This window comes from Gallinula chloropus (assembly GCF_964237585.1).
Source record: "Gallinula chloropus genome assembly, chromosome: 8".
NCBI lineage: Eukaryota > Metazoa > Chordata > Aves > Gruiformes > Rallidae > Gallinula > Gallinula chloropus.
The window spans coordinates 2473009-2616800 of NC_140093.1; the positions used below are offsets into that span (position 1 = coordinate 2473009).

General features: G+C 47.2%; 5 protein-coding genes across 5 annotated transcripts; 2 read left to right on the plus strand and 3 right to left on the minus strand.

The window, feature by feature from the left end:
• Window positions 1-317: 317 nt before the first annotated feature.
• MAP6D1 (MAP6 domain containing 1) lies at window positions 318-10836 on the plus strand (the record flags this gene model as incomplete). Its single annotated transcript, XM_084267640.1, has 3 exons — window positions 318-826; window positions 8527-8644; window positions 10759-10836. 3 exons carry the CDS (start codon window positions 318-320, stop codon window positions 10834-10836), a joined length of 705 nt encoding a protein of 234 aa, XP_084123766.1.
• Window positions 10837-17671: 6835 nt separating this feature from the next.
• On the minus strand, window positions 17672-64070 carry YEATS2 (YEATS domain containing 2; the record flags this gene model as incomplete). Its single annotated transcript, XM_084267506.1, has 30 exons — window positions 17672-18033; window positions 19268-19341; window positions 20727-20801; window positions 21820-22046; window positions 22863-23064; window positions 24023-24102; window positions 25247-25320; window positions 26574-26685; window positions 27715-27813; window positions 28060-28191; window positions 30895-31090; window positions 32061-32234; window positions 32944-33099; window positions 34760-34881; window positions 36328-36489; window positions 37727-37985; window positions 39201-39377; window positions 40339-40446; window positions 42999-43102; window positions 45484-45642; window positions 47538-47777; window positions 49382-49568; window positions 50593-50637; window positions 52245-52356; window positions 53960-54121; window positions 55209-55324; window positions 57422-57664; window positions 60636-60728; window positions 60830-60927; window positions 63971-64070. 30 exons carry the CDS (start codon window positions 64068-64070, stop codon window positions 17925-17927), a joined length of 4197 nt encoding a protein of 1398 aa, XP_084123632.1. The 3' UTR covers window positions 17672-17924.
• Window positions 64071-67345: 3275 nt separating this feature from the next.
• On the minus strand, window positions 67346-83573 carry KLHL24 (kelch like family member 24). Its single transcript, XM_084267705.1, has 6 exons — window positions 82592-83573; window positions 77491-77675; window positions 76227-76345; window positions 75158-75346; window positions 74524-74712; window positions 67346-73433 (listed from the first exon to the last, which is right to left on the minus strand). Exons 1-6 carry the CDS (start codon window positions 83509-83511, stop codon window positions 73233-73235), a joined length of 1803 nt encoding a protein of 600 aa, XP_084123831.1. The 5' UTR covers window positions 83512-83573; the 3' UTR covers window positions 67346-73232.
• A 21950-nt stretch (window positions 83574-105523) lies between these two features.
• Window positions 105524-124537, plus strand: KLHL6 (kelch like family member 6; the record flags this gene model as incomplete). Its single annotated transcript, XM_084267215.1, has 7 exons — window positions 105524-105783; window positions 110687-110852; window positions 115843-116292; window positions 118336-118573; window positions 120922-121124; window positions 121982-122195; window positions 124167-124537. 7 exons carry the CDS (start codon window positions 105524-105526, stop codon window positions 124466-124468), a joined length of 1833 nt encoding a protein of 610 aa, XP_084123341.1. The 3' UTR covers window positions 124469-124537.
• A 6142-nt stretch (window positions 124538-130679) lies between these two features.
• GPR148 (G protein-coupled receptor 148) lies at window positions 130680-131732 on the minus strand (the record flags this gene model as incomplete). Its single annotated transcript, XM_084267127.1, has 1 exon — window positions 130680-131732. One exon carries the CDS (start codon window positions 131730-131732, stop codon window positions 130680-130682), a length of 1053 nt encoding a protein of 350 aa, XP_084123253.1.
• Between the last annotated feature and the right edge of the window lie 12060 nt (window positions 131733-143792).

Below are 143792 nucleotides of genomic sequence, written 5' to 3' on the forward strand. Positions count from 1 at the left end.
GTCCGGTACCGCTCAGAAAGCACCCCCAGCCCCGCCGAGAGCCGGGCCGGGATGCCGCAGCGTCCCCCGGGAGCGGCCTTGCCGCCGGGACCGGACCCCCGCCGGTTTTCCCCTGCGCCGCCGGCACCGGCAGCCGCACGGAGCTCCTGCCGGCGGCCCGGGTCACGTGTGCGGGCCGTAATCCCGGCGAGGGGGTGTCGTTACCGGGGGAAGGGGGCGGCGGGAGGAGGGGCTGCCGCCGATGAGGGCTGAAGCCGGGCGCGCGGCCGGCTGCGGGCGCCGGAGCCGCGGGCGAGGCGGGGGCTGCGGCCGCGGCCATGGCCTGGCCCTGCATCAGCCGGGTCTGCTGCCTGGCCCGCTTCTGGAGCCAGCTGGACAAGTCCGACCTCTCCGTGCCGCTCACCATCCACAACTACTCGGACATCGAGGAGCAGGAGGACGGGCCGCCCCAGCGCAGCGGGCATCCGCCGCGGGGCAGCTCCCGCCCGCCCGCCCCGGCTCCCCGCCCGCGGGACCCAACCGCCGGGAAGCCGGGCGGCCGCAGGAAGAGCCGGGCGGTCGCCGCCGGAGAGCCCTTCGCGGCGGAGACGCAGTACCGGCGGGACTTCAGAGCGTGGCCCCTCCCGAGGAGGGACGCCTTCCCCTGGGTCAGCGCCAGCAGCGGCGGCGGCAGCGGGAGGGACGGGGCCGTCCCCCAGCCCGCCCCGGGCCGCGCCACCTGCGCCCTGCCCGGCGGCGGCGGGAAGCCGGCGGCGGACGGTTGCGGCGGCCCCGAGCAGCTCCGGCCGCGTTCGCAGACGGACGGCGGCCACACCACCTCCTACAGGTAACCGGGCCCGGGGGACCGCCCCGCTCCCCGCCCCGGGCGAGGGATGCTCCTCCGCAGCGCAGGGATGCCGGCAAGCGACCGCGGCGGGGCTGGGGGGGGAAGCTGTAAGCAAGGGGAGGGCGGGGAGCAGGGACCACAACCTGTCGCCTGAGCAGCGGTTGCTTTTGGAAGCGCGGTCCTTACAAAGCGGCGCTTGCTCCGCAGGCGGGATCTGATCCCGGCCGGCGCTACCGGGACGGGCTCGGGCACGGCAAAGCCGACAGCTCCGGCCGCGGCCGAGGACCGGGAGCGAGCGGGGGACCCGCGCTGCCGCCCCCAGCGCGGCGGGGCTTCGCCTGCGAAGGCGGCCGGAGCTGCCCGGGCCCTGCCCCCCTCCCCCAGCCGCACTGAGCTGCGCTCCCCGAACCCGCCTGGGCTGGTTCCTCTCTCATCTTTCAACTCCCGAACGCCGCGTTGCACCGGAGCCACGCTGCTGCCTCCAGGCTTGCTCTGACGCAGAGACACAGGGGATGTACCCCCAGAACACGCTAAGAGGCGGCAGGAAGTATTGGCACAAACCGCCCCTCCCAAAGAGCTTCTCAAACCCATTAAATGGCTTTTCTGCCATTGATGCTTCCTGATCGCAGACCCTTGTTTTCTGGAACCAGCAATGGGGATGGAGGCATTTCAATTCAGCCCCTGCTCTCACTGACACCCACTGTGGGAGGAGAGGGGACTCCAGCTCCTGGGAGGATGCTGCCGAGTAGGGTACCACTCCCAGTATCCTTACCACACACTCCCCAGTAACCAGGGCTGGCAGATTATTAATATACCTCTGGGGTATATTAATAGATTGTTGTTATTCCAATAGAATTCCAAGTATTTAGACACTTATCTATTCTGCAATTTGTCACAGCACCTTTAAGGCAAACACGCTGTGGCCCCGAGAAGGGTCAGAGTCCTGGGTGAGGGAGCACGGTGCTTATCCCACTCCTCCCCATGCAGGCAGCTGCTCTGGTGCCTGTATGGACTCCAGAAGGGATAACTGCAGCATTGGAGTTTGTGCACTACTAAATCCTTTGCCACATCACAGTGGACAGTCACAGAGAAGTGATTGTTTTTGCAAGAAAGGCACTACTAGATTTCCAAGCAGCACAGAAATCACTTCAATAGAAAAATGTGCCTGGACCACAACTGGCAAGGTTCATCTTTCACAAGCACATCCATCTGTATGTGGTCATTGGAGCCTCACCTACCTCCTCAGCCTGACCCCAGAGGAAGGCTGTGTTAGCATCACAGCCTCCCACAGCTCTCCTAACACTGACTGACAGCCATTTCTCACACCTTTCTTCCCTCTGACTCCTCTACTCTTACATGGGTCTCTCAGCTAGAAGCTTGCAGCTCGCAGGACAAGCACTGGCCAAAGCAGAACACCCACAAGCAGAAGTCATCTTACAGAAAGACAAACTTCCAGATCACCAGGGAGCACCCCACAGCTGACTGGAGGAGCAGCACAGTAGGAGGGCAGAGACACAAAGCCACACCAGGACAGTTCTCACTCACACCTTTAAGCTCTCTGCAGGCTACCTGGCACAAGTACTACAGGCAGAGCTACACAAGCCAAGCCACCCTGGTCTTGCCCCAAGAATTACCACAGTCCCTAAAATCATTACCCCTTCTAGGACTGCAAGTTTAAGAGACCCCCACTTCACCCAGCACATCCTAGAAAAGCCCCAGGACTCACAACAAGCAGCAGGAGAAAAGCCCACAAAAGCTTTGCAAGTTGCAAGGGTCTGCTTTGGTTTAGGTTTGTTGCTTCTTAAAAGTAATGAAAGAGCTAAGAACAGAGTGGTTGGTCCTTGGCAGAGTTACTCCTGCTCATTTTCACTGAGCTCGGGGCACCAGGTCTGTGTGCAGTAACACCAAAGCCCCAGGACCACTCCCCTGGCCTAAGGCAAGGAGCAAGCAATCCCCAACACACCCATTCCTTGCAAGCTGAGCACCCCCAAGCTTTCCACCATCACAACTCAGTCCTCCTTTCCTCTTACCTTATTGTATTCCCAAGGCAGGGCTGCAGGGCACAAGCACACATCTCACCCTCAGGCAGGAACCAAACAGCCCCAGCAAGTGCTGGTCACCTTCCCCTTCCAAGAGAGGCCAGAGCACCCCTGCACTACTGAGAACCACACACACCTGTGCTGCCTGGGGGAGGCATCTCCCCACTTCTTATAGGCTGCACCCACCCCCAGGTGAGGAAAGGCCAATCAGCTGTGGCAGAGGCAGGGTCAGGGGGGTTTCTGGTCCTTGCAGATTGGGAGCAGCTGGAGAGTGCTGGGTCCTGAGGAGGTCAGCTGTGAACTACATAATGCTGTTGCGGGGGTTAAGAAAAGGGACAGGGTGTCCAGTGCAGAGACATACAGGCAGGGGCCACTGCAGGTAGAAGGTTAGAGGAGCAAAGTTATGGGGGAACATGCTTTTTTGGTTAGATGCTCTCATTATCTTCCTAAGAAGAACCTTAGGGAACTCCCCCCAACCCCTTTTCTGCTGCTGCAGGGACATCATCCCTTCCCTATGCCCCTATGTCCCAGCCCTATGTGGGGACCTTGGATCCACAACAGCCTGTTGTGTGTTTGTTTGTGAGGAACACCCAGGTGTAGCAGCCAGGCCCCTGTGATGTTCAGCGTGGTTTGATACGCTTTAGTGCATCAGCATGCTGCTCCTGGGAGATTTCCTTCTGTGCCTTCCTGCTATGTCTTCCTCTCTCCTCTCTTCTTTGCTCAGAAGGCCACCCAGAAGTGTACAAAGCCATCGTGCAGCCAGTCAGCCCAGGGCAAAATAACCCCCTGGGATCGGTGACCAAAGCCAGTTCCATTCCTAGTGACTTCTGGTGGAGCCTTTCTATGCCCAGATGACAGATAAAGGGAGAGGAGGTGTGGGAGGAACACCTGAACCTCCAGACGCTTTTAATTTTGGAAGAACAGCTCTGCACAAAGGAGGCACAGCTGCCTGCCCCACAAACCACTGCCCTGCTTCCTGAGATGTTTGGGCAGCTCCCGTCTCCAGTCCCTGGATTTCAGCTGGAGTCCCACAGGGTCTGGGTGAAGCCAAACCCCAGCTGGGGCACATGGGGGGGTCACAGGCAGATTGATGAAGCAAGGCAAATCCTGTGAAACAAGCCCTCTGTGCTGCAGAGCATCGTGGTAGGTCACTCCTTCCTTGTGCTGGGGGAGGTGGAAGGACAGTGCTGAGCCACCCTCTCTGCACCTCCCTGGGGCTTTGTCCTTTGGGGTCATGGATGTGGCTTCTCCCCTCCAGTGGTAAGTTGCAGCTGCTGCGAACTTCTGACACAGCAGAGGGGCACACACCGTTCATCATGGTGCTGGGTCTTGGGAGCAGCAGGGTAGAAGGTCCCTCTGCAAGCTGAAGTCCTGCTTCCTCATGTGAGCATTCAGCATGTTCCTGGCACGGTGACATCCGTCCCCACCAGGGCACGTACCGGGGAATGACGCTTGTCCCCATACACCCATGGGTGCAGATACAGCGTGCGTTGCCTGGCTCTCCATACTATCTGCACACCTTCAAGCAGTGCTTGTGCAGAGGGGTGAGGTGAGCTGTAGTGGCTGCCTGACATTGAAAAGCATCTTGATTCAGCAGTACAGAAGCTAAAAGAGGAGATACCTTCACTCCTGCTCAGCAGAGCAGGACACCACAGCACATACCTGAGCTGGAAGGGTTAACGGTGCTGTGTATGAGGAGCTCCATCCTTGATCCAGTGAGAGATTTAAACTCATACTTATCCTTAATAATAGGAGTAAAGCTTTTATAATCAAGGCTTACAATTATCTTTACATTCTTAAGTATCTTGCTGCTTGGGGAAATTAATACTGAAGCCTCTGATTTTTATGCTACTTAAGAAGTAAGCTTGCTTGGTGCAGGCTTTGGGATGGATCCAGAGAGACTCGCTGTGTGCTGCATAGCCCAGCTGCTGGGGAAAGGGAGGGCTTGGAGAGCAGGGACACAGCTGAGGGAGGGGGGCAGGGGGCTGGAAATAGCAGCTCCTCCCTAGGTTGTAACAGTGGGGAGCAGAACCGAACCTAAAGAGCCTGGACACAGAGATATGGGCCAGGTGGCTATTCCCCCCCACTTTGGGTGCTTGCAGTGCCAGAGAACCTGACAGCTGCTGCTACCGAGGGACAAGAGGACCCCCACACAACAGGAAGGATGAAGATGTCTCCTGTGTTCATCCCCAGCACCAGCTGGCCATCACACCACGGTGGGCTCTCATCTTCTCCATGCCCTTCCTGCACGTTCCTCTCCCACCACACTGTTCCTTTGCTGGTGGGGACTCGGGTGAGATGCCACCCACAGCGTGGGCGCAGGGAAGGGAGGGAGAGGCAATGTGCTGGCTGAGCTCGACCTGATCCTTTGGCTTCCTCAAGCACAGGAAGCAGATGTTGCACCAGGGAGTAGGGGGCAGAAAGTTGCTAAGACTGGACATCTTTAAGTAACTTTAGACAGAGGTGTCTCCTCTTCCCCAAGCTCTGAGCAGCTCACACGTGTTGTCTTGTGACTCCACAACTGATTTTTAGCTGAGTCAGCAAACCAGTGCCTGGGCTTGCGTTCCTTCGGTCTCCTGGCTGTACAGCTGGAGGTGGGTGCGTGTGTCCTGCAAGCTGAAGGGCAGAGTGAATTCAGTGAGCTGTGCTTTCTGGACCAAAGTTTGCCATTTCCACCTCCTGTGTCGCTACAAGTCCCCTGGCTCCCTGAGGAGACGTCTCTGCTTCGCCCAGCCCTTCCCTGTGGCCCGGAGCCCGGGGCTCCCCAGGTGTCTCTGTTGGGCCCGTATCAGCACCGCTGCCGTGGTTCTGAGCCGTGTTGTACCTGCCCTCACAGCTCCGCTTCCATGGGTGAAGGCAGAGCTTTCCCTCACTGCATGGAGGTGCATTGAAAATAGCTCTGGCTGCGCAGGCTGAGAGGAGAACAGTTGGCTTCCAGCCACAACAAAGGGCCCAATGTCCAGCAGGGATGTGTTTGGGGGCCTGCCAATCCACCAGCTGATCTGCCTGGAGCAGTGGGACGGAGCTGGCTGCAGAGGCAGGCAGTGCAGCCATTCATGGAAAGCTGGGGATGCTCCGTCGCAGCGTAACGCGGCACAGCGGCCAGCCAGCCCGAGGACAGTGGCTGGGAACCAACGGCATCCTTGAGGCAATCCAGCTTTATGGGGGGCAGCAGGTTTCAGTGCCTGGAGCCTTCTGGGATGTGATTGATGGCTTTGTGCCCTTTCACTGGTATTTTGCCCAGTAGCTCTGTGCCCTCCCTCTGGCTGTGCAGCTCCAGTTTAGCTCAGTAGTCCCACATGTCTGGGGTTCCCTTTGGAAAGGCTGCATACTTGGGCTGTCGCTTGGCCAAAATCAGCTTTCTGCAAAGGGGCTGAAGGATGTTTCAGCATCCCAAGGTGCTGAAACAGCAGGAACTGCACCACCAGCACCCAGAGAGCAGTGCTGGCACTCACCTGCTGCCTGAGCAAGCCTGAACAGCAGGATCAGGGAAGGTAAAGGGGGGCAGCTCAGAACAGGGTGAGCAGACTGACAGCAAGATTTGCAGTGCACATGGACAGCCCTGACACGGGCCCGGTTTCCCTTTCCAATAGGCAGCAACCTTTTCTGCAGAGCGGCATCTGTCACTAGCTGTGTGGATCTGAGGACTCTGCTGCTGCTTGGGCTGACAAGCTGCTGCCAGCAGTGGGCTCCTGCCCATCTCCCTGTGCCTGCTCCCACGCTCATCCGTCCTGACAGGACGCCAGTGCCTGCAGCTAACTGTTAAATCACTATTATTCCTTGTGTGGGCCCTGGCTGAGGTGGACTTAATGCTCTTTGTAGCAGCCCTCAGTGCTGTGCCGTATCATGGCCAGCAAGGTGCTGATAGGCCCCGTGCTGTGGCTGCTGCTGAGGGGGCTGGTACTGGGGCTGTCTCACCAATGTTCCTCTGCCAAGAGTAGGCTGGGGTTGGGCAAGGTCCTGGGAGGGGACATGGCCAGGACAGCTGGCCCAAACTGGCCAGAGGAATGTTCCATACTGTACAGCATCTGCTCTGCAGGAAGAACAAGGAGAAAGGATGAGGAAGGGGGGACATTTGTCCCAACATTTGTCTTCTGGAGCAACTGCTACGTGTACTGAAGCCCTGTGTCCCGGGAAGTGGCCAGGCATTGCCTGCTGATGGGAAGTAGAGAGTAAATCCTTGTTTCCCTTTGCTTTAATGCATGATTTCTGCTCTGTTAAACTGCCTTTACCTTCACCCTTAAATTTTCTTTTTTCCATCTTATTTTCATTACCCTGGTCCTGCTGAGAAGGGGACTGACAGAGTGGCCTGATGGCCACCTAGCATCCAGCTAAGGTCAACCCACCACAACCCTCTATCTACAAATCAGCTGAGAAAAGCAGCCGTGTTTTAAGGCTGAGTCTGTTTAGAAACTGAGCACAGACCAGGCAGCAGATATCTTGGTAATATGCTAAAAGGACCAAGACCAAACGACCCATTGTATAATAGCACTCCACACTCAGACACTTTAAAGTAAGATTATTTTTTAAGAGGAATTTGCAGTTAGTACCAATATAGCAAATGGCATCCTTGGGAAAAACGAAAATCAGGGAGACTAAACTTGGCACAGTAAAACCCCACCTATTTCCCCCACCTGGCCATGGCTCAGGACTCAGCCTTACCCCTTCATCCTGTGTACAGGCACCTAGTAAAACGCAGTTGTTTTGCCAGGGTATGAACATCAAATTGTCGTGTCTCAGTTTGCCACCTCGTCGTTTGCTGCAGAAGCTGTTTGAGTCGGTTGCCAGAGATACGGACACAAGCAGCGCAGGCTTCTGTGGTATGGTGAGAGGGAACAAGCCAGCCCAACTGGCTGCCACTGCAGCACCCAGCAGACCTGAAGGAGAGGGCGTTGCTGAAGCCTGCTTGCGACAAGAGCAGTGGAGAAGTGGAGGGAAGGCTGCAGAGAGGGCTGGCAGCCCAGCCGAGTCCAGACCCTGCCATGCTGACCTTCAGCACTCCCAAAAGACACGCTGCCCCTTGCTCAGTGCTGCCTCTGCACCTGTTTCTCAGATGCTCCAAGAATAAGTCAGTCAAGTGCCACCTTCTCAGACCTCACCATGCAAAGTCAAAGCACTTGCCTCCAGCTGAAGGAATATCATCAGCAGAAGCCTTTCCAGCTGAGCCAGCATCTCCCATCATATGCATTTCAGACTGAGTGGCCACCAAGGCACAGCACAACACATGCTGGCAAAGAGAGCTCAAGCCAAGCAAGGGGGCTTCAGGACATCACACGCGTGAGGCTCTGGCACATGCAGCCCCAGGACAAGATGTTTCACACAGGGATGGTCAGTGAGCTACCAACCAAACATCACCCCAGCTTTTTCTCCTCCAGGAGGAAAGCACCAAGCACCTCTGGGAGAAAGCATGTTTTGGCAGGAATAGAGGAACAGTTAAGTTGGGGCAGCCAGTTAGCCCTGTCTATGTCCTGTTGCATTTTTCAGCCTGGGCTCCTTGAGACAGGCTCAGTTCTTTCATCCTCAGTATGCCTTAGACTAGTTCAGTATTATGAGCTGATTGTGACCAGCCATGTCTTCTGGCTTTGCAGCCACCCTGAGCAGAAGTATCCTGTGGGTACATTGTGTTTTATGTGTTCTTCTGTCTTGACAATCTCCTTTCAGGCAAGAGTATCGCCCATGGACTGGAGCAAAACCATCTAAGCCTATAAAGACAAAGCAAGGCTTCATTATCCCAGAAGACCATTTTGTTCGAGAGACAAGCTACAAGGCAGATTTTAAGGTAATTAACATTCTTTTAACATCCTGACGTCAGTGTGAGTAAAGCCCAAAGTACACATCAGGAGCTCCTCATTTGCTGTTGGCGTGGTGCATGTAGACCAAAGCCATGTCTTCACCAACTGCTCCTTCATCACTGCCCATTAGGTAATGTGGCCAGCCCTTGCTTTCAGAGAGACACAGTAGAGCACATCATGCCATAATGTAACACAATTCCACCAGAGACCAAGATTTTAAACTGCATGATGATCAGGAAGTTCCAGATTCGTGGTTCCCTCAGTTGGACACCTCTTATGCACAAGGTGAACGTCATCCTCTCCCCCTGCAAAAGATGCAGTTAGCACCCTCCACACACACTCAGAGCAGTTGGTGTGCAGAGACCTGGGGCTGAACTCCCCAGCCATGGCATGCTGTGCCATTAGAGGGAATAGCAGCTACTCCAGGGCCATGCATGAAAGGTAAATCTTTGCCTTGGAGGAGATGAGGAAGAAGTGTTTAATCAGCACACAGTCAAGTGCCTCCTCCGCAGAGGATTGCTGGCACGCTGCTGTGACAAGGCACGTAACGGGTATATCCAGCTCCACTGAAAGTGGGACAGTGACCTCGGGCAAAACAGAATCTGCAAACCTCACCAGAACTTCCTCCTTGCTCTGAACGGTCTGGGCCGCTTACTGAGGTGGCAATGAGGAGTGAGGGTTTTAAGCCCTAAACCTTGTATTTTGGCCCTGGAGGAGGAAAACACATTGTCTTCCCATTTGGCAGACAGGATGCAAAGGAGAGGGTCCTAGATGGACCCCTCAGAGTCCCTACCCCAGCTCTCAAGGAAAGGGAAGAGAAGGGGAGACTGCCAGACCCAAGCACCCACTGCCAAGGATGCCGCCCTCCAGGCCGTGTTAGCAAAGGTCCTGTTTCCTGGTGCTCCAGGGCACCACGCAGGCCTCTCTCAAGGACAGCACAGGAAAGCTGTAGTCTGGAGTGAAGGTGGTGTTGAGGAGCCACCAGTTTGAACAGAAGTCAGACTGCCTGGTTTACACTTGAGCATGTGGATTTTCCCTGTTGCCTGAAGCGCACGGCTTTGCTGGACACATGGGAGTCGGGTTTACATTGTGTCCTGACAGGACTCAGACTGCTGCCTCTCCCCAGCTACTGAGCTGGTCACGGGCTGTTTGCAGTGCTCCTCTTGTTCCTCAGTGTGTCAGATGCACCCCCAGAGGAATGGAAAAATCAGAACAATGCTACAAGAGCAGACAGGTCGATAGCTTTCCCTGTGCTCTCTTTGCCCGTGGTCTCGCTCTTTGTTCTCTACTCAGGCAGTGCCATCAGAATGCCATCAGGCACCCAGCAAAGCTTTCCACCCTTTGGAGCTTTATGGATGGAGTCACCCAAAGTCCTGGGTCAGTTGCACAGCTAAGGCCAGCCCTGTTTCAGGCTCTGTGGGGTTAAGCATTAGGGCAGAACACAAGCACCAAGGTGTCCTTTGAGCTTCTGCACAACCACACAGCTACATACTGGGTGTAATTCTGACCCTACAGACATCAGAGAACAACCTTTGCTATCTCTACCTTCCCTCCAGGCCTTAGGAGTTCACAGTCTTGTCAAAGCCCTGGCACAGCCAGAACCTGATGTTTCTCCTTTGGGCGCTTGGTGTCTGTGCCACTGCTCACAGCACACGTAGCTCCTGGCCCCATAATAACACCTTGCTGTGAGCCTGGGTGGCACTGTCCAGGATTTTGAGGACCAGACACACAGCTCTGTCATTCCTCACACCTAAATCCCGCACCAGACAGCAGTGAATTCACTGTTGTGATTCTAGGGTGCACACCCGTGGGGCTGTGTGAGGAGGGCAGCGCTAAGGCCTGCCTGGCCTCTGTCATCCCCCGTTGCCCCACGTGCTCCGGGACGAGGGCTGGGTCACGACAAAGCCTCTGCTCAGTGCTGCAGTGTCACAACTGCCCTTGAACCATCCTGGGCCTCACCCAGGCCCAGCCATGAGCGCATGCCAGGCAGTGTCACAGAAAGAGCAGAGAGACCATCACGATGCTCCAGACCCCTCAAACTCTCCAGACAGTCACACTCCATGTCACACTAACGTTTCTCTTCCCTCCCTCGCCCCACTAGATCCCAGAGGTGAAGACCAGGTTCTCCCCCAACCCTTCTGCTGTTTTCCAGGCGCCGTCACGGATCCTCAACGTGTGAACCCGGACCCTCCTCGCACCGGGCAGCTTAAGCGCGGCCTTTCTCTCAAGGTGTATCACTATGCAATTTTCAGGAGGAGCACGAAGATCAAAGCAGCTCCAGCAATTAACGATACACACTTACACCCCTCCCCTTCTGGTAACACAACAAACCACAAAGCGCTTGGTTCGGAGCCGGCGCCACACACTGCGAGGAGCGACCTAGTTTTCTGCAGTTCATTGCTACGCCAGCTGGCATCAGCTGAGGAGATCAACTTTGGGCAGCAAAGGCAGGATTGCAGGCAACATCCCTGCGCTTAACTGCACGGGGTGGGAGGGGAAAACAATCACAACCGGGTGGATAATTAAAACCAAAAAAACCCTCCCAACCCAACAAGAGTTTTATTTAGCCTCTAAGACAGGGAGGGTCTGAGTGACTGCTGAGCTTCCAGAATGGCTTTGGAAACAGGACTTCGAATGGCATCGCCAGAAATCATAGCATCAAGGGGCTGGGCTGAACTCCCAGAGTTGTTTTAGAAGCTGGGGGAAGGCAGAATTCTAAAATAAACTCGAAAATAAAACTGGCACGTGCCGTGTCTTGGGGCTTTAAGGCTGGAAAGCCAGGTATTTCCAAAGCTGGTGGGCTGAAGATTGAGCATAAGGGCACTGAACTTGGGGGAACAGCCCTGTCAGCAACACACCAGCCTGGCCGGGAGAGGATTGCTTGGTCAGAGTCAGCTCAGCCCTTACTGGGTTCCAGAGGATCTGAAATAGTCCTATAGCTTGTGTAAATACTGTACATGGATTTTACCTAAAGCAATTTGTGATCCTTTAATGAAAAGGACATGCTCACAGTTTTAATCAATATTAACTCTTTGCATATGCAAGGTGGAAAACATTGCCTTGAAATCCCTAAATTATTGCCTGTATGTTGGTGATGCTAACGCTAGGAACAACCAGAAGCGAATATTACTTAGAAACTCTTCCTAAAGACAAACATAACATAGAATGTAAGACCTCCTTCTGTTTAAAACAGCCCATTTTAAGCATCATTACCCTAACTTTTTTAGATTGGTGAGCATTCAAATTTTTCTGAGGCACATGCATTTTAAGAAACCATTTTTTAGCCTTTCTTCATCGAGACTACAGTGGGTTTAGAGTTTCCATCTCAGTGACTTATGCAATATAATTAGCCTACTGCTTATTTCATGGGTTTGCTAATTATTTTTTGGGGGGGGTAGGGGAATAATTTGAAAAGCTTTATATGTGTGTGAAACACACACAAAAAATAACCCGACAGGAAACTGTCCTCAGGCTTGAAAAGTGATCGGTACCTGTCCACCTGCAATGAACTGGAGGACTTTTCCCTTAACCTCCCTACTAGCAGAAGCCAGGTTTCTCGAGCTCGGGGGACTCAGCGAGCATGTTGCTGGTGATTCCCAACAATTTTTGAACTGTTGGCATGTGGATTGTACTTGGAACACCCTCAGACTGCATCTCCTCAACACATCAATGGTGCCACCTCTGTTCGTTACCAAACGCCACCTTGAGAACGGGTCACATCAGCTCCTGCGTTTGGTTTGGACAAGGGACAGCACTTCCCACACTCATCCTCGGACCCAGAGGAATGTCCAGTTAATACCAGTGCTTGCCAAAACTATTTTTCAGGAGGTTCAATTTTTTTTCTCCAGGAAATCCCTGTGAAACATTCAAACTGTGCTAAAGGTTTTGCATGTTAGATGTTTCTAAGCATTCAATCTGCTTGTTTAATCTCTTTGTAATGTTTTTAACAGTTTTGTTCAGACAGTCCAAGGTCATTTCAATTCTGGACTTTATTAACAGAAAAAAAAAAGGAGAGAAAAGAAAAATGATAAATTGTCTATTCAGTCTCTCTTCTTAATTCACTGTATTTCTTAAAAAAGTCAACCCAGTTCTAAACAAACTGGCACTGTAATAAGCTTGTATTTTATCAAACGGACTAGATTTAATTTAATAAATTAAAATGTATTTTGGCTACTGTTTTTTTTCCCCAATTTCTTCTTGTGGTAAAAAACAACCCCTGGTTGTGTTTGTCACCGCATTTCCCCAGCACAGCCACACGCACAGCACAGCACATGGCATGCCAAGCAAAGTGCTGCAGAGATGCCCAAGCACATTCACAGCCAAGACCAGCCACTTCCTTACTCCTCAGGAACAGGCCCCAGCAAACAGCTTTCAAGGCACATTTCAAGCTGTGTGTGGCCCGACTCCTGATCTGAAATCACAGAATCATTAAGGTTGGAAAAGACCTCCAAGATCATCTAGTCCACCTGTATTACTCACTGAACCATGTCCCATGTCCCTCAGTACCTCATCCAATGTTTCCTTGGACTCTCTGAGGGACAGTGACTCCACCACCTTTCCTGGGCAACCCCTTCCAATGCCCAACTGCTCCTTCTGAGAAGAAATTTCTCCTCATTTCTAACCTGAACCTCCCCTGGAGCAACTTGCAACCATTCCCTCGCAGATAACTAGCAACAGGGCAAGAGAAGAGGCTGACCCCAGCTCACCACAACCTTCTTCAGGCAGTTGTAGAGAGCACTAAGGTTTCCCCTCAGTCTCCTCTTCTCCAGGCTGAACAGCCCCAGTTCCCTCAGCCGCTCCCCATCACTTTGTGCGCCAGACCCTTTGCTCGGAGAAGTGAACTGCTTTCCAAAGGAAAGCTCTTGCTCTGCAGAATTCACAATGGGGCTTTTCAAAGGGAAAGAAACAAGTCAGCGAGCTGTCTGTCCACACGAGGGGGAAGGGGATGAACCAGCAATAAAAACGTGCTGCACTTGCTGTGGGACAGGCAGAGGCCAGGTCTCCTCCCATGAGGTCTCATGCTCTTGACACCTGCTTTCCGCAGTGCCCACAGTGTGCAGTTAACAGGGACAAGCGACTTGCAGAGTGGAACTGAGGTGAAACACCCTCTCATGCGGGTCACAGGTAAACCATGCTAGCCTTAAGAGAGACCACTGCTTTGCAGCTGCTCCCAAGGCCATTTTAGTGACAGCCAGCTCCCCTGGGAGTGCGATACCTGCTCTCCTAGCTATGTCTCAGGTGGCTTCCAGGAAAAAGCCAAAGGCTCACGAGCTGTTGCCTGCCTCTGACCAGGGGAGGGAGGAATGGAAGGAAAACCAAGCAGGTACTTACCACAGCAGGGACAGGGAGATGCAACTGGCTGCTGATGTCAGCAGTGTACCTGATTCTGCATGGAAAGTGTCTGCCTCGGCCAAACTGGAAGGTATCGTACCAAGTTCCTCCAAAGAGGGGGAGTCCACACAGGTTTGGCAGATCCCAGGGAGTCACGATGCCAGGACTTCTTCCAACGCTGCGCTCACACTAGTGTTTGTCTTCCCAATTGCTCCAGGTTCACATCCAGGTCCATCAAGGGTTTCCAGCTGTGGATCACACTGCAAACAAGGGTTACCTGACATGTAAATAAATGTCCTTTAAGAGGAAGGTTTTATGCCTGAAGCTTTATAATTTGCTACCTACAGGGTGGCTTTGGTCACCCTGGGCTAGTGGGGGGCATCCCTGCCCATAGCAGGGGCTGGGACTGGATGAGCTTTGAGGTCACCTTCAACCCAAACCAGTCTGGGATTTGCTTCTCACTGTCCAACTCTGTTCTAAATTGGCAACTCATTTTCCCCAAGTCGAGTGCATTTAGCCTGTGACATCAACTAGAACATGATTTACTGTTCTGATCTTGATCCACAAGCTTTTTCATCATATTTTCTCTTCTCATGCCATTAAAGGGCAGTGAGAGAGCGACTGGGTGGATGCCTGGCTGCTGATCAACACCAACCCACCACCCTTCTCAAGCCTCCACACAAACACATTACTTGCTGTTTAAAGGGGCTGCTCTGGAGGATGAAAGGTTGGAGGAGCTCAGCTTGATGAGCCCCCAGCTTCCCCTTCCCCAGCCTCCAAAACCAAGAGGTTTTCAAAAACAACCAGAAAAGGGGAAAAAAACCCCACACCCCACCCTTTTCCTTCAGATCAGTTCAAGAACCACAGGGGTTTATCCAGAGGTAACCAAAGTGTTCTGGCAACACAGAGCACACAAAAATCCATGGATTTGGAGAAGTTTCTTTGAGTGACAGGTGACAGTCAAGACAACACTATCACAGCTAATAAAAGAATTTATTGTAAACATACGTATCTTACACAATTATACAGTATAGTACAGATAACATGAAGGATTTAAACACTCAGCATTACAAACAGGGGCGATATCTGCAGAGAGATCTTGTATAAAGACTCTTTAGAAAGCCAGAGAAACACGACTGTGATGTTTCCACACACCGCATCACCTGTGCATTCCACGCACACCTGAATGGGCATGTGAAACCCCACCACCTCCACCTCACCTCCAAGCAATTCCCATGGGAACTCCTTGCCAACAAGCTTGGTTTTTCTCCTACCGCTTTTCAAAACTCTAACAACTCGCTGTGAACACTTCCTACAGCTGAAGGGCTGAACAAGGTTTCTATCTGCTTTGAACAGGCTTTCTTTTTCAGCAAACACCTCAGGGAATTAGGAGAGCGTCTCCCAGGACAATAACCTGTGGTTGCTCAGAAATGCAGTGCTAGATCTCCACTGCAAGAACCCCATTGAGGACAAGGGGTGTTTACTTGCCCACTTCAGGGCCAGGTTCAGGACTCCCTTTGAAATGCCACTCCTCACGGAAAAGCAGGGCATGGGCAGGGAAGCCACAGTTTGTAGGCAGATGCTCAAAGACGAGCTTCTGCATCCTCAAGAGCCGCTCCGGGCATTTCAAAAATCCCAGGAAGCTAGCCCACAGGAGACAGGGGCTGGAAACACATGTGTCACTGCAGGAGATCATAGCTTGGAGACCGAGTTCACCCCAACGGCAGCTCCCACACAACCTGCAGCCTGTCACCACAAGAGGTTAACTGAGAATGCCCATCTCTCATCAGAGCTGTGTACAGAGGTGTCTGGGAGCAGGAGGGACCTTGAGCTCGCTGCAGCCCACCAACAGTGCGTGGGACCTGCAGCTCCCCAGCCAGCCGGATTGCTCCCGGCTCTCAGTGCTGCTCAAGCATCCCCACCACCACTCAACTCGCTCACAGCGAGCTCGGCTGAGAAACTCTGGCCAGGGCTGAGCTGCGTGCTCAGCCCTGTGCTCAGCTCACCCCAGCGAGCCAGGGTTGGCTTTTGAACCCAGAGCATCTGAAAGGCCCTTTCTAGAGGGCATTGAAGTCCTTCTCTGTTTGGATTCCATCTGTTGGTCCCGTTTCCTAGATTTGGGGGCCATTACTGAAGCGAACTAACTCCCTGATAGCTCTGGTGAACTGCGGGGGCCTTATCTGCAGACCCTGGTTTTATTTAAGGTGAAGAAGACCGGCAGCATCCCACCTGAGGTACCCACTACCTCCTTCAATTTGAGAACTGCATCAAGCCTGGGCAGCTCTCCCTGGGAGCCTGGACCCATCCTCTAGCTGAACCATCTTCCACAGTACCTGCAGGCTACTGGAGTTACTATCACCTGTATTCTAGCCCAAAAAAAGCACCAGAAGATAACATGTTGAAGATTTCTGTTCTTACCCCAGGTCAGGAAAGATAACTGTAATTTTAATGTTTATAAAAGGCTTTGTATTGTCAAAGCACGGCACCAACAAGAGCAAGGCCTCAGTACACCCCTGTGAGGTAGGTATCCTGCTCCCCATGCTCAGAGATGGGGAAACTGAGGCACAGAGTGATTAAATCAAAGGCCATGCAGCAGATCAGAGACCCAGCAGAGATCAGCGCATTGGAGGTTCTGGCTGTTGACTCATGCACCACCCACATGACAGCACCACCTCACAAAACAAGCACCCTGAAAGCATGACAGTCCAACAAGAGTCCCACCAACTTTACAATGGCTTATTCGCACTACTAGCAAGCGCCCATGGGGCAGGACAAAGGGGTGGTGGATGTTGTCAGTGAAGCCTTCTTCAGCAAGGTGTCGATAGCCAGGCTGCAGACACGTCTCCTACACCAGTGATGTTCCTGAGACAGGTAAGTGCTGGGGTTAGTAGCAGAACTTCCTGCAGTCAAGACATGAGAGGAGCTCCCCATGAGCAGCAAATCTCTGACTTTTGATCCTATCAGGCTTCTCTGCATTGAGCAGAACTTAACCCACTGTGGTGCTGCTCCCACAGCACTTCACAACGCAAACTGATCATTAGTAAGCACAGTCAAAACATTAAGACTTGCACAAGACAGCCTGTCATCTGCCCTCCAGCACACTCCAGAACTTCTGGCAGCCTGGGGATGCACTCACTGGGAGAGGAAAGTGTTCCAGCCAGTCCAAGCCCACAAGCACTGAATACTGTCCTTGCTCATCTCCTTTCCCATGCAGGACAAGTGGTCAGTCGAACCTTACCAAGCCTGATCACAGTTTGTTCCTCTTGAGTGAGCACGTGCCAGTCTACCCTTTCTGAGGTGACCACGAAAGGTGACATGGGACACCTGCTCTAGAGAGGCAAGGGGTTTGCTTAGGTGACACTTAGCCAACGATAAGGCTACCCAGTCCCACTCAATCAGACTGGCAGAATTTGTTGCAGCAATCAGCCTCCTGTTCCCCTACACCCCAAGCTAACCAATCAACCCAACCAGCTACACAAGTGACCCACCTTTCAAAGCTGCTCTCACGTTCAGAGTGCCAAAGCAACTGTTCTGCCCACTGCATGGGGAAATCAACTCGCATCTAGACTGCCTCAAACAGTGTAATTTCTTTTAGTAAAACAACCAAACCAAACCCAAACAAGGTTCAATCTCATCAACACGGCTGTCTCAGGGGGACCAGGCCTGTGGAGTCTCTCACAGCTAGCAACTCGATGCAAACTGACAATGTTTGTTCAGCCACTGAACATACACTTACCAAGTAAACACTGACATTTAACAACTTGATTTGGAACAGAGCATCGTTTTGTTGCATTAAGGTGCATCTTTAATTGGAGGTAACAATCTAGTAGCCCAATGTTATAAATGTATATAATAGTGTCCTACAGAAATACTGGATTTGTCAACCCAAATTCAGTCATAAATCCACCTTTCCTGTAGCATCTTCTCTGCTCTATTTCATTGCTCCTCATTTAGTATCTTCATATGTTTGTTTGTGAGGAAGTCAAGAAAGGGAATATTACAGATGGCTTTGTGAATATTCATCACTGTGATCTCTCTTGGAGTCCTGCAGGGAATGCATCAGAAAGGCTATTATAATACATAAAAAGACACGTGTCCATAAAGCAGCAAAAGTCAACAAATTTACTACCAGGGAAAATAGTAATAACAATAAAAAGATCAATCAAGAGAAAGGATAAAAGATCAGGTGTTAGAGCAACACAGGAAAAGCATTCCTTGTGAGGAGAGCCTGAGGGAGATGGGCTTCTTAGCTTGGAGGAGACTGAGGGGTGGTTTTATTAATATTTGCAATTATGTAAAGGGTGAGAGTCAGGAGGATGGAGCCAGGCTCTTCTCAGGGATGGCAGCGACAGGACAAGGGGCAGCTGGTGCAAGCTGGAGCAGAGGAAGTTCCATGGGAATATAAAGAGGAACTTTTTCACTGTGAGGGTGAGGGAGCCCTGGCACAGGCTGCCCAGAGAGCTTGTGGGGTCTCCTTCTCTGGAGATATTCAAACCCCACCTGATGTGTTCCCATGTGATCTAATCTAGCTGATCCTGCTCTGGCAGGGAATTGGAATAGATGATCTTTTGAGGTCCATTCCAACTCATGACATTCTGTGATTCTGTGATTGTAACATCACAGCACAAAAAAAACCATGCTCAAATGACTGGGGGAAACATCTTGGGCACTGGGAAAGAACAGTCAAGTGCTGGAGTATTACTTTTTGAACTTTTATAGCACAGACTATGTGTATGTATTTCTGTACATAAAATATGTCTACATGTTTAATATATAAATATTTATCTACCACATACAAATACTTAAACTACGCACTCTCTGGCAGCGTTATTTATTTTTTTCCCAATTCCAAGCTATTCCAAATCATGGTGCTAATCAGAAATCAAAATGTTACTGTAAAAGTCACTCAGTATCTGAGCCAGAAAAGAGTGTATCAGTAAAACAAAGAGGGCATTTCGGTTATTTTGGTTCTGTCCAGCCCTGAGTTAACTGTCTACATAGTGAACAGAGACAGGCAAGAGTGAGGAGGTTCCACCAACGTGGCTCTGTAGAAACAGGTCATCTGCCCTTGTGCGTGGCAACACCAGAGCACCCTGCCTCAGTGTTTAGTGCTGCCCATGTTACCAGCCCTTTGCCGCTATGCAGCCAAGAGATGACAAACCCCCAGAATTCAGTCCCTAAATCCCCTTGCTCACATGGTCTGAGCTAATCTAAAGTCCTCAAGCAAGTCAGCCTGGAGTGCTGGCCCAGATGGTGTAAGGGGAAACGAGCTGCTGTACCTGTTGTGAGGAGCTGTCTGGTAGGCCACAGCCAGCGCTTGGCGCAGGATATCGCTCATAAGCTGCTCGGTGGCCTGTGACAAGAGACAATGTTTGGAGACAGGAGGAGGTGTTACAAAAGTAGGAACGGGACATGCCCTGTGCTCAAGTACGGGTGCCTGGCTAAGCCTGGCCCTGTGTTCGATAGGCACGGGGCAGTTCAAGATGCCCACAGGAGTTTAACTGGCACGGGAATAAGAACCGAGTGTATTTAACAGAAAGACAGACCAACACACAGCTCACACCCAACTGCCTGCTCTGGTTTCTCTCTGGACCCACAGCACGGTGGATCCAAAGTTCCACCTTTTGTCCTTCAAAGAGCATTTTAGGGTCCCCCCCTCACACCCCAGAGCTTGTTTCATACAGGGCAGACTCCAGATATTCCCCTGGGAGCCTGTACATTCTTATTAGTCCCTCTCTGCTGTCACCAGGCTGGATTGCTTTGACAAAGACCTCCCTGCCTGGACAGCAAGGTAGTGGCAGCCGTATGCCCTACACGCTTGGCCTAACCAAGGTTTAATCAAAAACTAATTAAAGCTCTTGGCTTTCTGTGCCTGTATCGAGACTGGAGCAGGGGTTTCTGGGACATTCAGTCAGGAAAGCTGGCACAGCTCTACAATTCTAACGAGCAATCTGATCGTTACAATCTGTGTCTACAAATGGATGTATCTGTATCCCAGTTCCACTATGACAAGCACCAGAGCACAGCAGGAGCCTGTGCATGTGGAAATAATTAGCTTGTGTAGAACTGATTTCCTCTGATAAGTAGCAGTGTGCATAAACAACCCCAAAAATTGTCTTTGGCTTGACACACAGCAGAGCACTGCTAAAAATAATCCATGTTAGCCTGCAGTCCAAACCCAAGAACTTCAAAACCATGCTCTTCAAAGCTTTGGTAACAAAGACTCTCTCTTTATCCAAAATTGATTATGATAGATAAATGGTTTCTCGTGCAAGGCAGAATTGCTGCTGTCTGCAGGAATTCAGCAGTCTCCCAGCAGAGACAACCCAGGCAAAAAGGAACCAAACAGTATTTTTTGGGGAAAAAAAATCTAACCTCTGATAAAACAATCAGGTCTTACAGAACTCTACCAGATTCCCACCCCCCTGCCCAGTTCTGAAGGGTAGGACAAAAGAGTACTTTCAGAGTTACAGAATGAGTCGATATCTTGCTGGTGGTGGGAATCTGCAAATCACTATTCTGTTTCCAAGCCAATAAATCAATTAGAAAGCTGGAAACACACACAGAAGCATATGACACTCTGGTCAGCTACAGATCTTTCTATATGTGCACAAAGACATCAGATCCCCCATCTCCTGATTTGATAAATACCTGTTAGTGAGGATATTCAATCTTTTTCCCTGCATCATCATGTTAACACAGTTACTGAAAAGTTATGAACATGAAGCAGTATCTTACCTTTAAAATCATATCTTCTATTACTGATGCGTAAACATTCTTCTGTACCTCAGCAGGCTGAAAAGAAATCCCTATCTATAAAACAGGAGAAAGAGAAAAATATTACCACTTCTAACGACACAACCCAGGATTTGCTACAGATGAGATGAAAGTGAGTTAGCAGAAACAAGCTAACAGCTTGGGTAGTTAAAAAACAAACAAGATGACTGCATAACTTTCTGGCAGTGCAATCTCAGGCTTCATTTAAAAAAAAAAATCTGGAGAAAATGAAGCTTGACCATCAGACCAGCCTACAGAAATGCCTCTATAACACAGAGGCAACAAAAGCAGGTTTTAATTTTTGGATCGAGAACAGGAACTCCCTTTTAAAACTGTATATATATTCAATCCATCTATTCATGATCTTCTTCTCTGCACCTAACTATGGCAACTGAAACCATTCTAAACAGTGCTCCTGGTACAAAGGTTCTGCACCAAAAGAGTTTCACCGCCCAGTCACACCCTCATCATGCCCGTGCCCTTGCCACCTATGCAGCAAGAGACCAGACACGCTGCAGAACCAAAGCTTTGTCCCTTGATGGCAGCATCTGAGGTGGAGACAGGAATCCTTTCCTTCTCCCACAGCTGCTGCACACAAACCCCTTTCACTGCCCGTCTCAGCTGGTACAAGGCAAGCACCCTTCCCTACCAGTGGAGTCAGTCTCCTCTCTCTGCTTCCTGCTGCTGTGAGAAGACACCTCTTCTGAGCAACAAGCACCAACCTTTCACATGATGGGACAGAAAGGATTCAGTGCTAGTGTTCCTCTTCCCTCATTTCCCCTTGGCTTCTAGCTTTCCAGAATGATTTTTCTGGTGCTAAGCCCTGTAACACAGCCCCCCTGAAATGACCTCCCAGCTGGCATGCCTTGCTCACGTCTGTCAACATGGCTAGCCCAGAGTCAGGAGTCTGAGGGTCCAGTTTTTCCAAGGCATTTATAAAAAACCTTCATAACACAACCAGAAGCCCACGCAGATGAAAGAAAGGCAACTACATAAATGTAACCCCACACGAGCTTAACAGCGGTTCTTAGTAGCTTTGCAATTCACTCATTACCTTCTCTGCAGCTTCCCTCACAAACTCTGATGCAGGCAAGGAAGCCAAGTAGAACTTCATCTCCTCTTGTTTCTCCTCCTGTTCTTTCTTAATGTTTATTTTTAGGGGCTCGCTGAAGTTGAGAATATCCACTTCCTCTTCATGCTCTGGTTCTCGTTTCAGTAACTGCTGCAGCTCCTCCAGCTTTCGGCAGAGCTCCTCGCCACTGCTGTAAGATGACGGGCATTCTGAAAAAGCAGCAAGCAGTGAGACACACAACAGGTTATGGGAAGCTGTTTATAAACAGATGCACACTCAAAATATGGTAAGAAGTTAAGGTAATTGGAAGCTAAGCTATTTTTGTAGTTCCAACCAAACATAAGAACGAATGCAAACAGTCACTGAGAGCTTTCTAATTATACCTCCATGACACTTATGGTCCACTCCCTCATTTCAAACAAAATCAGGCTATTTGAGCATCCTAAACACTCTCACAGAAGCCTTCTGAGAACTGGCAAAGCAGCCTGATGCTCTTCAACTTGCTTGGAGAACCGGGAGTTTTCACTATGAGGCACCACACAGCTCTAAATCATCTTTTACACTGTAACAAGTACTCTCCAGCTTATTAAGGAGAACCAGAAGACGAGTTTGCAGTGGAATTACAAAAGGGTAACCTCTTCTCCACGTGCTTAATGTGCGCCAGTAAATCCTTCAGTGGAAAGCTATACAACAACCAGCTTCTTTTCTTCAAAAGACAAATACCAATCTAGTTATTTAGATAAAAATATGAAGAGGTAGCTGTGGGCTTGCTTTCCACCTTCAACAACTGCGATGCAGGGACAGACTTGGCAAAGAATTATTAAATCCATACACTTCCCTCAAATACCTTAAATCCCTGTATGATCAGAACAGAAAAACATTCAGCTCCGGGAAAGGGATTATCTGAAGGTGAAACAAAGCAGCTTAACCGTGAAGAACGGATGAAATTAGAGATGCATGTTTAATAAATACTACAATGGACTGTGGAGATGCCAGAGCTACACCTAGCATGGTAACACACTCACCTGGCTCACTGTCTATCTGCGTCAGCACGTCTTCAATCGAGTCCTCGTCGTTCCGCAAGGTCTCGGGGTCAGGAGGAGTGTAGCCATGGCACCGACACCAGTGCACCACGTGCTTTGTTTTCAGGGGTGTAATGTTGTGAAACCTGGGGTGCTTCTCTATGATCTCTTGCAGGATCTTTCTCACCGTCATTGCTCGTTGCCACTGTGACAAACCAAAGGGACAGCTTATCACACTGGCTAAAACATTTAAGGCTGAACTACAGCCCCGAACGGTGATCCAGGTTGCAAGGAAAACAAAAGGAATGCCTCTTCTCAGGAGTCAGAATGACAAGGAGAGAAAACGTGTCTAAGTTGGTCCTACAGGTGGATGCTCCAGGCAAGACATTTAACTCTGCTTCCTCAGCCAGGCAAAGGTTCAAGAAAAAGGGACACATGTTTACAGGGCCCCAGGCACGTTTGTCTTGAACTGTCTCAGCCCCCAAGTAACACCTAAGGTGGCACAATGCAAGAAACACACTAGAGCAAAATATGCTGCTCAATATGTTGGTTAAATTCTTTAATTGTTTAAGTTGGCAACAGCAGAGGGTCTAATCAGTTTTAACAAGCTCCCTGTAAAACTCCATAACAAGATGACGAAACTATGAAGAAACAGGGGGAAACGTAACCACCACAATACCAAAAGGTCCAGACTGACTGAAACAACGATCTTTAGTGAGCTGACAATCTATTTCAGCACTAGCACTGCTTAGGTCAGGGCCCTCCATTCTCATCCTACAGAAAGCAGACACAATCCTATGAAAAAACGCCCAAAGTACATTGGGTAAAACTCCCCTGATCACAATATGCCACAGAGGAGTGGTGAGGACAAAGTGCCAACAGGACAGTTCGCAAAAACTCTGATTCTGAAGATGCTTCAGAAACATCTTACACTGAAACAACTGACAAACAACCTTTAGAGCCCCTTCTGCTTGAGAAAGCCTCAGAACAAGGGATCCCTACTTGGACCCAAATCAGTGTGTCTTGCTTTAAGGAATGCTTCCACTGAAAACGCGACAGACTGCTCTTAGAAAACAAATCAGCCAGCAAGGAGGAAGATTCCATAATTCAGAAATCCTTCTTGTATCCCTAATGACTGCTTACGAAACACCGGAGAGGATTACCTCAGCTGCCCTCCTCTTCCCAATATTCCAGCTGTAATACTGTTCCACTGAACTGGCACAAAATGGGCTTGCGTCTTCACCTAGGAAACACAAAGCCAAAGCCACCATTAAGGTTTAATACACAAAGCAAGATAAATTCTGGTTTCCATGTTATTTAGCAGAGAAGGTGAGGGAAACGTGCTTGGTGCTCACGGAATTGAGGAGCGTAACTCCTACAAATGCTGTGCTCTCTTGGAACACAGCAGATACGTGCAGCAGACACTCTGCTTTTTGAATGCAAAATCAGCACCTCCTTGGGCCAGGACATAGAGACATCTGTGGCTGTTTTAAAGCTCTTCTTCCCCCATAAGCTGCAACGACATAGACCTGTAAGTCTGTCTTACTGGGCAAAGTCTCTTCCTTTGGAAAACTCTGTTTTATTTTTGGCCAACAAACTGCAACATAAAATGAAGCCGTGAAAAGGTTCCTGGCAAAACCTTGAGGAGGGGATGTGAATCCTAAGCAACGGCTTCATGAATGCTGCTGCAGGCTGGAGCACTGCATGTAATGAAAGCTGTAATGTGCTGTGCCACCCACTCCTCCTCTGCTCACTGTGCTGATCTTGAGAGGGTCTGTCCTACCCAGCCACCAGGACCACTTGTTCAAAGTGTTTACTCCAGAAAGCTGATACGGTTTCAGCTCTGTACAGGAGTAAGCTGTGTGATTACAAAGCAACATTCCCCTGCAAACCACCACCTTTTGTTTAAATAAAAAAGCAAAACCACCACCACCCCACGCATTCCCATGCTGAGCTATGTTACCACATTGGCAAGCATTTCTGAAACCCTGGCATTAAATTAAAAAAAGCCAAAAACCAACCCTAAACACCACCCAAACCAAAGAACACCCCCCACCTCAAAAAAAAACCCCACCCCACCAACAAAAGCCCACATCTATTAAGGATGAAACAGGGAAAAGACGACCCACTGGCAGACATTGTGTGAGGAAATACAATCTCTTTCTAACCAAAAAACCAGGTGAAAGTTAATAACTGCTGACAACACACTTGGTTTTATTGGAAGAACCTGATTCAAAGCATCTTTAGAATAACCCCTGGAGAAAACTCCCCAGGAGAATGGCTTCATTTCATTCTGCCTTTTAATACCTTTTGTGGCTACAGAGTATGCAAGGCATTCTGCTGATACACTGAAAAGGGAAAGCAAAGCCTTTTCAATTACTGCTTACTTTTTTCAGCAATTAATGGAACCTTCTTCACTATTACTGTTAAAAGCTGCTGGACGTTCTCCAGATATTCTATGCTGCAAGGGACAAAAAGAATCACGGTGAGGAATACTGTAGGAAGCAACGAATCAGAGGTAAAAGGTTTTAAAGTCCCTGCGTGGTTTAAAGTCCCTAGCCCCAGGGTGTTATAGCAACACACTGGTATGGGGATAAACTGTTATGCCCCAACCCAGACAAGGTTATTTCCAACAGCACTTCCACTTGCTGAGGCATCTGGATCTGAAGCTGCGCTTGTCACGACGCAGAAACCAAAGACAGGCTTTTCTGGGCACACTTGGAAGAAATCCCTGCAGCAACTCACAGTCTGCAAGGCTGCTTCTCAGGGGTAAGACACACCCATTAGCACAGGCTGCCCCAGGAGAAACATGGGGCACTGCATGGGAAGCTTTGTACTTACACAGCTTCAGGGAAATTTTACTTAAGAGCCAAACTGTATTTAACTGGCAAGAACTGTATTTTCCTTTAGTTGTTTTATAACTAATTTCCAGCGTGTGGTGACTTAGGATTTATTCCTGTCTCCTACACACATTCTCCATCAGAGTAATGTCCGCAGGGATATGTTGGGATAACAAAACTTTTGAACACATGGAGACAGGGAAGTCAGCCACTGGAGGAATCAAGTGGAGGAAATATCCTACACAGTGTAAGAAATATGCAGAGGAAATTCTGCAAGCTGAGCTGTGTTGAAAAAACACTCACAAGTGCTTGCAACACCACCATAAACAAGGCACTGGATCTCACAGCATCCAGTGAAAAAACACCCCAAGGATCTCTGTTATTTAATTCCAATTCTGAACCCACACAGCCCTCATACTAAGTAATCACAGAAATACACAAGCCTTACAAGATCAGGAGAGCCCAGAGGAAAGACAGTTGTACTTATTTCCGATGCCCCTTTTCTGACCTGCATTTCACTGTGCTGTCTGACCTCAGTCAGGACACGCAATGGGAATTATACAATCAGTGGATGATAAAGAGGTTTTAGCAGCTTGAGACTTTAGAAAACCCCTAAACAACTGCAAATCTTCAAATAATGTTTGCCCTTTCATAAGCCCTGCACACAAATCCATTTACAAAGAAAATACTGCAACACAGTCTGAAACAAATGCCAGCCAGCAGGATTAGTAGCAATACATCAGCGTATGGGGCCAAAGATTTTATGATGTATTTCTAGGTCAAGCTTAACGCTACGGTATGCATCCCTAGAACCTCCTCCTCTCACCCTGGTATTTCAGAGATCAGAAATCGTTACAGAGAAATGAACAATTACTTGATAACGTAATTTCCAAGTTCAGAGCTCTCTTCTGTTTTTACTGCTGGTTGGCCTTCTTGGGTACCCACAGAACTGCAGTTTTGTCCTGTTGAATCAGGCTCCATCTTAACTTCAAAGAAACAGAACACATTTTAAGAGTCAGAAAGTACCAGCCAGCCTGATAAAGAATGTCTTGCAGGACTCCAGTAAGAATAAGGGTCTTGCATAACATCCCTGCATTTGTTGTCTGCATTCTGACTGATAAACATGAACAAATCTGGCCTTCAGTTGTGCTGAAAGCAAGCCACCGGAACACGTCACCCCCATCCAAACATGCTCACATCTCATGCTTTTTAGAAAACCTTCATTTGCATAATCAATCACTGATGTCTTGCCTGTTACAGCCTGATCTAAACTGACCTGCCTGCAAACGTACATCGGCCTTATGCACAGCTGTACAGAAAGCTAAGAGCTTTCTTTAGCAAGAAGTGACTTTTTAAAGTGAGAACGTTTTTTGAAGACAACACTGATTTTGACATCAGTGAACTCTCTCACATCTAGGTCAGAACTCTGGCGAGGCAGCAGCAGGGAGGGAGACATTCCCAACACAGAAGAGCCAGGCAGTCTGGCCATTCATCTGGGATGGGAGAGACACATGACAGTTGTGCAAGAACTGGACTCTGAGTATCTCAGCTCTGGCCTACGCATTCTTCTGGGAAGTACTCTAGGTACAGCTTTCCCCTCCGCATGTGCGTGCGTGCAGATGTGTGCTGGCCACATCTGGTGCTCCTGGAAAGCATTCTCCAGCACATTTGCCATAGTCCCTCTTCGGAGGAGAGCAGTAACTGTGATTAAACATGTGCTCCTCTGGGCATTTCTGCAATGATGGACTGAATTAATGGATGGTTAAGGTACTCATGGGAGCTTTCTAGAGCATCCTCCTTTCTCTCTACACTTGCCTTTGCTTTGGGATTTGTTGAGGGGGAAGTCACTGTTAATTTCCCAGTCCCCAAATGCCATTTTTAATTTATTTAATCCCTAATAACAACAGGAATAGAGGAACCCATAGTCACAGGATCAGCTCTCATAGATGGGTCACTTGCAGAAAGCGGCACTAGCTTATTTCTACTACAAATCCTACTGAGAAATTCCTTGTTACCTTTAGTGATGGATGTTGTAGAGGTACTAGGGACAACCGTGCTTGCTGCTGTGACAGGTGTAACAGCTGAAACTTTGCTGGTAGAGAGTGACTGTATCACTGGAGAGCAAGAGGGAAAAAACCCCAAAACAACAAAGAAAAAAAGAAAAAAATAATCAGACTTCATACACTTTGACAAATAACCAGGCTCAGAAGCAACACAGTGTTTGCAGCACAGAGTTTAGGGATGAATTTCCTAGCTACATTTTCTTCTAGCTCTAACTTTGGACCATGTATGCCAACAAGAGCTACCCTGTGTCAAAGGGGATTTTCAAACACCATCTGTCATCCTCCTCTGCCCTTTACCTTTGTTCATAGGCATGAGTATTGTCTGAACACCTCCAGAAGCTGTGTTGACACCGAGCTGCTTAAGCTGGCTGGGAACTGTCAGAACAGCCTGTTGTGGACTAGACTGATTTGAGTGGATTTTTAGCAACCCTGCAAGAAGAACGGAAGACAAAATGTTAAATAAAACACACCATTTATTTATTTATTTATTTATTTATTTATTTATTTATTTATTTATTTTATCTCCAGCTACTTCTTTCCCTTTCTGCCTGAACCAGGACAGCCATAAGCCAGCACTGCCACCCTCTCCAGGCACAGTACAGCGAACCACCAGGCAAGTTTCTCCTGACACAAGCGACTGCTAAAGTTCTGGGGTGCTGCCCCACAGTGCAGCAGTACTACACGCTGCACGCTCTGGTATCTGTGAGGCGGGTCTCCTAGTTACCTACGTGGCCTTACGTAGAAGTCGGTGTAACACGACCCTTTCAGCTGCAGTGGGCTCGGCACAGAGCAAAATGCTCTGTCAGAACAAGCCCTTTGTGCTCGAGGGGCCGTGAGCCAGTGGCACAGCTGGGTACCAGAGGGCCGCACACACCTCTGCCCTTCGGCTCAGCAGCATCCACTGCAGTCAGCAGAGCACAACCAGCCACGTTTTAGCTAACTGACAAGCCCGAGGCTGTGCAGCAAGTCTGGGGAGGGACACACCTGAACTGAGTACCTGTGTCTCTCTGTAACAGGCACCGAGCACACCCGTAAGGATGGCTCATCAAGCTATGGAGCGTATTAAAGCAGGGCCTGAATGAAACCACTGATTTTAGTCAAGGACAGAATAACAAGCAGGACACTCAGGTGTTAACAGCATTAGCACCCAGTGACAGCTCCCAGCTGTGCCATGGGCGAGGAGCCCTCGCCGCCTCTCCACGACACCCCAAGCCGCAGCCAGCACTCTGACACTGTGATCTGGGCCTGTGTCCACCCTTTCTGCTGCTGAACAGGCTACTTTCAGTGTAACTGTACTCAACCTATAGCTGGCTTTTATCAAGGTTGTGGAAATGCAATAGGCTTCTATTTTAAAACACTGCCAACAATACAGGTCTAAGGTTCACAATGGTAATTTTATACTCCCAATTTCTTTCAAGTTTCCATTTCCATCTATTATTCTTGTCTGAAAAACATAACTGCCTTCCAAGTACTAGCCATGCAAGGTCTGGTGAAGATATCTCTTGGTTTGGAAGATGCACAGCACCGGTCACTTAGGTCTTCACCTTCAGGAAAGAAAGCTAACCTATTAACCCCAATTTATTTCTTTAAACATTTTAGTCCATTTAAACAAATCCCTATATTTTTAGAATTAAAAATATGACTGCTCAACATCTTGGCAAAGCCTTTTCTTCCACCTCCAGCCTTCTCAAACACACACCAAGCTCTGTGGTGGGGGCTGTCTCCCTTTGATACACTGGCCCCCAACAGTTCTTCTGGGGTTGTTAAATGGTGAACCAAAGGTCTCTTTGGGCACAGAGCCAGTCTCCAACAAGCAATTAAGTGTTCATGGCTTTGCAAGTCTCTTCCCAGAACAGATCTTTAACTGATGCTTTGAGAAAGTGCATCAGTTAAAAGCATACCTTGGGGATGCAGAGACGTGTTGGGATAGCACTGTTCATTGCAAAACAATGGGAAATGCCAAGATTTGGGATTTTTTTAAGTTACCTTTAAAAACACAAATCTCCAGAGTTTTAACCACTTTGTTGTGTAGCAGTGGGGCTTTTTTAAATATCAAAATAGCTGCTACTTTTAAGATTCATGATGAAGTCAGTGCTTCAGGCTGATAAAAAATTAAGTCTGGATGATATTCTCATACATAAATTTCACTCTTAAACTGAAAATTATTTAGAATGTTCTATTTCCTACCAGTAAACCTTGCTGTTTTGCTTGCAGAGAGGAAAATACCCAACTGCTTATTGCAGAATCGAGGCAGTCTTAACAGACTTTTGTTCTTTACAATCAAGCTCTGTGAAACAGGCTGATGAAAAAAGGAGGAGTTTGGAAGACTGTGTATGTAGGAACCAAGACTGGCTTTAAAAAGATGGTCAGATGGGCTTCGTGTCACTTACTTTCTCTTTTCTGTATTTACACTCTATTTCCACTTTATGAGAAGTCACTTCAGATGAACAGAACATGACAGCAGGTAAGTTTCGAGTCAAAATGGAAACTTTAACCCTTAATACTCAAATTAAACCTGCTATATTTGTTCTCCATGATACAAAAGATACTGGAGGACAATAAAACTAGATTAAGGGCAACTCCCCAGTATTAATTAACTTAAAACATTCCAGATCCAATCTACCTCACTGTGCTAAATGGATTTTGATTTCAAAGCCTTCAGGTCCCCCTAATCAACACCTCCCTCCTCTCCAAGCCAAACAGAGCATATGCAAAGCCTCAAAGCCAAATTCTGCTCATGCAGCTTCTCAGACTTCGTGGAGTTTCACTTTCACAAACTAAGCCCGTAGTATCACTGACACCTTGATAGTTGCAGCATTCAGGGGCACGCTGTGCTCTTGAAAAGGTAGACTGCATCTTCTAATGAGAACTAAACCCCCTCTCCAACACCAATGCCCAACTCTCAGTAACTCATACAGTCAATGCACTCACAATAGGAGCCAGATTATTTACACACCTCTTCGGCTAAGCCAAAAGTTACACTAATAAAGTGTGCTTTCCAAAGCACACCTTGTCTTTTGCACATTTACAAATGCAGGTGACTCTACACACTTCCATTTACAGTGAAGACATCCAAAGAACTCAACCTGGACTCAAACCTTCTACAGAAAAGGCACAAAGGGAGTTGAGTACCTGATACGGCAGCTTTTCCAGTGACAGGCGTTGGTGTAGTCATCAGAGAAGCAACACTTACAACAGTAGAAGTAGCAGTCTTATTCACTACTGATGAAGTAGACTGGCTCTGGCTTATACAGATTTGGTGTTGTCCAGATGTCTTTGCTGTAGGAGCTCCAGCAGATGATGAGCTGGAAGCTGCATTATCTATCTGCTGTGTAAGAGAAGCAGAAAGGGGTAACAAATTCCTTTTCATGTCATAGATGATTCAATAATAAGCACAACGAGGGAGTATCTAGAAGCAGCAAAACCAAATGTCTGTTTCTCCATCATTAAGCAGCAAGACATTCTCAAGCACATATCCAAAACATATATACAGTGATGGTACATATAGAACAGAGGCTGTTTCAAGCAGACAAAGTGAAACTGCACACAGGAACTGCTACCATAACTGCTCCGATAGTATCTGGAGCCAGATCCCTTAACTTCAGCAAGCAGCTAAGCTTCCAGATGAGAAATCTGACCCAGGAGTGTTTCATGTTTTCCTGCTGCTCAGAATTCCAGAGATATCAGCAGAAAAATGGGAAAAAAGTTTGAGATAGAGGATGGATGGAAAATTCCTCTCTCTGCAGTTTCACCGAGAGCTGTAAAAACAGTAAGTACCATTTTACACAAATTTTAGTATCTTCAGCTATATATGCTGGGTAGGCCAGTGTTCAGCCCACCAAGGGCAGCACGGAGTCAACTCTCCACTTGTTTAATCTTTCCCTGCTGGATACACAGCATCAGGCACTTCATATTGTTCTGTAAAGTTTCGTGCCTATGACAGATCTGGTACTTAAAAGGCTGTGTAGCCACAAAATCTGATCTGTACGATTACAAAAGCTGTTTTAGACTAAGCTTTTCCAGCCTATCTGAACTTTAATAACATTAGAAGCAAGGAAATGCAAGTTCTGGTTTCTCTCCTCTCCTTGTTTTTTCACAGGTATTACTTTATGCCAAACAGCACACAAGCCAACAGAAAGAGATTCGTGTACACAGTGCTGGAACACAAATAAAAGCAGAGCTCACTGATAAGTACTAAAGAAAGCAGAGGGTAGGGTGAGGTAAAGTCCTTTCTTGGGGATTACGCTAGCTAGAGGGCCAATATCCCATAGCATAACTTTTGTAAAGTTGTTTCTCACCTGTGCCACCCCGTTTGTGGGAAGGGTCACGGCGGGAGCAGCAGCCGTGGTGATAACACCTCCTGACACTCTCAGCACGGTGGTGCCAGGCTTGGAGAGCTGGGATGAGGCAGGCATTGATTTTATAGACCCATCTGATATTTTCATCAGTGATGTTTGTCCGCTGGGTGCAGCCTTTCAAAAGAGTTCAGCGTAAGGAAAAGGGTGTATTTCTTTGGATTGTCTTTAAATGACTTTAAAAGAACAAAACACTACCACCACGAACAAGACAAATGTGTTTTATATCATTGAAAAAAATTTCAAAAAACTTTAGAAAAAGGGAAATTGTGTCAGTAAGAGCAAGAACAAAATTATCACCCCAGAAATGATTTTTAGTAAACTGCAGACTTTCCAAAAAAACCCTATTAATCTTGAATTTTCAATGCTTAATTACAAGTACTCTTGGGGACTTCAAATTTCATGGGGACTACTCGGTAGCTTTTAGAAGGACTTTTGAGGGATATCAAACCCAGAATTTTTAAAGAGCTTCAGCAAGCAACCCTTTTCTAAGGTGCAAATATTTAAGGGCATTTTGGCGCCTGACTGCACTTACTTCTCCGATTCCACTTCCTCAAGAGGTGTCAGAGCACATTTACAAACGAGTAACCCAAGCTCACACACTTTGAGAACAGAAATAAAGCTGGGATACCGTGCTCCAACATCTGCATATGAAAGTAAGACTTCAGGTGCTTTCCTTATCATAACACAACCAGGAGTGTAACCATACAAAAAGCAAAACTAACAACTCTGAAAGGAAAAACACTCCTAATATGTGACTGCAGGTCCTACACTTCTCCTGGCAAATGCTGACTGGGAAGAGGGAAACCCATCTCTTGCACATTACCTGTGTAAATAGAGCTGTTTTCTGTCCAGTTATTACTTTCAGTGCTTGTCCTTGTGTGGAAGATGCTCCAACTCCTACGTTGCCCTGAACAACTGAAGCTGGAGTAAGCTGCTTCCCAGAACTCTGAGGAGAAGGCTGGCCGACCAGAAAGGTGCCCTGCTCCAGAAATACATTAGGGAGGTTAGTGCTTAAAAAACACAGTTAGAAGCCATCAGAAATCTAGGACAGGTGATACAGGATACAAGCCTGTAGCTGTAATGCAACAACAACATTTCGTCTTCCAAAGCAAGGCACTTCTGTGCTGAGAGCTGGGCACAGCCTTCTCGTTTTGGTGCAGAACGACACTTTTCCATGCAAGCAGAGGGGTGAAAAAGCCACAATCAAGTTTTCTGTCTTGTCAGAGGCATCCACTACAATCTACACACTTCATGCTCCAGGTTTATTATTTGTGACAAATGCTGCTTAGCACACAGGAGGAAAGAGGCTGCTGCTGGGCTAGGCAAAACAATTAAAGAAATCAAGACATCCTGTCACCTTCTCACTTCAAAATGCATTTCGTCTCCCTCAAAGGCTATATATTCTGACCTCAGCATACAGATATCACAGTAACAACTGGAGCTGTGCTCTCTTAATAATGTACTGCCACTCCTCCAGCTTCTCACCAATGCTGCTACCCCTCAGAGGCTTCATCAGCCACTGCCACACACGGACCCCTCTTCACACACTCTTCTGCTGTGTTGTTTTTTGTTCCTCCTCAGCCTTGCTGTTTCTCCCCAGTAATCACAGCATCATAGAATACCAGGTCTGGAGGGACCTCAAGGATCATCCAGAGTCCAACCTTTCCCGGCAAGAGCACATCTTGACAAGATGACCCAACACCACCTTAAAAGCACCCAATGTTGGGGAATCCACCACTTCCCTGGGAGAACTATGCCAATGGTTGATTGTCCTCACAGTGAAAAATCTTCTTCTAGTGCCTGATCAGAATCTCCCCAGGAGTAACTTGCACCCGTTACTCTGGTCTTTTCCATGTGCCTCCTTGTAAAAAAGGGAGTCTCCATCTTCCTTGTGGCCACCTGTTAAATACTGGAACATGGCGATGAGCTTCCCCCTGAGCCTTCTTTTCTCAAGGCTGAACAAATGTAACAGGGACCGAAACCGACCACAGTATTCCAGGTGTGGCCTGACAACTGCTGAGTAGAGCTTGATGATTTCTTTATCTCTGCTGGGGATGCCTTTGATGATGCAACCCGCATCCCGTTGGCTTTCTTTGCCACAGCAGCCCACTGTTGACTCATATTGAGCTTGTTGTCCACCAGGACCCCCAAGTCCCTTTCAACAGAGCTGTTCCCATCCAGGTAGATCCCAGCCCACCCTGCACTCCTGGATGATGCTTTCCCGGGTGCAAGGCCTTACATTTGTCTTTGTTGAACACTGGAAGATTCTTGCTACCCTACCCTTCCTTTATTTTCCTGTCTCAAGTACTTTGCTCTGACTCTTGTACATCCTACTGTGTAAGATACCTCTTCCTCTCCATAATATCACCTCTTCCTTTTAGGAAAATGTTTCTTTTCCACCCACTCCTTGCTCTGTTCATACTCAGTGTTGCTTCCCCAGCCCTGCAAGGGATGGTGAGGGGCAGAGAGGTACAACAGCAACAGGGACAGCAGTAAAGCAGATGCCTAGCAGAGGGGAGAGAAGCAAGGATCAACAGCCCAAGAACATTCCAAGTGCTACAGAACCACAGGACATCCACATATTACCAGAGAGGCCTAAAAGCTTGATCTCCTTCAATTAAGATGCTTAAACCACTGACCTGGGGTGTCTGCTTCAGGATGTAGGATGTGTAGGTCAGGTGCTGTGACAAGTTACTACTTGTGCTTTGGGTTCCTCCTCCTCCTCCTCCTCCACTATTCGTAGAAGAACCAGACTGGAGACCTGTAACCAGAAGAAAAGGCTTGACCCTTAGGTAACCAGACACTGTCACAGCTGCCAAAGCATTCCTGGATATACAAGGAAATAGGAACACTTTGCAAGATGCTTGCTGACGTGTTTTGCAGCTTAATGATATTACAACCCAGTACAGCACAGTGCAGATGTGCTGACTTACAGCTCAGCAAATGCCATGAACAAAAGGGACTATGGGGAAAACAAGTGGGCAAGCAAAGCTCATTTCAGGCTGGTTGGACTTTTCTATCAGAAGATGATGCTGTCCAACAGATGAACAGTCTTTCATCCGTCTCTTGCAGGTTATGAATCTGCAGCAAAAGCCCTAGAAACACTATGGATCCTCCTGACTTGTTGGCTATTGCGATGCAAACTCGTGCACAGATTCTAGATCATGGATTGCAGGCAATGGTGATCTGCAGTGACACTTTGGTATTGCTCTGCCTCAAGAAAGAACAGCCTGGACACAGACTTTTTTGCAGTCTCTCATTAAGAGACAAGGGTAAACATATTTGTGGCTGTCATTAAAATCACAACTATTTGCTCTGTCTCAAAGCCTGTGAGATGGTTTCCTGGCCCCAGCTGCCTGTCAACGTCAATCAATGCCCATCACAAGTACTACTGCCTAAATATATTTTCATCAAGAGTATTTACTTTTTCAGCCTTAATATATTAAACTGAATAATACTTCTTTGCTGCCAGTATCAGAACTGAGAGCAAATGGTTTCCACCCAATCCATCTCCACCCCAACCCCCAGCCTCAAAAGCAGCTCTCTGGGGAAAGCTCATGACAAAACTCTTGATCTACACAGTCCAAGCCTGTCAATATTCTTTCCCTACAGCAACAGCACACTATAAACACAGTTCTGTCCACCAGAACTGTTTTACCAACGTTACTCTCTAGGTACTTCACGCCAAGTTTGATTTATGAGCCCATTATTAACAAAGTGTTTCTGCTGGTTTCAGCAGCTTGGGGCCAAACCTTGTGTCAAAATTCAGAACCATTTCTTTCCCTCATTCCAGAGACAGTATCTTGTCCTTTTCAAAGGTAGTTCCTTATATTTCTAGTTTCTCCAGGGTGGCATTTCATTTTCACAGCTGCATTCAAACCCATCTAGTTCTACATCATAAAAATAGTTGTCTCTTCCTACAGATTGCAATGAAGAGTTAAAGACAACCCTTGACTGAATTCTGAGGAAAACTGCACTGCCTGCTTTCTGCACAGAATGACAGAGCACTGCATGAAAAGCAGCTTCATCTAAACCAGCAGACTCAAGATCTCAGTCTTAAAAAGCACCACACACTGTCCTGAAGAAAGAACCCCCATCCCATTACTGACTTCCACAGTACCAGGATGCTTTAGAGAAGAAACACCAAGTGTATTAATGATGCAGTGATTACATTATTTAACTCATTAGATTTCCCTGCAAGACTAACTAGCATTATTTGTGGCTCGCAGTATGGCTCCTTGGGGTATCAGAAGAAGTTTTCCTTTCCCAGAAGGATTCTTGCTGTTGGTGGTGAGGTACAGTTTGGTGCCTGGTGGTAAGTTTGCTAGGTTTGCCAGGTTGGTGGCTGGTAACTGCAGCGTGGCCATCACTACAAAGAAAGAACAGAAAAAAATAAAGCCACAGCTTGCAGGAGGAAACATGCATTGAAATCTGCACAGGATGGAAGTACTAGGAGTGACAGGCAGCCAGCCTTTGCTAATCCCTACTTGGCTGGCTTGACCACAGATTAACTCCACCAGTGACACACACATGCTTTTTTTTAATAGATCTGGAAAAAAAAAAGTAAGTCTCTCTGTGTTCAGTACCACTTATGCCTGCAGGCCAAAGCAGCACAGCTGTGGGGTCTACAGGCTTCTCCAGTCTAGAGGCCACACATCACCCTTCAGACAGTGCAGGGCCAGAGCTAAGATCATAGAATCCCAGAATCTCTTGAGTTGGCAGGGACCAATAAGGATCACCAAGTCCAACTTGTGGCTCCACACAGGGCCAGCCAAGGCAGAGCATGGGACTGAGCACATCGTTCAGACGTGTCTTGAGCTCAGTCCAGCTTGGTGCTGTGACCACTGTCCCAGTGCCTTTCCACCCTCTCAGTAAAGAACTTCTTCCTAATATTCAACCTAAACCTCCCGTTGCATCTTCCTGCCATTCTCTCAGGTTCTATCTCTAGTCACTAAAGAGAGGAGATCAGCACTTAACTCTTCGTTCTCCCTTGCCACAGATGGCAATGAGGTCTCCCCTCAGCATCCTCTTCTCCAGGCTGAACAAACTAAGGGACTGCAGCCTCTCCTCTTAAGACTTCCCCCTCCAGACCCTTCTCCTCTGGACACTCTCCAATACTTGTGTGTCCCTCTTGTACTGTGGCTGCTCAGATAAAGCCAGATGTGTGCAGAAGCAAGCAGAGTGCTTCTGCCCACGCTCTTGGAACTGTAAGCACTGGGCAAGGTGTGAGGATGCAGTAAGGACAGTTTGGCTCCCGTTGGTTGGAGCCCTTGGAGCAATGAAGAACCACAATGCTGGGCAAAAAATGTGAGACCTGGCTCCATCAAAGTCCACCAGCTCTCTAGCACATTCCCTAGGTGTTTCTGTCTGATACCTGCTCACAGAGGAGTGCACGTTTTAGAGTACTTGTGCTCCTTTTTCTCCCTTTCAGATAGTAAATCAACATTTTCTTTATTACTGATCTCAGCCAGCCAGAATTTCCATACAGACCTCTCTACTAATTTTGTTTGTCTATCACATGGTTATTTTGCGGTTGAAGAAATCATTACAGAGCCCCAAAGTCATCACCCATCACAAGCTATTAACAAGGTGTAAAATTACTCTACCTGAGCCTTGAGATGTACTCTTCTGAGCACCGGTGGAAGAAACCTGTGCCTTTGTTATAGTCTGCACAGGCTGAGCAACAATCGTCCCTCCACCTCCGCTCACAATGGCTTTGGCTACACCTTGAGTCACAACCTGCTTCGGACCAACAGCCTTTGCTACTGAAGAGCTGGATTTTGCCACAAGGATCTGGCCACCACTGATGGCCACCGCTTGTTTCACAGTTGACTGTAAAGCAGAACCAACTGGAACGCCAACAACCTGCAACAAAGAAATACTAGACAATGTGCTGCTGGCAAGAGCAACCATGTGAATTCTAGCTGGTACACTTCCTCCATCTCTAGACTGATTTCAGGACACTTTATACATGTCTAGCCATGTAGAAAGGCTGTTCATTTGGAAAGAAAATTAAATCGGCAAGCAGCCAATCCCAAATAAAAAGATAAACTGTTAAACACAACCAGGATTTCAGGGCACCCACAAAAGATTAAGTACATTCAAATTACAGGGCACTTCCTTTTCTTCCTGATATATAGGCAACAGCTTAATTACAGCTAAAGATAAAGCTTGCCTTGGCAAAGCAGAGAGATCCAGAAATTTAGTTTCGATACATACGTGGGAACAGACTCCCTGGGAAAACTACAGTCTCAAAGCAAAAACCACAAAATGCTTCAATTTTATGTGCTGACAATAACTGCAGGCAAACCTGAGTTTGCATACCTGCTCAAACAGGCAAATAGAGCAGTAAAAAGGACAGAGAACTGGTCCAAATGCAAATGCGTGTTTACTTAGGCAAAAGTGAAAGCTCCCTATGCAGCCTCCTGTGCTTGGCAGGTGATTTAACACTATCCACATCGGAAACAGGCAAGAATGGAGACAGTTTCTGAGAAATCTGTCATCACTGCACAGGTACTGTGCCTCTGTGGAAGCTGTGTCCCTCCTGTCATAGCTGCACTGCCTTGGCACAGACACCTACAATAAAACACTCGAGTTGCCACTCCAGTAGGAGGACGGCTTCCACCTCATGCCAGCTCTTGCTCAAGCTCTGCCCCACTCCCTATTTGTCCTCTTCTTTTTTGTTGCAGGCCTACAGCCCAAAGAAAGAATTTCCTCCTCTTAGAGAAAGACTGGACTAAGTTTCAGCAAGAGCCAATAGTGGCAATCAGTCTTCTGGGTTCACAGGCTCCAGTTCAAAGCCACCCCTGCGGTGGGTTAGGCAGAGGTGGGAGATGTTCCCTGCACACAACAAGACACAGATGTGTAGTCCCCTTCTCCAGCACTACAGGTAACCCTGGCACTACGGGTAACTGTGGCACGAGTCACACTGTGCACAAGGGGAAACTTGCTACCCACAGTGTCGCTGCCTGTGTCTGAGACAGAAGGGACCCTGCACCCTCCAGAGAAGCATGAGGTGTTGCAAGAAAAGCACAAGGAAAGCAGCTTACACCACACCAAAGCTGCCCAAGCGCCTCATACCTTGGACTGTACTGTTGTCCCCTCGCCTGTGCTGACAACCGGCTTCTGGGGTGACAAGGCCAACATGTGGCTCCCTTTTACCGTGACGTACTGCTGCACAGAGGTCTGCGGCGTCGTGCCTGTCGCCGGTAGTTGGGGTTGCTGGGGCAGCTCTCCTGGCTCCTGCTTTATTATCACCTTTTAAAGAGAAAGGGAAGAAATAATTAAGAGGTGGTTCTTCCACAGCACCAGCTGGGTTCTCTAACTCGGCTCCAAGACGAGGGCTGCTCCCAACACACAGCGTGTGAGGAGGGTGTCTGTATTCACAAAGCACTGCAGGTTTGAGAGGTGCTCATAGAAACTACAGAATCACAGAAACCACTAGCACTATTCCAACCGCTGCTCACACTAAAACCAGATTTGTTCAGGCCCTGCATCTGAGAAAGGAGCCAGAACACTTTAAGGTTTCACATTTCTAAGCACCTTCCTGCTCAAAACACATTATAAACCTCAATTCTTTTTCCTATCCTGCAAAATTACAGCCAATCTCATAGCTATAGATACTGCAAATTATTATTGCTGACATTATTCTCTTGTGTATATGCTTTGTGTTCTCTGCAATAGGCTCTAAATCTAATGGCTAAGATCAGACACTCAAGAAAGGCTGGGGGGTTTTGTGTTCGATTGCTGTAGGGGCTGTAACTGGTAGGAAGCATTCTTCCACCTTTTACTTGGAACACCTAATACTGCCAGAAGCAAGTTTAAATTCCAGACGGTAACATTTAAGGAAACACACTCACAAATGGCAACATCCGACATTCAGAAATCACTACAGCATTTTTTAAGCAGCTCCTGAAAAATCTAGTGCAGTTTACATTTACCATGTCCCACTAAAAATAGCTTTAAAACGATCAGCCTTAATACGACAGCAGCTGAAAGAAAAATAAGAAAGGCTGAAGGAAGAGATAAAAAGAAAGATTACAGCAACAGTAGAGCCATAGGAAAAGAAAACAAGCCACACTTTTGAGAGGTGACTGAGAGCCCTTGGCAGCATCAGTAAGAATATACATGCACCAAGTTATGCAATGTGTGGCACAAGTCAGCGTGTCACGAGGCATCACTGGGCTGCCTGTCCCAGCACAAAAGCCAAAAGCAATACCTTTGTAAAAGCTCCAAGTCCTCCAGTGACCGATTTGGGGCTTTGCACCTTGGAATGACTGCCGATGGGACAAAGGGGTGGCATGGTGGCAAACAGAGCATCCTCTTGCTGCAAACAGAAAGACACGGCACACACACACACAAATAATCAGTGAAATGTCCAATACAAGAAAGAGAACAAGTGAATGCTAATGAGGGGTAGCGTGGGCTGTTTGGGCAGTCCCAAACCACCTGCACAAATAAGCCATTTCCAAAATCAGTCAACACTTCTGTAAAGGGAGCATGGCATCCCTAATACAACCTATAAAGGAAGTTTTATTTGGAAAGCTACATCCTCACAACAACAGGAACTGTTTCTTACCATACACAGGTGAAAGAAACAGACTCACAACTCCCACCAGCTTTTTACACACAGCACATCAGAACTGAAGAATTCAAGAATTCAAGCAGGCTGAGGGTGGATTTTATCAGTGTGTCTAAATACCCGATGGGAAGGTGTAAAGAATTGAGCCAGACAATGCACAACACTGCCCAGTGAAAGGGCAAGAGTCAATGGGCACAGGCTGAAACATGGGAAATTCTGTTTAAGAATTATTTTTATTTTTTTTAATTTAATGGTGATCAAACCCTGGAACAGGTTGCCCAGGGAGACTACAGAATCTCCAGCCTTCAAAATCTAACTGGACACATTCCTGAGCAACCTGCTGTAGTGTGCTTTGAGCAGGACCGGATGATCTCCAGAGGTCCCTGCCAACATCAACCAACCATTCTGTGATTCTACACACGGCCTCAGAGAAGACAACCTAAAAAGAAACAAGTTTCATAGGAAAAAAAACCCAAACAACAAACCCAAACATTCAATTTTAGACTGCAAGCAAAATTCTCTCAGACCAATTCTTACTCCCTTGTAATGAGAAGACCTGATTGGACACAGTATTTCCTGGCACCTGGAAGAAACAGTGAAGCCACCTAACCAAATGGAGCAAAAACCACTTCCACAACTGCAAAATCATGCACTTGGTATTTCTGCATCTGAGGTTGGTGGAGTCATCAAATATATTTGAGGAAGTTTGCTATGGTTCTGTTTTAAGGAAAAGAATTGTCCTCTTTTACAAAGCCATGGTTTCACAATCACTTGGCTCATCCTCAGGTTGGAGCACAACAAGCCCTCAGATTCTAATGTAATGCTCATGCTGTCTTCCTTGTGCTGACACATACAGCTGAAAGCAGATTCATTTTCAAGCAGATTGGCTGTCTGCTCCAGTTCACACTGCTGCACAACTGGTAGCAGACAGGGAGGTATGAAGACAAGGCTAGAGGCATAATCAGGCCTCTCAACAGCAGCCTGTGTATGGGTCATTTTAAAGTGGCTGAGGAAACACAGCCTTAAGTCATTAAAAATACAGAGAAGACCAGCACATAGTGAAGAAATGGAAAGTGATGAGTTTACACAATCTGCATCATCACACTGAACTACCAGACACATCCTTGTCTTTACAGAAGCCATAAAATTACAGCTTTTCCACCAACCAAAATACATTTGTGTTTACAGAGCTATGTTTTTTTCATTAAAAACCACCCAAACTTTCAGGTTTTAAGTCTGCCCTGGAAATAGAGAAGTCAATTGTTACTAATGACATTGCCTACTTTAAGTCACTGAAAACCCTTCAGAAAGAACTGTCCCAAATCAGCAAAGAATAAAGACTGATGAATGGTTTTCAATGCAGTTGAGTGGAATCCATCTGAGCAGACAGGTTCTTAAAAGCCAAACAGCGACCTGCTCACCTGACCCCTAAAACGCTACTCCAAGCTAAGTGCTTCAGCCAGCCACCTCCAACACACTTTCCCTACGTGGGAAGCATTTGGTTCCAAATGTAAAGCAACTTGCTCTCTGAAGGCTGAGTGGCAAATCTTCCCCCCCTCCCATCACCAGAATTAACATGCTTGTAACTTGGCGACAGGGGGAACACTCCTGTTTTCAGCAGCACACCCACCAGCTGCTTTCAGAAGGAGCCTCACTGACACCACTTGCCTGCCAGAAATATCCTTCCTAGTACAAGATGTGGGAGAGATTTTATGTCAGGCAGTTCTGTGCTTTACCTTTTGGGCTTTGCAGATCAGAAGCATGAACCCTATTTATCACTGTTTGTTTACACACTCAGTTACTCCACTGTTTATACAAACATTTATCTAAATGCAAGCAGTTGTAAAACCATGAAATGAGCTATTTTCAGGCTGCCAGCAGCAGCTGCTGTACAAAAATAGTGAACAGAGTGAAGATTTTGAGGTAGGTACCTCTGGTTTAATCACACACTGCTACTAACAAAGTGAGGGAGATCAAAGTCAGCTACAGAAGAGCTTTCTTGAAAGGTGAGACACTTTGAGGGCTATACCCTCCATGGATTTCCTTGTAGAAAAGCAAAAGAGCAATGCCTTTAACATAGGTGTAGGCAATTCTAATTAGAGCTGCACAAAGTGACATTATCATCTTGTATAATCACCATGTTCTCATATGGCTCCATCTGTTAGATGCAGTAAACCTTCATATAAAATGACAACCAGAAGGACTTGCCTGAAATGCGGAATTTATACCTCTAAAAAGTCCTACTTAACAGGAAGCTGGATTTTAAGCAGAAAGCACACACCTCATGAGAACATTACCTTGACAACCGAGGTGACAAAACTGCTCCCATGTGTCTTTGAAACAGGAGACCCGGTTCCATGAGAGGCCTGACAGGCACTGGTCAGTTTGCTGGTTGGGCTCCCTGCGCATCGGGAAACAAAGCAGATGTCAGGTGAGGGACAGGGAGTGGTGCTGCTGAACACATGAAACACGGCACTTCATTGCAACTCTGTGCTCTCCACCAGGACATCAGTGGGAGTTAGGACGAGCGCAAAGCAAATCCACCACCGATGCAAAAATCCACCTGTAGACTCCATGTGCCAGACCAGGTGCTCACCACTCAGAGCTGTCCGCTGCAAGTCACACAAGACCACAAATGGGCAGGCACCTTCCTGGGACACTGAGGGTGCCAGCTATAGGTGTGACCAGGAATTCACGACGGTAAACGAGCTACCAGTCAGAACTTGCTGCTGCAGATGTGATGTCCTCCACTGCCTGAAGCCCTCTGTACCTACGCTAGCCTTGGACGCTGGCATGGGGGAAGGCTTGGAGGAGCTTGGAGTGGGAGAGAAAAAGAGAGAGACAAAGTGAGAAGTAACAAGAGGACGGGACAGAGCAAGGCAGGGAAAAGGAAGAAACAGAAATAGGGAGGGAAGACACGGGCTCCTCTGTCTGCAGAAGTTTGCTCCTCTAAAACCATTGTATGGAGGCATGAGCTGCAGCACTCCCCTGACTCTGAGACAGACAGTTCAGTGGTAACTCACCCTGCACTGTCAGAGCAGTAAAACAACATGACTGCTCAGCAGCAGTTGTGTATCGGCTGGTGCTTTGGTTTGTTAGCTTCATTTGTTTCAGGCATGCCAAAGACAGGGATTACACATATCAAAGCCCAGTAAGAGTCTCTCATGCAGCTGTAATAGAACCTGCACTCACATGAAGAAGTAAAAGAGCAGCCATTTCTCACAGTGAGGGGGTTTGGGAAGCCTGGCTTTCACAGAGCATGGAGTTTCAGATCTTGCCCCTCTTTTCAAATACGACCTGTGACTTTGTCTGTAATATCACATTACCGTCAATCCAGCCTGGCTGCTCTTTGCATAAAGCCAGTTCCACAGTCTCTCTTGCTCCCTCATACAGCATGGAGGGGGAGCTAGTGATGAGCCTATCTGACAAAACCCAATTTAGGAAGGGATTGTATTAATCTTCCATCCTGCCACTGACCTGATCTGACTTGTGTGGGATATGTGGGAAGCAGCAGGAGTGCAGGGGAGGGAGAGGCAGCTTCTTCCAGGCTAGTTTGTAGGTATATACCACTAATGCAGTGGGAAACTGCACCTTTGGTGGCATTAAGACTTGTAGGTCCAAGCCATCTGGTGCATCTACAGATCTCATCCTCCATGTACAAATCTCTACTAGAACACAAAAGTTACCTAAACCAAGACACACCACATATGCAGAGTAGACAGTCAGGCTGGAGGTAGAGAAGAACTAGAAAAGAAAAAAGGCAGAAACCCCCCAACCAGCCAAAAAAACACCCTATTGGTGAAACAGCTTGAATGTTACCAAGACAGCCCCAAAACACACTTAAAAATTTCAGCTATGACTATGCTCCTCCTACCAATTCCCTCTGTGATGAAGTAAAAATGAATGACAGTTGTGTTCCCTGAGATAAAAGGAGTCACTGTTGCTAAGAGAAGACTTACTGCACTTCCCAACCATGCCCAGTGAATGGTTTGTGTGCTACACGGGTGCTGCAGCGGCTGGCAAGCGCACACACACACACGTGGATTTGTAAATAGACAGCAGTCACTATAAATGACTCTTGAGTGAAGTGACCTTCCCTCCAGTCCCAATACAAAGATTACCAACCGACTCCAGCACTCACCACCCATCTCCTGCAGCTCAGTGCTCCCCCCTGACCCTACGGCTTACGTCACCACTGAAGCACTGAGGGAATCCAGTTAGAGGAATCCAAACCAGCTGGAGACAGACCAGCTAGAAGTTAAGAACAGCGACAGAAGCTAACAGGGCTGTTAGCCTGGTAACCTGGGTCTACTCAACCACTTCAACACATCTAGAACACTGTACACTGGGGCTGAACACCGATTTACAAGCTGTTGCTGTTGCCAAGCTCTCCATGCTTTATCCCTGTATCTGCTATACAGCCCTCACCCAACCACCTGCACCACATTACCATTTAAATCTCTCTGCACCAGAGTCTACATTGCTTTATCATCTTCCCTTTTTGCCTGCAAAGAACAGGCTCTCTTTGAAGAGGAGCTGGTGAATTCAATTTGGCCTTACGTTATCTGCTGCTTCTTAAAGGGAGCTTCATTAAAGCCCCAGATACCCCTAACCATGTTACACCAGCCAGCTGGGCCAATTGATACCACCTCCCTCTTCCTCTGCTGCGTACTCCTCCATCTTTGCAAGCTGAAATACTGTTATTGCACTAATAATTTTGAAGGGAGAGAAAACCTGAGTGGGTAAAACTAAGCTGCTGCCTTCTGTGGTCACACTACACACCTGTGCTTGTGGCTGCTGCTCCGACCATCTGTCCAGGCTTGTCCACAATAATATACGGGTTATTAATGACTGAGCTAGCAGAGCCTTGCTTCATGGGCACCGGAGTGGAGGTTGGGGTACGAGGTAGCGGAGATGGACTAGGGGTCGATATTGGAGAACCTTAAGAAAAAAAGTCCAATGCTTCTATCTTGTAAGTGTTGTGAGAACATAACAATACAGCAACAGCAGTACTTATTTAAATGGCTCAGAGAAGGAACATTTTGTGAGGATGTAATTCCCAGCCTGAGCGACATCACAGAACTCAGAGAAGGAAAGAGAAGACAGAAGGAGAGGAACAGGCATGTTAGGTAAGGATGGTTCATACCTACCCTGGGCATTGTCTGCCTATCAGGACAAGCAGGGTTCAAAGGGACCTTGAGAAGCTGTCTAGTCCATTCCTGAATCCTGAGGGACATAAACTAGATCATCCTCACTGCCAAGACAAGTCCACCCAAGGAAATGCAGAAAGAGAGCCAAACGTCTTGACAGGTGCTCTCTTGCTCTTGTGGAACCTACAGTACAGGCATCCAGAGCCAGGAACCAAGCAGATCACACAGAAAAGCAGTATAGCAGCATTCAGGCAGGCATGGTCTTGTGCCTTCACTGCCCTCACTACTGCAGAAACCCTTGAAAGCAGACTCTAAAATATGCAACTTCTGGGTAAGAGGACGAGGACAGAATAATACTAGAGAAGACAAAAGCTGCATGAAGGCATAAACAAGAAATGCAGAGAAAAGGACAGGCAAGGAAGTGATCAGAGAAAGAGATGGCAGCAAGCACACTAAGCTTCAACTGCCTGTTAATCTGCTTTCTTGGCAGTGATTGATAATTAGAATGGAACATAAATGCTGATCAGATAAAATCCCCAGGTCTTATAAACTGCTTTTGAAATCTGAAAGAGGTGACACTTCTCAGCAGACAGAAGAGCCTTGGAAAAATATTTCAGAGTGAAACATTTAAATAGCAGAGATGAACAGAGACTAGTTCAAGGATTTTAAGAAAAATAGGATGGACCCTGTACTTCTTGCTTTCTGGGAAGCCTTGGGAAAAGAGATCAAGAGAAGAGCTTATTAAGAAAGAAGAAAGCACTTGACATAGGTTCAAATATAAATCAACCTAAGTACAGTTTCAAGATGTCAAGGAAAAATATTGAAATGTCATAAAAACCCAACAAAAAACCAGACACACTTGAGGAAAACTGTTTGGGAGCAGATCATCAGAAATCACACAGGCTGACAACTGGGGCTTCATCCTCTCTACCCTGAACACCAGAAAGTGACGGCATGTAACAGGTCATCTTTCAGCTTCAAAGCATGTGACACTGAGCACTGCACATTAAAACTTTCTGATGTAAAACATCATCCAGTGGATGGCATTATGCCCAGGCAGGGAAGCGACTATCAGTGAAATGAGCAAACAGCACCTTGACCATGTTTGGTTCAGAAGCTATCAAAAGAGTATCACGCTGCTTGCTGCAGCCAGCTGAGAATTTAATCCAACAGAGGGTGGACTTTTGGAAGAGGAAGACCAAAGCAGCTCCATCTGAGGAGACACTGCAAATACAAGAGGGACCACTAGAGTCTACAAGGCTGAACTTAATTTGGGTTCAATAATCAGGAAAAAAATTTCTTCTTAGTCCATACATCCCAGTTGTCTGAAAGTGTGAGGGAGAAGAATGGCTTCTTCCCACATACAAACACCCCACATGGAAGATGTTTCTTTGCTGGGCCTTTCTGGGGGTGGCAGTCCAGTTAAGGACTGTCACTTTCATACTTAAAAACTTTGGTGAACCACAGCTCTCATCCTGCGTTTGATCTGATGTGAAGCATTTCACACCTGTATTTCTTTTTTTCCTTGAACATTAAGAAGTGTGTTTAGCTCTTTATTCTAGAGTTTCCTACTGCCTGAAGTTCAAATCTTAGTAGGAAATCAGGGGAAGGACACAAAACAAGTCCAACTGGTTCACTCTCTTGTTTTCCAGGGTGAAGCACTTGGATATGTAAACTAACATTCACCTGATACAATCTTGCAACTCATGGTGATAGGCTGGAAGGATTTTCCTGGAGACTCTGCAGGGCTTGGACTCTGACCTTGAGGCACTATTTTACAGCTAGCTGCAATGGGTTGAAAAGCTGAATTTCCATGAGAGCCAAAGGCAACTTTCTGTGTGGCTAACTTGGTGGGAGTCCGTTCTATCGAAGATGGCAGGGAATAAAACGCGGTATGTCTTTCGGTTTCAGCATTCCCAGGGAATCCTGATTGAAACAGGGAAAAGAAGAGAAATAGTTCTTAGGCTGAGACATCTAATTCCTTGCTATGCTTCTCTACACAAACAACTCAGGTATGACAAACACGCTCTCGAAGGAAGGCAGGAAAAGTAAGTGATGGACAGCGCTGAACGGGAAGAAAGCAGGGTAGGGGGTTCCTCTTGAACAAGCCTGTTGGATTTCTCCCTGAGCTGAAGAATAAAATAGAACAGCCTGTTGAGCCATGGCAGGTGACCAGCCACTTCGTACACGTTGACCCTTCCACTGACTGTAGTTTCACAGGTCCTCAGGTACGGCCTTGCAGGGCTAAAGCTGGATCTCTTCTGCAGAGAATCTCATAGCGCATTTTTTTGACTAAGAGCACAAGGAGACCCCCCCTACTGCCTTTTGAATGGTGCTAAGGAATCCACCTTACTTAAAGCAAAAGGAGATCAATTAACCTGGAGCTGATGAGAGAAGCCACTGCCTGCCAGCATAAGAAAGAGGCAGGTTTACTCCATTCCTGTTTGCTGTAGCACTGCTCACTAAAGGTGCCATTATCTCCCTGTCTGAAGGAAAAGCCTGTGCATTTAAAATCTGGCTGCATTTGTCCTTTTTTAGCCACAAGAACACAGGTCACAAAGAGCAGATGCTCTTCTCCCCGAGCCAAACCACCACCAGAGGCATTACAGCACCTACCAGAAAGCACACCGTGCAAGGCACCAGCTTAAAGCCATCCCTTTAGCACAGGGGTGTCAGGATGAATCAAGAAAGGCATCAGACCGTGGGGCATGCGACCATCATCCAAAGTACAGTGTTGCTGTTTCCAGCAAGTTTCTCACACTAGCATGTGCAAGCCATGAAAGACATCCTGTCTCTCAGGCCAGTTCCCCAAGGTAGATCACATAAGCCTCGACACCACGTATTTCACAAAATAAAGCTAAATGCGAAGAGGGACAGTGTTTCCTACTTCCCACCGACTAACAATCAGAACAGCGTGAACTAGCAAGTCGAACGACTCCAAGGCACCAACGGCTGGCCCACCACAATGGGCACTGCACTTCCCGACCTCACAGGGGACAGACACAGTGACACCACGACATGCACAGATGCCATCCCTTGGACAAACCTGTGCTACGCCTCCGTCACTTTCTATTTTCAACACTGCAGTTACGTAGTCATTTTTCTGTCCCACAGCCAGTAACTGAACACACCACTAGACCAATTCCTTAAACCTAAGCAGTCCCCCAAACATTCAGAAACCTAAAAAGCCCTCCTGAAAGCAGCCTGCCAGGAACAAAACCCCAAGTGCTATTCAACAACGCTTTTCCAAAGTACAACCGTTGCATATTCAATGTTTAACAAACAAGAGCCCACTCAGAAACTCCAGATTTAAAAAAAACCAAAACAACAAAAACCCTGAAAACCTTTCCAAACCAAATAAACAATAATGATTTCTGAACTTCAGAGTACAGCAAGGAAATAAATCATCTGGGGTGAGGAAGGAGTAGGAAGCACTGGCAACCTTTAAGCCAAAGGAAGAATTAAGAGGAGGCATCCAGAAGAGCCGAAGTTCCAAGAACTCGAATGTCAGCAATACTCATTCACTTTACCTTTGTCCACAGAGGCATCTGGGCTGGAGTCCCGCAGCTGCTTAATCGGCGAAGAAGCTTTGACTGGTGCTGGGATACTCAAGGGCAGTGGTACAGATGTAGGAACATCACAAAGATCAGAGTCTGAAGACTGGGAGAAGAGATACTCCTCGCCAAGGGAATGCCTATGTAGCTCCACATCCACTACCTTCCAGAAACAGGAGAAAGAGTGACATTTATATTTGGTAGCTAGGTAAAGATATACAAAGTAAAAACAACTATACCTTTTCTTTTTGTTTCAATGTCTAGAAACCTCTCCCTCTCCTCCCCCCATCTCTGCCTAACACTTCCACTAGTTTCGGGGAGACGTCCCAGAGGTCCAGCAGCACCCGAGCTCAGACAAAAATCTCTTAACTACCACAACAGAACAACACATCTCTCAGTCTGTGGGGAAATGTGAGGAGGGAACAGTGTAAGGAATACAGAGCCCAGATCCAAGCATCCCACTAAGGAAAGGGCTGCACAGCCCCTTAGGGACAGGGAAGTAACTGTGGCTTGCCTCTCTTCTGATACAGCCTTGAGAAGCACACCACATTAGAGAACACTTTGAAGAGCAGCTAATCACAGCAGTAGACAGCTCACATTAATGTTTCCTCTGCGGACAAAAAAGCTGAAGTAATGCAATTTCATCATAAAAAATTCCACTTACTACAGCACAACAATGGGAAAACAATACAAAAATATCCCTTTAGGGACAGAGCACACTGAGTTATTAATTCACTTATTTTAAGTTTTAAAGAGTTCATTTTCCATGAAGATACTCAATTTCGACAGATGTAGAAACTGAGCAGTACTTAGTACACTGCAAAATTCCAGCAGGATAGTTGGGTGACCCCTTTAACTGAATGTATGGAATCTGCAGCAGCTCAGAATGCCAATCAAGACATTTGGTATCAGAAACTCCACAATAAAAAACTGTAGCAGAAGTTAAGTTTTTATGAGGTCGAGGGCTGGAAAGAGTCTCCCCTGAACTAGAAAGGGGGGAAGTGACCGTTGCCAGGAATAGTGACAAGGTGTTATAATCGTTTCACTTAAAAAGGGAGTAAACTCTGCAATGCAGAAACTGTGAAATCAAACACCTCTGACAGTGCTTAGTCCTGTGTATCCTTCTCTTTTTAAACATCCTCAACAGAACCAAACACCAACATCCATCCCATGACCCGGTGACTCACCGTTTCTGCGCCAAGCGTCTGCAGCCCTGTGTAGGTCCTGTCCAGCTAGGTAAAACAAGACATTTGTATTAACGAGGGCAAAGCCATATATTAGCTAGAAAGTTGTTTGAAAGGGGTCAAAACTATCTAAGCTGAGCAACAGCACATCAAGTGCTTTGAGGCTGCAGGGTCAGGAGTCTCTGTGCTCTGTTCAGCACCTGCAAAAAAGCCGAGCATGACCCAAAGGCTGCACTGAAGTAGAAAGGAGCAAAGAAGCTGAATGAAACTAGATTGGAGATACAGAACCATCACATGGTTCGGGTTGAAAGGGACCTTTAAAGGTCATCTAGTCTAACATGAAGTCCCTAGAGCAGGGACATCATCAGTTTGATCAGGCTGCGCAAAGCCCCATCCAACCTGACATGGAACACTTCTCCAGGCATGGGGCAATTATTATTTCAATCCAAGAGAAGCCTTTGAGGAGTGTTCTTTTTTATTCTTGAGGTCAATATAAGGAAATAATAGGGAGGAGGGAAAAAAATAACCAAAGAGATTTTACGCTAACCAGCACAAAGTATAATGTTTGCATCATACTTTTGATTAAGTAACTGTTCACACTGAGTATCAGCTGATGAAGATGCAGAAAATCCCTATCAAGATACCTATGGAGAGAAGCTGGGTTTGACAGGCTCCCAGTGTAGCTCAGGGCCAGACGGGCAGCCAGCCACAGAGAAAGGCCCTGCTCATTCACATCACCTCACAGATGCCACAGGCACACAAACAGCAAAGACTTGCTGATTTGAGTTTTCTTCTGTAGGCTGGGCTTCCTTTTCTACACAACGTCCATCATACTGTTACCAATTTCTCCCCAGGTTGTGTCTCTCCAAATGTATTTTACTCATCATCTGCATTAAATATCCCTGAGTTCCCATTTCCAACCTTCTCTACTATCTGTATCAGGGGTTGAAATGAGGTATCTACACGAGCAGGAAATTCATTAATGCAGGCAGAGTTTAAATAAAATTAATCACGCTGCTCAAAGAAACAGGAAACTCAACCAGCTCAAGACTTAATTCCACTAAAAGCTAGGGGCTACTAATTAGAAGGAAAACAAGAGCAATGGCCTAGTTTTGCAGGGCTGCAGCACGCTGTAAATCCTATTGAGCGTCACAGGACAGGTGGAGGAGTTGAAAAAGAAAGCTCTCTTCAAAAGGAACACAGAACAAATGGGGAATCTCAGCTCCTCTCTGCCCACTCTACCAACAAAGATAATCCCCAGCTGATAGGCCCAAGTGCTGAAAGCACAGAACAGATAGAGCAATGACTTTCCCCAAGGGAAAGACAGCCCCCCAGCACCCCCTCAAACTAAAACCAGCGATAAAAATCTCAAGCTGCAGGGAAACAACAGGTGAATGCTTTGCTGCTCTGAGCAGAATCACTTCCAGCTTCTGCCAGGCTGGCTTCTTGGCTGCAGCATCACCTTCAATGTAGCCAAGGCAAGAGGCCTTCCTGGATCTTTTCTGATTCTCCAGAGCAACTACTCATGTGCAAATAACCATCGGGACACACACGCCACAGAGAGGGGCAAGAAACACACATGCAGGCAGAGCCTCTTTAGATTATGCAGGAGAGCTCATCTAATTGCCTTTCTCTCAAATATTTTGTTCAAATACCTTCAAATTATGTATGATATCAATCCTCTTGTTCTGGCTGTCCTTGAAGTGTATCTGGACTCTCACAGGGAATTCTCCCCAGCCTCTCCTGGTCAGGTGAAATGGGGGTTCTCTGGAAACAAACGGTGATTCACATTTTGGATGCAGAAGTGGTATAGCTTTCCTCTTTTTCAGAGAGCCAAAAGCTGCTTTTCTAGCTGACAGCTAAAGCCATCTTCAGGCCTGCTCTTCACCCCAGCAAGAATGCAATTACAGAAATGGTAATTTTATGGCTTTGGCCAGCTGAAAACATACTTTTATTTTGCACAAGGGGACGGGGAAGAAAATGTAAAACGTTGTTGAATGAGAGAACAGAGGAAACGTGTCTTTGGGGGAAAGAGGAGAAAAAACCCAAGGCCATACAATGCCAAATGAGAAATACACGTTTCAAAAAACTCTGAATTAGTTCCTAGGACACAGCTGCAAGGTGAGTTTTCAATGCAGCATTTTGCAATCCCTTTCTGGTGTTCTCTACCTAGCAGCAAGAATGCACACACTTCATATGCCATATTGATCTCTAATATTTAACCCTACTTTGTATTTCACCCTAAATGCAGTTTTGCAATGAAACAAAGCACAAGAGGTTTAAAGGCTATTTTTAGTCCAGAACACTAATATAATGACCAAGACTGTGCAACAAGAAGAAATCAATTAACTGGACAGGATTAAAACAGAAAACAAAACCCCAGCACTGACATCAGATAGTGGGAGCTGAGAACGGCACAAAAAGAGAGCAGTCAAGTGTAATCTAATATGTTATACAAGAAATACAAAGGAGCTTGCTTTTGCCCAGCTCAGGGTTGCCTTCTCAGAACCATTAGTGAGCCTCACCAACACCTCTATCTCAAATATGCCTTTCAGTCAGTTCAATTTTGGCAGAATTAAGTTGCCATCCTGTACCTAGGGAGTCTCCCCACCTTCCTCCAGGCAGGCAGCTCAATGTCCTGTGGAGGAGGAGTTCTTTGGGAAGACACAAAGTAGTTTGCAGACAACCTCCTGCTGTCTTATTCAAAGAAGCAAGAATGAAAGATTGACAGGGCATTTCCCCCAGCAATCTACAGAGAACTGACCCTACTCATCTCATTATGGTCACGGCTTTGAAGACAGGTTTGTGGAAAGAGAGAAGCTGCCCATATTCTGGAGCACCAACATGCTGATGGGAAATCCCTTGAAGCATGCAGACAATGCCACTGATCTCACTACAGTGGAGAAGTATTTGGGAGAGGGATAAAGGTTCTTGCCCAAACACACATGTACTATTAAAGCTAAGGGCAAAAGAGCTTTGAGACTCCTCTTTCTTTTCCAAGCTGGACGTGGTGAGAGCTAAAAACCACCTCTTAACAACAGAAGTCCAGCCTGCACAGCAGACAGTGAAAGCCATACAGGAGATGCACAAACTCCTATGAATAACATGAAACACAACAATTAAATGCCTTTTTTCCAGTAGGAAAATATTAATTTAAAAAGCCCCAAACCAAAACACCCTGTTTGACACATCTGCCACATAAGAACTAATCTATTTTTACAGTTATTCTGGAATGTCAAGCCAAGCCAGAGGTTAAAGACAGACTGGAACACAACACCAGGAAAGAAGTTGCTAACTTTCTAAGAAACTTGGCAATGTAAGCCTGGCAAGCATAAAGACTGGAATAATGGCTGGATTAATTCCTTATTACCTCACTTCTACCAGGTCGTTTGGTTTGTAACTGGGATGGAGGAAGAACCAAACTTTCTTGACAAAATGATTTATGCTGGGTTCTCTCCGGGAGCCTCGGACATACACCATCCATTTATGGGTGGACTGATCATTTTCTTCTCTCTTGTCAGGGGGAATGTACCTGGCAAAGAAATTAAAAAACAAACACAAGATAAAAATCCCAAATAGATAAATATCACAAAAAGTATTTTGGGAAAGATTAGGCAAAAAATTTAGATGGGAAAATGCCCGTGTGCACGTTATGCCCTGTGTGGTTCTGCTCATTATTCCTTACTCTGACAGTTCATCCAGCTCCTCAGAAGAACTCCAGAAAGAAAGGCAGGTCCCACAATCCATTCCATGCTTCTAACACATTCCTCAACTTGAGCACACAACTGCCATATGAAATCTGTCTATTTAAACATTTGCTTCTTAATTAGGCTTAATTTTAACATTCTAACACTGTCAAATCCCCTTCTCCCTCTTTTCTGAGATACCAAGAAGTCATGCAGATCACACCAGCAGCAACAATAACAACGCTTACAGCATAAATTTAGTCAGCACTGGGTTCCAGGTTTAGGTACACTTTCAAGATGTGTTTCTACAACTTGCTACTTTCTGAGCAAGAGGAAAGTACTTGAGCTACTTGAGTAGTGTGAGAGGGGAGAGTTAAAACCTGGGCTTACCCACAAAACTAATGCCTTTCTTCACTAAATTTCTCAATGTTCAAAAGTTATGTATATTTACTTATCTTAATTTTTTGGGAGGAAAAAAACCCAAACCAAACCTATACAAATTACTTTCTTCAGACTATTCTGGACTTCCACAATTTTCCTCATTCCAGTGGGTTGTTTTGTTTTCTTTTAAAAAAAAAACCCCACTTTGTCCCTAAGAACTGACCAGATTAGCTATTAGCACAACTCACTTTTCCAAATTTTCATAGAAAAACCTGGGATTTCTAGCTGGTCAAAAAAAAAGGACTGAAATATTCCCTTTGAGAGAAATGTATCTTAAAATGTCTCTCTAAATAAAACTACTAAAATGCCTGTTCCTCCTACAAAAAAAACCCCTCACACAGACACTTGAGGAGAGCAGCCCTGGCTGCAGCAGTTATTCAAGGGCAAAACCTCACACACTGTGGCAGCCTAGCAATTTTGTCTCCTAATTTTAACCTCCTATTCCATTTGATCCTGAAATAAAGGCCCATCCCTCAGGCTCTAGATACTAACTTGGAGACGTTGCCAACCACAATCGTTTTCTTCACGTAGAGCCGGGAAGTTTCATCGTTTGACAGTCCTGCATTTCGTTGTCCTTGTTTTTGAGAGCCTGAAACACCCGAACTGTCCTGAGGGTAGGGGAATACAAAAAAGAAAAAGAGAGAAAGCAAAAGCAAACATTCCTCTTAAACATCATTTTGTCGCTGAGAAAAGTAAACCTGCATAGTTAAATGAGGCACCAATGGTGAATCATCCCTGAAAATACTTAAATTGCTATCTAGGCACATTATAGCAACTCAGGCATGCAACAATGATATACTACCTAGCCAAGAGTATGCTGCATAGCTTAACTGAGTGCACATTATGCGACATACCATGGATCTGAGCCATGACTTCAGCTTGGGTTTCAAAAATCCTGCCTCTGTGCTGAAAAAAAATCAAGCACTGCTAGAGCAGTATCGTGCTGCTCACTAACCAGAAACCAAGCTAGCATTCCTATGAGCAGCTTCTGCAAAACCCCAATCTTCCTCATTCCCACTCTCCACTGCTGCATTGCTTCATGGTGACGAACTGGGGCCGGGCTTGAGGCAAGAATTCAGCTCCAACTCAAGAGAGAGCAGTCAGCCATGCCATGTCACTGACATATAGATGAGCACACAAATCCACAGCGGCTCTCAGGCATACTACATCCAGCATAAGAGACCTCTAACATAACCTCAGCTATTAAGCAGTGGCCAAGACTCCTTGGTAGAATGACAACGGGACTGCCCACAGTGCCAGTGTAGGCTGTGCATGGGACTGAGAGGCTTTTCTGCAGCTTTGCTGGATAAGGGACTGTCATACTCTTGCCAACAGCAGCGCTGGTGCTGCAGCTCCCAGGAGGTATTCCACTGAGCACCTGCCAGACAAGGGCCAGCATGGGGAGCAGCAGATTCACAAGGAACTGCTATGTCTCCTCTGTTAAGTGAGTGATGCCCCAAACTGCAGCAAGGCTGGGATGGCTCCTGCTCCTCACCCTTCCCTCAGCCACCTCTGGGCCATGGGCTGCATTGATCAAAGGTATACCAACATGCTACACCCAAGCAACACAACTGCTCCAGCAATGCCACTAGTGCAGAAACGAATGATACTGGTCCAGATTGATCCACATTACATATGTTGTTTATCTGCCTTCTGCTACGGACCCTATATAGGGTTGCAGCTAACTGCAGCCCTGTTATCAAGGGTGTTGTACTGCTCAACAGAAGCAGAACCACTGCTCTTTCTGCCATGTAATATTGCACCTTGCTCAGCTGCAGAACAACCCGTCCCTGGTCTGGGCTAGAGGCCTCACTCCTCTGGCAGGCCTGACAGCTTAAAGGAACTGAAAGGAAATCAAAGAGTTTCATCTCACCCAGCAAAATGCATTCCACCTGCAGCCAAGGAGCGAGCCTCCCTGGTGCTGTGAGCTGCAGCTGACAGGTGAAGCATTTATGCAGCTGCAGGGTGAAGCACAAAGGGAATGGGGTCCAGGTCAAAAGTGTCCCAGAAAAAGGCACACGGGAACAATGACAGAAGGGGTGTTTTAACCTGGGTCAGTCTGGTTCAGTTAAGCAAACAGTGATATTGGTGCAACAGCAAGCAGCACCACCAAACAACTCAAACAGTGCACCTGGGCTCTACCAACTCACGCTCCCAAGGGAGCTAATCCAACAGTATGTCTTCTCCGCAGGCAGCTGAGGAGGCCAAACCACAAACGCCAGTGGTTCAACCACTCTAAGCAATGCAGTCCCCATGGGCACCCAGGGCCAGGCACCAGTACTGCTTCTTAAAAACACTGCTGGTAATGACACATCTTGCTCTTCTCTCCAAGCTCTACCCTTCCTGACCTAACTTCCACCTGCAGAGCAAAAAGCCTTTACTCAAGCTGTGAAACACCGTCTTTGCCAGAGGCTACCAAGCAAGGCAGCGGCAGGCAGCCGGGCTAACATGCTCTGCTCTCACTGCTGCCTGGCTGAATCCTCTGTGGGGCACAACTGAGTTAAGAGGAGTTACCCAAGCTAAATGCACTTCAGTTACCCTCACAGCAAAGCCAGGCTGAGAGAGTGGGAGCAAGAGGTTGGAGAAGGCAAGAAACAGATCTTCAGCAAGGTAGATGAAAACATGAAGAGCTCCTGATGCCAGCACTGAGTCCAGGCAGAGCACACACCTCCAACCGCGTGACCATCACTCGAGTTTTACTTTACCCGGCCAGTATTTCTGCTCTGTCTCTGGTCCAGGCTGTTGGTCAGCCGCTCATCTGCGTCCAAGTTACCATTGTCTTTGTCTGGGAGAAAGTCATTGTGCTGAGAGAGTGAGTCACTCTCGGAGTGGTTGGCAGATGGAGTGTCTGAGCCCTGGTTAGCTGGAGACGATGATCTGGAGGGCGATTCCAGGAATTTCTTGATTGAAGGGTGATTAAGAATTGTCGCATCACATGGCCTGGTCCCCTGCAACAAAGAGGTCAGGCAGATCCATCACTATTTCCCTGCGGCCCAGATCAAAACAAAGCTGTGCCAGAGGCAGAGCAAAAAGTCAACGTATGAAGAAAGAGCAAATATTTAATCACCTGCCTTGCAGGAAAAACATGCCCAGAAGATAAAAGCTTACAACAGTTCTACAGAAACAGGACCCCAGATTGAACCTGTTTCTTTAGACCTTTTGATCTTAGAAACCCACCTGCTTTCCTTGGAAAGGAGGACTGCAGCCTACCGACCCTTCAAAAACAACCACTGCCCTTCCTGTGCTGACACCTATGGTCTTACACTAGAAGAAAGACCAGGGCTGCCCAATTCCAGGGTACATAATGCACCAGGCTCTTTAGATTTGATACTGACTGGCAGTCTTGCCAATGCCTGTGAGGCAAGCTACACCTATTAGCACCCTCTTTGCTCTCAAAGCTTAACAGAGGATAAAGAATAATGTGCTTAGGCATGCTTGCAAACTTTCCTCAGAATGCACATATTAGAGCTAATCTCAGATCCTCCTAAACCTGCAAGGGGGCAGACAGTGAGGGTGTGTGCACACTTAAATCTCTGTGTGTGTGTTCAAATCTCTTTTGGTTTTCTTCATTATTGTGACAATGGCCCAATGTAATTTTTTCCTGTGTTTGCTTTAATGTCAGAAGTACCAAGGAAAACACCCATCACTCAAAGCAAGTGTCCCTTGGCCACTTCTCCCAGCTGTCAGTCCTCCCTGTCACCTTGGTTTGATGACAAATCAAGTAAAGGCAGCAGAAACAGCCCCCTGCCAGCAGACAGATAAGCTCACTCCAGCCCTGAAGCCACAGACTAACACTGGAGCTGCATCAACAGCTCTCCTTGCAGGCAGTACCAGATGAAAGAGGATTTCTCCTTTCCTGCCCAAATCACCTAGATCAGCCAGGCTGGGACAATCATTCAGTGAGAGGGGACAGATCACAAAGGAAAACAAATCAAGGAACTGATTCAGGATTTTTCTTTGGTGCTTGGTTTTATCTGGAGTTTCTTTTTCCTTTGTAGGGTTATTTTTAATCCACCTCAAGTTCCCTGATCCAACATTCTGCCAATGTTATGGAGGGGGTGGCATGGGGGCAGATACCAGCACCACTATGGAGCAGCACAACTGCCATGGAGAGGTGGCAGCAGGAGTGGAGTTAAACACTGATCCACCTTGGACTTCAGAGGTTCACTTGAGAGCTTTCTTTCAAATTGCCCATTGGGTATGTTCTGCACCAACTTTCAACTACCTGCTCAAGAGCACCTGAGAGTTATACCCATATATCCAACAGTGGGGACACACACCCACAACATGACTAAAAAAAAACCCAGAAAACAAACCAAACCACCACCAAGAACCCTTTTTTTTTCCCTTTTCCTTTTTTAACTCTAGTTAAGTAAACTCACCAACAATTTGTGCACCAATTGGTGGGAAAACATAACAAACTGTAATCACACAGAACTACAAGCCTCAAAAACCCAGCAGCAGTAGGTTGCAGAACTGTTTACATTAACCAGAACAGGCCAGGAACTTGCAAATCATCTTCCTTGAAGTTCTGAATTAAACTACCAAGACTCCCATTCCACCAGAAGGAGAAACAAGACAATCATTCACTGCCAAACAAGTCAAACATACATTAACCACACATTAAAAACTGACAACACAGAAAATTCAAGCTCGTAATGCTTAAAAACTAAAAAGACAACTGATTCAGCCTGCATGCAACTCAGGACTTTCAGAAAAACATAAAAATCCAATCAAAGACACAGCTCCACTAGCCATTAGCTCATAAAAACAACAGGAAAACTAAACAAAGGATGCACCAGTAAGCTTTGTGAACTCTTTGAAACAGTGATAGAAGTTACTTGTTCCTGGCAAGTGTGAAAATCAGCAAGGAAAAAACAAACACCCAGCATGGCAGAACCAGTGAGGAACAGGGCACAGTGCAAGCACTTGCTGACATACAATGACATCAGATAAAGGCACTCCCAAAGGCCAGAACCCAGCTCCCATCTTTCAGCTGCCTACACAAATATCAAGAGAAGGGCTCTCCAAGCCTCCCAACACTACCACAACCTCCCTGCAACTCAAATTGCTCAACTCAAGTTCAGTGAGGGAAAAACAAGCTGGACCTTTTTGGTTTTATGCTCCTCTATGTCTTCTGGAAATCACAACAGGGAAACAGTGGTGGCAGGGTGAGTCACTGTGTGGAAGAGAAGCTGTCCTGGTGCCAGAGTGAGGCCCAGGTTTGCAGCATCCATCTACAGTATAAAAAATCAGATCAAGTCCCTGAATCGAATAGATGGCAACCGATATACCCACACTGGCAGTGAACTGCATCAGTTGGGAGTCTCCATGAGTCATCAACAGGCTGTGATTACCAGCGCGTTAGGGACAGAGTGCTCAGAGCAGGGGTTTAACTAGTAGGGTTTGGGTGGGTTTTAATCTCCTTGTGATTTGTTTAATCTCCCTGTGATATCTCTACAATATACCTCCTGCTTTGCTGTTGCCATCAGCCTGTTCATGAAACCACTAACAGACTGGCTGCCAGGGCAAAGGGAGGATGGTTTCATGGCACTGCCTGACGCTCAAGGAATCGCCATCTCCTTTTTTCCCCCCTGAGAAGTTTCAAGGCCTATCTGCTTCCACTCTCCTGAGAAACAAGAAAACCCATTCCCCACTTTTCAGGGCTCTGCAAGGACAAGCCGTGCAGTATGTGAGAAGCAAGATGCTCTCATTCAATAGCTGATGAAAAAGGCACAGTTATTTCAGAAACCAGAACTAAGTGCTGCTGAATGAGTTTTCAACTGCAGAAAAAATATACCTGTTTCAGAAAAAACCATACCTCGAAACCAAACATCAGCTGGACAGCCAGTCAGTGAACAACACATCTTCCTTAGCAAACATTCTCTAAAGTCTTACTGTTCCCACAGTAATTTTTACCTCTCCAGCTTTAAGGAGACCAGCAGATGCATAATAGTTAGCCACAATGCAGGCACGCAGCTTGTCCATCATCCTTCTTGCTTCAATCAGGCGCTACAAAAAAAAAGAAAGCAACATATAGTAATGGGTAACCCCAACTGCAACACCCCCCCAAGTCCTGATACACCAGGATATTAAGAACAAAACCCTGATACCTGATCAATAACTTCAATTTCATGTTCTTTACTCTTCATTTCGACTGCAAACTGTTCTTTTATAATGGTCTCGATCTTCTGCACAGCAACCTCTCGAGCTGCACGAGGCCACATGTGGAGAGAAAAATAAAAGGAGGAGGAAGGATTTGTATTTTTTTAGGCTCTATTTGAAAAAATAAAGATCAGAAATCATTACAGAGTGAGAAGTGAAGGGGTAATAAGTTCAGCACGCACACACACACACACAAAAGAGAAGGACCATTTTTCTGCAAAAAGCAGAAAAGTCTTAACAAAAACCACATGTATCTTTAAAACTTGGTTTAAGTTGAGGGCTACTTTTTCCTTTTTAAGGACTGAGATGACAAATAGCAGAAGATGGGAAGAACAGGACGAGTTTGTTTACTTCTGTCTCAGTAAAGCTGTAAACAGAAAAAGGAAAACTCTCAGCGTGCTGTGGCCAAGCACAGTTGCACCGGAGTGGCTGGAACACTAAGTACATTTTTTCTGCTCTCTTTGGACCAATTCACATCCAGAAAATTTACACCACATCATGTAGCAATAATAAGGCAAGCTAATGCTTTCCACAGTATTAGCAGCGGCACGAAGCGCAGCCTGGGCTGGAGTGCCTACAAGCCTTTTATTACCCACAAAGGAAACTACATTACTGAAAGCTGGTCTACCTCTTACAAAATCCTCTTCCAGCACAGCAGTCAAAAAATTTCAGCCTTTCAGCAGGAGTTTACTGACCTTGGTGGAAAGCATGTAGTTTAACATTTCAAACTGTGTGAATACCTTACTGCAAAACAGCAGCCAAGAACTAAACTGGTGTCTTACTGTGTTTTACCAGAACGTGTGTCAACACGGGTAGGTTAATTCTTTTTGCTCTACTTTAACAATGCCCTTCTCCTTGAAGTCACCCCCATTATACCAAGGGGGTTCAAATGACATGTGCTTTTACCAAGTTCTAAGCAAGAACTTTGAAAAGCAGGGATTGTTCTTCTAGAAGAAAGCCTGGCAAAGGTCCTCCAACCTCTGTCAGGTGTACGGTGCCCCCACCGCAAAGCACATCAGATAAACAGCCTGGGATCCTCTGGAAAAAAAATCATCTCACATCATTTCTACACAGAATAGGAGGCAACAGCACCAAGTCCTTGTTTGGAGCTTCAGAGGAAGCACTTCTTTGAACTAAGGGTACCTATCTGTTTGAAGAGGTTTCTAATATCCCAACAGAAAGAGTCAAGAAATCAAAGGCAAGTCAAACCTTCGCTGCCATGTTCCAGCTAGCATACATAATTTTACTGTCTGACCAGGTGTCCACAACAGGACTAAAGCGACTGATGCTCTATTTGCAACAGGGGTATCTTATTTTTGTTTTTTTACACATTTCCAGATACCTCTGTGTGTGTGTGTGTGTATTTTCTAGGACCAGAAATAGTTCAAAGCCTACACTGAAACAGAATTATGACTGAATCATCATGAGCAATGTGAAATTAAAAAAATGGAGGGATATAATTTTCCTCAAACCGTGAATATCGTGCCCAAGAAATCAACACGTTAAGGCTACACTTAAAATAAACCTAAACAGATTAAGGCATGAGATGTACAGTTCAGACAGGGACAGCTGCTTCTCTTCCCAAGACCGATGCCACACAACACCAGCACTATGACAATTAAAGCACTTTGTTGATTTGTGCTGATAGGACAGGACATTTTTTTTTTGTATTTTTCCCAGCTTAACATCAAATTCAGTCCCTAATTAAGATTATGTTAGTGATATTTGTATACTTAAGGAATTCTTGAATCGAAACTTGGAGATCTTCCATGAGAGGAAGAAAGAAGCCAGCTTGGAGGAATCACCTGATCAGAAAGTTCACTTTGGCAAGGACGGTTTTCCAAGGCCCTGAGACTTTTCCTACTAAGACCTTTGAAGAAGTGGCTTCAGAAGCGGATTAAATAATATATGCAGTCACCAGGACACTCCACCACAGAGAGTAACAACTTCTGGCAGACAGGGCCGGGAGCTGGGAGTGGCCATGCTCTTCTGCCACAGCCAAGTCCAGCGTCAGGGATCTGACAGACCTGGCAGACAAGGCCTGCTCATCAGCACATTGAGCCCAGAGTTCAGTCTCCTTGGACTCGTCCAGCTGTATGCTGTCCTTCAAAACATCACCCACAAAGACATCATCTGTCCTTCTCCAACTGGCAGCTCCAGCATCCTGCTCTGTTCCTGGATCTTCTTCAGATCCCACAGTCAGGTTCAGCTTTCTCATCTCCCCATTTGTCAACTCCTCCCATCACGATCCTCTCGCTAGCTGTGCTATGCCAAAAATCACTAGCCTACTCCCTGTCCCAGGGGCAAGAAGCTCTACTCTCATTTGCCCAGAGACAACTGCAACCTGTCCTAGGCACCCTGCCAACAGGCTGGCTCCCAAAGCAAGCACATCTGAGCGTGCCAAATACAAACCTACTCATCCAGCTACTCTCTCCACTATGCTTCTTAATCCACCTTTCCTTCAGCTGGGTAGCTGTTCCTCCTCCTCCTCCCTTGCACCTTTCAAAACCTCCTCCTTCTTCACTGACTTATCCCTTCTACACTGCTCCATTTCACTTTATCTGCCCACTCTTGCAAATGTTTGTCATCTTCCAAGAGCCAGTCTACCTACCGCAGGGTCATGGATTTCTTCCCCACCCCCACCACACTGTACCACGACCTGTATTCCCCAAAACGCAAACAAACAGCCAGTGTCTCTGGAAGCAAACTTCAACTGCAAAACAGTCGCCCAGGGAGGAGCACAAGTCAGGGCTGGTAACTGCCAGGAAGATCCATGGCAGATAACTCAGCAAGCAACAGGAACCAAAGCGGAAGGCCGGAGCCTTGCAGAGCTCAAGCTCTAGCCACTACCATGGGCCAGTCTGCAACCTCGTGCCTTACTGATGCTCAGCTCCACTAGCAGGAAGGAATGGCTCCACGTATGGCAATTACATCTTCACCTGGCTATACGGAGGTACCACTAGTGCCCTTGGTCAACCCTTTGACCCCTCAGCTCCCATCCCACCACTTCCCTGACCTGTTTGCACACACATCCCCAGCACGTCTCGTTCCGCTTGGGAGGAGATCCCTTCAGTTCAGGCCGCTCCTACCTGACTGTTCGGCTGCCTTGTGGCGCTTGCTGGGATGCGTGACCGTGATCTCCTCATAGTCGGGGTCCTTCTCGGCGATCACTCTCTTCATCCCAGACATGTTTCACTGTTACTGCGCCCAGGGGAAAACCAAGAGCATTAACATCACCTGCCCGGTCAGGCTTCGCACCTTCCCCTGCGGCCGGGGGTGCTCCTGAACGAGCTGGACTCGGAGCCGCTCTCACTCTGTACGTGCGGGAGCCCGACCTGTGCCCTGACCGCGGCCCGAAGCCCCGCGCCCAGAGAGCTCAGCGCCGGAGCCCAGACCCGCCGGCTGCGCCCCGACGGTGCCTCCCGAGGGCTTCCCTCAGCACCCCAAATACGTGGGGGCGCGCTGGGGCATGGGGAGCCTCGTCGCTAACGCGCGGCCTCGCTGTGCTGTTTCCCCCTCAAGAGAGCTGCTTCAGCCGAGGCGCGACCCTGCCCGCAGGAAGGAGGAGCGCGCCCCCGCCTCAGCACGGCCCAGCGGCGCCCAGCAGGGATATGGCCCCAACCCCCCGCACCCCCTTCCTCGCCTTCCCGCCGCCGCCGCGGGGCAGCACCCGAAGGCGTGAGGTAACGCCGAGGCCGCGCCAGGCGCCGCGCTGCGGGGAGGCGAGGCGAGGCCGGGCCCGGTGGCGGTGCCGGTGGCGGGACGCCCCGGGGCCGCCGGGGGCGGGGCACTGCCCGCGCGGCCGGGCCCACGTGCGCGGCCGGCGCCGCTCCCCTCCCCCCGCCCGCGCACACAAAGCCGCGGCCGCGCGCTCCTCCCCCCCTCTCCCCCGCCCGCCCCGCCGCTCACCCGCGCTCCGCCGCGCGCCGCCCGGCCCCGCCGCCGCCCACACCGGCCGCCCCCGCCCGCCGCCCCGGGGCGCTCAGCGCCGGCCCCCGCCACCCCGTTCCGCCGTCGACTCCAGCACCACCGCCGCCGCCATGAGCTCTGGGCCGTGCGCCTGGCTGCCCGTCAGCGGCCGGGGCGGGGCCCGCGCAGGCGGACAGCGGCGAAGGGGCGGGACGGCGTCGGCGACCGCCCTGGGGTTGGGGCGGAGGGAGTGGATGCAGGGAGGAGGGATCCGCACCTGCCGCCGCGAGCAGGTGCCGCCTCATCGGCAGGCGGAGGGGTTGTCCCTGGTCCGCCGGGCCCCGAGCGGAGGAGCGGCGGCGGGAGCGGGGAACGCGCCCTCAGGGAGAGGCGGCGGAGCCGGGGTCGCTGCGGCTGCTGCTGCGGACGCCCGGCCGCGCCTCTTTCCTCTCGGTGCGGGGGTAACGAACGGTTGTGGCACCGACTGACCCTCGGCCCCAGAGAAAAGCCGAGGTTAGCGGCGCTGTGATGCTTCGAGGCGTTCGCGTATCGCTTTGTTCCAGGTTCACTGGCTGAAGCGACGCATTTCGTTAAGTGCTGCAACTTGAGGCCGTCACTTTGATACAGCGGATGCTCAGGGACGGGGATTAGCAAAAAACAAAGCCCCAGAAATGAAGCGTGGGTGGGCTGAGGCACCGGCACAGGGGAGCAGCCTGTCGCCTCACAGCTGGGATGGCGGCTCCAGCCCGCCCTCGCCTGTGGAGCGCACGAGGTCCCCAAAGGAAGCTTCTGCACTGAGGGCATCAAAAACGTCCTAACATAATACTTAACTACTCACTGTGTGTCACAGTCTCTCAAATCAGAGCTAAAATAGTTGAAATTAGCGTAGTTAATGCCACAGCTTGGTTGGTTTTGGCCAGGTGGTGGCACCTCTGTCAGGTGAGGCTGACTGCAAATGGCGCTTGGGCCTGTGGTAGTCCCATGGTTGGTGCAGTGAGCTGCTAACCAGCAGTAACGAAGATCCTGCTCATACAGGGCATCGCAAAATTGTTCATGAGGCCACTAATGAGCAATTGCACTCTGAAAGTTCAAGGCTTGGCCACTGAAGTCTCCCTTTTCTGGTTTCAGGACCCCCACTACAACAGCTGTCAGACCAATGACCAGGCAACAAACGAGAGCTGCGGCAGATCGGGCGAGGCTGTTCTTGTACTCAAATCTGCATCATGCTCACCAGGAAAAGTATGTATATAATGTAGCTCCGTTTTATTTTCTTCCTTTTTCCTGCTTAATGGAAAGAGGAAGATGAGGCTGTTGTTGAATAATTGCCACCAGCTGACCATCTTTAAGACTTAAAATATCTTTAGATGGAATTCCAGCCCTCAAAAGTATTTCCATCACAACACAGTCTGTGGATTCCCTTTCAGGCAGTGTTACTTCCTTCAGGAAACTTCTGCAAGGGTTGAATTTGCAGAGAAAAGTAGTTATAACATACTTTTGGCACCCCAGCAAGAGCTACTTTGTTGCTGTGAACAAGCCCTGCCACATAGTAGAACTGCAGCAGAAGTTGTTGGCTTGCCAAGTTTTATTTCATGTCAAAAGGTGTTTGAAAACCACTGAGTGTCTCAGCAGCACAACATAGGCACACTCTCCTCTCTGGAGCAATGTTCAACAAAGAGGTCCTCTTTCTTTATGCTTGTTGCCCTGTGTCAGACACACGCTAAGGATTTTGAGAATCAGAGCCCCAGGGCCTTGGGCTTTTGTTTTGGCGTATCCAGAACACCCCATATCTAAACACACCACAGAGGGAGGGAACAGACTTGTGATATGGGTTAGATCTCAGTGGGCTACAGGGCAAAAATGCAGAAGCTGCATTTGATTGCCACGATACCAAAAAGAAATGTTATTTGGGCAGAAGGCAGACACTAGGATTATGGGATGGGCAAATTTTGAGTCTGAGACCCAGCCTGCACATTACAGGCAAGAGGAATTCAGGAGTACAGCTAGTGTTCTGGGAGAAAATACAGGAAGGACAGATAGAATCTGTACAAAATGGGGTATTAAACCACATACTTTCTTCCTGTCAGTTCAGCTGCAGGTAGTACCACCCCCTCCCTCTGTGCCTTTGCCCTGCCATGTAGGACTTTAGCTGGCCAAGGAGTAACCAGAATCCTTTCTCTCCGACCTGTATTGTTGCCAGTCACCTTCCTAGCATTACATTACCTTTTCCCTATTTTGCCTGCTGGTTGTCTCTTCCATCCTCTTCCCCTTGCAAACCCCAGGACTAATTGGTACTTTACATCCCACCCTCCTACTTTATCATTTTTTTCTGCACAGTCTCAGGCTTGCCTTTAATTCATGTCAATAGTAAGTTCCCTGATGAGGACAGAAAGGTGACAGGGAAAGCACCCAGTGTGGCAGACACAAGAACACAGAGACTGCAAAGGGGCAGAATCCAACAAGTTAAACAGCCCAGGAAAGAGGAAGGAGTTTCCTTCTTGCACCACCAAGCCCCACCCTGGAACTTCTCACAACCTAAATAAGACGCAGTGAACTAATCAAAAGGCAAATGTTTATTAGGTACACTGAACTTAAAAAAACTTTCCAAGAATTATGCAAGAAATATATTTAAATATAACAGGTGTTATTGCAATTGCTCTACATTACAAAATCGCTTCCCTACCATCAGCACAATCTGAAAACCTTAATGCTATATGCGAGAGAACATTACACAGACTCTGGCACACAGTAAGTGGTCTGCACTTTCTTTTTGTTCCAAGATCAGTCGTGCTGCACCAGGTTGTTCCTGAAGACAAGATCAAGTCTTCACACAACTATGCCTCTTATGTTTCAGTAAATGAAGTAACTGGCAAGGAATAATATGAACTGCTGTTTTCCTTAGCAAAAAAGGAAAATCAAAACATGATTTCAGGTGAAAGATAAAATATATGAGTAACAGTTTCAAGGAGGTAAACTCTCTATGGCCAAGTAGCTCCTATTAATCCGACTCCAAATTGCTACAGGTGCACCAAAAGGAGAATGACTCACAGGTCCAGCATTTATTTACACAGATGAAATTAATAACAGTACATTACATTCAAGTCTCTTGATTTGCTTATTGCCATGCTGCACCATATTATTGCTTCATATTACATATATTGAACAAGAGGTTCAAGCGTTCAGAAATATCTTAGAGGATATTCACTAAGACAAGAAACCGTACATGTTAAGGACAGGAAGTCAAAGACTAAACTCAAATCCTTTGTCACTGAGTAGTGCTGGAAACAAAAAATTAAGAGAAAACACAAATACTGATTTCCCTAGATTAAATCTGCCATAGCATTGTAATAATGGAAGCATTCTCAGCGTATTCTAAACAGGAGGTTTAACTATTCTAGTTAACAAATGGCAAGATTTATTTCTTTTAGGAGGACATCAGCAGTCTGAAGAGTAAGACTGATCCTAATAAACTGGGAAAAGTAATCCAAGCTGGCTTTCACAACAGATGAAAATATAGGTTGAATTCAAGGCACAGGCATTTTCAAAATAGACACACTATTTTCTTTGGAACTAATAATACAAAGTAAGGCATAATTACATTATCAACATGCTGTACAGAGGACCTTTTATCTGCATTACTTAGAATAGCATAATCACAAAATTATTCACAGGCACAGATGTGCATACAGACATCTGAGCATAGTCAGGAGCACTGCAGCAGAAAAGCACTGTTACTCTAAGCTACGGAAGACAGCCAATGCAAAGCCAGCATGCAGAGAGCAGGTGTTTCACACATCTGGTTTGGGCTTGGAAGGAGGCTGCTTACTGTTTTGGGGCAATGCTTGCAGCCCTAACAGTCTTTATTAAGTGACAAGGAGATGGATTTTTATCACTGCCACCTGAAATAATTCAGCACTCAGGAAACCTGTGTGCTAGACATATTTACAAGAAATACTACTCAGGCCCAAAACAGGTAGCAAATTTCTGCATAGAAATCTCATCTGACCTTGTAGAACCCTTTTCTGAGTACATATTGCTCGCATTTCTTAACCAGGCACAAGCAGCCCTGTAATCTGTACTTCACTGTGTGCACAAGACTACATTCAGATGAAAAACATTTGCTTTGCCTCACAGTGAGTTTCTTAATGCTCCTGAAGTGGCTTGTGCCATTTTCAGTGGCAGGAAAAAACAGCCAGCCACCTACATTTGCCCAGCTGGGCAATTAGGAAAAATGAACCTTTGGCTCTCTGGAACATTGCCACTAGAAGGCAGCATCTTTGTCGCTCCAACTGAGTTGAGTTCAGTGAATTGACAACATGAAGCATTTTTACCACCTGAGTTTCAACACCTGGAATCGCAAACTCACAAACATCCAGAACATCTTTGTGTCAGCAAACCCAGCCAAACGCACAAACCCCAGATGCGCTGTATTTCCTCCTGCCATCTCCACCCCGTCTCTCCCCATGAGTTTCTCTCTCTTCTTGGAGCTAGGCTGAGTTCACAGCTCTGCTTACTTGCTGAGAGAGACAGCTACAGTGCATCACCATGCCTTGGGCAGGAGGGGAATGAGTGGGACTGCTGCTGCTTTTGTCCTTGTAGCTCAGAACAAAAGCAGAATAAATCGAGCAATTATCTAAGATAACACAGTGAACTCTGCTATTTTGAGCAAGGAGCTGGAACAGTCAGCAGTGTCCCTGCTCTCAAGCGTAAGTGACCAAAGCTTCCCAGGCAAAGCTCTGTCAAGGTGAGCAAGGCACCTCCTCTTCCTACAACATCAGCTTCTTTCAGAAACATAGTTTTAAAAATCTCATTAAAAAAGCCTGAGCAAATTATGATGAGTCCATCTCAGCATGATCTGCATTCAAGATATCTGTGCTTCAGAGATCAGCAACAAAAGCAATCTTTGATGAGAACTGCATTGGTGCCAATTAAAAAGAAGAAAAACCCAAAACAAACCCAAACAATAGACCCCCAGTACAACTCCAGACTGGTGGTGCTGGAGTGGAGAGCACAGTGCCCACCAGGCAAACAGTGTAACATCCATCATCTGGTGGTGCAAACGGAAGAGATTCCACACATAATGCCTACTTAAGCATTACCCAGAAGGGAGCCTTCAGGTAAAACAGAGATTACCAGGCAATGCTACATGCTTGATGGCTGTAAAATGAGGGAACGCATGGCAAAGCTAAAAGCTGGAGGCTACACTGTACTGCAGAATTGAAGTAATCTATTTAGAACCTTCTTGAAGCCAGGCTGCAAAGAAGCATCAACTTTCTTTTCAATTAACACCATACTGCTAAGAACAGAAGGATGTTATTCATGACACGGACATCAAAATGGAGAAGGAAAAAAGAAATGAGAATAAATGTTTAAGTGTGAAATACTTTAAGGGTAATTATCTGTATTGGACAACTCTTAGAATCTATCATTAGGTGTGACTTTGGAGATACTGGAGCCCTCTTCCCATGTATGGTTAGACAGAAGTTCCATCTTTGTGCAGGTGTCTACTTCAGAGCTGCCAAACCTATTACCATTTATGCTGGAAATCTCTTGATTATACTAGACAGAGACAAAAAAAACCCCACCAACTTGCTGCTCAACCCCACAAACTGTAAGCAGCTAGATATACAGAACAGTAAGAGTTTAAATTTCTGAATTCATCTCTACCCAGGTGAAATACACTGGAGAACAGGTGGCTCAGGAATGCAACTCCAAATTAATGCATCCTTCTAGAAGATAGTGTGTTTTCATTAAACTGAAGTTGAATTGCTCATTTTTAGTACATCTAAAATATATTTCTTCTAAAAGTGCAGGCTGTAAGTGGTCATTATTTACAGAGTCAGTAAGCAAACAGAACTTAAATCTTCAGCACATGGGCTAAGGAAACCCTGTCCTGAGTAACAGCCATTCTAGCAATGCTCCACACATGTAACTGTTCAGCGCTGAATGCAGCTTCTCAAGATGTTCTACATCTACATTTCTGCCTTGAATGGTTCATTAAACACTGTCATTTTTTCAAAATAATAGGCAACAGTATTTAAGAAAAGACAACTAAACTACAAAATGAATCCTCAAAACCATAGGAAGCAGGATCTTGTTATTTACAGAGTAGTGCAGTATTACCAACACAGACTGGAAAATGCCTATACATAAATGACATTGTTCTAAACCTACGGCATAGAGAATGTTTAAAAACAGTTCAGCATGACAATCAACATTACAAGTCTTAATATAAACAAGAAGGAAATCAAAGGAGAGGAGATACTTTTCAAACTGCATCTCTAACGAAGCGCTCCTATATTTTTTACATTTTCATTTACAATGATGGCACAAACACTAACACTGTCTATCAGTTACTGGGAAATTACCATTGCTATCAATGGACCTTATTCACAGGTACTGAAATTACCTTTTCTGAGTTACACTTGGTAAGGAGAAGCACAAGGAACTTAGAAAAGGATTAATTTGTCCAATTCATTTATCTTACACTACTGAGGGACTTTCTATATAGGGCAGCGTGAATGTACACGCTTGGGGACTGACTTCCTCATTACATCACTGATAAGCAGAGATTTGTATTTTCTCAGTATTCTTAACACATACAAAACAGTGTTTGGTATTCAGCCAGAAACTGAAATTTGTGTCCTTTCCTGAGGTTACAAGTTAACACATCACAAAGTGCAGCTCCCAGTGCTCTTTAAAAGTCATGACTGTATGTTACTGAAAACGGCGACTCCCAGTTTGACATAGTTTCACTGAGGGTCAGAATTTCCATCTCGTGAAGAAATACTCTGGGAAAACAGATGAAGAAAGTCCAGTGGAACAAACGACGTTCCAGAGATGGTGCTTGTTTTCACCCTCCTGAGCAAGCACGGAGACGAGAGCCCCGAGGCCAGGGCTGTCTCTGCAAGGGGCCTTATGGTTGTTTTTCTTCTTCTGCCCTGGCACTGACCAACTTCCCTACTGGCTGCTGTCCTCAGAATTCCTTTGAAAGGCAGTTCCTGAGGGTTTTGGTGATTAACAGGAAATTGGTACACAGACAATCCTATTCATTTTCCAACTCTCAAGTGCTATTTCAGTTTTTATGAACTTGTGCCTCAACTATAAACTGTGTACTGGAAATAGAGAGACCTAGTATAGAAACTTAAGGAGGACTTTTAAAACCCCAACTTACTTAAAAAACAAAAAGGGGGAAAGTAAAAGGGTCAAAATACAGGCATTTCCCAGGCTTCAGAATTATCCAAAACATGTTATGTGGGAATTACCACATATGGCTACATGGACAGGTCCACAGATATTTTTCTGGAGACAGGAAGGACCTTTCCAGAACCTTCTTTAATCTGTGGCCAAGCAGCTTATACAGTAGTTTAACTGTGCTGGAGTGATTGTCTGATGAAAGGCCAAGAAATACTTGGCAGGTTCTCTGCCATCTATGCAGATGAGATATCAAAAAACCCAATTTATAAGGTGTAGGTACAACCCAAGTCCTTACCTCTTATCACCAGGTAATTCATAATCCTATTCAGAAAAGCGGAAGAACCCAGAGTTCATCTTCCTTTATTCCTTGAATAGTTTAGAGCTACTTTAGAGCGAACCCAGTAACTTTCAGACTTCAGCCATACTATTCACAGAGTTAAGAACCAGGACTCAGAATCTGCTTCACCCACACTGCACACCTGCACCCAGGTGGTCACTAGTTTCTGGGTCACATAGCCTCATACTTCGGATAAACAGTTAGCAACACTACGAATAGGGCCCATAGTGTTAAGGTGCACAGTCGTGTGTGGCAGTGGCTCATTAATCAAGCAGTTCCTCTTTCAGAATAAAGCATTCCTCAAAGATTTGAATACTGGTCCTATGTAGATTGTTTTGTTGGGTTTTCCGTTTTGTTTTTCAATTTCAAACCATGCAAGATCTGACAAAATCTACTTGGTTAAGCCAAGTAATCTGCTTGTAAGAATGTTGTGCATATGGATTATAATTATATAAGCAGTTTAAAATTGTAGGTCATTAACCCAGATGATTCTTTGGAATTTACTTGCCTGTGTTTTTTTCCCATTAGGAGAACCTGAAATACCTTGCAGATACCACTTCTTAGGATACAGGCACAAATGCTTGTGAAGGCACTTTCCCAAAAAAGCTTCCAATATTCTAATAACTAATCACACATAGGGCAAACTTGCTGAACACTAGTGCAACATACGATTACTGCTCTCGTGTGAGAGCCTGTAACAGATATAACTGAGCTCTGGTTACTGGATAAATTTGTAGACTTGTTTTGAAAGGTCAATGAACCCTTTTTCTAAAGGCACAGGATATAATTTTTATATGACACTTAGGTAGGAAAAGGGCGTTTTCCCATTTCAGGAATCTTTAAGAAGCCTGTCTTGCAGCAGACCACCGGATTCATTCATGCCATCATCTTCTTTTTTTCAAGGAAAAAAGTTACAGTTTAAAGCCTTTTTCATTATATCTATGAATCGTCACACAGCCGTGATACGATACTGGCCTGGGCATGGCTGCCACTCCCGTGATAATGCCCGTTGCAGGGTCATAACAAAGAATAGTGTCTGTGGCTTCACCATTTTCTCGTCTTCCACCAAGGATATAGATTTTTCCATTACACACAGACATGCCACAATTCTCCTGTTCCAAAACACACAAAGGAATGCACAGTTATTTACAGAACAAGACCTACCCCAGTGCAGGACAGCATTGCAACTACCCTTTGTAAAAAGGTTGGCCTATACTATTCCGTCCTGAAATGGCAGCACGCAGCCCTACAGAATAGACTACGACAGGTCTATAGCTCAGACAAGGAATACAACTGGAATACAGCTGAACATTGTACTTACCATTTAAATGCCTGAGATAAGGAAAGGAGGAGAACAGAGGTGTTCAGAAGAGGGACTGCAGTAGGTATTATTAATACAAAAAGCAGGAATAAGGAGAGCACCTTCAAGGAGTAACAGATAATGTGGAGGGATGTGAATGGGAGAGGAAAAGCAGCAGGAATAAGAAAAGAGCACATAAGATGATGACAGTGCTATGTCTTACTTGAAAGAGAGAGGGGATTTTATTTCTTCCTTAAAAGCAGGCATGGAAAAAAATAGTTATTCAAACAGAGAACACAGATCAAACCAGAGAAATAGAGGAAAGGCCAGGGAAAAGAGGAGCAAGTTTCTGTAGATAGCACAGAGAATGTGATTGTTGTTTTAAAACCCCAGGGAAAGATAACTGTCACACACACACTTTGCTGCTGCGGGAACACGTGTACAAATTCTGCTCGGTGTTCCACCTGCAGAAGTGATACAGCTCTTGCTGCTCAAGTCAGGTGCTTTCTGTGCTATACTGTGGGGTTTTCTCTTCACATTACAAAAACAGCCTTCAATATTTTTTGCTAGATTGAAAGGCTTTGAGCAATTGTAAGAAAATTACTATCTTCAGTCTAACTTAAAGCTTGTATCATCCATTATACCATTGCACAGTTCTCCGGGATCAACTGCTGTCAAACAAAAAGGCTGGACTGGCTAACAGCAACACTGTCTGAAAAGCCACTGGTTTTGAAACTTCCTCTTCCATGAGGTTTTGAATTATACAGATCAAGTAGTAAAGCAAGAATGGAATCAGAGATGCAATTTTAACAGGGTTAAACAAATGCCTATTCGTTTCATGCCAAGATACTTGTGTAAACACATAGCTTTCAGGTATCTACAGGCCTTTTATTGTTAATTACCTGTCTGCTGAATGTATTCTGTACATGCATCCAGTAGTCCTCAACTGGATCATAGCAGTATATTGCTTTGGTAAGCCCACCAGCAACATAGATCAGATTGTTCAAAGACACAGCCGTAATGCACCTTTTCGCAATTGGGATGGTTGCACGGAGCAACCAAGAATTAGTATCAGGGTCGTAAGACTGAACCTGAAAAGAAACACATGGATTTCAGATTAAAAGCCTGATCAAAATAATAGCCTGCCACACACACACAGAGGTTATACAAGGAGAGCCAAAGCAACAATACCTGGTGGCAATATCTCACCAAGACAATGAAGCCTACCTAAATCTACAGAAGTGTACACACAGACATATTGGTAACATCTGTATCTGCACTATATTCAACATAGTTTTCCCAACACTCAGGTTTAAGAATTCACAGAACCTCCAAAGCCAGTAACAGTATTCACAGGAAAAAACACAGCAACAGTGTATCACCAACTTGTCATTTTCTACTCCTTACTGTCTGTATTGTAACACCTCCATACTCCATTCAGGAAACCAGTTAAAGCAGATCCCTGAACACTCAGTCTTTAAACCAGCAATGCTGTTTCCCATGGACAGGAGATACAATCAGGTACAATTAACTGACCTTGTCAGAACATGTGTTGTCATCAGGACCACCGCCGATCACAAACAGTTTGCCAACACAGCTGGCAACTGCTGGAGAGCTCACAGCTTCTTTAAGGGGAGCCACCTCTGTCCATCGATTGGAAAAGGAATCGTAACACTCTACGCTGCTGAGGCGGTTCTGCCCATCGTATCCTCCAACAACATATACCTAAGCAAAGCAGTGAGAACCATCATCATTTGAGATTAGTTATTACATTTAAATATGAAATTAAAACAGCAAGATCCTCTTTTGCTAGGTTTGTGAAGGGATGCTTTCCTCAAATGTTTGGTTTATGCATAGGAGGAGAAGAATACAGTCTAAAAATAATTAGTAAAGACTCTCTGGAGAGTTCAATTCAGTCACACGTAGAATGACACAGCAAACACATGTCCAAAGCATAGTATTATTAATACTGAGACAGAAACTTCCTATTTGAAAGGCATTTGTTAAAAAAGGCACTTCTCTCCATTTCTCTTTTCACAGATTACATTCAGCAACAGCTAAAGTCCATCTGAATCTACCTTTGCTTTTCTGTGTTTTACTTGTTTCTTACTCTTACAATACTATTTCTTCCTCACTTTGTAAACTTTTTTGCCTTCAAAATACAGCAAAACCTCTCCCACAGCATACAGCTGGCTAATTTCAATATAAAACATTAAACAAAAGAGCAGAGAGCTGACATTCAGAGCAGTACTACTTTCTGTTAGTAACTGCATAAAGCATTGAACTTTTGACAGTGTTTCTAAAGCACAGGCAAATACAGATACTTCTTTGCCTCCCAAAAAGTTCCCTCTTAGGGATAAGATACTTCAATGGCAAAAAAAAACCCAGCTGAGGGCTAATGTGATTTTCATGTCCACAGACAGTGTCTGACTGATGAATAACCTAACTGGTTAAAATATTCTTTTGTTTGAAAATACATATGGTGTAAGTTGTTTGATAGGAAATACAAGGTAATACTAAATATATACATATGTTTTCTCCACTATTTTCCTATATACAGCAAGTATCCCCACTATAAAAAAAAGTATAATTACACTTCTCTTACTTTACCAAGAAGAACAGCCATTTTATGACGCCATCTGCCTTTATTTAAGGAGGCAACTCTGATCCAAATGTTAAGCTGAGAGTTATAAATCCAAACATCCCGGCTGTTGATTCTTCCACCTTTGAAAGCAAAATGTGCCAATTTGAATAAATTCATTACTAAATGAAAAATATTACCCATTAACGTGCCCCTCTACAGGGGCTGATGAAAACATATCCTATTCAGGTGAAATGAAGATTGCCTATATACAGCAGACTGAAAAAGTCAGTGTCAGTGGATTTCACACTGGAAAACATACAGGAAGTTATTTTTACTTACCTGTCCCAGTAACCTCCTGAGATCACATTAGATTATTCCTTGACATTGGAATGCATTTTAATAGCTTTTGCCCCACGTTCTTCAGATTTCCTTTTGTGTCACTGCCTGGATGATACATTTGAACCTGTAACCACTGATGTGCCCCGTGGCCCATCCCTAGCACTACCTGTTCCCCGATCTGGTTCGTGCATCTCTGGTTTACGTGTTGTTCAAATGACAACCACAACTCTGAGGAGGCAGCTCCTTAGGGTAAACACACACAGGGCTTGGTCTAAACCATCAGCTGTACCCTGCAATGTACCCTTGCCAAAAGGCTGAACGAGAAGTACTTAAAAACCTATTGCTCACTCCACAGTTAAAAGGCTGGGAGAAACGGATCCCCAACGCTGGTGCTGAAAGGAATTTGTTTCCATTTCACATGTTTTGGAGTCCAGGCAGCCATCTGATGGAGGCGAGTCACCAGCAATCTACCAGCACCACGGTGCTCCTGGGAAACTGGGAGCTTTAACCAGCAGCTTCTGCAGCAGGGAAAATCCTGCTGGAAAAATACTGTTTGGGAATTTTTTGCTTGGATCTTTTCCAACTGTTGTGGCAAACAGGCCACTGCTACCTTTTACAGCAGCCTACATAACAAGCATATGCTAGTCTCTTTAAATACAGTCCATCTTCTGGAATCAGCTGTAAAAAACCCTGTTAATACCAAGCAAACACCCCAGAAAACACCTCTGTCTACAGTAAGATTGGTTTTGGGCTGGTATTCACCATTTACACCAGGACAACACTTTCAGTTGAGCTTCTGCAAGTTCACAGTACAAAGATCTGCCACATTACCTTAAAAAAACCCAATCAACGATAACCAAACAAAAAGCAAGCAAAAACCCAACCCACAAACAAAAGAAACAAAAAGCAGGGTTTGTTTTGGGGTTTTTTTTTTAGGATTATTCACCTGAAACAAGAATATCATTCCGCAGAGCACACACTGCATACTCAGACTTGGTAAACTCTGGAAGTTTAGCCAGTGACTTCCACTCTCCTGTCACGGGATCGTAGCACTCAGTGTAGGGCAAATTAAACCCTCCAACTCGTTCACAGCCTCCAACGACAACTATCACCTCAGAATAACCAGTTGATCTGAAAAAGTGAACAGAGACAACCAAGTTGTAGAAGCTATTTATTAGTACACAGAGGCCAAACAACATTGTCTCCAAGACCAGAGACATTGGCAAATTTAGTATTCAGCATTAACTTCTACAGCAAAGAAAGAAGAAGAAAGTTATTTACCAAACTGTTAAAGGTTTTCACTGTTTCCATCGGTCTTATTACCATCAGCAGGTTGCCACACAGACAGGTGTTCTGTGTGTCTTCTGCTCAACCTTGTCTGTACCAATCAAATAGTTAAAAAATACAGAAAGCCCTACACTGATCAGACTTTTTCTTTGACTGCATACACAGAGGTAACCAGAAACAAGAGCTCAAGCAAAGCCTGAAACAATGAGGTGAGCGATCTGTTTCCCAATGAAACCAGTCCCTGAATTTTACAAAATTCATTGTACTTTACTTTGCTTGAATTTTTAAATGTTATTATTTCCTGCCAAAAAAAAAAAGCTGAAGGCATATAGTCACCAAAATAAGGGAAAAGAAGGACACCTTAGAGTCAAGGCACACCTGAAGTGAAAACAAGTGTAGTGCTAGAAGGAAGCATTAAGAAATGCTGTAATAAAAATTCAAGCCTAAAACAAAACCTAAAACTCAGTGTGAAACAATGAAGCATTAGACAGTCTGCAGTGCATGCAAATAAGCCTTTAAATTCTACTCTGTGCTCTCATTCTCCTTCTAGCCTGATGCTTCTGCATTATACATCATCTACATTCACAGCAGTAACAACACTCGTTCCATGTAAATCCACATTTGAACACAGAGAACCAACCACCTTCAACAGGCAAATCTATCACTAACTCTCCAATTTCTTGTAAGCATCTGTCCAAATCCTTTCTTCTCAGGGCATTTTCAGATTGAAGGGTTTTGCACTGATGTAGTTATTCTGAGGACTATTGTCTGTTAGTGAAGTAAAACTGAATGCAAGCTTGCTTTTATCTTTGGTAAGCTTTTTTGTTGAGTTGTGCTTTAGGTTTTATCCCCATATGAAGAAATATCTCAATTATGCCACTCCTGAGTACTGCAGTCCTCTCTTTAAGAAACCATCACTATGACTTACGACTGCATTTGAGATAAAAAAATGTGACCTGTCCCCAAATCTCCTAACGTGAACTTCTGCACAAACTTACAGATCCCAATGATGTTTCAAAATGGGGAAAAAAACAGGAATAAAATTAGCCCTTCTACCTCCTTGCCACCAGACACCACAATTTAAGTGTACTAAATACAAATTTCTTCTCAGAATATGTTAAATAGGGGAAGGAAATGCTAAATGATAACATCCAGTAAGATTCTATACTGAAGATGTGTGTCTGAGGAGGCATGCTTACACACCTCAAGTAGTGAGAAGGAACACTTCTCAGCTGCTCAGCTTTGAAGTCGTGCCCGTTCCTGGATTCTAGGTATTTACTGTTTTTTGGGGGTTTTCTCTTTTTTGAGGAACAACTGTGGAAGGAATCTCTCAAAGGATAAGAGAAGGGGAGTTCCTGTGCCAACAGAGCATCACCCAGAACAAGAATTTTCTTAAAAGCAAGACACTCAATTCACCTCAGAAGCAAAGCCAAATACATCAGCTAACTGCAGGCACGAAAGAGGTTTGTCTGTTGATTACCTTCTAGATTAGAATCAAGGCCTCCACTTACCTACTGCAAAACTGTGCTGCATTATCAATATTTTAAAACTAAGTGAACCAAAAATCTTTTATGAATTGCTATGATGGGAGTTCTACTCTTGAAAGAAAATACTGATTTAGTACAGTATTTCAAATCCAGAGAAAACCAAAACATGTTCCAGACATTTTTAGTACCTCTATAACCATATCCTTTCCTAAAAAACATTTTTTGGTTACATTTTCTTGAAAGAACCTTACACTGTACAGGATTTAGGGTTGGTTTCAAAAGATTTCTGCAAATAATGGAGGACACATGTTTTTTTTAAAAAAATGAAACATTTAAAATGTAAGAATACACAAAGACATACAGGCTGAGGCTAAATCCAGAAGAGAACTAAGGATATATTTGAATTACACAGGAAGTCCTCCTTGTAGTCCTCAGAAGGAACTGTGGGAGCAAAATAACAGAGGTGAGCTGACACAAAGTGATCCCAGGAGACGCCTGTCTGTCAGGAAGAGGTGCATGAAACAGAAAAGGGGGAGCAGAAGATGACTGACAGCATCATAGCATCCCAAGAGCAGGTTTCCAAGGGTCTCGAGTTACATGCAGACCTTTAGGCAAGGTGAGAATGCCAACCAGCACAGCATCAGCAGGACAGAAGAACTTTAAGCAGTTCCATCAGATTACACTCAAAACCATTTCAAGCTTGGGACATCACAGGAATTCTGGTAAATCACTAGATTCTGTCCCTGTTAATTCACTTTTGGGTAGTAAATGGGATGACAGACAGAAATTTAAAGTTAAATAAGAACTTACCTCCTTGGAGGGGGGAGGGGGAGAAAGAAGACACTACCTTAAAGCTTTCTAAAGGCAAGAAAAAGGGATGCATTAGAATGCATGCAATGGCTAATCAGAGAGAGCGCTCATATATTGCTATCAGACAGCTTAATGCTAACCATGGGATTGAAGAGTTCACAGGCACATGAAAACCTGCAGATAATTCAAAGCCTACAGTAGGAAGAGCCTGTTTTGGTTTGTATATGGGAGTGTGTTATTGCTCGTGGAGATCCCCACAGCACAGCCGGCTGGGGACAAGAGACACCCAAAGAAAGGAGCACAAGGCACAACCTCAAGATGTCACTATGTCGTCGCAAGTACGGAACCAAAAAGCTCTTTCAAAAAAGACCTCCTGTGTGTGTCAACAACGCCACCAGGCAACCCCTGTGCCACATTTTAAAGTTTTATTTACTTCAGGTAACTTTGCTGGCTTCAAAAAAGAAAGTAAAAGCTACCAAAAAAACACCTGGGAATTATAATCCACAGGGTTCCTCTGAAAAACAGACAGATCCCACCTCACCCATCGCTGCGTATGTACCCACAGAAGGGCTCTCACAATCATTTCCAGAAGTTTCAGCAAAAACACTGGTGTGGGAACTTCTGATACTGGAACCCGGCTCCTTTTAGAAACAGTTTATATAAAAAAGAAGTGGGAGGAAGGCAGGAAAGAAGGAAGAGAGCTCTCCAGCCTCCCCCCTGCTCTGCAAAATGCCCAGAAAAGGTACGATGAAAATATGGGGAGGGGGGCAAGGGGGACCTGGTAACTGTTTTAAAACAGATCTCTTTTTGCTATAGGCAACAGAAACAAACAGGCAACAGAAACCAGTGACAAAGAACTATTCCATGAATGTAATATAGAAAAGGGGAAAAAATTCCTGCTGGGAGGCCAGCCAGTTTTTCTCTTTGTAAATTACTTCTCTTGTTCCTGCCTACTGGAATTCACAGTGCAGCTTAATAAGCTCAGCAATAAACCCAACAAAACCCATAAACCAACACCCTCTCCCCAGCTCCAGAAGTGACCTGTGTTAGGCAAGGCACTTCGTTTACCAACTGGAATGCCACGCTGAGGCCACTCAGGTTCTCAAGTACCCGCACAGCATACGCTCTGGCTAAACCCTGAGGTCTGAGTGTATTTGCTTTTTTTCACATTGAGTAACGTTTTGTGCAACAAACGCCCCACAAAACACCACAAGATACATCCCCCCCCCCAACTGTTCCTGAAACAAGGAGGTCTTTGGTCAGAATTCCATGGCCCTCCCTCAGGCCCAGGCTATGCAATGCCTCAGAAACCATCACTGCACCACTTCCAAACCACCGTGAACCACAACTTTCCAAAGACCCTCCACGGCAGTGTACAGCTTCAAAAACCTGGCAGCAGGGCTGCAAGGAGTTTAGGTGCAATTTCTTCTCTCGCAGCAGGACCGAAGACTGGAAAGCCACTAATGGGGCAAATGCTTCCCAAGTATTTTTTCCCCCATAAGCAACCCTTTAGTACGTGCCAAAAGAAATAAAGGTTCCCTGTACAGTCACCGTACAGCAACTATGTATGACTAAGAGTAAACAAAGAGGAGCAGCTCCTAACACAATCTCTTTGTCCAGGCCAGATTATTGCCTCACCTTAATATAAGACAGGACTCTGAGGCTACTGCTTAAATCAGCTGGAGTTGCTGATAAACTATCATGTCAGCTACTGTGTGGAGGTCAGGCTTTTACTGGGAAAATATTTTTCAGGAGACAAAAAATAAGTAATCATAACCACCATTGCTCATAAATGCCACTAATGGACTCTTCCTCATTTCTTCTCACAACTTCAGCCACCTATTTGTGTAACGCATTATTAAGTAGCAGCAACTCTGACTTATAAAAATGTCATAGAATAAGCATGAAATGCTTCAGGAACTGTTCTGTAATTCTTTAAAAATGCAAGATTTAGTTTCTTTACAGTTGGGCCTGTTGTCCTGCTGTCTATTGACTATGACAAATCTGTGTACTACTCCACCTGCAAAGTATTTGTGATGTAGCAAGTGAATGCTCTGAATACATGTCCCCATCCACATCCTGTGGTACACTTACATGGCTGCGCTATAAAAAGAAAGGAGGTTGGGAAACAGGATTGTTTACCTGCTATTGGCACGGCAAGTTCTCTTCCAGACACTGCTACTGTATGAAGAACCTTAAAGTCTCACCCAGCAAACATTAACCTTTAGAAAATATTTTTCTTGTGAGGTAACTGCACTTACCTGAACAGTTGTTTATTTCACAGCGATAGCGATCGGTGTGAAAACACTCACCTATTTTTCAATACACGTGTGAGCCCCATGTGTTGTGGGACAGTAGGGAGGTGTAACCAGTGCAGAGATGTTTGGTACACACACGGCCGTCGACCTATGTCCTCCTCCTACAGAAATAAGGGGGAAAGAAAGAAGGAAAGGGCTTCCTCACCTGCGCGGCCTAGTTCTGGGAGACATCATCTCGTTCCCAAGGATATGGTATCGCCTGGCTTCATGCAGCAGCTGATAGCACTCCGGGGAATTCTGAATCAGCTGGTCCACTTCCACAGTCTGAACAAAGTAGTTTGGGTGTAACAAGGGGAGCCTGACGTGCGTCAGAAGTTCATGTAACACTGGTCTTCGCAAGTCGACTGCCCGGTACACCCAGCGCATGACAGCTTCAAACACCATCTCTTCCTTAGTGATCACCAGTTCATCACTGCAAATGTAATCAATAAGCTCATCCTTCCCCAGTTCCAGGAACTCTTCATGCTGGGACACATCCTCAAATGTCTGCAGCGCAAAATTCCTGCACTTGGTGAAGAGTGTCTTGAGCGAGTGTGTATCTGCAAAGCGCTGGATTCCCAGGCAGTTGCAAGGATCCAGCTGTTCTTCCAGGAACTTGGCACAGGCGTCGCGCAAAACACTGATCTGAAAGAGACTCGATGTTTCGAAGAGATACTGCACGTTCTCCGTGGTGATTTTCACCTTGCCGGTGTACACGTACTGCAAAAAGCAATCCATGGCTTCAGCAAAAATGCCGTTGATCTCCACGAGCATCTCCCTGCTTTCTCTGTGATCGTTGCAGAACATCGCTCTGAAGTAGCTGCTGCAGGCCGAGAGAACTGCTCGATGGCAGGGAAACTCCCTTCCTTCCACACAGATAATAACGTCTGTGAACAACCGGCTGTCTCGGAATTCATTGAAGATCTGGAGAATGCTTTCAGCATGGGAGGATCCCGAGGAGAAGTCGAAAAACTCCGGGCCTGACAATGACTTTGGGTCCATTTCAAAAACCTTCCGTTTGGTTGCAGGGGAATCTCGTATCCCACTATCCTCTCTATTCAGTCTGCGTCCCAATATTAGTACCATTGTTACATCAGTTGGCTATAGAGTCATTGAGAAAAGTTCGCAGAGTTCCTCCTTCGCAGTGCTACGGTCTGAAAAATGAACACATTTCAGTATTCAGCCTGGTACATTCTTAACATCATCACAAGAATCAGACAGGATGCTTGTTTGGTCACTCAGAATTGGTACAATTTTTGATCTTTCCTAGAGGTGACGCAGGGCAAGTCACTGCACACCCTGCGCAGGGCAACGCAACGTCATCCGCTACACACCCAACGCAAAACACACCCACAGAACAGTTGTCATGGATGGCAAGTTCTGAATGCCCCTGCACCCCTGGCATCCCATTAAGTGTTCAAGACAGAAAACCTGAGATCTCTGCTACAGCGTACCACCCCACTGACAGGAACCAAAGATTTCCTGGATAAAGATCCAGAGCTCTGGCTTTTCTTGTGTTTCAGAGTAGCCCCCACTTCAGCTGGAGTCTCCAAGTACCACTATAACATCACTAGCCCAAATAAAAAGGGTCAGGAGAAGGCTCATATGTTAAAAATAAAAATTCTGTTTATAAATCACTTTATTTCCACTATGAAGTCTGTCATAACGAAGATTAGTAGTACTAGTGTTTAGTAACATGCAGTTATATCAATTAGTAGCCTTGACGATAAGTTCTTACCTGCTCGTTCCTAGCACACAAGAATCAGTTCACTGATAACCTATGGTTACCACTGAACGTAAACTGCTAGAGTACAAACCAGGATGAAGAAAGCATTACATTTGTTTGTGTAAAACTACTGAAAATAAAACCCAAGGGCAACATGCTAAGTACACGGAGATTTTCTGGTTTCCAGAGTATTACCAACAAGTAATTACCAGCAAAACCTTTTCCCCAACCGCTCTCCAGTTTCAGATACACAGCACACAATGTTCCCCTCCAGCACACAAACACACACGTTATCAGAGCACCAAAGGTGCACAAATCAAGTGTTCAAACGTCAGCATATGCCAACATTGGAGCTTGCAGGTGAAGAAAACTGAGCTGGTTTTGCAGGTAGTGGGGATTTGAAGTAACAGGCTCCAACAATCTGCTCCTCCACAGAGCAGGAGGGCTCTTTGCCACCCCTGGGCTTTAAAAGGAACTGGATGAACATCCATCAAAACAAACCGAGGCAGCAAGAGGCTGAGCAAAACATCCTCTTGGGTCTGACATGGGTTTCATTCCAAATGCAAAGACTATTTATTTGTAGATGGACACAGAGTGAATTATTTTAAAGTTTATGGACATTTTTCTCATGCTTCCAGAAGGTTACGTTTGGTTTCCCTCATTCCCCACTTAGAGAGTCAGAAAACATCAGCTCCTCACAGCAATTTCATTTCCTGACGGGCTCGCATCCTTGGAGCTGCAATTACCCAATCCAAGTCTGGCTACATCATCGCTTAATATAGAACACAATGAACACATTTCTTTTAAACAAGCTTTTTACACGGCACCTTTAAAAGGCACCATCTTAACAAAGAGCAAGAAAAGAACATGTGCCAGGCACATACTCATTGAGAAAAGAGGTTTTAAAACTATCATTTTCCACATCAAATACTTTACACATATTGACAAGGTAGATTCTTGGTATGGATCACCCTACAAAGAGATTTAATTTGAATTAAAATAGGATCAGCTGTCACTTTGATGCTTGAAAAACACTGCTGCAGTGAGCCCATCTAAGAGCTGATTGCTTCAGGGAGATTTTAGCAAGGCATAAATGGACAGGCTAATCTGTAGCTGATACTCTATCCAATGTATTTCACAACCCCCTAGTGACGCAGGCTGGATAAGAAACAAACCCAGCAATAACAACAACCACCACCACCTCCTCTCCAGCTCTGCTGCTAACACCCCAGCCCTCCCGCTGACCCTCACCTGCAGTTAATTCAGTGCTACTCAGCACAAGAAAGTGGGCAGAAATGAAACACCAACAGCAGAAAAAGGAAATGCTGACAATGAAAATATAACTGCAAACCCTAAAGGCTTTGTTCCAGTATCACAGATTTATATCAGAGGAATTTCACTCAACTGGAACAAGCCAATGGAGCTTTTCCAAAGCAAAGTAAGCCTGGAATCAGAAACAAGGCACTGGCATGCTGCAGGAAAGGGCAAAACACTGCAGCTAAGTGAAAAAAGCTTCAAGATTAAATCTTTCTCGTTATGTGATACGTTAAGACTGAAGAAGACACTATATTATGCAATCATTAATAAATGGAAATAAGGACTCTGGGTTAAGGCTGCTCATGAAGGAACAATGCCTTCTTGATGCTTAGAAAAACACAAAACTTGGGGTCGGTGAATGCTTTATTTCTTTGTTAATTAACGGCTTAAAGACATGGGAGACTAAAAAAAACCCAAACCACAACACAAAACCATGGAGCAAAAAGTAGCCAAGCAGATAAATACTGCAAATTCACAAAGAAGAGAACGGACAGAGACAAACTCCAGGGCACAAATCGGTGCTGTTGAATATACTCTGCTTCTATTTCTATCCACTTAACTACTTCTGCAGGCTTGCTTGAGCCAAGGGAATTGATGGGACTCTCAGCCACACTATCGCATGCTCAGCACTATCAGCCACACGGCCTCCTTGCAAATCTTGCTCTGGCAGTTTTAAAATGTCATCACGTCCAGCTGCCGGCCCCACATTTCAGTCCCAAAGCTGGAACAGCGGGGTGAACCCCTGCCTGAACCTGAGCTGCCTAGTGCATGGAGGAGGGAAACACAAGAGGATACACCTGCCTGCACCTTCTGTGATGGAAAGGCATTTGTGTGTACCTACAGGGTCTGCACAGCCAAGCACCCATCATTCACAGAGCTTAACGCTGAGGTATCTCCCGGAAGCTTAAACCAAGCAAGAGAATAACCATTATTTCCACATCCCCCCCCCCCCCCCCCAAAATGCAACTATTGGGAATCATTACATCAAAAACATACAAAATGCATTGGACAAGACTAAGTAAATGAGGGAGCTTACCCATTCCAAAAACTGGAAGAGAGAAACAAATCACACTTTCTATCAATAGGCTTTTTTAAACACACAGATGCAGCTCTGACATGGATGTTACCTGCATGTGCACATCTCTAAGTTAAGCTGCTTCACTAGAAGATCAGGTTCCTCTGTTTTCTTAACCTACATTGTCTGTAGGTTTGTCTAACACAGGATGGTCCTCAGAAATAATCCAAGAGCCCAATTTAGAGGCCGGAAAACAAAGTCAGCAGAACATTTTCCCTGACACCTTCCACCAGCAAATCCTCCTATGCAAACTGCTTTTTGCTTGCGCCAAACTCCTCCTTCCTCCACCACAACATCCTCTCGTATTTTACCCCTCACCAGCAACTCTGGCAACAGCTAGCAACCTTCTGGCAGAGCTGTTTTCCTGTCACTTCTGTGTCACAGTACTCCTCCAGCCTGTTAGCAGAGCTGAGGGAAAGCAGGAGAGGAATCTCGCAGCCAGGACTGGGGCGAGGCCCTTCGCTAACACCGAGTCATCAGGTGTGCCAGGCTCTACCTTCCAACCTCACCCTCAGGCTGTGGTTTCAAGAGTACCTGGGAGCTGAGCTGGGTTTCTGCTGCCAGCGGAGATGGCTTCCGCCCTGCGCCCGTGCCCACCGCCGCCTCACGTCAACACCAGCCGGACCGTGGCCGGACCGGTGACCATCTGTAAGGGGAGAAAGGAGGAGCTGGAGGAAGGCAGCTGCCCTGGCAGCCCAGCACGCTCACGCACGGGGCACACAGGCTGACACCAGCAGCCGGAGCTCACAGGCGAGTCAGGTCCACTATTACTTGGTACGGTGTTCGCGACAGCACGCCAAGGTAACACAACCAATACTAACACAGTGCAGGGTGTTTTCACTCTGCAGCGCAGGAACTGCCTCTCTGGTTTGGCCAGTTCTAGTCATTTGTGATTTCAGATAACATGATCTGCAGATGTGCTTCATGTCTGGTTACCGCAAGAGTCAGGGAAAACAAACTCCCAGTTGTATCTGCTGCAGCCCACAGGCTGACCCGCAGCACGTGCTCTAGCTTGGGGTTTTTTTTAGTTTTAAAGGAAGAGGGAGGAAAAAAAGAAGTGCATGACCTTTCCCTCCACCAAAACCCAAACACAGCGCTTGTTTTTCCTTCCTCAGTCAGGACATATAAAAAAAGAAAACACTGCTTGATTTTAAAGGACTCTGGTCTTTCTTTTTAAAAATCCTTCTTGTTTTAGCATTTGAATGCCTTTAAGATGGAGTTTTTGAGAACACTAACTAGTAAACAAGCACCCAAAGTGAACGAGCTGATGAACACCCGAAGGAGTTATCTGCACTGTAGTTTTTTTATTTTAATCTAAGATTTTACATTCTGAACTCCAAAACTTAACAGCTATCGAGGTAATGGCACAAGAAAAAGAGTCCCAAGCACCCTGATTCGGACAGGAGACTCGTGATTACTGACCAAGCCAAAGCAAAGGCAGGCACCAAAGAGCAACGCATCAAACTGGGCAGGAGCCTTCGGGTGACCTTTCCGTAAGTGCAAGGGTCCCCTGAAAGGGCGCACACCCACCGGGGAAGGGGAGCACTGCACAGCGCCCCTGGCCTATGGGGAGCAGACCGCGGGGACACCGACACCCTCTCCCTGGGCTTCCCTACCACCGGCTCTGAGTTAAGCCAGCCCAGTGCCGCAGCCACCGCACGCGTCCCGGTGCCGGCTCATGGGCTTACGGGGGGCTCGGCCCTACCGCGGCACCGCCCAGGCACCGGCACCCCAGGGCGTCGGGGCAGCCGAGCCCCGCGCGGTACGGCCCGAAACCCGGGGGAAGCGGCGCCCGCGCCTGCCCGGGACTCGCACCGGCAGCTGGCCAGCGGCGTGTGACCCGGGCTGACCCGCACCGCCGCGTCTCCCGCCACCGGCCCCGCAGGGGTAGCACCGCCCCGGGAGCGGAGCGCCACCGGCGCGGCCAGACACGGCCCGGGGGAAAGGCTGGCGGGGGGAGCCGCGGGCGCGCTGCCCGGTTGTTTACCGGCCACGCCGGCGTAAAGCGGCAGCGCCTGGCGGGAGCGGACGCGCTCCCGGCCGAGGGACTGAGCCGAGCCCGGCAAAACCACGGGCGCAACCCTCACCCTGCGGGCGCCGGCGCTGCAGCGGGACTCAGCCCTGGAGACGGCCCCGACCCGTGCCAGCCCCCTCCCCGCTTCCCCCCCATCCCCGCTTGACACGGCGCGCATGCGCAGTGCCGCCGCTTCCCTGCCCGGTGCGGCCGCGCGCACGCGCGCCCTCCAGCTCACCTTCACCCCGAGCCTCCTTAGCGACAGCCGCCCCCCCGCGCCCTGCCCAATCCGCAGGCGGCCCCGCGCCGTGACCCCGCCTTCCCCCGCCTGCCCGCCCAATCCGCGGCCGCGGGGCCCCCCAACGCTGCCGTCGTCGCCTGGGGGGCACGGAGGGGCACGGAGGGGCGCGGGGGGGATCGGTGTTACGAAACGGCCGGGGGTACCGGCCGGCAGCCCGCAGTCCCGCTCGGCCGGCCGGGGGCACCGCACCGACCGCCGCGTCCCCCGCCCGCCCGCGGGAAGTGCACACGCACACAGACACACACACACAGCCCGGGTTCCGGGGCACCGGCGCTGCCAGCGGCCCTTCCCCGCCGTGCCACGGCGGCGGCCAGCCCATGGTGCCCGGCAGGGCCGGGGACGCGCTGTCCCCACCGCGGCGGCTAACGGTCCCGGCCGGCCCCGCGTCCTGCCCCCCCGCCTCCGCCACAGCTGCGCCTCGGCGGAGCCCCGCGCCCTCCCCGGGGGCTCCCGGCCCGCTGCAGGGGCCCCGCCGTCCCTGTCGCCGCTGCCCGAGCCCCGCGCCCGCAGCGCCGTCCCCCGCCCCCGAGCCGTGCCGCTGCCCCGCACTCACAGCTGGGAACGGGTCGCGCCGCGTCCCGCGGGAGCTGCCGCCCGCGGCGTCGGGTCGCGCCGAGCGTGGAAGGAGCGGAGCGGAGCGGTGCGATCCGGTGCGCTGCGCTCGGGCCTCTCCGCCGCCGCCGCCGGTCGCGCTGCCAGCGCCGCTCAAAACAAAGGGGCCGGCGGGGCATGTGACCTCCGAGCCACCGCACATGATGTCACGGCGGCTCCGCGCGGCCCTGGGAGCTGTAGTCCCGCCGCCCCGCCCGGAGGCTTCAGTTCTGCGGCCGGGCGGCTGGAAAGCCGAGGTGCCGGGAGGAACCGGGGAAGGGAGAGACCCCCGGCACCGGCCGCGCCGCAGCCCGATGCAGACCCTCAGGCCGCGGGCGGTACCCGCGCCCCGGGGTCCCGACCCGAGGGGTGCGCCGGAGGTCGCGGTGAGGGGAAGGGGTGCGCTGGGACGGCTCCTCTCACAGAGACGCGCCTTCGCGCCAGCCCTGGGGAGCCCAAAGGCGAACCTTCGGCGGGAGCCGCCTCCCCGACCCACCAAGGGGCTGGAGACTCCAGCGCCAGGGCTCTGCGTACCGTTCCAGCCCGCGCGACCACCGCAGAAACCACGAGCACACGCAGAAACCCAGCCAAAGGAGGATCTTTGCCTACCTGAGCTGTAGCTTCACCTGATTCACCGTGTTCCCAACCCACGAAAGCTCTCCGGGTCCTGGCCAACAGCAGCACAGAGCAGGGTGCCCCTTTCCCCGCTAGCCCAGGAGAGGCGAGGTTGGTTGTACTCCGGGACGCAAGGAGTGCTGCTGTCGCGGCTGGAGGTCGCGGCGGTGGCAGATGGTCAACTGCAAATGTAAAAGCAGGACCCTGGTGTCATCGCCATGCAATTTCAGGAGCAGGTCTGAGCCTGTCCTGGAGCCCAAATTCACTTCATATTTGGACACCGGCCCGTGCTACAACACAGGCTGATGGAACATGCCTGCGAGTATGGAAATTTATTTTTGCTCTGCCCTTTAGCATAAGCAAACTTGCAAGTCCATAATGTGGAGTAGAGAGGCAAGGGCAGGGACGGGTGTGCTTAAATTAACTTCAATACCAGGTACTAAACGAGGCCTTACGCAACGCCGTGGAGCTGATGTAGGCAGGTAACTGGCTGCGTTCTCCTTCCTAGAAGGATGAAATCTCCCTCCTGCCCCTTATCGTGGAGGGAATGGAAGAAATGCCAATACTTTTGTTAGCTGCCACCTGTTTTGCTCTCCTAAATGTCAGATATCAATCCCAAGCATAATGCATCTTCACCTCCTGGTGAACCTATGCAGTCTTCTGGCCTCGGGATATTCCTCTTCCTGCCTCCTCACCCTCCCCAGGGCTCAGTGTTCACAGACATGGGCTCTTTCCAGTGCTCCTTCACAGGAACTATTAGAGGAGCAGCACTTACTTAAGACTCTGGGATTGATCCTCTCAGTCTCAGGTTTTCATGGGCTAAACAAGCTTCACTCTTCCCCGGGGTCAGGTAAATCACAGCATCACAAAACAGTTAGGATTACTAATTAGAAGGCTACATTTCTGAAAACAGACTGAAAACACCAGTTGGTTTTGGTGTGGAAATTGTATTCACGAAGATCTTGATCTTAGAAGTTGGAAGCCTTCAACCATCTTCCTGCTGAGCCAAAACTCAGAACTGCTTAACAGATTCAATTACAGGCGAGACCACTCGGTCACTTTTTCATCCCCTGTCTGGAAAAGCAGGGAGGACCCCAAACAACATAAACAGCAAAGAGAAAATCAACAGGCAGCTCACCCTGCGTAGTACCAGTTGCATTGCAACACCTTATTTCACCCACTGAATAATAATAAAAAAAGATAAATAGCCTGAAGTGTTACTCGTTGCAAAAGCATTACATCTAAAAAGTATAGAACCTAAGAAAACTGTTTTGCTTAAAACAGGTCTCTCATCTGATAGATCCGCTCCTCTGCCCCAGTGCTCTGAGTCTGTAACTCGGGGGGGTCAATATGAGTTTGTATTTCTGACATTTGCTTCAGAAAACATAGGCAGAATGAAAGGGATGAGTTGTGGGAAGGGAGGAAAAAGAGGGTCAAGACATCGCTGGGCTGGCCCGAAGGACCTGTCTGAAGGGACCATGTTTACTCCAATAAAAACTGCATGTGGCAAATATACTGTGTGTGAAGAGGGTAAATGGAGCATTTAAAAGGAAAATACTAATTAAAAATACTCATTGAGCAATCAATTGTTTCATAGTGTGCACATGTATGCATGCAGTCACATCCAGGCACTTCCAGTTCCGAAGGCCAGCGTCACCGAGGATGTCTGAAATTAGGGATACTTGAGTTGCCACTACATCCTATTGGTCTGCATTCCTCTGCTAGCAGGAGGATTGGCTGCTCTTTCTCAAGCTGCGCCGAGCAGATCTCTCAAAATAAGCAGTTACATGCTGCCTGAGAAGCTGAAGCCAATTATTAACCATTACTCATTTCCATAAAGCTTCGTTAATACTTTTTTAACAATGTAAAGTACTTGTAAAGCATTCAGGCCAGCATTTTCTCAAGATGTCAGTGATTGGGGAGATTTGGGGGTATCTTTGGGGCACTGCAAAGGTTAAAACCTAAAATTAGAAGCCTGCGTGAAAATTCTGGCACGCACCCACCGGCGTTCATGTGTTTCTCCGGTGGTGTTGAATTTGAATGCCACCCCCCTCGGGCCCTCTTCAGCTGCATTTCAACCATGCGGTGTGCCACCTAAACGGGTCAGTGCATTCCTCCAAATGAAGACACTAACTATTTTGGGAAGTCGTGTGCCAGTGCGCTCTGGAGAATTTTCTCCTGCTGTGGCAAGCGACTCAACTCCCCACAGCGTTTTGGTAAAACTAAGCAAAACCCAGGTAGTAGTTCACACAGAGGAAATGAAAACCTGGCAAATCCATTATTTCCTTGAGCAGTTGCTTAGCGCTAGTGGCCACGTGCCAGAAGCTGTGTGGGGAAGGGCTCCGAGCTGTACAAAGGAAGAGACGAGGCCGAGCGCCACAGCAATGGAGAGAGGAGTGCAGGAAGCTGTGGAAGAATGCGAAGGGAGGTGAGAGTCCAGGTGCTGCATCCCTTGCCCCGATCGCTGATCAGAGAGAAGAGAGTGACACTGGAGAGTGAGGGATATTAAAAACCCTGGATGCAGTGTGGGGGTCCCATCACTGGATAAAAGAGAGAACATAGACATTTAACTAGAGATGGAGGGCGAGCGCAGGCTGACTGACAAGGAATGAGCAGCATTAAGGAATGTTATGGAGGTCTGTGCAGTGAATGGAGCAGAGATGAAACAAACACTTCCCAGCACGGAAAGGAAGAAGAGATTCTGACCTTGAAAGGTTTCAGTGGACAGAAAGCTCCAAGAAGAAAGAGGTGTTGAGTGACAGAATAACCGCAAATCCTGATGCAGACTGGCACAAAATGCAATGACAGAAGCCATTCAGCAGGATTACAAACACCAGTTAATACTGAGCAAAAGGTGGCATTCCTAGTGAGCTAGGAGGAAGAGCAGAAGAGTGAGTTCAGTGACTATTGAGGAATTGCCTTCCTGAGCGTGCCAGGAAGAAGCGCTGAGGTGCGCTGAGAGGTGTATGGAAACAGCATTAAAAAGAAGAGCCTGGATTTAGATGAAGTGGAAAGTGCAGCAGCCTTTTCATGTGATAAAATAGAAAACACTCACAAAGAAATAGAGAGAACACACCAAAACACACTAAAATCCTTCCCCCTGACTCTGAGCAGACTTCCACCATCATCCTGCCAAAAGCCCTGTGGGTCACGCTGACTTGAGCTAGCCTGCTGTGGATAATCAGCAGGTACAAGTGTTTTGGGTGGAAGGCACTTTTCCAGGACCGCTCCCTTTCAGCCTCTCCTCTTCCCATCACCTCTTTGAAACGTCAGCTGCACCAGGAATGTCATCTACAAGGCAGATCGACATGCTTGTGCTTGAGCAGCGGAGGGCCCTGGCAAACCAGTGCTCCCTCTCCCCAGCCGCTTCGTACTCATCTTTTCCGTTTACAATGGCTCCCAGCAGGGTCTGTATGTCCCCTTCTCCTCTGTCCCCACATGCAGCACCTCCTAACCCTCTGCTTGGGCCGGGAGTGCATCCCTGGGCGTGTGTCTGCCGCAGTGAGGTGGCAGGACGAGCGCAGGCCATCTCACGGGGGATGAAATGGAGCATCCTCTAGATCCAAGCGCCATGCTCATCCCTGTGCGCCCAGCGCCGGGGCTGGGCACCGTCCCACTGCTCAGCGGGGGTAACGCTGGCATTACAGACAGCGGGTACCCAACTGCTGCACAAAACCCACCTGCAAAACATCAGCAACACGTCACTGCTCCGGCCCTGCCGCCAGCACCGCATGGCCCTCGCTGGGCCAGCCCGCGCTCCGACCCACAGAAACACCCTCCCTTCCCACCCAGCCCAACCGCCGCTCACTGCTCCCAGACAGGCCCGCGCTAACAGAGCTCCTGTGCAGAAACTCTGCCTTGAATTTTTCCAGCTGGTATCTCCCATCTCCCATCTCTTGGGAGACGACTATGGGAGTGTGATTGCAGCGCCGAGAAGAACGAACGTTGCATCACTGCTGCTGCAAACACCGAGCTATTTCATTTTTACAGCACTCACAGTATCGAGTAGCCGTGAAGCCGGTGCCTAACCAAGGGAGATGGGGGGTCAGCTGCTGTTTGTGTGGTTCTCTGCTTCAGGGAGAAGTCAGAAGGAAAGAAATAAAAGGGCTTTGAGCTCTTTCTGGCCGCACAGGCGAAGACTTGAAGGGAGCTGTTGTTGCAGAATGGCAGACAGGCAACACGTGCAACCGCTAACCTAGCAAAACTGAGGCAGGCCCCTGAACAAACAGTTCCCCAAGCTGATGTGGCATTATCGCAACGTTCCCACGCAGCCCCACAGCCTCACCCCAACCACAGCCCCACAGCCGTTCGCGTTACGTTCTCACGAGCGTGCTTTTTCACACAGCCCTACAGCACAGGTCTCCCCTCGCACCACGCCGCCGCAGAGCACCCTACTGCAGAACTCCAGCTCTGCCCTTCAGCCACACTTCATAGCTCTCTCCTCAGGTGTGTGCCAGAGTCTGGACCAATTAACAGGCAGGAGCATCGCATCTCTTCATCTTCGCAACCTTCAGGTGTTTTATAAGCTAAATAAATCCTTTTTTCAGGCCAAGCAACCAGGAAAAGCTTTGTCAGGGAAGCAGAAAGTCAGGCAGTTTCAATCAGACATCATTTTGCCCTGGCACGTGCATGCTGCTGTCCAGGATTTGGGAATCTCCTTGGATTTGTGCTTGCAGATCCATGCCACCAGCTACTTCTGGTGCAGCACACACGTCTCCAGCAATAGGTTGAGGAAAAGATTTATTACATTGGTTAGCTTGGAGTAATACCCTTTTTCTGCCCCAAACAGTGACTGTGGGGTAGCAAGCTGGCAGCTGGAGGACCAGCGCCTGGTTTCTGAGGAGGTCCTCATGCTCCTCTGCTTCTGTTGCTCCTTTGGGGTGACACCTGGGCAAATCCCTTGATGACCTTTGTCATCTTACAATTTTGGTTATGCATCCACTTTGGCCATCAACAAAAGTTCATCAGGTAGAGTTAACCCAGGAGGGGTTAGTTCACCAGGAGCTCCATGATTTCTTCCTCCTCTGCTTGCAGCCAGACACACTGAATGCCACAGCAGCTGCTTTCTAAGATGCATGTGGCTGCTTCTCCATTACTGGCACTGTGGTGCAAAGCAATTGCTCTCCAAGCTGACTGACAGGACTTGGCTCTCAAAAGATAGAGGCATGGTGGGGTGCCAGAAAGACAACTGACAAGCTTGTCCTCAAATCCCAGGCTTCCCATGCCCAGCAGAGCAGCAAGGAAGAAAAGCTCCCTACTATCCAGAAATGCCTGGTGGGACTCGTCAGCCCAGCGTTCCCAGCCTGAATGCTGCGGCTTTGTCTGAAAGCGGTGGCTACCTTGGGCATGGATGGATGGGGAGGGATGTGGAAGCAGCTGCTGTGCCGACACAGCTGCTCTGGAGCAGCACCCAAAAACCCAGCTCAGACCAACACCCCTGTCACCCCCTCCTTCATAAATAAGCTTTTGAACACTTGCTCCAAGGCCTAAAATGGGGCTGTTTCTGCACCTGAACTACTCCCGTGGCAGAGTGGTGTGCTTCGTTAAGGAAAGCTCTCGGGTTTATGACATTGCTAAGCCAGCCTAAAGCAAGGCAGAGATTTCTCCTACAAAGATGGGAAAGGAAATGGCAGCCAAAGTAATCCCAGGAAAACACACTAAAGGAAGGTTTACAGATTCGGTGCAGTAGCTAAATTAACATGTTGTTTTGCCAAGAAAACATTGTGAAATCTGTGGTTTCCTCTTTGATCCTAAGCCTTCCCTACCCACCTATTCATGAGCAGTATCATTAGACAGAAACGATCGTAAAAATAACATTGGCGAGTCGGTGAGCTTCTGATAATAAACAGATTGCTCTGCCCTGTCCTGGCCAGCTACAGGACTTCCCTGGCATATATCAGATGGTCCTGAGCTTTGAAGAAACAATGGAAACATATGGTGTGTCTTCCTAAGGTACGACAGGCTCCCTTGGTCTTTTGTATCAACACTTTAACACCTAGGAGACGAGATTTTGTGATTTTTAAAGGGGAGAATTGAAATGAGGAACAGGTCATTACGGTAGGCAGGAAGCAAAGAAAAGGCAAACACATGTCTCACTTCTTTAGATGCTGGTTACATCTCTGTTATTTATCTCTTTTTCCTAAAATTAAATAAAGCTAACAATGCCTGTCTGGTTTTTTTTCCTATCTAACACAGAAGCACATGACTAAGAGTATGAAATTTGGAAGCTCTTCTGCCTTTCCCTGGGGCAGACACCACAGAAATGGCAATTGCACTGGAATATGAAACTTCTCCACTCCCTTTTTAATGGGAAAATTAAGTTGTTTTGAATCAGTATTGACTGGCAGAAAAAAAAAAATAAAGTAGCATTTCTAAAGTTAACAAGCTAAAATTAGAAGTGACAAGCTTTCAAAAGTTACCTTCTTTCTCAAGGCTAAGATGACTTTGGTCTCCTCTTTCTCCAATGTCACACCTCCAAAATTTCACAGGTAGCCAGACGCGCTCAGCTCCCTCCCCAGCGCACAGAACCACTTAACGCCGCCGCCGAGCCGGGCTCCACCTCCTGGCCCTGATACCAGCCAGCACAAGTATCTGTCACGGTTTCCAAACTCAAAGCGTTGCGGCGTTCTCCTCGCCTGGCCCCGTGCAGCTGTCCCAATGCCCTACATTCCAGACAGCTTCCCTGACGGATTGCACAGCCCCGGACCTGACGGCTACCCAGGAGCTTTCACAGCACGTCCCCCGGCTCGCCGCTCCTGCCTGCTGCCAAGGGCTGAGCAGACACGCTTCAGGCTCCGGGTACGCTGGAGCCTGCGAGCTTGTGTAAGCACATCTTGCCCGTGCTCTCGAGCTTTCCCCGCATGCCGCCGTCCTGGGCAAACCACAGCTTTGCCCGCAGTGTGGCAAGGCCAGCGCTGGCTCCCAGGGCTCCCCAGGCTCGTGAGCGAAGCTCAAGCCTATGTTAGCATGCCCAGCTAACAGGTGCCCACCCTGAGGGTGCTCAGTGAGAGCCCACACAGCGCCAGAGGCTGCAGGACGATGATCCTACAGATCATCCCAGGAGCCTCGGGGGGAGCAGAGCCTGGGGTACATATCTTACGGATGGGGACTGCCTGGCCTACTGCGCACCAGAGGAGGGGGCTTGGTTCAGAAAATCACAACGTTCTTCTCCAGCCACAGCTGGTACGAACCTGCTGACTTCACTGACAGAAAGTTATGGCTGTGCAAAACTGATATTATCCTGACCGGCCTGAAATCCCAACCAGCAAAAGCACAGGCTCCTGACACCCAGCGCCTTCCAACGCGGAACGCACGCAGTTAAAGCACCCTCAGATAATTTCCCTTCCTCCTCAGCAAATCCTACAACTTTTTCAGCACTTCCTCTATTTTATTTTCAACCATTGTGCTTCACACAGTATTTGCATAAGGTTATTAACAATTCACCTTACGCTGTTTCTAACTTTGGGTCATTCATAATTCAGTTACATAAAATGTAACAGTGACTCTTACTATTTGTATTAATTACCAAAAAGGAAATTTCTACAGCATAATCTCAGCTTGGATTAATATTTTTCCACCCTTTCAGCTACTTGGCCAGCAATCTGCCAATTTAATTCCTCCCCAGGCTGCAGGTGCCTGGAAATAGGGCTCTCATGTTCCTGAGATCCCCAGCTCACACCACACAAAGGTTACAGCCTTTCCTGTGTATAACTCATGTCAGACTCTCTTTGAAAGCCGTGTAACGACTAAACACCAGCATCACACAAGTTTTAAATTTGTTGCAAAAGAGAAAATTAAGACACCCTGCTGAGAAAAACAGCAAAAGCTCCATTTTTAACAGTATTTTAAAACTTGCTGAAACTTCAGCTGCTGTAACGACACTGTGGAACTAGCTGGGCACTGCAGGTGATTTTTTTTTTAAACTAACGTTCAGGTTCAGCAGCCGTTAGCCATTCTTCTCACCATCATACTGAAAGGTTAAAAGCTGTGAGCTAACCAAAATAGCTGTGGAGGAAAAAAAACCCCACCAAAAAAACTTGAAATCAGACAGATGGACGTACTGGCTTTGTACAGGAGAGCTCACGTGTAGAGGTGCATTAAGCCAAATTGCACTTTGACCAAAATATTTATTTATTGGAAAGATGTAGATTCCTGCTTCGTTCTGGTTTGCTTCTTGTCCCCAGACCGAGCGAGGCTGAGCTCTCAGCACTTGGATCTCAGGGAGCCAACTGATTCTGCCCTTTGTTATGTCAGAAAAGAAGATGTGAGAATTAGTTACAGAAATCTGGGGGTTCCAGTGAAAAGCTCCTGTTCCAAGAGGAGCAGTATTTGCCAACATATTTTTTTGATAATTAGACGAGCTAGTAAATGACCCGACATCAGCCAGCATCAGGCACTGTACCTCATACGGTGGTGCAGAGAAGTGACTGATTCTGGGAGCTGGTGTGAGCACACCACACAACAGGTCAGCTCTCTCCTGAGAAGTGGCTTGCTCCCTTCCCCTGCAGCAGAAAGAAAGAAAGAAAGAAATCTCAAATCTCATTTGGCTTCAGCCTGTTCAGACCAAGCTTCACCTGAATGCCTTCTTTAGCTTTGGGTCCACACAGGTTTCTAGTCTGATAGACTCAGTCCTGCAGAGAAAGCAACGAAGGAACCTGAAGCTAGTCAGTGAGTGGCATGGAGCCCAGGCTGTGGTTCTTTGTGCCCACAGAGCACACAGATCATCCATCACTTTGGCTCTTCCTCTCCTCATCTTCCTAAGGAATGGGTTGAGAGGCTTTACCACCCCAGAAGGAAATCTGTGCTGCAGACAAGCAAAAGCCCATCACAAGGAATGCAAGGACCACACTGGTTCTGGGGACAGCAGCTCTGAGCTTCGGGCAGTCCAAAAACCAGAGCAAAATTCTGTCCCAGCTCTGGAGCGTCACTCAGAGTGCGAACTCATCGGTTAGGTATGTGTACTCAGAGCTGGCTGAGATCAAGCAGCCTTGATGAAAAATAGAAGTCAGCCTTAGGCTTCAGCACGATCTGAGACCCAGCCTGTTTCCCCTGGCGTGGGGTCACACTGCCAGCCTTTCTCAGGGCCACCCGGCATTTTCTACGCAGACTCGAGGAGTGAAGTTGCAGTTCCAGCCGGTGTCCCTATCCTTCGGTAACACCGGGCACGGCTAAAGCACAGGCCTCCACCTAATTCCCTATAAATGGCAGTTTCCTCCATGTCCTAGCCCTTGCCCAGCAGAATAGCTCTCTGTTTCAAGAGCTGCTTTGCTGGTTGTGTTTTATTGAGCTGTGGTTGTGACTCCTTAGCGAGGCCACGTTTCTTACCTTGCCATGCTGGCGCCAGGGCCTGGCTGCAGCCAGGGACGGAGGCGCACGAGGAACACAGGGTCCAAATATCCCTGGGGACAGCAGGCCTCTGCTTCTTCCCACATGTGCCTAGTTCCTTGTGTCCACTTATGGAGATCAAAGGTATAATTTACTTAGAGGAAGAATTATTTGTGCATAAACAGCCATTAACTAATAATACAGAGAAGCTGCTTTTAAATTGAAATGGGCGGTACAGCAGCCAGCGCTAGACAAGTGACCCGACCCAAGCATCTTGTTACTTACATAAGCTGAAGCAGGAGGGAGTCTGATGCTGATGACAAAACTCTTTGTGAGTAACACTGGCAGAATCTTTTAGGGAGCAATTCCAAGTTAAGAGAAAATGGGGCACTTCTAGTAGAAACTAACTGTAAGAATCACACTTCTTTCCCTGTTTGCCTACAACAGGGAATGGAAATAACCAGTGATGTTTTGTTTCAAACCTGATTATCTCAAGGGGGGAAGGGGAACCACTTGTCTGCTCCCATTAAAAACCCGTAGTGTAAGGTGTTGAGGGAAAGACATCCTTCTTCCGGGGAGATGAGAAACACTGTTCTGATGGGGGAAGGCTGGTTACAGCACTCGTCAGCTACCACGGCCTGTACCTACTGTGTTTCATATTAGCTTTACCCTCAGCCCCATCCCTAAGCTTCGGTCCTTCCAGTTTCATTGGGGTGCATCTCATCTTGGGCTGTAAGGTCTTAAAATACAGTGCTAAGTGATGCCTCAGTTTGTTCTGCCCGCAGCTTTGGGAGTGACCGTACTGCACCCCCAGACTGCAATTCAGCTTCCTCAAATAGAATAAACACTTATTTAAATAGGAGTCTTCCTCCACCACTCCCTCCAAAGCCTATGAGCAGGGGATCAAAGATTTCTCAAGCACAGCTGGCCCATCCACACCTCAGGGTTAGGGCTTACTGACCTCTGCAGCCAATAACACCCATGGGAGAAATGTGATGAGGGTGACAACCCGACTAGGGACACTGAGCCCAAAGCAGCTGGCATTTGCAGATGGGGAAGCTGCGGCCTGACTTTTATACAAGGTGAAAGCATGGTTTGGAGTTGCTTCTCTGGGTTGTTAGCACAATAACTGTTCCACCACCCCTAAGAAAACAATATGTGGAAGCAGCAGCTATTCTAGAAACTTCCCAGTGATTTAAAATAGAAGCCAGACCAGCCCAAGAGCAAAAGTTGGGAAGATAGTAAGTGCAGATAATAAATGCAGAGCAACGCTGAGATACTCTCAAAACAGGGGGTGTGAGGGGGTGAGACAGGCCAGCCTCACAAATCACGGTCGCTTGCTGGCTGAACAACTGCAGCTGCCTCGAGGGAGGGATATGAGGCAGCTCAGGGAGTGGGTTTTGGAATGGGAGGTGGTGCCAATTCAGAAGACGATTACAGCTGTGATGAAACAAAGACACCGACTTGCAGTTTACAGAAAACCTGACCCACAGATTCTGGATGTATTTTCAAAAAAAAAACCCACCCCATTTGTTTCCCTACAGCTAAAATAAGAACGTGCTATTTTAGGCTAGTGAACGTTATCCCAATGTACTGAAAACACAGACAAAAAATCTAGCAACTTTCCAGGCTTGGCAAGATTATCTCAAGCCTCAGCTATCTCATTTAGCTCTGTGCTAGAAAACCACTAGTGGTTAGATGAGCCCTGATAGGTGTGTCCAGCTGTCCAGCTGCAGTCCCCATCTCCACCTCCACACAGAAGAGCTGTTCTCTGCACTGTGCAGCCCTCTGTGTGTCCCCCAGAAGGGTCTTCTGTACTTTAAAGGCTTCTTCTGCAGTGTTTATCATATTGCACATGGGATTGCCTTAATGGGAATTCAGGTAAAAGTCACAAACTTCCTAAGACTCCTCTTCTGCCTTTGTGTCCTCCTCCTTTTGGAGGAGGATAAAAGGACCATTAAACAGGCCGCCTCAGATCATAGAATCAATCTTTAAGGTTGGAAAAGACTTCAAAGATCATCAAGTCCAACTGTAAACCCAACACCACCATGTCCACTAAAGACGAAAGAATGTTCCCTCCCACAAACATCAGGAAGGGCACTGAGGTCTGCAGCCAATGTAACAAATGTAGCCAATACATTTGCTGGGTGGCTTCAGCTTTTCATCTGCCTGCTCCTCGGCAGCTCTGATGATGAATTTTGCAGCCTCAGGGGAAGTATCAGAAGGAAAAGCCAAAAGCAGTCACTTGGTCGTGGAACACATATCTGGAGCAGCACTGGTGGTCATGAAATGGACATAGTCTGGAACAAGAGGAAGAAGACAAACAGATAGGGTGCAGTTTGTGGGACCACTGCAGTGACAAGACACTCACAGGAGAGTTCCCTTTTGGGTGAGAGACATGAAGCCATTGCCATGTGCAGGTTCAGCAACCTGCTCATCAGCCAGAGTAGGTGTGATACCAGACTCACTCAGCATCTTCCTTCTCAGTTCGGAAAGCCTCCTGCCAGATTTCACCTGGCCTCTTCCTTGAAGTAGCCATGCTCCTGTGTTTCTTTGCTGGTCCCTCTCAGACTCACCAGATCCATAAGGTCTCAGCTGAAGTACAAGGACTGTGGGAAGCAAAGCAAGTAACAAGAACTGTTGGAAATAGGTTTTGATGTTTCTGCCTTTGTTTTAAGAATGCCTCAGCTTCTTACTCTTGATCCATTGTTGGTGGGTGTCCCAGGTGTGATTTCTTCTCAACCATGTCCATGACTCTTCCCAGAGACTGCCTGACTTTTTCACTCTCCAAGAGGGGGAAACAGGACCCCTGGCCAGTCTGGGCAGATTCACCTGTCACAGTCAAGCCTTACAGTGCTGAAAAGTGACAGTGAGGAGCTGCTGGTTTCAGGAACAGACAGTTGAAAATGGCCTGGTGTTGGCTACAGATCAACGTTAAAGTAGGGAGTGCAATCAATGGGTAACAGAGGATGCAGGGCTAAGGTCAGGGGAGGATGCAAAGCAGGCTCTCAGAACAGCTGTACCAGCAGTACTCTGTGATGTTACATAGCTCTGGAACCTCACTGTGTGACAGGGGTGGTGGCTATGTATTACATAGCTAGTGATTCCAGGCAGTTACCTCAGGCTGGTACAGAATCCACACTTCAGTGTGTGTAAGCTAAAGGCAACAGACAAACACATCATGAGCAGACAAGCCATCAGCTCTCACCAGATTAAGCTGTTCACTTAGCTAGCAGGTAATTCTTAAATGAAAACAGTAGGAGTGCAGCCAGAAGAAGATTCTGAAGGCCAAAAAGAAGAACACATTTGGAAGTTGCTACCATGAAGTAACAAGCTGGATTTGCCCCAGGATTAAATAATGCATTACTGCTGTGGTCTTGGGCGATGGAGCAGCTCAGACAAGCAGCTCTCTCATGTTGGGTTTGTTCCTTTATGCTTGGAAAGACACAACATCTATCTCAGCACTGCCCTGGTGCTTGTCCAAATAATGACACTAGCTGCTACATTTGTGGATTAATCCCTGAGCAAGGGATTCTGGAAATATTAGGCAGCCCTATAAAATCAGACTGACAGAAGAAGGAAGGGGGGCGGGGGGGAGGGGAGGTGCTTTGCAGGGGGAAAAAGGGTGTTTTAAAGCTTAAAACTACATCACATGGACTGGCAATGGCACAGAAGGAGACTAACTGCAGATAGTGATCACCACTAGTACTAGTCAATGCTTGCTTGAGCTACTACTCCGGGCTGCAGTTCATGGACAGCATGCTGACAACACTGCAGCTATCAGCCGACCTAGTTACTGCAAGGTTTCCGTTCCCAGCGCTCAGCCAGTGCAGTCTTACCTCAGCTTTGGCAGCCATCAATGCTTTGTTCAACTTCAGCAGCTGGAATCAAGTGATCACCGCTGAATCTCAGCTTTCACTTCAGCAGATAAAAAGGAAGCTTCTCACCGTTAGAGAAAAGCCTGATAAGATGAATTCCCTAAGGTGAAAAGCGACTCTGATAAACAAAGGGAACCTATCCCAAGACAGGGTTAAAATATTGTGATTTTAAAGGGCCACCTGAGTCCAGAGGCCATGCAGATGATCAGCAGGGACTGTAGCACCTCTCCTGTGATGACAGGCTGAGAGAGTTGGGGTTCTTCAGCCTGGAGAAGAGGAGGCACCAGGGAGACCTCAGAGCCCCTTCCAGTACCCGAAGGGGCTACAGGAAAGCTGGAGAGGGACTGGTGACAAGGGCAGGGAGGAACAGCACAAAGGGGAATGGCCTTAAACTGAAAGAGGGCAGATTTAGATTAGAGACTAGGAAGAAATCCTTCCCTGTGAGGGTGGGGAGGCCCTGGCACAGGGTGCCCAGAGAAGCTGTGGCTGCCCCTGGATCCCTGGCAGGGTTTAAGGCCAGGCTGGAGGGGGCTTTGGGCACCCTGGGCTAGTGGAGGGTGTCCCTGCCCATAGCAGGGGGTGGGACTGGGTAGACTTCGAGGTCCCTTCTAAGGCAAACCGTTTGATTCTATGAATCTGTGATTTTTGAGGGGTCTCCATTTTCTGCTTGTATTTCTGGAGGAGCCCTGGGTGAAAAGATGGGACTGGCTTTAAAACAATGAAACATTCATCACCAAAAGTTAGCACGAAAGGCAGCAAGAACACATTTACATCAGCTGGGATAGAAAGAAGTCAAAGTTCTGCACACATGACACAAAATGAAGAAAAACCCATTACAAGGAGCTAGGGGAAGGCAGGAGGGAGATTTTTTGTTTTCCTCTTCTTGATCATTCCATCCTATACAAGAACCTTCCAAATCTGCCTCTCTCTGAACACGGTTTTCACCTCCTGCTTCAAAGCCAAGCTTCCCTTGATGCTGTGAGTTCAGTTATACAAGCCGGAGACAAAAGAGGAAACCAGTCACACAATAAAAACATGAGGATTGGCCAAACCAGGATTCCTAGAAGTACTATCACAGAGGTGATGTCGGTTAGCACTCAGGCTCCCAAGCTGAGAGGTTAGCCCTGCACTTCTTTTGGGGGCAAGGTGTGATTTTCTAACCCCACAGCACAAGAGCTTCCTAAGCGAGCCCGGTGACCTACCCTGTTACTTTTGACAGGCTGTGTGGCTTATTGCCTCCTTCATCTTGGGTCATCTAGGTCATCTCCTTCATCTCCTCTCATCTAGGAAAGGTCCAAGTAGATCCAGTTCAGGTGAAAGTGAAGCTTTCTGCACTGTGCTGGGTGTGCTTATGACATGCTATGGGGTCAGCCCCACACTCCCTTGCAGTATGCTCACTGCCAGGTCCTCAGCCCACAGTCCCACCACCATCTGTGCTTATCTTGGGGACTGCAAATTAGATGTAGACGTGACTCAAGCTACTTCCAGGAGCAGGGATGGTGGGGATGAGTGTGCATATGCTGCTCCCTAGACCTTCTCCTTTAGCTTCCACTATCAGCCAGTCAGTGGCATGACACTGGGTGCAGGGCTGCGTGAGGGACGTCACTGTGCCCAGCAGTGTGGCCTGAACCCCATCACCTGCGAGATCTTTGATGCTGCTCCATATCCTGGAGAGACTTATGCTGATTCAGCTTTAAAGAAAAGCCAGTTGGTTTGCTAACATGCCGTGAGGGACAGAAACTGCCCCTTGGAGACCTTCCTGAATATGTGAACATATTATTAAAGAATAAACCCCAAACGACCTCAGTGATTAATAATTACCTGGGAAAATACCTGGAAAAAGAAACCTAAAATAATGCCCTCTTGCCCTTAGCAGCCCAGTCCTGCAGGAGTGACTCGATAGCCATACGGGGCACCTATCTCTACAACCAGCAGATCCGGATAACAGCGAAGGACTGAGTTGAGGGTGGCAAGCAGGCCTTCCCTGTCACTTGTAATCTTCTCACATCCAGAGGCATCTTAAGTCCTTTCTAAACACGTTGATACCGCCTGAAATTCACCGAGAAAAAACAGCTTTTGTTTGTGTTAACAGGATGAGAAAGTGCAAGGCTTCCTGTTATGTGTGTGTGACAGCTATAGATAAGCAGAGACCTCTGGACAGGAAATCCGCCCAACTTCTGCAGTGTGACTCCTCTGAAGCTTTGGGAGCTCCTTTTAGATTGAAGCACCAACAGAATGAGACAGTGCTGGCCCGAAAATGGGGGACACGCTGGAGAAGAGCTCTGAGGAGCCCGAGATCTTTTTGGACAATGAGTGTGCGATGAAAATGGGGGACCTGGTGGAAGTCTCGAGCGGTGAAAAGGTCAAGTTTGATGACACGGGACTCTCTCTGGTGCTCCAGAACGGCCTGGAGAACCTTCGGCTTGAAAATTCCCTTACAGATGTCATCCTGTGTGTGGACAGCAGGGAATTCTCCTGTCACCGAGTGGTCCTTGCCGCAGCCAGCAATTATTTCAGGTAAGGCATGTAAGAAACTAACCCAAGAAACTTACCTTCCTTCGTAGGTTTGAGCTGTGGGTCTCCAGGGTGTGCTGAATTCTGCATATTCACAGAGAGTCTGTAATTCTGACACCTCTCAGCTCTTTTTTAAAGTTGGAGGCTTAACTAAGGCAGTTGCCAAGTTGTGAATTGGCGGGAATTCTGGTACCAGCACTCAGCAGGTCTGCTGGAGGCATCTAAAGAAACGGGGAACGGTTGGCAGACAAATGGGGGAGAAAATGGGGTTTTACCCAAGTATCTGTAGCCCCTTGTATTGCCCTGTTGGGATTCAGGCACGGAGAAACGTGCACTCAGCTCACACAGTATTTCTGTTGAGACAGGCTTGTGGAACTTGATCATGTTTCCCGTTGCCGCTGCGTGGTACAATTATGATGGTATTGCATGAAATTGTTGGGTGGGGGGGAAGAGAAGGAATTTTCCATCTTTCCCAGGGTTACTGAAAACAGTTCCAACTGGGAAATATCTCCTAGAAAGCAATTTGACCATTTTATCCCATTCTTTTTGTCCTCTTGAATTTTCAGTTCTTTCAGTGCTACAACAGTCGATCTGAGACTGCTGGCCAGCAAGAACAAATTTCAGATGCACAGAGGAACTGGGTATCAGTTTTAACACAGATTTTCCATTATCGTTTAGACAATCACATTTGCATGGCTGGGATTTTTTTCTTTCTTTTTTTTACTGCTGAAGTGGTCAGATGACTGAATAGCTACAGAGGAAACATGAGAAAAAAGAACCTGTGACCACTTGTGTCATGAGCAGAAAGCTAATTTTAATGGAGTCTAGTAAGCTGTGCTAGTAGTGCCTGGAAGAACTGATGTGCTTTTATCATCTCATAATAGCAATTGTGTCTGTGGACACAGGGAGATAGGTATTATTTCTACAGATGGCCCAAATAGATTGTGTATGTGAAAACGGGCAACTACAAGCAGAGAAACCCAAATATTTCTTTACCAGCATCATGTGCAGGGAGGAGAGCCGATGCACAAATTAAATCACAGTTATCATAACGACAAATACCAATTCCTCTTCCACTATGAGGAGAGATGCTGGAGCCAGAAGGGACTTCAACAGTAAAGATGCTTTTCTGTTAACTACCGTTGGCCATTTTTGTGCTGAGCTTGGACCTACAGCCTGTCCCTCAGAAGGCAGGGGCATACCTGGCTGGAGGTCATCTCATCCCAAGGCAACTGCACACGTGTGTAGGGTCTGCCCCCCCCCCAGGTGCTTGCATTTGGCCTGGCTTCCCACGGACTGTCTGTCCAGCAGTGCCTCTTGTCACAACCCTTCGGGTTAGTTTCAGTCACGTTTGGCAGAGGGTGGAAATCTCAAAACTGAAGTTCCCACAAGTCTGACAGAAATTAGTAGGTAGGCAGAGGAGAGACGCTGGGACCGGGACCCCAAGGTGCTCAGCTGGGTAACAAGTACCACATCCTGACCAGGCAACACACGCAGTGCCCGGGACCAGGCACTTGCTCAGCTGGACACAGGCACACAGAGCTGAGTGTCCTGGGAGGGATGGTGGAATGTGTGAGAAGAACAGTGAGAGAGAATGGAGATCCCTGAGCTCCCCAAGCTAAGGTTGCTGTGAAGGGGGAGAGGAGGACACGAGTCTGCAGAAAGCTGAGCTTCACTAGATCTGCTGCTCACAAGGCAGTTTGCTTCATCTTGCCATAATTCACTAGAAGCTGCATGGACCCAAAGAAAGAAGAGATTATTACAGGGCCTCTAACACAGGAGCAAAGCAGAGGGCACCCTGTGAGTCATGGGCTTCATTCCCCTGCAACAGCTCGTTACACAACCCCCTTCCTGAACGTTGGGTGCCATAGTGCAAGCAATCCGTGGCCGCTGACTTAAACACAGTTAAACAAAGTCAACAACTTCCAGTTCTTCCTTCAGCACTGCTCCAGAGTAGATAGACTCGCATTTCTGACACGTCCTGCGTCTATAGGCACAGAAGCATTAACTCCCCATTTACCCAGGTGAAGGTAGTCAGACAGAGAAGAGAAACAGAACCTGACCAAGGTGGAGCAGTAGTTCTTTACTCTTGCACTGCCCAAGGTAGTGGGAGAATGGGGCTGGGAGAGGCCAAAGCAGTGTTTTCCAGAGCATCAGCAAACTCCAGCATGGTTGTTTGAAGTCAGGCTCATCATTCCAAGCACAAGCACTCCAGTGTGGGTAGGTGCTTAGAAAGTGCTTCACAAATTGCAGCCACTCATCCATTTCACTGAGATTTCTCCATGGTTTTTTTCTAAATTTACTCATTTTAAAGTACCTAAATTTGGCCCTAGATCTCTCACTTCAGATGTGCGTTTCTTAGAGTAAATGTTGGTTCAAAGGCTTAGTTTAGAATTACACAGGGACAGGAGCCAGGGAAACAGACAATGAAATTAGTAGCCACATCTGAAGGATTTAGAGCCCCAGAGAAAACAACCACACACCTCTCTGGGTAAGTACAGGCAAACCCAGAGCTTCAGAGGCAGCATTTTAATCCCTGAGAGAGCAGCCCAGCCTGATCGGGCCTGAGTGGTATCAAGGTCTTCCCTCCAGTTGGTGCACAGGGTGGGACTGAGGTCCACTCCATCTGAGCAGAAGGAAGGCCACTACAGAAGTCGTCTCTGCTGGACAGGATGGCCCTATTCCCCCTGCCACCCTCCAGAGAGGAGTGCTGGTGAGAGAGCATGGTGCTTTAGGTGTGTGATTTCTGCAGGTTGCAGCCACGTAAGGTGAATCCATACCCTGGGAGATGAGGGGTGGATAGCAGCTCTAGCACGTTTTGCAGATTAGGGGAGAGAGGTGTGAGCACTGTGACCAGATCCCCACGCAGAGCCCCCGAGGCTGGTTTCTGAGCAGCCATGCAATGGTGTAACACCGGCTATCTCCATCTGACCTCCATCAAACACTCCGGCTTTGCGGCACGGCAGTGAGGGCTCTCACCTCCCCGACACGGATGGTTAGATACAAGACTGGAGTTACCAGTTTAAGAGATAAAAGGAACAAGAGCAGACAACACCTGTGTCCTACAGTGGCCTATTTCTCATTCAGATGAAGCACTCAGCACCTGTCAATCCCAGGCAATTGAAACGGCTGGTCTGTACAAACCTCCCTCTCCGTTGAAACCCCATTCCCGAGGAGAAGCGGCCACTGTTTGCAAATGGCCACCTGTAAGTGTTCAGCACCACCAAAAGGGAGGGAAGCTAAGGAGGATCCCAGACTTGCACTCACCAAAATTAAGGAGATTTTGTCTTTCTGCCTTTCAAATACTCTGATTTCAGTGGCAGCAGAAACTGGACCATGGAGCACAACAGGGAATCAAAAACCTCCAATGAGCTGAGACGAGGGAAGGGAAAAGGAGAATTTGGGCTGAGCATCTTTTCTGACAAGTAATTTCTCTGCCAGATTTCCTGCTCAAAAGTTAGGTCTCTATCCAAAAGGCAGCTTTATTTGCTGCAGTAACTAATGACAGCTCTTTCTTGCTATAAAATCTCTGGTGAGGCAAGGAACAGGTAGCACTTAGAACAAGCACCTGGTATCTTCCACCTTTGAATGGTTTGCCATTGACCATGTAATAAAACCTGTGGACATATTGGTTCCAGTCGGATGTGTCCATCAGAGAGCTTTCTTCTAGCCCCACTTTTACCAGAGAAGCATGTCCTAAGACTCTGTCTAGAGTTGCTAGAGGTTCTCTAGGTTGCACTGTCCTGCTCACACTGTACATGACTAATAGAGAAGGGGTTGGTATGCGGGGTAAAGAGCACTTCTAATTACACTTACATCTGCACATGTTCTTCACCAACGCAGTTGCCAGTGGACTCACGTACTTCTGATCTGTTCAGCCAAGTTCCAAATGATGTGAAATCTTGTGCTCTGAATGCAGAGAACAAGATGGGACTGAGCAAACTTCTAAATAATAGCAAAAGCCTTAGAAGAAATCCTTAAATCTATGAATTGGGAGTGGAGATGAAGGTGTGTGTGTCTGCCTCAGCTGTCACAATGCAAAATGGATTTAAATAGCTCTTACAGAATGTATGACTTGTATCCCACAGGAAATATCTGACTAGTGCCAAAGGTGTGTGTGGTGGTCACCTTCCAAACACAGTGTTATCCACCACAGCAGAGGTGGTGTCAGCATGTGCGAAATCTCTGCGCTTTCTGGCTGACAGCAGTTCCAGCTCATGATTATTCCAGTACTTCTCTAGCCAAGAGGTACCAACTCTACAATCCTACGAGAAGCTCCCAAAATTTAGCAGAGGAGAAGTCAGGCTCTTAATCAGAAGCAAATCCATAAGCAATTCCCTCCCGGCCCATCCCTGGTATTGAGTCAAAGATAAGTTGGGAAGCTTAGAGGTGAGGCTACCAGACCTGTGCATCCGTCCAGTGTGGCCCTCAGGGCTCAGTCTAAGCAGCGTTCTGCAGCTGACCTTGCCAAGGCTTACAAAGTACATGTGTTAGTGTTAATGACCTATGGAGAATGCCAGCAGCTTGGAGGCCTGGGCTTGCGTCTTTCTGGACTAGAAACACAGACAGCAAGAGGCCAGCAGGTGAGACATCACAACTGTTCTGCAGCACCAGTCCAGACACAGAGCATGTCTCAGGGAAGGTCTCAGCTGCTTTTTGCTGCCTTGGAGCTCCAGGTCTGCTGCAGACCCCAGGTCTGGGGCATCCATCATGTGTGTATGCCTTAGAAAACTCACAAGTGAAGAGGTAAGGAGGCAGCAAAAGGATTTTCCATGTTACTTTGCTGCAGGATGCATGAAATATGAAGCAATTGGAGTATTCAGTGTTGAAATCAATATAACCAATTGTTTTCAGAATGCCCCATCCTGGCCGGGATGCAGTAAAAGATAAATGTCTTTCTTTTCAGGGCCATGTTCTGCAATGATTTAAGGGAGAAATATGAAGAGAAGATCATACTTAAAGGAGTTGACGCAGAAACCATGAATATACTCTTGGACTACACCTACACCAGCAAGATGCTCATCACGAAGCAAAACGTACAGAAAGTCTTAGAAGCCGCCAGCCTCTTTCAGGTACAGATAACTCAAACACACTGATCCACTCGTGTTGCTCTGTCAACACCCTGTCCCACCCCAGTTAACACACTGCAAAGTTCTCTGATTTCATGGGTTCCAGAAGCATGTTGCTTCCTATTTTCTTACACTGTGGTAAAAAGTGGCAGTGGCAGCCACATGCTGGAATGCTGCTGTGCTGGGTGCCGTGCAAAGAGGCAGAGAGGCGGGCTGCGCCTCCAAGAGCAGTTCTGTGTGCTGCTGTCTAGGCAGCAGGGTTGTGTTGCTGGGGCAGTGTTCCTCAAGGTTCGGGGTAGCCTGCAAAGGCCAGTTGTCCACCAGCCCAAAAGAGTCAGTGGGCAGTGGTTGGCATGGCCAGCCAGAGCAGGAAGCTCGCTCTGTCTCTTCCTCTCTGTTGCTGAGGTGAAGGCTCACCAGCCTAAGTTAGCATGCTCCTTTGTAGGGCTCTTCACATAAAGGGATTTAGTCATGACCTGGGACTCGCGGGAAGTCGGACTTGAGCAGTGTTACTCAGCTTTTGGTTCATGAGGTATTCACATGTCCTGTAAGTCACCTGTGAGGTCTACCAAATTGCAGTCCCTGGTACCAAGCTGTAAATTGCTAACAAATTGCGACCAGCATAACCTGCCAAGTGCCAACGTGGGTATGTGCAGCCAGTCTTCTCATTAAGGACGGCACAAGCCACCTGACTCCATAATCATTGTGGCTCATTATGAGCTTCGGATTCTTGGATCTTGCAAACACGGGAGGCGTTGCTCTGACATGAACCTGTGGCCTTTGGGGTTACAGGATTTGGTACTTAATGTGGGGAAAGGAAGGAAAACTATCACAAAGTGTTCCCCAGGTTAACCCAGAAAAGGTGGTGAAGGTGCTGCGGCTTTGATGTCACCCAGGGCCGGAGCACAACAACTTACTGGCATTTGCAGCAGACCAGTACTGCAAACTGGTAGCACTCAAAGGTTACTGGCTCATTTTCAGGATACTTTAGGTGTTCTTTTTGTTTTCTTCTGACCTGTTTTTCTTTAGGATCATTCCCCAGGTATTTTTTTCTGAAATGAACAACAGTACAAACATGTTTTTTCCTTCCTCTTCCCTGTTTGTCATTAAAATTAAGATTAAATTAAATTCCCAGGGCTGGTGCGTTAAAACCAGAACCTATCAGACACTGTTAGAATAATGACAAAATAGTGAGGGTGTCATGAGCAAGAATAGTGAACTTCCAAAACCTAGAAAACCAGCAATGCTCAGCCATAGCATTGATCTCAAGTCTTACTGCAATGGCCTTGGATACTAGCAAGATTTATCAGGCCTTAAAGCCTCCCATTATACACGGGTGAGGTTGCTGGCTGAAAAAGTGTTTTGTGTAAAAAAGCTTCAGTAACTATGAGCATTCTGCCAGCTTCTCTCGGCAATTTATGCCGGAGAACACACAGAAACACTTGAAAGAGTCAAATGTTTCATTTCAATATATCAACAGCTGAAAAGATTAATTCTGTTAATTCTGCAATTTATTGTAACGTTTTTGCTTGGGAAATTCTTTCCTTTCCAACAAGTGACGCGTGAGAAAACCGAATTCCAAGCAGAACTTCTTTTATCTCAGTAGCAACGGTGTTGGGCAGTGCCTCTCTTCAATCCCTTGGGCTTGACAGTGAAGCAGAAAAGAAATAACTTGCATGCTTCTGCTCCAATAGAGATACTCTGCTTTTCCCTGGGAACTATTGTTTATGCTTTCCCTTAGCCCCTTCCAATAAGTTTTGACCAAATGCAACCGAGACTCACAGTGAATAGAGGTGGAAGGCTGTTGAGAGAGAGCAGAAGGCCCTGCCACGGTGCGCACAGAGATTTCTCCCAAGGGAAGCAGCTGAAGGCTTTGGAGCTGCTGAACAGCTAAGCCTCACCCCCAAGTGACCCAGACAAATTTTTCCACCTAGAGAACAGTTGCAACATGAGTTCAGGAGTCACCTCCTCTGTCTGGGCTGGCGGTTGCCCAGCCACTGTGTTCACAAGGCTGTGCCCGCTTTGGATCCAGCCCAGCACCCTCTGCAGAGCAGCTCATTCTTTCACCTCTTGGTAGGGCCAAGATCTCAGCTGCTTCTCCAGGCTGAGGCAGAGCACTCTGTCTCATCGGCAGTAATTCAACAACAACCTTCAGAGCTGTCTGCCCTCCTTCTGCACCCCCAGGAACCTCTGTATTGCCCCAACTCCCTCAGCATGGCTTGAGTCAGAGGCCATGTCAGTTGCTTTGGTAGAAGCAAAGAGTTTATAGGAGGGAAGCAAGCTTCTGAGGAGGTCTGTACCACGAGCACTGCACAGTGCCAGCTGTGCCACCTGAGAAGGTGTGATTTGCTAACAAAGGGCTCTGGGCAGCTCCAGGTCCAGGATCAGTTTGCAGGCTCAGAAAGCTGTACACTCCCCAGAGAGCAGCCCTGTGAGGGTCACTGTGCCCCTTCACTGCCTGGCTGTGTCTCTGCCGTGGGTTCCCTCGGGACGCAGATGTTACTGCTGAGCCAGGATGTGCTGCCCCTGCAGCCACCAGCGAGCGGGTGGCCGAGGGCAGCACAGCTGCAGGGTGCAGGATCTGACCCCGAAGTGTGCTGCATACAGAGAGGGGTTATGAATAAGGGCCCTTTCAGCCACCGTTCCCTTCCCTTTCTGGGACTTATAGCAGGAGGCAGGGCTGCTGGCACCGCTTACACTAGACAGTTGAATTAAAGCTGGGACAAGCCAGGACTTAAATAGGGTGAATAAATTCCATTATTCAGAGAGAAGGCCAAGTGGAAGCCAAGTAAGCATATGGGATGTCTCTAGCAAGTAAGAACCTGAATTCAAGGGGGTATTAGGAGAAGGACACAATTATTGAAGAAACTGTTCCCAGGGAACAGGGCTCTTAAAATTCCTGGGATGGCATTAAGAGGGGTACTCACAGAAGGGAAAGAAGAAAATTTAGAGCTCTGCAAGAATAATCAGAGCAGAAGAAGCAGAGGCTCAGCGGTGTTTTCCTCCTGGGTGCTCTCCTGAGTCACCTGCTCTCATGGGACTGACTGAAGCATGTCCAGCAAGTTTGGGGGAGTTTTGGGGGGAGTTTTGTCTCTAAATGAAGGGAGTGGTGGGGAGGCAGCACAGAGATAGGGAGCAGCAGCCAGGGAAAGTCCTGCCTTGGTATGGTCCCAAGTGGTTTGACCTCTCTGGTTAAGCCTGTGTTGGGGACTGTTTCTCACACCCACACCTTGCAGTTCCGCTTTCCTCTGGCCACAAGCACAGCTACCCAGCGTGATTAGTGGTGCCTGTGTGGCCGTTAGACCAGCGCGCGCACTGCCTGGGAGAAAACCCTCTGGTATCATCTTGTGAGCACTACTCATAACAAGCCATGTATAAAAAATTAGAGCACTCTGCAGTGGCTTGTCCACAGGCTGGTGAGAATGTCATTTTGGGGGCTCTTCCCAGACTTGTGGAGGACATGATGAGTGACCTTGGCAAATCCCTGATTCATTCTTTCTGCATCTTGCTATTGACAACTTTCAAAGGGCTCAGCGCTTAACCTGGCTCAGGGCTGAGGACTACTCAGGGTTGGCAAAGTCCTTTCAGGCCCTCAGGGAGATGCACTGGTGAGCTCAAAGCTCTCAGCCCAGAGAACAGGCTATGTGAACACAGCACACACCAAGGGGCCGCCGAGCTGTCGCGGTGCCACGGCGTGCCCCTGGCATATTTATATCACAACGGCAGCCACATATTCTGAGCCCTTGCGTACCCTTGTTCATCAGTCAGTTGCATTTCTCTAAACTCTTGACCACATCTAAATGTAAAACAGGAACCAGGCAGTCTGTATGCAGTGTCTGTGATCGCTCAGCTCTGGTAAACAGTCTAAATGTGTCAACAAGACAGTGCCTGGTCTGGAAGATTCTACCCTAATTACTGCAACAAATCTACATATTACAGTGTTTAAAAATGTTTCGCTTCCTCTTTGCCCCTAAATTACTGTTGTGCAACTTTCCACAGTGGGGCAGAATAAGTTAAAATGGTTTGTTTGCTGATGGTGGATGGAAAAAGGGGCCTAAAAATCACAGACAGAAATGCACAGCATCAGTTCTGACCTGTCACTGTTCACACTGCTCAGTGGCAAGCCCAGTGTAAAGCACTGATGCCCTATCCATATCTGAAGTCACAGAGGTGACAGAAAGCCCAGGACAAAGCCCTGTAACTTACCAGTTCTACCCAAATCTGGTTCCCAATTCCTGAGTAATGACCAGCAGCATGGCTCACATCACAGCTCATGGCAAACACCCCTCAGACTTCTGAGGTCCATGATCTGCACGTTTGGGATCCTCGGGTAAGGCTGTCGTGCAAAGGAAGTGAATGAGAGTAGTTGTGATGCCAGACTGAATGCAAACACGGGCTGTTCTCTGAACAGGTTCTGTGTGTAAAACACACATCTGTGGTTTTTTGAACCAATGGTGATGACAAAGAAAACACAGGTCACTAAAACCCACAAATGCCTCCTCCACAACCAATATTTACTAGACAGCCCTGGCTGGCAACTCAAGGATTTGCTGATAGTCAATCTCTTCCTGCTGAGTCCCCCAGCACAGCACAGTATGCCCACATGCTGGGGGCGAGGGGGAGGTGGGATGCTGCACTTTGTCCCAAACCTCCCAGACCCCAGCACTCATTTACCACCACCCTTTCAAGGCCTCAGATGTTTTGATGGTGGGATCATAAATGTAGACCGGGGAGCAACCTGCACTCCAAAACCAGACTCCCTTCCACCTGCTCTGAGCTGATGCACAAGATGAAGCAGGGCAAGCACATCTGAAGCCTGAGGACCTTATCTGTGCTTTGGAACTCAATGTTTTGAGATCTTATGAAGACAAGGGGAATGGTAGAAACCCCTTTACTTTTCTGAAACAAATACAAATCAAACAGCTCCACAGCTGTTCTGTGACAGTCAGACAAGTGACCATTCTGTGCTTACACATGCTTTTTCTGTCCACAGTTCCTTCGCATGGTAGATGCTTGTGCCAGTTTCCTCACTGAAGCCCTCCAGCCAGAGAACTGTGTTGGCATCCTGAGGCTGGCTGATGCCCACTCCCTGCACAGCCTGAAACAACAAGTGCAGAACTACATCATCCAGAACTTCACCCAGGTCCTGAACCACGAGGAGTTCCTGGAGCTGCCGGCCGACATCCTCTGCAGCACGCTGAAGAGCGATGACCTCTACGTCACGGAGGAGGCACAGGTGTTCGAAACTGTCATGAACTGGGTTCGTTACAAGGAGTCGGAGAGGTTTTCCCTCCTGCCCTACGTGCTAGAGAACGTCCGCCTGCCCCTCTTGGACCCTTGGTATTTTGTAGAGACTGTTGAAGCCGATCAACTCATTAGACAGTGTCCAGATGTTTTTCCTTTGCTCCAGGAAGCAAGAATGTACCATCTGTCAGGCAATGAGGTGAGTGAAAAAGGAAGGTGTTTGTGGCTTTTTCTCACTGTCTCATACTTCTGCTCAAAAAGGAGCAGACCCATTCACATCTCCATTCACTGCTACTGGGGGGAAATCTTTCAGAAAGAAAGAAGCTCTTGTGAAGAAGATGGTCTCTTCCCAGAGGAGGGGTCTGCTTATCTTCCTCATTTGCAGACGTCCCTGCACCCAAAGAGACAGGTTCAACCAGACAGCCATTCGAGTCCTGTCCTGCCTGTCCCAGGTAGGCTGTGGTGGATCTCCAGTTCTTTGGGTGCCTGTCCTCTTTGGAAAATTAGGTATCAGTCACATCTCTTGGCCCAAAATGTGGGGTAGAGGGGAGAGCAACCAGAGGTCAGATTTCATAACAAGAGCAAAGGTATGTGAGCATGTGAGGAGAAATGTGTGCCTCCCCAGTCAGAGGAAGGCAGGAGGCCTCAGGAACATGTGGGTCCATTGCTAACAGTGGATGTGTCACTGGTGGGGGTGACACAGGACTCTTTGTTCTGGTGACCATGTAAGACCGTACACGATGACCTGGAGCAGTGCCGGCCAGTCTGGTGGGAACTGCTGGAGGAAGCCTTGCCCCACTCAGCAGTGCCAGCAGGTACATGTGGGAGAGATAAAGGGAGGGTTGCTCAGTGCTGAACACTAATTACACTTATCTTCAAAGGGGCAGCCGTCAGAGCAGCCCTGACAGCTGTCCTGCATGGGGCTGACGCCTGGCCACAGTTAAACACCAGAATCCTGAGAGCTGGCAAGTTCTGGGAGAGATGTTTTTAAAATTTGCCTAATAATTTCCTAAACACAGGGAAAATACAAACCTTATGTGTAGATAACCTTATGTGGATAACCTTTTTATATAGATAAATTATGGCAATTTATAGAAACATGAAAAGGAGCTTAGAAAGAGAAGTAAAAACTGTCAGCAAGCTGCCTACTGCCACAGAATTCAACCTGTGGCTCCACAGACTGCTTCTCGGGGGCTTGCAGAAGGCAACAACTGCTACCCAGCCCTGGTTAGGGGTAAGACTGCTGCAGAGAAGTACAGACCTCTCCCAGCAGGCTGTGAGGGTCTGAAAATTGGCAGATCCCCTGGGATACAGCAGAGGCAGAACAACACCTTTACATGCTCCCTGTACCTTTCACACTGCATTTCTTCCAGTACAAAAAACCTGTGCTGGGGGAATGTGAGGTATGTTTTTCCTTTTGTCTTTCAGCATAGTGCCAGTGTGCCAAACACACTCATTTCCACTCACTTGTAAGTATTTCCTCCAGGCAGAAGAGAAGTTTCCAAGCACCTCCTGCATTCTTTGCTCCTGGTGAACATCTACCCAGGAGGTGACTTTGTCCAGTGTCCCTGAGACAAAGACCTGGTCAATAAGCTGAGCCAGCAGGCAACAAATTAGATCTAACCCTATTTCAGAGCCTGGTGCTGGCTTTAGGCAAATCTTCCAGTTTTGGCTTAAAATTGAGGCTTATAAACCAAGAAACCAATAAAAAGGCCCCCTGCACAGTAGGGAATTGCTGTGGCTTTGACTCTAACGTATCCCTTTGGGACAGACACTGAAGGCAGTTATTTTCTGCTGGCACTAACTGCACTCCTGCTCTCTCCAAGCTCCCCAGGGCGTATGCAACCCTGAGGGTCCTCCTAGCTTGCCCTCACTCTGCCAGCACAAATGAAACCTGTCCTCTTCAGCTGCCTCACGTGCAACCAGCCTGGTCACTAGTGCTCACATTCACAGCTCTTGGTGCCACCCTGGGAATTCCCAGGAGGATCTGCAAGGATCCTACTGGGTAGGCAAAAGCAACTAAGTCCAGCACTGAAGAAATCTTGCTAGAAGAAGAAAACCTCTCCTGCTATGCTTCTAGGATGCTTCCCAGGCTTTCAATTTAGAGAGCATTTGATAACTGGCTCAGCTGCTGTTAAGCCAGTTGTGATTTACAGAACAGGTAATCACAAAAAGGTCACCAGAGCTCTCTGACCTGAAGGTGTAAGTGCCTGTGTGCTCATTCTGTCCTGCTTCCATTTAGATTATTACAGAAAGGACCAAGCCCAGGATGCACGAATTCCAGTCTGAGGTGTTCATGATCATAGGGGGCTGTACAAAAGATGAGAAGTTTGTAGCAGAAGTCACTTGCCTGGATCCTTTGAGGCGAAGCCGCCTGGAAGTAGCAAAATTACCGATCACAGAGCAGGACACAGAGAATGAGAATAAAAAATGGGTGGAGTTTGCATGCATCACGCTGAAGAACGAAGTCTACATCTCAGGTAAGGAACATTGGCAGTGGGAGAGGGGAGCAGCTTGTACCACACGCAGGCTTGAGGCAGCTTTAGCAGAGTTAAGCGCTGCAGGTACTCATCCCTAATGCTTTGGATTGGAATAGACTGTTGAGAAGTGCTGGATGTGCGAGGACATTGCCTGGCCCTGGCAGGAGTTTTAGCACAGGATTCATTTTCAAACAATACCCATCTATATGTATGACTAATATTCCTCCCCTATGTATAAATAAAGGAGGTTTTTCCCTTCAGCCAGTCACAGGGTGCTCTGTTTCACTCTGGCAGCAGACCCTCTGTTAAAGGTTAGCTGTAGAGTCAAACATCCCAGCTAAGGAACATCCCTCCTGCCTTCACACCCTTGAGTTAAGTGTTCTCTCTTCCATTTCCCTTTATTCTTTTAACCTTTCCTGTTTTCCAGGGTCACAGGCTTTTTGCTCTCTCTTATTCCTGACAACTTTCCCAGTGCCTCTTCTCCCCTTTTCTGCTCTATCCAGGCTACCTCCAGGCCAGGCTAACACCTCCCCTGCTACGGCCAGCCTAAGCTGGCTTTCCTCTTACTGCTGTTCTCACAGGTCCTCTTTCTTCCTTTTTTGCTTGATCTCATATCTTTGACTCCCTCCATTCCCCCCTAGCCTTTCTCCTATCTCCCTTTCACCTCAATCCCAATTAAACATCTGCCTCGTCCCCTGTGTTGCCTTCTGCTCTTGTTTTATTCCTTTTAGTTCCTGTGACTGTTCTTTTCTAGCCTGACTTGCATCTTTCCTTACTCGATCTCCCCTCCCACATGCTCATTTCCCTCCATATCTTGGTGTGGTTTGGAGACTTCCCCACTCTTTCAGCATCAGAACAGCTGGCAAGTCCTTTGCACAAGATGATGATTACTTTTAGATCACCATTCCCCCGAGTGGTTTAAATGCTTTGACTGGATGGACTGAAACTCTAATTTGCAGTGTAACTAAAAATGACTCTCATGACTCTGTTACTTTTACTCATTTAGTTACAATTATTCCTTCATATGAGAAAGAACAGAAACAAAATGAGCCTTCAGTTCCCTCCAAAATCTCTCCCTGCCCCGTGATGTGCAGCAAATTGACCAGCTAGCTCCTGCTCAGGCTCCAACCAGAGCTTCAGCCCAGGCAGAAAGCACAAGCTCAAGTGAAGGGGAGGGTAAGGAGAACACCTGCAGCCTCTCAGCCCCCTTGTAGCCATGAATGCTGCATTCAGGCCCTTCAGCCACTTCAGCTATTTGAGTGCAAATAAAATTCACCACATACATGTGAAAAATACTGAGACAAAAGCATTACAAACGGCTCTTTCTAGCATGCTAATTATCCTATTCAATCTGCTATTTGGCCCAGAGATGAGCTCCATCAGTTAGCCTGATCTGACTGCAGTACAGCATACCAATGAGGGCAGACACTTTCTCAATAGGATATGAATTCTCTTTTCAGTGTATTCACCAGTGAAGCAAATGTTTAATCAGGTTGCAGATGATGGAATGAGCTACTCAGTCTGCAAATGTTTCAGGCTTAACTAGATCCATTCATATCGCTGTTACACCAAAAATTATATGCCAACAAATGTGCTTGTTTGAAACACTGCTCTCTGCTTTAGTATGAGTAAAGATTCACCTCCAAGTCAGCTCTAGGATGAGTTTGCAGGGTCCAGTTCTCATCTTGAATCCATAAACATGAAGGAAATCCAAGTCAATAGAGAAAGAGACCAGAAAGAGAGGTCCAAAAATGAGATCCCAGCCCTGTGTTCCCGAGGTTGAATAGTAAAACTTCTAACAAGTCAAGAAGGACTACTGTTGATAGAAGTTCAGAGTCAGGGCTTTTGTCTTAAACCACTGGGCTAGCCAACATGATCTACCATGCCCAAACCGGCAGTTCACCAGTGCAGGCCTGTCTTGGCACTACCAAGGGCAGCATCCTCTGCTATCTCAGCTCAATCATGTCTCTGTTATTTCCCAGCATCCTGTGAAGCCCTTGTGGTGCACAGAAATGTCCCACATACCACTGAGCTGCGGGTGGTTGATGGTTCACTCAGTATTAAAATGGAAGTGTGTGTGTTCTGATGAAGCCAGGAACAGCGATTTACCTTCACTGAATATTTGGCTGTAGGAATTGTTCAGTTTCCTTCCCTATTAAGTTAACTAAATGCAGAAACGTTCACCTGGTATAACAGGGCCAGGCCATTAGCATAGGTAACTAAGTAGCTAATAAGAACCAGCGATTTCTTTTCTATCATGAGAAAACATCTTTACATTCAAACACACTGGAGCTTTGGAGTAAACCCAAGCTATGCTATTGTACTCACATGTCTCACATACACTGCAGGTGGCAAAGAAACGAAGCACGACGTCTGGAAGTACAACGCCTCCATCAACAAATGGATACAAATCGAGTACCTCAACATCGGGCGATGGAGGCACAAAATGGCTGTACTGGGGGGCAAAGTGTACGTCATTGGGGGCTTTGATGGCTTGCAGAGAATCAACAGCATGGAAGCTTATGATCCCTTTCACAACTGCTGGTCAGAGGTGAGATACTGCACCCCCTAACTGTCTCCTGAGTTGGAACATCTCCGTCAGAAAAGATTAGGGCTTTGAAACACAAGGAACAAGACAGGATGGAATGCAGTTCCTGTGAGCACCCAGCCCTAAACATTTTTCTTATGGAAAGGTGTATCCTTCAGAAAGTAAAACTCACAGGACTGCCTGCCAGTCATCACCTGAGAGACACTGAATGCCTAATTTTCCTTTTCTTAGGTGTCTTTTAACACTAGTAGTGTACATCAACCAGAGCACAGCTGAAAAACCTGCACACATCAGCCTGTATATACAGTGTGGGTTATACGTTTAAGATGAAAGTACAGATTTCAAGGTAAACAGGATGGGAAAAAAAAAACCACCAGACCACAGTTCTAACTATATTTCAAGCAAAGAGAGTAGAGCATTATGCAGCCAGTTAATCCATAAAATGAATGAGATTAGGCATCATAATAGCAAATCCAAACCCCAGTTTTTAGATGACACAAGGCCAGGCAGAGGAATCTAACACACACAGCTGCAAGTAGAAAGATGCATATGGACAAGTTTCTTGGGCTTTTTCATTGTACATAAGTATGTAGCAGAGATTTGGGGCATTTCTGACATTTCTTAGCTTTTGGACTGTCGACAACATAATTTTAATAACAGCATTTGAGCAGAACATATTTTCATTAAGGGGTTTACAGTGTTAAGAAAGAGCTGAAACATACTTCTCCCTTACCTCCCAAACCCTACTATCATCTCAAAAGGGACACCTGACTTAAAATTCAGCAGGTTCCCACCCTGTAGGCATCAGCCCGACTACTGGAAATCACAAGCTTTACTAATGAGTTTTTGTGGTCACACAGGCTGCTCCCCTCATGGTCAACGTGAGCTCCTTTGCAGCAGCGAGCTACAAGAAGAAACTCTACGTGATTGGGGGAGGACCCAACGGGAAGCTGGCGACAGACAAGACTCAGTGCTACGACCCTGCGACCAACACGTGGAGCCTGAAGGCTGCCATGCCAGTGGAAGCCAAATGCATCAATGCTGCAAGTTTCCGTGATCACATTTATGTTGTGGGTAGGTGAAGCATTAATGTTCCTCCTGGTCTAGACAGAGCAGAGCTTGTTTCTCTGGGTTAATTTTACTCCCAAACTCTGTGGAGCGTAAGCAAATGGTCAGATGGCTCTTCCCATGGATCTTAGTGAGGGATGGGAATCCAACACATTCACAAACAGCAGCGAAGAGTCACCAAGCCAAACTCTCTGTTAGTGTGGTAGTATCTTGGAAAGCTGGAGCTAGCCTAGAGGCAACTTAACACCATCCAAATATGAGTTTGTACTGGCAGGGGCAGGACCACATGGCTACCTCATGTCCCCTCTTCTCTCCAGGGGCATGACACAGCCCACTGCACACAGGATTTATGTGGGGATATGAGTACTAGGAGCAAGTCAAGGGAGCAGACCCACTTCTACCCAGAGACCTCTTTGCTAGGTCATGCTTGGGGTTCATTCAGTCAGTTTATAGAACTGAAGCACAAGAGTTTAACAGTGGTGATCTGAACTGTGGAGGGAGGGGCTGCAGATCTCCAGATGATGCTGGAAAAACCAAAAGAAGGAAAGAGGAACACTTATTTCCAGAAGAGGAGCTCTGAAGAGTGCCCCTGCTCATCCCTGGTGCTGAGAGCTGGCATAGAGCCAGGGTATCACCAAATAGTAAATGGTGTTCTGAAAGGAGATTTATGCGTGTACATACATATGTGCACCTTGTGTGCATGTAAATACCCTGTGGCTCTCCTCAGCACAGGGTTATGGCATCACCCTTTTCAAGACAAGAAAGAGAAGGCATGACTTACGGGCTAGCTGATACAAGTCCTGATAACATTGACATGATACTCCAGCTACATTAATTCAGCATCTTTCACCAGCAAACCTATTGCTTCCCTATCTGAGAAACAAATATAGTTCAGTTGGATAGAAATCAGCCCCACCTGAAGTTTAAAAGATAAAAGACCTTTTGGTTACTGTGTCCAAAACAATTTACCCAGACAGAATAATCACCAACAGCCAGATGAATCACTGTAACTGACTACATGTATGTCTTCAGCCTGCTCCAATTGGGAAATAAAACTTAAGTCACCTCACAGTGGCTTCATCATCCCTGAAGTGCTGGATTACTATTGCCAAAGCCAACACTTATTCACTTATTGTAACTATGATAGATAAATGCTCACTTTGCCAACAGGTAGGATCCCAGGCATCGTTACAGCTCATCAGTAAGTCCAGGGCTTCAAGGTGTCCCTGGCTCTATTCTATGCAGTTGAAGACAGACCAGGACCCTGGAAATTTCAGAATAAGAACCATTCAGCTGTTGGTACACTCAGGAAGAAATATGCTTCCTGGGTGCTGAGGTATTGACTGTTTTTAAAAGAAAAGGACCCAGCAAAATTGGAAAAGGTGCACAGAAAATGTCAAGAATGGCTGCAGGTTTGGGAAACATGGAGAAACTGAAAGTGACTCTCTGTTTAGCTTACCTGTAGAAGGTTATAAGTTCAGACTTACAAACCCATCAATGAGGAAGGGGCTTCTGAAAACAGCTAGCTCCAGGCAGAAGAAAGTTTGAAGGGCAGATGGACACTGAAGTTAGAGGAGTCGGTGAAGAAATCATATATCCGTTTATAATAGAGACAGTTTACTACACCTAGTCCCTCACAATCTCAGCTCTTCTAACCAAGACTATTTTTCTGAAGTCGTGCCCCCAGCTGAAGCTGCAGCTATGAGACATGTCTGTTGCTGAGCGCACTGTGGTCACACTGCATCACCACAGCAGTTTGTTCTGGCCTTAAATTCCACCTCCTTATGAACAATAAGTGGCCTTCTGCAGATCTGGCTTTCAAAACAATAAAAAATCCTGTGACCTTGTTTTTTTCTTAGCTTTGGGGCATAAATCATTCTTATGAATGTCAGGAATGGAGTCTTGTTGAAATGGTGGTTTAGTTAAAAATCTCTTACAGGAATACTGGGTACAAACTGATTCCCATTTCCTTTCCAGGTGGGGCAATGAAAGCACTCTACTCCTACAGCCCCGAGGAGGACACATGGTGCCTGGTGACTCAGTTCACCCATGAGAGAGCCAGTTGTGGGATTTCTCCTTGCAACAACAAGCTGTTTATCACGGGGGGCCGAGATGAAAAGAACGAAGTCATTGCAACAGTGCTGTGCTGGGACCCTGAAACTCAGAAGCTGACAGAAGAGTGTGTCCTGCCTCGGGGGGTGTCTCATCACGGGAGCGTTACCCTCAGGAAGTCTTACACACACATCCGTAGGATTGTGCCTGGGGCAGTTTCTGTCTGACCACAGGAGAACTGCAAAGAAACCCAACAGCCCCGTGCCCCTGTGGCACAGACTGTGATGATGATGATGGTTTCAGGGCAGGTAGCAATGGATGGAAATACCGCCGCGAAGGTCCTCCGGGGAGTACCAGTGTACATGCTCAGCCCTTGTGTTTCCTCTGTACAGTATATCCTTAAATTATCTTAATTCCTTCCCTCCACAGAAAAACAAAGGGACCGACTGTTGTTTACTCCTGCCAACACAATACCTCCAATCAGGCAAAGAAATGTGACGCGTAGGTGGGAAATTTACTTCCCAGCTATATCTGCCCTGAAACGTGCTTGAACTGGCTCAGCCTGGTCCTGAAGTTTGTGCAACTATTTATTGTGTGAAGCTGGATTTGTAGCACCTACTAGTGAAGATTCTTTTTGGCATAAAGGCCTGGTAACTTTGGGGAAATGTAACATCATTTCCTCCAAAGCTGTGTGGGTTTTTTGTTTTGTCTTTGGTTTTTTTTCTAGAGGTTGGCACATTAGATTGAGTTAAAACTGGTTGGTTTGTGTGCTTGAAGACAACTTTGTTAGTTTTTCAGCTCTGCCTGAGCAAACCAAAATCCATCCCTGTCTGCAAACCTTGCTGTCATTCCCAAGGAAGAATCTGCAGAGGCTGCAAGTATAAACGAACGCTAATGTGGTGCCACTGAACATGGTTGTAGCTGTTTTCTAATAAAGAAGACCAAAAACCTGGTTTCGTTGCCCTTTGCTCGGCTGCGGGGCTGTTTGCTGCGCTGCCACTGGGCTCCGGCCCGCAGCGCAGCCGCGGAGAGCCGAGTGCTCACATCCCTGCCTCCCTCCCTGCATCCCTGCCTCCCTCCCTGCATCCCTGCCTCCATCCCCACTGGGCGGCACTGCTCGCCCAGGATTTTCCTCGCGGGTTTTGATTTCCTGGAATGCAAACGGACAGAACAGCCCGCTGGAGAGAAAAACAGTTCCAGGTACTGTTCCCAGCCTGACTCCTGGGACCATCACATGCTGTACCAGAAGGGGCAACAGGCCAGGGCCCTCATCTCAAACCCCAGCATCTGGGTCAGTTGTAGAGAAAGAAAAACAAACACTGAAGAGGTCAAGCCTGGGATGCTCTGGGACACTCTTGGCGAAAGGCTGGGAACATTTTCCTGCCCCTCCTCCCCTGCCTACTGGCTGGAGGGAGCCAACTCACAATTAAATCAAGACAGAAAAACACTGCAAAACAAATCTGTCCAGGCAGAGAGCAATGACTCCTTCCAGCCTCCCTCCCTCTCTGCAATGTCTCCTTCTGCCTTATACAGCACTAAAAACAACATTCCTCTCATCTTGGGCTGAGAAAAAACTGTGGATTATGGGTTTTCAGCACACTGATTTCAGAGTGCTCAGTGGTAGGGCTGGGCCCCAGACTGTACCCCTGAATCTGCCACCACTATGCAGGCTGAGGCAGGCAGACGCAGCCTGTGGGTAGGTGCATGCCCCTGGATGGGTCTCCACTGCATCCTTCCCTCAGATATCCTCTCTCTTCTGCAACTGCCCCCATGCCTTTGAACTCACCTCTGCAAATCCAGCTCACACGTTCTCTTTAATCTTCCTACAGTCCCTTCCTTTTGTGACTGTTGGGTTTAATTGGGCATCTTCCTTCCCAGCTCTCCTGTTGTTCTGCAGGGTACACCACTTCTCATACTCCCACACTGTCTCATCCTGCTCTACTTTCTGGAGGGCATGAAGAAATACCTTCTAAAACAGGTATTTGATTTCAAAATCTTTTTCAAGAACAGTTACCACCATTGACTTGGCTGGTCTACTAGGACAGAGAAGGCAGATAAATGGGGAGTCTGCCTTTCCCCTCAAGGAGCTCTTGAGCTGACTAGTTCTTCCTACTGGGAATCATCCTAAAAGCCAGTAGCCCTCAGGAGTTAGCTGCTCATTTTATCCCTGCAAAGTCAATAGCAAAACTTGGAGACTGCTGCTTGAAAAAAAAATATTCCATTGAATTGGACAAATAAACTCCCAAATACAATTTTTTAACCCTAGATAGGAGGGACAGAAAACAGCCTCTCCTCTGCCCTGTGGTGGTTCCCCAGCCACACCTGCAGACCTTGGGAAAACACAAGCCACACCATCCTCACTGACAAACACAAGAGGGCAGAACCCCAGCTTAGCTCCTTTCTCTCTCCTAACTCATAAGGCTCTCTCAAAAATGCACACATTCTAATAGCAGTTTGCTAAGAGCTGTTTTCATTTGCCTCCTTGCTCCTCACAGGCTGGTGTTGCAACCTGAAGGGCTAGAAGCATATCAAAAACCAACACATTCAGGATCAGTAGTTTTATGAGGGCACCAGAAGTCATGAGGCTGGTGGAAAAGTGGCAAGAGCCAGCAGCGCTGTGCCCAGCAGCGAGGTGGGGGTGGAAACAGGAGGCAACAGAAATGAAGCTTCAAGGAAACTTGTAATTTCCTTTTCCTATCAGAGGCTCCCTCTCCTCTGCCACACACACCCAGCCCCTGCAGGTAATGGCCACAGTCGTGGTTTCTGTCCAAAGAACACACAGTGCTTCCATGTCCAGTGACTGGGGATGACTCCCTGGGGAGCTGTGTGACCTGTGTCAGGGGCAGCTGGTGCTGTTCCCAAATGTGGGGACGCAGCCCTGGGGTTCCCAAGACTGCCTCCAGTGCAACCAGGCAAATGTTGGTTTCCTTCTGACCTATTACTGTGTTAAATTTCCCTTAAAAATGGACACAGCCAAATGATGGAGCAGGACTAGCCACTCTAGTATTAATTACTAAGACTGCAGGAGGTTAATTAGTTTTACTGAATAATTACTCAAATCACTGCAAACAAACTAAAGCCTGAATCCAAAGCTGTGAGCTTGTTTACCTGCTGGGAGATTCTCCGTATCTCATGACACCGAAACTGATCTCAGTTGAGGCACAGACCTAACTGGAGCTGGAATTGTGCATGGCACAGCCCCAAGCCCTGGAATGAGGAATGACTCCCTTCAGTCTGCAGGTTACAGACAGCAGGCAACTGCACTGGGAATCCAACTCAGAGGGAAGAGAGCAGCGGTAAGCAAAGGGCACCAAAAAACAGAGGAGAAAAAACTGACCAGGAATATATTTAGGGTAGATATTAGAATACCTTAGTGATTCATGCTATTGCAATTCTGTAAAGGATTACTGCTGCCAGCTGCCAAATCACATGTCAACTGCTCTCCATTTCGCTTTAAATTAAAATGCTGGGCAGGCACAGTGACATCCAAGAAGTTCACTTAGGTGACCTGGGAGAGGTCGATAGCTGGGCGCCAGTAAATAGTCTCAGCTTGAATTTCCAGAGCTTATCTGGAGACATCCTTACAAGGTCGCTGATCACCACAGTCATGAGGTTCTGGCAAAAAAAAAAAAAAGGGAAAAGAGAAAAAAGCAGCCTAACTGTCTATAGGACAATACTTGATACATTTAGAGAAAGAACTGTAGGAACCTAGTGCCTGTGGTATTGTCCTGGTGACTCCTGTGGTCCTAGTCAGACAGGATACCTAATCATACCACAATCATCAGCTCCCTTCCTTCTTCTTTCAGCATCCTCTTTATGTTACCAGACTTCTAGTTGTCTCCAAATACATCCAGGGATGTGTAGGTAAGAAAAAGTTACTGAATCAGCAATATAAACCTACCTGAGACTGTCCTGGAGATTAACTTCATAACTGGCAACACTTGTCAGGAAGATCAAATAACTGACCTCCAGCTAGTCAGTCACCTATGGCTTTATACAGAACTACCTTACTTTATACTATTTACACAGTTATCTTTACTACTCAGCATGAAAATTTATGATACAGGCAAACTCCAGGTGACAAAGCTGGAAATACTCTTGCACAGACAAAACAACCTGTAAGTTATCAGCATTTTTGCTAACTGGCATTGGCATAAAGATTCAGCCCCAGATACAAGTGGCCTGGGGAGTTACAGGTACATCTTCCAATCCTGATCATGCCACATGCTCAATGGATGTAGCAGAAAGCACCTGCTTTAGTATCCAGGCATTTTCTCCATCCTCCTAGTGGTATGGAAATGTCCCATTTTAGGTTGAATCCAAAGTCTTTATACAAATGTAGCTTGTGCACCAAATGCCTACAGTACATTCATCTTGCAGAAAAATAAAAGCAGCCAGCAAAAAGCAACATTTAGGTCCTATTTTATTATTATTATTACTGAGGAGGTCTGAGAAGAAACATGTTTGGGTTTTTTCCTGGAAAACAAAGCAGTTACTCAGGATTTTAATGTTCCTTTGGGTCAAAACAAGGGAACCACAGAACCATGGTTAAAGGAAATACACAACAATACAGTTTATTCACCTGCAACAACTTTATCTTAAAGATGCTTTTGTACAAGAAGTGTCCCTTAGCATCAAGGCCTCTAAGGTACCTCATTCCCACCTCTGACCTGGAATTTGCTGCCCCCTCAACTGCGCTGACACAGCTGCTTGCAGAACACTGTAAAACTGATCGCTGGGAGTAGCTTAGTTAAAATGAAAACACCCCCACTTCTCTCTGGAGGGGTATTTTTATCCTGCAACCCCAGAAGCAGTTGTATCAGCAAACTGCAGGGAGCAGACGCTGCAGTGTGAGGAGAGTAGCAAGCAGTTTGGGAACAAGAAGAGATACACATGCAGGAACTTCTCAAACAGGCTTCATTGCCAAAAACCACCTCATGCAACCAGACACCAATCTCCTGGCTCACACTTAGTGGAATTCTTCAGATGAGCGTGAAACTCCCAAAAGCCACATTCAGCACTTTCTGTGTATTGCTTTAGGCAAACGAAGGTGGAGAGAGTCTGCACACAAGCAAGATACTGCCCAGAGTGAAATCAAGGGCCATTTTCTAACATGTATTTTTTTAGGTCCAACGTATTTCAGTATGAAAAATAACAAGTTCTAGAAATACAAAGTCTATTTTATCTAGTCCAAGGAACAGCACTGCAATTTGAATTTTCCAACTGATGTTTATGTCCAAAGTCATTTTGGTATCTTTACAGATCAGAAAAACGCTTCACTTATCTTCTGCAGGTAGGTGGCTGATCTGGAAAACCTAAAACGCTCTTATAAGCTATCATCTTTCTTGCTCCTGAGTACATCAAGAGCCTCTGCAGCTTCTCCTGACCTTCCACGGGGTTTGGAGACAGCTGCTCAACACCAGCTTTCACCTGGTACAGCTGTAAACCACATCAGGCTTCTAAGAGAATTTGAGAGGCAGAACTAGGAGATGCCTTGGCAGGGACTCAGAAGTGATGCTTATGTGTAGTCCCTGACCCCAGGTTACGTCTGGGCTGTGCTGTGGATACAACCCATGCCCAGCCTCACACCTCGCTGCTGGGCTCAGCCTTGGCCTGGCCACACCAGTGCGGTCCCAAAAGGCAGTGAGGGGCTCTGGGCTGCCCCAGCTCTCCGCAGCCACCCACTCTGCTCCGCCAGCAGAGGCACAGCAGGGCTGCACGCTGCAGGGAGGCACCGCAACCGGCTGCTCCAGGCTCCGGTCCCCTCACCAAGCAGCCCCTCCGTCCCTGTTACTCCCCGACTGTGTCGTGTGCTGGGCTGCCCAGCGCACACTGATCAACAGCAACTTCCCATCAGGCAGATTTTATAAGAATTGAGCATTCTGCAGATTCTCAGATGGAATCCACGGGCAGTTAGTGGGCTGGCACGCTGCACCAGGCAAAGCAAGCATTTCACCAAGCAGCTGTTTCCAGAGGCACCCTCCAGCCTGTGTTTTAAGAACAGGACACTGCTATTGCAAGGATTCACTGATAGTGAAAGAAATAGCTGTTGTGGTCACAGCACGTTTGGTTAAGGATCCTCTCTTCTGTAGGTGATGCCATCAAGAGACCTGTGGTTTTATTTTCTCTTTTCCAGAAAGGTCTCTACCACAGGTGGGTGAAAATGACCTTGGTTCAGTATCTCCTCCAAAAGATGCTGCCCTCCCACATCAGAACAAAGCTGAGAACTTCATCCAGGGTAGTATTTGCTGTATTCCCAGCTGTGATATGATGAAAGATCTGTGGCCTTCAGGTACCAAAGAGATGGAGCGACCAACCCATCTCTTCTCTGGCTTAGGCCTCTCACTACGTCTTCAGAAACTGAGTGATTTCCATCAGGCTCACAAGCCTCAATAAGGTCAGGGCAGCTCCTCTGCTGGGGCTGTGCGCTGCGTTGGCTCAGGATGCTAATGGAGCTGGTGACACCAGGTGCTTCCTTCTGACAATAGACTTGAGAGATGCTGAGATCTCTCTGTATCGAAGCCCGTACAGAAAAGGGAACAAAACTTTAGGCAGAATCATCAGGATGTTGCAGACTGTCAGGGAGACCCAGAGTCCTGTCTGCAGCCTGATGACAACGTTAACGCACAAGAATGATTCTACAAAAAGGGCCAAGAGCGGAAAGAAGTTAAAAAACAACACAGTGTTGTGCATTAAGAATGTTACAGTGGCTCTGGAGCAGATGCTCTCCCATATACCTGATTGTTTGGTTTTAAAATACAGAACTGCATAGCAACAAAATATTAGAGAGAGGCAGAGAAAGATAACGGTGGTAGACAGCCAGAAGCAGAGTTTCACAGCGTCGGTCCCGTTCAGGGTTAGTATCAGTATTACTGGCACCGAGCACATTTCCAGGACACAGGGCACAAAGCTGTGAGCAGTCAGTAGCAGCAAGAAGAAAATCCCAGGGAAAGCCCCAGAGCACACCCAGAGCAGCACAATGAGTCTCTTTGTTCGCGAAGGAGGCAAAATAGTGATGTAGCGCAAGGGGAACAGAACAGCTATATACGTGTCCAGGACTATTGCAGCAGCTGTGAACAGCCCGCTACAGTAAGCCACTGCCAGCAAGAACAACAGGAGGACACAAGCTTCCTTTGGGAGACACACATGTACTGCATTGAGAGCAGCAGACAGGCCGTAGAACAAAAGGTAGATCAGATCAGAGAGCAGAGCATTTCCCAGCAGCATGTACCTTGTTTCCTGACGGATGCTAAACCTAGAGAAGATCACAAACAAGAGGGTAGGAATGATAAGGACACCTGCCACGAGGCAGACAACAGGAGGAATTAAAAACATCTTCATGTCTGGGGCTGATGGGTCAAGAGTCCATTCCTCCAGCAAGTAGTACAAAGAAGCATCATCCAAATCTGAGGAACTGTTGAACTCCATCTCCCTGCGGTGAGGTACAGTTGCATTTGCTCTCCTTACTACAGCACAGCCAGAGAAGTCCATTTCCTTCGGATCTGGGGATGATTGTCTGACTTGGAGAAAGCAAGATCTTCTACGCCAAGCCCTTAAACAGGCAAACGAAGCAGAGGATGTGAAAAGCCTGTGGAAGCAGAGTGATTTCTGCAGCCAACTCTACCAGCTCTTCTCAAGGACAGAAATTTCAAATTTGAAAGTGAATTCTGTGGTACCAAACAATAGGTTTGCCCAAAGCAGCAATTTTCTTCTCTCTCTGAAAAAGCTGATGCTTAGAAGAGAGAATGAATCTTGGTGTGCTTTAGAAAAAGTTTAAATCCCTCAGCTGGAGCTTTGATCAGAAAGGAATGGGTTGATCATTTTCAGTAATTTGAGTTTGTTCTCATCACGTTACCACTGAGGCAGATGAAATATTAGCTTGATTAAACAAATATGCAATGCTACAGAACAACATTGCATGTATACTGACGTAGGAGAGCTGTAAATGTTATTGGGTGATGTTTTGTACCAAGTTGTATGCAATGACACAATTGATTTGAAGTGATCAATGAAAATGGCTTAATCCTGTTGTAAAGTTGTATTGCAATGGCTCTGGTGAATGCAATTATCTTATTTATAAATGACAAATACTTTTTCTTTGGTGAATCAAGTGATGTTTTTGTAGATGATAAGCCTCCCCCTGCCTTTTGAAATCGCGTGATACGCAAATACTGCATTCTCATCTAAGGCAGACTTACAGTCAATTGTCTGGGATGAGTGACATACATATGACGTACCAGCATACCCTACAGCAGACTTGGCATTCCCAATGGCCATTTGGAGACCAGTTCTTGGCTCACTGGTCAGCACACTGCTGCTGCACTGCTTTTACTATCAGATCTTGGCTATCAGAGCCGGGGGTGCAATGGGAGAGTTATGAAGGATTTGGACTGCGGAGAAGGAACTCATCAAGTACCTCCAAGCATGGTCTGATCAGAAGAAAGGCTATTTAGGTTCAACATTGGCTAATAAAGCTTCACTTTTAATCAATACACAGTATTGCACAAGATGATGAACATAGCAGCACTACTTATTCCATGGTCTGTGCCTCCTGCAGCTGCTTACTCCTGCGTACACCGCACAAAGCGGTGCACCGCTGCTACGCCGCCACTTTACTCTCTGCTGTTTAGGCAGGGCATAGCTATCAAAGACAAGAGATCTGCAGGATATGCTGCTTTATTAACCCCCAGCCCTAGGTGCTCTTCCCACCAGTGGTGCAGGTGTATCCTGGAGCTTAAACAATAGTAAACATTGAAGGATTACTCCCAGGATTTGAAAAAGAGCATGAGTACAAGTGAAAGGTCTAATCGAATGGGCAAAATAAGTAGTTCATGAAGCCTGCTGGCTGCTCAGCTCTTTTGAAGTTATGTTACTTTTTAGGTACCGAAAAAGAAAAGAGTCTAAGCTCAGACCACCTTTTTCACAGCCTACCAGGACCTCCCATGTTCACCAGCATGGTCAAACTTAACTATTGATTCAAGCATGATCTTCCATTTTGAATCACATGGATTCTACTACAGATGATATAAGAGCAGAGGGAACACAGCTCCTTATTTACCACAGCATTACTGTGCTCCCTATTTCCACAGCACTACCAGGATACAGCAATGCAGTGTGCCTCAACCTGTGGGACACAGTGCATAGTCTCACCTCGCAGAAAGGCATGCTGTGCCATGGACATGTGGTTCCAGGTGATGCCAAGTAACAAAGCAGACAGCTTACCAAGCTCAGCATCAGTCATCAAATCATTTCATTTCCTTCCAGCCTGACAGTTGGCATCCATGGAACTGTATGTTAGTGTGACAGGCTGCACCATATGGAACAAAGGGATAGGAGGAAAAGCCAATGATAATTTTAAGCACAGCATTTCAGTTGCTATGGTGCCTGGGTAGCAAACCAGAAGCTGACAATTTTTGCTCACTCAATCCTGGATCCACTGAAAACTACATGAACAATATTGATGCAATACACGTGCGAGTCACCTCCAGACCCTAATTCCAGACCTCTGTTAGTGGTGGAAGTATTTCCTGCCTCCCAGCTCATAGCATTCCAAGGATGTAGTGGGCAGATTCTCTCATTTCCATATAAAAATCACAACTGTATTTTCCCCCAGCTGGTTCAGTTTAAATGCGAACAAACACAAGAGCTCATTGTCATCTCAGCTGTACGCTTTTGGCTGACAGAAATAAATGCAACTACAGTATAAAATGATCTGCTGGCATTTATGGCAGTGTCTAATGCAGCCAAGTATTGCACAGAGGGTTGTTACATGGCACCGGAGTTCTGCAAATCTGCATCTCAAGGACGTGTTGTTTATATGTAGTGCTTCAATTAACAAATAGTTCTTATTTTTTCAGCCTAATTATTTTTCTCCTGATGCCTGAAAGCAGTATCCAAATAGCAGAACTATCCCTGCCTCTTAGATAAAAGAGCTAGTTACCATGAGCTAGAAACCCTGGCTGCATCTGGGAGAGTAACAACCACTGACATCCTCCTGAATGGAGAGTACAAATCCAAAGTGGTAACTCTAGCAACCTTCCACTGAATTGTCTTTTTAAAAATCCAATTCTACAGCCATGGAAGTGTAAATGTGAATAAGGTAAGGTAAATAACATGAAAATTAAGCAGAGGTATGAACTTGACAATTATTCTGCATGACAAATGCAGAGAAACTCACAACTCTTGTTTAGACCGAACGCAGAGTCCCACAGAGCCCAGGAGATGTCCCACATCCACAGCCTTGCTCACCCCATGCTCAGCTATTCACCTCTATAGCCTACAGACAGCAGACTAAGCCCTACAGCACGAGCTTGTTCAGCTTTAATTATGCCACTGTAAAAGTCTCAGGAATGCAGGCAGGATTTGGTCTGACAGACACAGAAAACAGCTAGTAACTGAAACACAGGCTCAGCCCTACCACACCTGGGCAAGTCCAGCCAAAGCCAATCCTCTCAGATTTCCACAGGGGTTTATAACTCCTCAGGATAGTTCTGTGGGATTAAAACATTTAAAAGGTTGGTATTTAAAAGGTTGGTGTCTTGGCACACTGACATATACCCAGAACAGGTGGCTCCGGAGAATACTTGGTTGTTGTCTCATTTTCCTAAGTTTAGGAGGCATTTTCACATCTGGACCATTTGCAAGGAACTGGCAGCGCCAAAGACCCCTCCTGAGAATACTGAATTTAGCTCCTTGCCATTGTGCCTCAGCGTTCAATATTTTGTGGTGCCAGCCTGAATGATTCTCCTGCAGTTTCCTGTAAACCTGGGCTTAATTGCTGTAGTTATTGATTTTTTTAAAATGCTCTCTGGTAGATTTATGCTAGGTGGATGCATTTTTTACATATCTTGCTGATTCAGATGTACAGTATTAGCAGCTGCTCTTCTGGCTCAATACAGTCTGTATTGATTTTCAGAGTCATGCAGTGTTAATTACCCATTTCTGCTGCAAACAACATCCCACTGAAAGGTTAGTTACCTATTGAGCTTGGGAGATCTAAGCAAGCATCCATACTGAACACTGTAGATCAGCAAAGTCTCTACTACATTATATTCTGTTGCTGACTGTAAACAGGTGCTGTCACATTGAACAGAAAAGGTCAGAAATATTCCTGTCTTACAGTAGTTGGTACGGATTTCACTGAGTAATCACACAGGGGAGCTTCCTGTTTCAGAGAGTTCATTCTAACTGATTCAACAAGCATGCTGCTGCCATGATGGGGAAGCACCATGCAAGAAAGGGAAGCCAAGCTGGATAACGGAAAGACTTCCCCTGCCCTGCATCCTGAGAGTTAGGAGTGTTAGGAGAGGACACCCAGGCGAATGTGAGATCGAATTGCACAGTGGCATTTGCCTCTGAGGTTTTCTGAGTGCCACCATGTCACCATCTCAGTATGAGCATGGAGATTCTGTTGTGGCTGCCTGCTCCAGCACCACTCACCAGGTTCTAGCCTAGAAAGTGATAGTGTGCTTTGGGTCTGCCCCAGAGACTGATCTGCCTGGCCAGGAGCCCAGGGAGAGCAGCGCAGAAAGGCTGCCTCAGAGCCCCCCACGTCTCCTTGAACAGAAGAGTTTTGGATGAGGCAGTTGGGTTCAAAAGAAGATAAACATTTTCACTGGACTGTTGTTTCATGGGGATATTTCCAGCCATGCTCAGTACCAGAACCTTGAGTTCAGAAGCCTTCACATGCAAACCTTCTTCAACTTCTGTCTAAAAATGGCCCTTTTCCAGGCTTATTTAAGTGCAGAAGGCACCTCACCCCCTGGTGAAGTTCTCCCAGCTGTGACAGCCCAGTGCCCATGAGCAGAAGGGCACAGAACTGGCTGTAATTGTGTCCTCCCTGTATCCGCATTCTCACTCTGGGTGAGCTGCTGTAAGTAACAAAACAAGTAACGAGAACAGTTGAACCACAGGGTTTTCTGTCTGAGCTTTCCTCCTTTCTTCTCCTTTAAATAGAAAGTCAATTAAATGACAAGTTTCCTCTAAACTTTTGAGATTCCTGCTAAACTTTTCTGCAAGCCTCTTCAGGGTCAGAACCTGCATGGGAGAGGTACAGCTTGACTGTCCCAGCCTTCCTGTCCTGCCTCCATGCCTCAGCTATCTGTCTCCACTTGGCTCCAGAACTACTGTTCAGCACCCTTCTCCCTGTTTGTTACAGATAAGAACTGAGTTTCTCCTGCAGCTGTACAAAGTTCACCTATCAGGGACAGCAATACCTAAAGGAAGTAAAGAAACAGGCATGAGAACTAAGCTCAGATTACAATGAGTTTAAAGGGCAAATGAAACCAGATACAAAAGAAAACAAGGATTAGAGAGACCTGATTGAAGATATTTTGATGAGGGTCCCAAACAAAGCAGAGGACATGAAGATAAAGACTGGCAGGACTCAGCATTAAATTCCTAAATGGCTTTCTCTAGTTTCAAACACTACCAGAGCATGGTGATCACAAAGGTCAATTTGTACCACGTCTGCCTCACTGGTGCAATATTGGGTATTGTTACCTGCAGAAATCTAAGGCCTTTAGGTAAAGAATAATAGCATATCACACTTCCCTGAGGATTTAACAGCTATTTGGGAGATTAAACCCAAATTCCATATCACAATGTCATGAGCAGAGAGAGAGAAAGGTCCTTCTCATGAAGGAAAGCTTGTTGGGAGTGGGGTGGGGGAGCTACATACTTCCATCAACCTCCTAAAAGCATCTTTCAATCTCAGGCTGTCTCTCCTTCTGGCTGCAGCTGGCACTGACAATTTTGCCCTGTCCTGTCACACCAGCAATGATCTCCAACATCACCTAGGAAGGCCTCCTGCAGGCAGGCAAAAGCAGAGGCTGTCCAACTATGTCCCTGTCTTAACGTGCTTTGGCTTGTGTAAAAATCCAGGCAGGACAGGGTAGGTTTAGCAGGGCACTTCTTTGAAGGATGATTTGATGGGAAGGGAGACAGATGGCTGGAGAATGTGAAGCACAAGGTAAAGTGAAATACCAGAAGAGAGATGGAAGCAAGAAAGCGTAGAAGAGACAGGTTGGCATACACAGGCAGGGGCTTTAATGGTGATGCAGCAGACAGGAGGACCCCAGCCACAGCTGTACAATGTCACAGCTCCTCCCTGACAGCTGGGAAGTGTTTGCCTGCGCTGTGCAAGCTGAGGGGCAAAGACAATACAGGAGTCAAGATGGAAGGAAACATGCTAAAAGTAGAGTAGAAAGAGAAGAGGGAGGAAAACATGTATTTCCTTTCACAATGCTTTTATCTCTTCCTATTCAAGGCTTTTGATGACAAACTGTGAATGAATGGATACAATCTGTACACAGCACGGACTAGCACGAGGCACAGTACCATCCTGGGGAGGAAGGAGCCTCCCTGCCAAAGTTCAGATGCTCCTTCCCAGCTCCCAGCACCATACCTAGGAACAGCAGGGGTTCCCGGGTGGCAAAGACACAGAAGCAGCATTGATTCTCTGAAATACCTCTGCCCACAGGGAGATGCTGACCTTATCTCACACTGATGAAGCAGGTGCCAGGCACAGTCGCCATATGGCAGAGAGATTAACTGCCAGCATGTGCTGAATGAGAGTCAGAATCTCTTATTAGCCAAGTGGGGAATATGCTGTGGGTTCCATGCACAGTACCATTCACAGGCTCTGCTGTCCCTTCCCAGCAGCTCCTTTGTTATTTACCCAGCACAGGTGCTTATAAATTAGATTTTCTCCACACGAGGCCTCTCTCTGCCATGTGCTGGTACCTGCAGCTCTGTCCTGCCCCTGCCCCTTCCCATCACAACTTGCTGTCCTCTCATGGGAGGCTCAGACGTCCTGGCAGGAAAGCAATGCTAGGGAGGGAGGAGGAACACAAGTGCTCTGAACTTGTGAAGGAAACAGATGTTCACTTCTTTAGGCAAGACTAACCGTGTTTGGGTTATGTAAGCCTACAGCAGGCTCACTCTGCTGGTGATCCCCGTGGGCACAAGACTCATCCACACACACACTTCCCCCCCGCCCGCCCCCAATAGCCCAGAACTTCTCACCAAACTGGCAGAGTTTCAGCTCACAACAGGGAGAGATTGAGGCATGGAGAGAACATTGCTGAAGGCAGCCAACAAGCACACTAAGCACAGTAAATTTGATTTCTAGCTTAATTATTTGTTTCGTTCTCCAGTCCAAGTTCCATCTCATTAAAGGATGTGAATGAGAAGCACCAGAGAAGACACATCTTCTATTTTCCTTTGCCTTTGTCCTCAGCCTCAACAAAGGCTCCATGAACAAAGGACAGTGGTACCTAGTGAAGAACTGAGGCTGGATGCACTTCCAGTACTGTATCACAAATCATACTGAGAAGCAGCCGCAGCGCCAGAAATGAGAATTTCAACTCCTGAGTCTTGGTTCAGGACCAACGCATCCCACTCCCGTTCCAGCCTCTCCGTGCTTCTGTGAGCACTGCCGCCTGCTGGCACGGCAGCCAGCTCGACTGCCTCCGGGTAGCTCAGACACAGCTGAGCCATCCACAGGTGATGCCCACTGGTAACAGTTCATTATATTTACAGCTACCAAGGGCAAAGGAGGGCAGTGCTTCTGACTCACTCTTAGCATTTTCCTAGGAATTCCTAAGTCCTTTAATCGAGCTGATTCAAAACCACCATGAAGCAGCTCCAAACATTGCAGTGGATCACAGCTAAGAGGAATATAAAGATGCACAAAACTGCTATAGATCACAAAACCTGCAGGGTAACTTATACAAGAGGAAAACCTAAATGAATTAACAACCCATTTTAATGAGCTATGAGTTGAACCAGATTAGAGCTGCACTGTTCCCCACACCCTAAGTCCCTCAGTAATGCTCTGAGGCAGTTCAGGGGTGCATACCCCTGTGCAGCTCCCATTCCTGGAAGCTCTACCACCATCAGATATTCTGGAGGTCACCTCCATACCAGCTGCTCCATGACTCCTTCCCCCTCCAAACACTTGAGCTCCCTGGAAAGCCCACAGTGTCCTCATGGGGTTGGATCCTGCCTGAGCTGTATTTGTACCAGTGCTGTTACCTCAGTGCCAGCTACAGAATTGTGTGCACCGTCCCCCAGGACCCCACCTCAACCCCTACCGCTTGTGTCTGTTCTTTTCCTGCCAAATATCATGCCAGTTTCTTCTGCATCAGTTTCTGAGCTGAGATGATCTCTCTACTTATTCCTCTCCCTGCCTGCTATCAGACATCAGACTGATGGCAAAGCCGAGATGCACCCTGCCATGTCTCAGCCCCAGCAGCTTGTCCTGGAGGGCTCTGACGCTATTTGTGAATCACTCTGGCTCCTGTCAACACCTCCCGTGAGGCAGCTTCTGACACACATCCACAAGTCCCACTTTTAGTCAAAGCATCTAAGGCTGCTTTTGCTGTTGGCAGCCTGAGGAGCTGAGGAGCCAGGGCGAGGGGAAGCCCCTCTGCTCCTGTACTTCAACTCTGCAGCACCAGGCTTGTCACAGAAACCAAATGCTCTTGACCTCCCGCTGCCCGCTCAGCCTGACACTGGAGCTGCCTGCCACGTGGCCTATATTTGGTTTCACAGCAAGCACCTCACCTTGATGCTTTGCTGAAAACATTACAGCAGCAGTGACCTCAGCCCTGAAGTGAGAAAAAAACCTAAGGACAGAGAAAGGTAAGGGCCCTTGAGGTTACACCTCAAGCTGTTTACTGGCAAGATTCCAGGCCCACCCTTCCTGTTCCCAGAATAGAAAGAGGTCTGTCCTGTGGTGAGCCATCAGTAAACACCAGCTTGGGGACTTTCTCCCCACCAAGCAAAGCCTTGAAACTTGTCAGAAAACAGCACTCAAGGGCTTAGCTCCCTCTTTTTGTCAGACTCAAGATGGGGTCCTTGGAGGGTGTCTGCAGGGATACAGAATGATAAGAAGGTATTTTTTGTGGTAAAAGGACTGGAAGAGGATCAGCCCCTCCTACCAGCCCTTCATACTGTCCTTTCTGGTTACAGAATGCTATGAACAGCCAGTTTTTCTGCTAATTTATGCATAATCAGACCTGGTTTCCAGCAAGAAGCCCATCAAAACCAGCTCTGAACTACTAAATAATTTACTGATTTTGTTTTCAGTTAATATAGCAGCCTTAGGAACAAACAGCCTGTTGTCTTCACTTAGGCACAAGATGATCTCTAATCTGACAAGAGGTTAGGCAGCATCTAGTCTGCTGAAGAGTGGGAGAAACATATTCTCCAATCATGCACATTATTTTGTTTTCTAAGGACCCCTCCTAATGTGGAAATGTTCCTCTGCTTTCATCTGCTCTGGAATTTCCTCCTTCTGCCTCCAGTCCATCCCTTTCCTCTCTCAAGGAAATACCACATCTGCCCTTGGTTAGATGGGGGGTTTTGCTGGTTTTGGGTTTTATTTTGTTTTGGTGGTGGGGCTTTTTTTGGGATGGTTTTTTTTTTTGTGGAGGAGTGGTATGTTAATGTGAGGTGTGATGGAGGAAAGGGCTCTTCTGTACAATCCTGTCCTAGGAGCTGATCAGCCCAGGCCTCCAGCATCTCCATACAGTCCCAAAGACAGTGACAAATGCAATAACCCTGTGTATGGTGCCTCCAAATCCATGCAGGAAGAGAGATGGTGCACAGAGGAGGAAAGATTATGAGTAATTCAGTGTGCTCTGGGCTTTTAGTCCAAACAGAGCACTGAAGACACCTCCATCTGATCTACTTGCATTTCTGCACTGCAATCTTTTGTGGGGACTGGGCATTATGGGATTACAGCTGCTGTGTGCAGCACAGAAAAGCTACAGACTCTTCATCCTGTGCTACATGCATTTTTTTCACCTCCAGGCCACAGCAGACATGTTCTTGCTACCAGACCCCAGAAGAGCTGTGAGTAGCACCTCCAAGGCTCACTTGGCATGTTGAGGTGCCCTTTGAACAGCAGCTGTAATGTTGAAAAGGATAGGCCAGCCTGGCTAGGCCTGGGAATAGCTTGGCTCAGGAGAGCCTTCTGTTAAAGCAGCTCTGGCCTAGGCTTGTCTCTACTGCAGTATGAGCATAATTACATTTATTATGATGAGCCATAACTGTGGACAGCCATTCCCAGACTGAACTGCCATAATTACAAGTGTTGTCAAACCTAAAGTTTGCATTTTCCTTCTCAAATCCACACTACTAGTGACCCTTAAAGTTGTTTTATCTGCAATCCACATGCCCACATCTCTTCTCAGCTTCTGTCTCAAGCCTTCAGGTTGTCCAGATTGTCCCTTTGTCCTTTTAAGATCTGTGCACTAACCACACTAATCCTCAGTAAGCAATCAAATCTCCCCATCTGTGCTTTTACTATTTCCCTTGGCACCATGGTATGACTTCTCTATTTTAATTAACTCGAGCTAGATGCCTTGTCAAGACTTAGCTGCTCTGATTTCTCATTATGTTATTATAATAGCATTTAACACCACCACCCTTCTCGGCAAGAAAAGCCGATTCCCACCCCTTGAAGGCAGCACAGCAAAACAAAGAGCACTCAGCAAGGCCCACAGCACTATTCAGCCCCATTCTTGTCAACCTGCTGCATTTCCATCCCAGAGAAGGTACCAGTTCTCACCTACTCACAAAAGCACACTTTTCTTGTTTAGTTTCTGATGGTCATGATCACTTAATTTCAGCTTTTTAAACCCTCCTGCATTGCTTGATGAATAAGCCCTGCCCACCTTATTAGTAACAGCTTTAATTTACTGATTACCAGCATTAGTTGTCAGTACTCTGCACCATTGTTTGCCCTTTTCCTACCAAGCAACTCATTGTGTCAAATTGTCCTGAGCCCATTTCATATTTTTGCAGCAGTCTAAGACCCAGATTCCATGGGTCACTTCCAGAAATAAGGAGGAGCCCTTCTGCTCTCATTTCAGTACAGCCATTTCCCAACCTGCACTGCTGGAATACACCTGCAGCAGTGCCTGAGAGGGCAGCAACAGCACCCAGCCCTGCACTGGGCTACACTACACTGAGTCAGGACACAAAACTCTTCTATCCCATCCTCTACTTGCAGTCTCCAACCCATAAAACCTACTCCCCAACACTATAGGTTGGGCTAACTCAACACACACCTCTCAGCAACACCTTCCCCTCAGTCTCTTCCTGAGGCCAGTTTCCATCTCTTAGTATGTGGTGTGGTTACTCACGTTGCCATTTGTGCACAGAGCATCAAGCCAGCTACATTAACTCCTGGTCAGCTCCTTGGTGAAACTCCCTTTGTAAGCAGAGTTAAATCTTCTGCTACACGTTCATCAGCAGGCTCACTTATAAGGGTCTGGAGTGGTGGTGTGCCACTAATGGTGTGATCCATCCTCTGGGAATAACTAGCACTGGAAAGAGCTGTGTGCTAAAGGATTTTACCTCCATGGACCCCATGGCAGGAAGATGAGACTTGGGTCAAGCATCCAGGAACACCATGCTAGGCAGCACCAGGAAAATGCAAGCAGCACAGAAAGGTGTAATTTGCACAAGCAGCAGTGGCCTGGAGGAACAAATGCAAGGAAGTGTTCTCTGTCACGCTCCAAGGAAGACACCTCCACAAACAGCCTCCTGCTGGCCTGCCATAGGCAAGCTAGTCAGAAGGAACCTCAAAATTCCTCAACCAAAGCCCAAGCTGAGGTTGGGGAATGCAATTCTTTAAATGTTAAGAGCACAGTAACAGTTCATATCCTCTCCAAGGTCAGCTCTGTGTTTTTCTCCCCCTAGGAGCCCCTTCCAGATGTAAAAGTTTTAAGCTGAACAGGTACAAGGCGACAAGTGACAAGGCTGTAGTATCATTACTTTCTCTTTTGTTTGTGAACACACACGACAACCTCACAGCCCAAATCCCTGATCTCCATTTGTTACATGTGGATAAAAAAGAACATTTAGCAGCCATTTATCCAGCTCCCACACAGGAGAAGGCAGGATCCTAAGCACACCTATCCTGAGTACAGGTTGACAGTAAAAATATTACGAAGTATTTTAATGTTGGAATAGGGCTGGCCAGTTTCAGGGCTGGAGAAGACTTGAGTTTGGCCTACATGGATCATGGGATAGAAAGTTTGTTGACAAAGCTTCAAGTGAAATTCAAAGCCAAGAAACTGTTTCCATGTTTACATGGAAATATATCCAATGTTTGATGTGGAGAGCCATCTAGTGGAAAGTCTCTTTGTTTGCAACAACAGCCCAAATACAGGTAGGATTTTACAAAGGCATGTTTGCCTGGTAACATCTCAGAAATGCATTTTAAAAGCTTTTCTTTTCAGACAGAAGGCTTCCCTGCTTATACTCTACAGCATCCACAGGAGAGCCACTGGAATAAAAAACTCAGACAACAACAACAAAAAAAACCCCAACAAACTATCTCAGTGCAGGATCCTTTGCAATAAAATGTGCATTTCCCCAAATGAATTTCCTTTGACTAATGACTTCAGGAAGCTTTCTTCAAAAAAACAACCCCAAACCCCTCCATCACCCTCCAACCCCTCAGTTTCAGTTTTTGTTCCCATTCACACAAGTACAAAAGGTCTGAGTGAAGCTGTGGGGCAGCACCCTGTGTCG

Excerpts from the sequence above, each read along its gene's own strand:
- KLHL24 (XM_084267705.1), bottom strand. The coding sequence starts at position 83,511 with ATGGTACTAATATTGGGACGCAGACTGAATAGAGAGGATAGTGGGATA. Across the intron at positions 77,676-82,591 it reads CCCAGAACTAGGCCGCGCAG|ATCAACTGGTTATTCTGAGG; the intron begins GTGAGGAAGCCC and ends TCACTTTTTCAG. Across the intron at positions 75,347-76,226 it reads TGGCTGTTCTTCTTGGTAAA|GTATATGTTGTTGGAGGATA; the intron begins GTAAGAGAAGTG and ends TGCTTTGCTTAG.